Source organism: Lathyrus oleraceus, chromosome 5 (assembly GCF_024323335.1).
Source record: "Lathyrus oleraceus cultivar Zhongwan6 chromosome 5, CAAS_Psat_ZW6_1.0, whole genome shotgun sequence".
Taxonomy (NCBI): Eukaryota; Viridiplantae; Streptophyta; class Magnoliopsida; order Fabales; family Fabaceae; genus Lathyrus; species Lathyrus oleraceus.
This window is the reverse complement of record NC_066583.1, coordinates 139,386,958-139,531,136: the sequence shown is the minus strand read 5'-3', so window position 1 is coordinate 139,531,136 and position 144,179 is coordinate 139,386,958. Positions and strand designations below refer to the sequence as shown.

General features: G+C 39.1%; 2 pseudogenes; both read left to right on the top strand.

Annotated features, from left to right (window-relative positions):
- The first annotated feature begins 41,396 nt into the window (after positions 1-41,396).
- Positions 41,397-42,264, top strand: LOC127079280 (protein FAR1-RELATED SEQUENCE 9-like; annotated as a pseudogene).
- A 7,580-nt stretch (positions 42,265-49,844) lies between these two features.
- On the top strand, positions 49,845-93,689 carry LOC127079279 (protein FAR1-RELATED SEQUENCE 9-like; annotated as a pseudogene).
- Positions 93,690-144,179: the final 50,490 nt, after the last annotated feature.

Sequence of the window (144,179 nt, the reverse complement as noted above, 5' to 3'; positions counted from 1 at the left end):
ATAAGATAAACAAGAATTAGCATAAAAATAAATAAAGAGTTAATGGTTAGTGATTAGAATAATCAAATTGGGACAATTTAGCGTTATGTCAAGCCACAATTTATGTGCTCAAAATATGCTAGAGAAATAACATAAAGTTATTCTCCTAAAACATGTAATACAATGGGAAAAAATAAAAGCAAAAAAAATTCAAAAGAATAACATAAAATAAATAAGCACATGATAAAAATTGAGTGCAATTAAACAAAAATAGTTGAAAATATGGTAGCAAAGGTTTGAACCCAAGATATGGTGGTTGGGAGACATTGGTCTCGTCCGCTCCACCATGTCCAAATACTTGTCATTTTTATGCAACCAATGATATAAATAATATAAAAAACAGAATAAATGAAAAAAATGAAAAATGAATAGAAATCAAACACAATATGTTTTCATGAACACCACGTTGTTCATCTTCTCATGCAAATGAAAAAAACAAAGAAAAAAAAACTCTAAAAAGTGAAAACCAAACAAACTCACTTGTCTTAAAGTTGATTCAAATCCCTCTCAGAAAAACAACCCATGAATAAACACTCATTTTTAAACACAAAAATATAAACAAAATGTTAATGAGTTTGAGTTACAATCATTACCAAATGTGCGATATCAAAACTAAGTTGTTGTGGTGTTGAGTTTGAATATCAAGCAAGAGGTTTGGAAAAAATGTGGCTATGGTTGAAACTTAATGAAAGGGGCTGAGTTATGAGTGTGGAGAAAAGATGGATTAGGATAAAATAAAATGAGAAGAAAGTTGTGGGTGGTGGCTTGAAAAGGGGTGATTGTGTGAGTTTGGGTTTAGGTTTTTAGAGAGAGAGCTTGAGTGTGTTTGGAAATAACTTCTAGGAGCTGCTAGCTTATCCAAATGAGGGGGAATAATGTTTTATTTATAGAGCAAGCATGTGGGTTAATGTGTGTAAAAATGGGATTCACTTTGTGTAAAAAAAATTGAAATTACTCCTGTTGTCCGTGCAGGTGTAATCGGTTACCAGGATTTGGATAATCGGTTGCCCATACTAAAATTTGCCTTGGAAGTCTGTTGAGAGCAGGTGTAACAGGTTACCATAATTTGGGTAACCGGTTACCAGTGCAGAAAATGCCCCTGGACGCTTGTTTAAAGGAGGGTGTAATCGGTTACCATAATTTGGGTAACCGGTTACAAATATCCAAATTTGGATTTTTTGCTATGTTATGATTTTTATTTGAAGTGCCATTAAGAAAACCCTAGTTTTTTCTCAGGTATAATCACCATGCCTTGAGTCCATGTAATATGCCTTTGGTTATGAATGTAAAAGCAAATGTGGGGATGAAATTGTGACTGTATGGATGTCTAGTAGGGTCATGGACCAGATGAAAGTTGTATAGGACATGGTAAATTTTGGTGTATGACAACACACAATATGGGTGAATCATGTTTGCATTTGATTTAGGCTCTCTTCAGATTTCGTTCCAAAGAGTTCATACTCATGGGCAAATATGCACAACCTTATCCTCTTTACCTCATTAGCTCCTTCATGGTTAATTTGGAGGATACTGCACATTTATTTTGCAGTCTCGTGGTGGGAAACTTACAAAAATTCATCAAGATCGGGAGTGATGGTGATAACAGTTTTTGCTTTCAAACTGTGTTGCACATTATCTCGGTAATTAACACTGTACTCTTTCTTGTGTGTATCTTTAATGAACCTTTGTTTAATAAGTTATATGTTATTATTTGAGTTTAATGTCTTATTTTGTCTAAGGAACTATAAGACTTTTTTTAGATGGAAACTGAGTCCTAACTAGAGATTTTCACATCCAATTAATAATATTATGGGAGTGTTATGATTGCTAGAAATAGGACATGAATAACTTAGGGTAGCTAAGGGTTCCCTTAAGACAAAGTGAGTTACATGGAAATGGATTCGTTGAATAATACCTTGTAAATTTGTTCCAACTTAAAACCCTTTGCTTCATCCAATTTGATCTTTATTTTGCAGAGAATAACCTTGTGGGATTTATATTGACCATTAGATTAAGGGTGTTTGAATAAGAAGAACTTGGTTTTGATTCCTAAGTGTTAGAAGAATTCTCTTAATATTGAACTAGTGAACTACATGCCATTATTTGAGAGCATGCATTTTGGTAGTTCAAACATATAAATGATTTATTTCCAGTAAAACCACCATACTATGTCGGCAGTGATCTTTGAATTTTTTTTGCTTCTATCACAACTACAAGTAATACTTTTAGTTTCATTGGGGTCGGAGGGAATGGTCTCGGAATGTTAACTTCTCACATATGTAATAGCCATGGAAAAGTCATTATATGAAGTAACTTGGTTGGGACATTGTGTAGATCTTAAAATTGTTGGCATATGTTGCATTTGTTGATGAAGTTTGCATTGTCTTTTAGCATATTGGGTGAATAATACCCATCCCTGAATAATCTATTTGCCAATTCTTTTCTCGTTATATGGAATTCAAAGACACCTTCATACACCTCCATTAATACCAGAGTCGTTTGTTGGATAAGTGACTTCAAGCATAAGAGTGGGGAGCGGGTGGATTTTGGTATTCAAAATTTGTGATTTATTTAACGATTGTATTAATTAAAAATAACTTTGTGGTATTATCCATAAAAAAAACAAAGAGAAAATTAGCGGGAATAAATAAGACGGTAAAGTAAATAACAAAATCAAAAGAAATAGGGTTCGAGAGATGACACTAGAAACTTATTCAGGTTCAGCCGAATGTTGGCATAATTTTGTCCCCAAGAGAACTTCTTGAGATTTCACTATAATATTGAGCCTTTACAGGTTATTCCCATGAACCTTTGAGACATACAAATTGATAGACTTTACAATGACTTATTCCCCCACGAACCTTTTATTATTATTATTATTATTATTATTATTATTATTATTATTATTATTATTATTATACTTTGAATTTAAAAAAACTTAGTTATTTTGAAGAACTTATACAAATCAATTGAAAGCACCTTATCAACAATGTCATAATTTGTTTTCATAAGTTCTCCAGCAAATAGTCTCATAAAACTATGATACTAGGTAAGCTTAGAAAAGTCCATGTAGGACCGTCTTTGAGGGTGTGCAAGGTGACCTAAGCACAAAGCCTCACACTTTTATGATTAAGTTATGGTAAAAGGCCCCTTATACATCTATTTGAAGTTTAATTTACGGTTGAATATGTCCTCTTAAAAAAATTCACAACTTAACTGAAGTTAACTTCAACTTCTTACACAAGGCCTCTCAAAAGTTTTAGACAACTCTTAGTCCATGCAAAAAATACTTTTCTCTCAATAATATTTTAGTTTTTTAGTCTATTTAAATATTAGTTAAACCCTTATTTACATATGTTCAAATGAAATATGCATTTAAGTAGGTTAACAAGCCAACCAGACATTTGAAAAGACCATACTCATGACTAAAACTAAGTCAATGACAAGCTACAAATCAGACTTAAGTTTTAAATATTTTTAGAGATACAAATTTAGACTTGACAAAGCCTGACTTGATCAAGCTTATTCCAACCCCTTATTGATAATAGTGTCCTATAATAGTGACTTTAAAACATAAAGTGAGATGAGTATCTAACATAATACTGATTTTAAAACATGAAGTGATATGAACAACGAACACATATTAAAATACTCGATTATTCTTCAACCCAAATTCTTTATGTATTAGACACTCTTCACACTAGAATAAACGACTATAAACAATGTGTAGGGCCGACCCAAGGGCAAGGCAAACAAGGCCATTGCCTCAGGCCTCACTATTTGGGTTAAAAAGGGCCTCTGAATAAAATGGTTAAGTAATATATATTAGGAATTTCTTAATGCACCATATATATTACTAGGACACCATATGAAAATACAAAAAATACCCTGGGTGCACCCTGAGTAAATAGAATTCTAACTTAGCATTAAAAAACTCTGAAGGTGCATTTTCAAAATTGTTTCAGAGATGCATCTTTGGACGATATTGAAGCTTAAATCGCGCCAGAACCTTTATCCTTTCTCATTTATAAAAAATCACAACATTTTCTCAGACTCTCTCAAAGCTTCTTCCATCAACCAAGTCCAAAATCAAACGACAAATATCAAAGGTTCTTCAATCATCATCAAGTACATCAAATACATTATTCAATAAAAAACTAAACTCTAAATTTGTAAATTTTTCATGTTTTGAAAAGTTTGTGTTTTTGTATAAATGAGTAGAAGTTGATGATTTAGGTAATAAACGAGTAGAAACTTCATGAATGATAGTTTATACATACTGTAGAACATGTTTGATGGTTAAAAATAGCGATCAACCCATTATTTTTGGGGTTTGGTGGTATGCATTAACATCATTGATAGACCTTAAGAGTTGCATAAAATTCCGGAGATGCATCTCCGAAATTTCTCAACATTTAGATTCCCAGTTCTCGGAGATGCCTCTTCGTAAATTATCAGTTTATTTTTTTGTTTCTTTTCTTGATTGTATGGTTTCTTGTACTAATTGTCTTATTTACTTAGAGGAATTATGGCTAATAGAGACTACATACTAAGGCATGAAAGGATTGCACAACATGTATCAGTGTAGAGGGAGAAGAGTCAGGTGTTAGAGGCTCATGTTCACTCTAGCCATGTTGAGGCATCTACTTCTGGAGCTCATGATTATCCATTTTCTTCTTACCTTAGGAGACGAGTTTCATCCACCTATGCATCCCTGCCTCCATCCGCCCGCAGGCGATAAGTTTCACCTATTCAAGCACCGGAGGTACCTGAGTCATCGGTCGTACCTAAGGCACCAGTGCCACCCAAAGGACTAGAGGGACCTCGTGCTGAGGCGCCAGTTCCACCTCCAGACGATGAGTTAGGTTAATCTCAAGCTACTGAGGATAATGAGTTAGTGCCACCTTAAGCATTTGTAGGAGGTCTTGTATAGCTGTCATTGTTGCCTCTATACCCAGGCCATACAGCCAGACATATCTGAGATGGAGATGTAAAGTTAGTTGGATTCATTATTTTTAAATCATGTTTATTATTATATTACAAGTTTCTGATATAGATTTATTTTTTTGCAGGACCGTGATCCGCTAAAGTTTATTAACCATGGGCGGAAGATTACTAGCTTGCCTCAACCAAATGAGGAGTGATTTCAGGCTACTTTTTACCTATCTAGAATGAATGACATGTGCATCAATAGTTGTGTTACGGTCAACCACGTGATGCTTAATGCATTCATGGAGAGACGACACACCGGGACCTCATTATTTTATCTCCCGCTTGGTGAGATGTCTATCACACTAGATGATGTATCGTGTTTGCTACATCTTCTAATAAGGGGGAAACTTCTAGATCATAGGAGGATTAGCAGAGACGAGGCACTCAATATGATGGTAGAATATTTGGGAGTTGACCCATAGGATGCCATGTTAGAGTTTGAAAACACCATAGGATGCCATGTTAGGTTTGAATTCTTGAAAAATTTATATACATATGAGATTCTTAGAGCTTGAGAGTCTAGATGCGATGACAAGTAGGTGGATCCCCATAGAGCATATGTTATGAGAGAATACCTGTTATATTTAGTTAGAACTACATTTTTTGTTGACAAGAGTGCAAATTATACATATGCCGTCTACCTACGGTACTTCGAGGACTTGAAGCGGATCTATAAGTTCAAATAGGGGGTCGCTTGTTTGGTCAAATTGTACTCGAAGTTATCTGAAGGTTATACGTGGAAGACAAAGGAAGTTACATGCATCATTACACTACTAACAATAATATTTATTGGTCTTTTAATGTTTCTGTGTCATTTTAATTGCATTTTTGTAATGCCTTTACTGATGATTCATATGCTCCAACATTTTTCAGGCTTGGATCCTCTAGAATTTCCTGCACATCTCCGACTGGTTGTGCGTACCGACTTATAATGTGGATATGTCATGCACTTCTTCATTTTCCCCACTTAAACGGAACTAGGCGATAGAGTTGTTCAGAGTTTATCTTGACTGCTTGGTTGCCGAAGATATGTATATCGATCACCATGAGACGCGGCCATTTGATGACATAGTGTTATACTCTAGATGGTTGGCTTGCTACTCACATCTCACATTTCCTATCTGCTTAAGCGCATCATGTGAAAATTCGGCTACACTCAAACTATTTCCAGACACCCTGTTGTCTCTGCTCCTCCTGTTATGACATGTAAAGTGATAGATGTTATGCTTGATGATTATCTTAGTCATCTGGTACCGGAGGAGGAACGAAGTACCATAGTTGAGAGCGACTAGAGCTATGTCGACGAGTACATCAGGTGGTTCTTCAGGGTGTCACATTTGGATATGGTGCAGGCTGCTCCATGAGATCCATAAAGGCCAGCTCATTAGGTGATACTAAAGGAGGAGCAAGCACAATTAGATCATGCTCATGATATCTTTCCTAGATGTTGTCACATAGTGGAGATTGGGTTGGCAGAAAGTGATAGAGGTATCTTCTCTGATGGGTCTGAGGTGAGGCGGGTCCTAGATGCTATTATGACGGAGGCACGAGAGGCACTGATGTACTGGAGAGAGCGTCTCAGTACAGGGGGTAGTGGATGCCAAGAGGAACGAGGAGTTAGAGGAGTTGTAGTCTGGCATACACAATAGTATATAGTATGTGTACTTTGGATTCATTATGGATTTTATTTTATTTTCAATTTATTCTACTTTACCTTGTATTTTGAATTTATTTATATGTCATTTTGGACCATCTGGATTTATATATATCATTTTTTGTATATCGATTGTATGGTTTAAATCTCATCATATAACATGGTTCTTAATATTTATAAATCATCACTTTCATCTGCATAACCATAAAACAAACATAGCATGCACTATTCTGATAGGGCGCGAAGATGTATCTCCGTAAACCCTAAACGTAGATGCATCTCCAGAATAATAAACATGTAAAATTCCTTTCAGAGTGGAATGCATGGTGTATGTTTTAAAATATTTTGGAGATGCATCTACGGATTAGTTAACATTTGGATTTTAACAAGGTGCATCTAAAGATGCATATCTGAAATCTAATAGGCATTTCAATTTTTCATAGGGTGTTTTTCCACCCCATAGAATGAGATAAGAAATTCTCTATATATTATAGAAAAATCACCATTATCATATGTTTCCTAGTAGTTTAGTAGTAGTTTAGCAGTAAGGATTATTCCTTAATGTTAGCTATTCGATCCCTTCTTTTTCCATTTTGGAGTCTTAATCTTATCATTTTTTTTCTATGTGCATTTTCATCAAATCTTGTCATTTTTTTCTGTGTGCATTTTCATCATTGAGGTCTTTGATCTAAAAATATACAAATGTTATAACTATTCTTTTATTTTAAATTTTTGTAAATATTTTTTTAAATAAAAAATGTAATTAACATTAAATTAAGTAGTTATATCTATGTTTAATTTTTATTTTATTTTAATAAGTTATCTATTTTTGTTTGGTCTTAAAAAATTTAACTAAGATTTATTATTGTTTCCACATGAATAAAAATAAATATTTTTAATGAATAATTTTAAATTAATTTTTTAAAATAATAATTTCCTTTTATTTTAATTTTTAATATATATATAAATATAATAAGTAATTATATTTATTATGTAGCTCAAAAAATACATAAATTTAACCAGTTTAATTCACGCTATTAAGATATTAAAAACATATATGATTTTTTTAGTTTAGTTTAAGGATAAATTGATAAATTTGATATGTTTTATAAACTATTAATTAGTTTTATATTATAAAAATAAATTTTAAGAAATTTGTTGATAGTTTTTTTTAAATAAAATAATAACATAGTTTGTATTAATATATATTTCATTTTAAAAATTTCTATTTAAATTTTTACCTTAGACCTCCAAAGTTGTTGGGTCGGTCCTGACAATGTGTCCAATATATTAAAACTTTTGGGAATTTCTTATTCCACCCTATGGGATGGAAAAACACCTTATAGAAAATCAAAAATGTCCCTCAAATTTCGGAGATACATCTCCGGACGCATTGTGCACCACTTTTATGATGCACCAAACGAGTGTCACCCGATATTAACACAAAAAATTATTCTGGAGATGCATCTCCGAGTATTTTCAACAAATATATTTATGGTTGAGCAGTCTAGTGGATTTCTCGGAGATGCATCTACGGAAGTTTGAGGCGAGATTTTGAAATTTATGTTACCTTTACATGTCAGATATTTCCGGAGATGCATCTCCAGAATAAGTTGATAAAACACTCATATGCATGATCACACAATCATACTTATTTTCTGTAAGAACAAAAAGTGTTCTACAACAGACTCCATGATTTTGATGATAACAAAGGATGAAACCAAAAATGGCACCCTAACGAAAAGTTTCTAAGTGTGCAGGGTTCTAAAGAAAGAAGAAATAAATCTGATGATGTCATCAGATGCACAACAAGATCAGATGCAAAATCTCAAGTATCAAAAGCATCTAAAGTGGAATCTCGTTTCAAGAAGCTCTGACTCTGGACAAAACTACAAAGTATCAGAAGCATCTGAACATGAAGTAAAGTCTAGAAGCTCTGACTCTGAACAAATGCCTCTGTAAATTCTGAAGTTATCAGCGCCATCTGAACTTTCAAGAGATAACATCAGAAGCTAGTTTCTCCAGATACACACAGACTCTAATCAGAATTGTTAATCATGATGAAGTAACGTTTAAGCCAAGTTAAAGTTCTGCAAATGGATTTCCTCAATTAGAAAGAGACGTTAATCTCCACTTCCAAGAGAGAAGATACTACTTGTGGTAAGTAGTCACTTCTAAAAGAAAAAGTCTACTGCAGAAGCTATTAATGGAATGGCGTAACTACATCTCAATATCCAACAGATTCAACGCTACTTCAACTCTACTTCAACTCCTATAAATAGAGAAGAAATCTCATTCAGTAAACACAAGAAATCACTAGCCAAAACTATACTGAAATCATATCACGCTCAAGAAAAACATCTTTGTTCTTCAAAGATTTTCACTAAGCTTTTGCTTATCAAGTGAAAAATTTGTTCTTAAGTTTGTAATATTTGCTTTCTTAGAAGCACTCTAGATTACACATCTTGTATCTAATTTTTATTTGATTTCCTCAAGTGACTCTTTGTAGTCTGTAGACTTGAGAGGACTAAGAGATTTTCTTCTCTCTTAGGGGTTGTTTGTAATCTTTCAAGATTAGTGGATTAAGTCCTTGTTGAAGGCGAAATCACCTTGGCCGGGTGGACTGGAGTAGCTTTGTGTTATAAGCGAACCAGTATAAAATCATTGTGTGATTTCATTTTGCAAAAGCGCTTATTTTTCAAACAATTCAAACCCCCCCTTTCTTGTTTTTCTCACCTTCAATTGGTATCAGAGCTCCGGCTCTGTTATTGATTTTCAAATCAAACACTTAACCGTGTAGAGAGATCCAGTGCGAGAAAAACAAATGGCCCACTCAAATGAGAAAGATTCTTACAATGCCAAGCCTCCTGTTTTTGATGGAGAAAAGTTTGATTACTGGAAAGATAGAATCGAAAGTTTCTTTCTGGGTTATGATGCTGACCTCTGGGACATTGTCACAGATGGATACAAACCTCCAACCTTAAATGGAGCTGAAGTTCCCAGAAGCAAAATGTCAGAAGATCAGAAACGTGAGTTCAAAAATCATCACAAGGCCAGAACAATACTTCTAAATGCTATATCATACAACGAATACGAAAAGATCACCAACAGAGAGACGGCTAAAGATATACTTGACTCTCTGAAGATGACCCATGAAGGAAACTCCCAAGTCAAGGAGACGAAGGCTCTGGCGTTGATCCAGAAATATGAAGCCTTCAAGATGGAAGATGACGAAGCTATAGAAGCTATGTTTTCCAGATTCCAAACTCTTATTGCAGGTCTTAAAGTGCTAGACAAAGGATACACGACTGCAGATCATGTTAAGAAGATAGTCAGAAGTCTGCCAAAGAAATGGAGACCAATGGTTACTGCTCTGAAGTTATCAAAGGATCTGAACAATATCAGCCTTGAAGAACTTGTTAGTTCTCTCAGAAGCCATGAGATAGAACTAGAGGAGGATGAGCCTCAGAAAAGGAACAAGTCAGTGGCGCTGAAGTCCAGACCTGAAAGACGGAAGTCAGACAGAACCAAGGCTCTTCAAGCAGAAACTGCAGACACTGATGACTCTGAACCTGAAGACTCTGATGATGAAGAAGAACTGTCCTTACTAACCAGAAGAGTTAAGCAACTCTGGAAAAGAAGGAACAACAACAACTTCAGAAGATCAAGACCCAGAGGGGATAGATCAGAGTCAACTTCAAAAGGTAAACCTAATAAAGATATTACCTGTTTTGAATGTAAAGAAACAGGTCATTATAGAAATGAATGCCCCAAGCTGAAGAAAGATAACTTAAGAAAGAAAGCTTCAAGAAAAATGCCTTCAGAACAAAGAAGGGATTAATGGCCACCTGGGACGATAGTGAATCCGAATCATCAGAATCTGACTCTGATGAACAGGCCAACGTAGCTCTTATGGCTACCACATCCAGCAGCTCAGATGAAGAATCTGAAGAGGTATTTTCTGAACTTTCTAGATCTGACTTAGAATCATGTTTATCAGAAACTCTTACCTCTCTTCAGAAATTAAAACAAAAAGTTAAAAACATTAAAGGTCTTCTTAAAGCAAAATCTGAAGAGTGTAGTAAACTTGAGACAACAATTCTAACAAGAGATGATACAATCATATCTTTAACGTTAGAAAGAGATGAAGCTAAAACGAAAAACTTAGAATTAGAAGAAGTGTTGTCTCAAGCACCACAAACTTCAAATGAAATTATTTATAAATATGAAGAAGCCTTTCAACAATTTCTGAAGAATGGGATAAATAGGAGTATTATGGCATCCATGATTTATGGAGTAGGTCAGAATAATAAAAGGGGAATTGGGTATGATTCTGATTCTGATAAAACCTCTACCAGTAACCTAATTAAATCGCCTTTTTCATACCACTACACACACACACAAGAACACAAATTTAAAAATGCTAGAAGACCCAAAGTTGTAAGAAACTCTGGGAAAACTAATCTGAAAGGACCCAAGAGATTCTGGGTACCGAAAGATAAGATTATCTATGTTGCAGATATCCTATGCAGCAAAGTTCAGACACCAGTCATGGTACCTGGACTCTGGATGCTCGCGACATATGACGGGAAGAAAGTCTATGTTCCAAAGCCTGGAACTTAAAACGCTGGCTTTGTAGGCTTCGGAGGAGATCAGAAAGGAAGGATCAGAGGCTCCGGAACTATTGGTAATGGTACTCTTCCCTCTATATCTGATGTTCTTTATGTAGAAGGATTAATGCATAACTTGTTATCCATAAGTCAATTAAGTGATAACGGTTATGATGTAATCTTTAATCAAAAAACGTGTAAAGCCATTAGTCAGAACGATGGCTCTGTCCTTTTCACAGGCAAGAGGAAAAACAACATTTATAAAATAAATCTTTCTGATTTAAAAGATCAAAATGTTAAATGTTTAATGTCAGTTCACGAAGAGCAATGGGTATGGCATAGACGCTTAGGCCACATTAGCATGAGAAAACTTTCTCAGCTAACTAAACTTGAGTTAGTCAGAGGCTTACCTAAACTGAAGTTTTCTTCAGATGCTCTGTGTGAAGCTTGTCAGAAAGGAAAGTTTTCAAAAACATCTTTTAAAAAGAAAAATGTTGTTTCTACCTCCAAGCCTCTGGAGCTTCTTCACATTGACTTATTTGGTCCTGTGAAAACAGCATCAGTCAATGGAAAGAAGTATGGACTTGTAATCGTTGATGATTACAGCCGCTGGACATGGGTAAAATTCCTAAGGCACAAGAGTGAGTCTCACTCTGTATTCACCAGTTTCTGTTCTAAAGTGCAAAAAGAATTTGACTCTAAAATTGTTAGAGTCAGAAGTGATCATGGTGGAGAATTTGAAAATAAAGATTTTGAAGAATTATTTGATTCTAATGGAATATCCCATGATTTCTCCTGCCCTAGAACTCCACAACAAAATGGAGTTGTAGAGAGGAAGAATAGGACACTCCAAGAAATGGCCAGAACCATGATCAATGAAACAAATGTAGCAAAGCACTTTTGGGCAGAAGCTGTAAATACAGCGTGTTACATTCAGAATAGAATCTCTATTAGACCTATTCTGGATAAGACTCCCTATGAACTGTGTAAGGGAAGAAAACCCAACATTTCATATTTTCATCCTTTTGGATGCATTTGCTTTATATTAAATACTAAAGAACATCTGAACAAGTTTGATTCCAAAGCACAGAAAGGTATTATGTTAGGATACTCAGAACGCTCTAAAGGCTACAGAGTATACAACACAGAAACCAAAATTGTGGAGGAATCAATTCATGTTAGATTTGATGATAAGCTTGACCCTGAAAAGTCAAAGCTAGTTGAAAAGTTTGCAGATTTAGAGATCACTCTGGTAGAATCTGAGAAAACTCCAGAAGCAACTGTCACTCCAGACTCTGAAGAAATTAAATCTCCAGAAATTCCAAGGAAAGTCAAGAGTCGTAGCAACGTATCTGAAGATTTGATTTTGGGAAACAAAGATGAACCTGTTAGAACCAGATCTACCTTCAGAACTTCTGAAGATATTCCTCTGGGACTAGTGTCTCTGATTGAGCCTACGTCCTGTGATGAAGCTCTTCAAGATAACGATTGGGTGGCAGCTATGCAAGAAGAGTTAGATCAATTCTCCAAGAATGATGTCTGGGATCTCGTTCCTAAACCCAGAGGCACTCATGTCATTGGAACCAGATGGGTTTTCAGAAACAAACTGAACGAGAAAGGAGAAGTTGTCAGAAACAAAGCTCGACTGGTAGCTCAAGGTTATAGTCAACAAGAAGGTATTGATTATAATGAAACTTTTGCTCCAGTCGCAAGGTTAGAATCTATTCGTCTTCTTGTATCTTTTGCTATTAATCATTCTATCAAATTATACCAAATGGATGTCAAGAGTGCATTTCTTAATGGTTATATTTCAGAAGAAGTGTATGTTAATCAACCTCCTGGTTTTGAAAATTCAAACTTTCCAGAACATGTTTTCAAACTTAAAAAATCTTTATATGGACTAAAACAAGCCCCAGAGCTTGGTATGAACGTCTGAGCAATTTTCTTCTGGAACAAAATTTTATCAGAGGGAAAGTTGATTCTACACTCTTCTGTAAAAATCATAAAAATGATCTCATGATATGCCAAATTTATGTTGATGACATTATTTTTGGTTCTGCTAATATCTCTGTTTGCCAAGAATTTTCTAAGTTAATGCAGGCAGAATTTGAAATGAGTCTAATGCAAGAACTAAAGTTCTTTCTGGGAATTCAAATCAATCAAACCCCAGAAGTCACGTACATTCATCAAAGCAAGTACATTAAAGACGTTCTGAAGAAGTTTGACATGACTGAATGCAAGTCTGCAAAGACTCCCATGCATCCAACTTGCATTCTGGAGAAGGAAGAGGTAAGCAACAAGGTTTGTCAGAAGCTCTATCGAGGTATGATAGGCTCTCTTCTCTATCTGACTGCTACTCGTCCTGATATTCTCTTTAGTGTCTGTCTTTGTGCCAGATTCCAATCAGATCCTAGAGAATCTCATTTAACAGCTGTTAAGAGAATTCTTAAGTATCTGAAAGGAACTCCTAACCTGGGCCTGATGTATGAGAAAACATCAGAGTATAGGCTTTCTGGTTATTGTGATGCAGATTATGCAGGAGATAGAATAGAACGAAAAAGTACATCTGGAAATTGCCAGCTTCTGGGAAACAATTTAATCTCCTGGGCTAGCAAAAGACAGTCAACTATCGCTCTATCAACTGCAGAAGCAGAATACATCTCAGCATCATTGTGCACAACTCAGATGCTCTGGATGAAGCATCAGCTAGAAGATCTTCAAATATTTGAGAGTAACATTCCTATCCTTTGTGATAATACTGCTGCTATTTGTTTGAGTAAGAATCCCATTCTACATTCCAGAGCCAAACACATAGAAATAAAACATCATTTTATTAGAGACTATGTTCAGAAAGGGATAGTGACGCTGAAGTTCATTGATACAGAACATCAATGGGCAGATATCTTTACTAAGCCTCTAGCTGAAGATAGATTTCTTTTTATCTTAGAAAATCTGAACATTAAAAATTGCCCTGAGTAAAATTTGGCTCTGAACATGTAAAATGAGACTCTGATAAAAACAAATACACTTCTGCCTCTGACTCTGATACTTCTACCAAGTTAAGAAGATATCTGAGTTAGAAATCTTCAGAAATCCTTTGGTATTCCTGAAGATCAGATACATCAACACGTGGGGAACATGCGTCTAACCCTAGAACTTCTAGACAGCTGTCAAAAGAAATCAAAGGTCAGAACGCTTGAAATCTCCTTGAGCAGTGTGCTTACTGTTGGGATTAGACATTCATTTATTAGCTATAATCATTTTTCCCCCTAGCGTGCAAATCTTGTGTTCTGTTCCAACGCAATTAAATGTGTCGTTTTGCATGTGTTTTTACCCTTAGGTATATAAACACTTTTCTCACATTTCACACACTTATCACTCTCACTCACTCTTAAACCCTAAACCCTCTCTCGAAGTTTTCTCTGCAACTCCTTCAGTTCTTCATCTTCTTCATCAATTTTCTTCATGAATCCTCAAGAGCAAGCAGTTTTTAACTTCTCCCAACAAATGGAAGCCGCTTCTAATCCCCAAACCTCAAACACTCAAACACCCATGGTTGTAGACGTTACCACAACCCCAGTCTACAAAGAACCTCACATTTTGGAACGCGAACAACACATAAACCTTTCAACTCCCTTTGAAGGTTTAGATGTACTGTGTGAATCGCTGGTGGATTTTGAGAACTTAAGAAGAAACGGTGTTGATCTTACTGAAGATCTTCACAAGCAAGGTTGGGAAACCTACTTCAACAGATTGTATGGTCCAATCTATCCTCTTCTGGTGAAAGAGTTCTGGAGATGTGCAGATGCTGATGACCAGTTCATTGTCTCGTTTGTTCTGGGTGTGAAGATTGTCATCACTGAAGCGTCTATTGCTTCCTTGCTAAACATGGAGAAAGCTGGAGGTAAAAGGATTTACAACATTCCTCCAAGGTCCAAGCGCATCACAGAAGTCATTAACCCTACAATCTTCAAAGCAAATGTTGAAGGAAACCCATCTAAGAACAAGGAGCTTCATCAGAACCTCCGAGTTTGGCTGAAGATTATTCTGGGAACAATCCATCATCGTCCAGCCTCCAACTCTTCAGATTACATAAATGCTGATCAGAAATGCATCCTCTACTGTATTCAGAAGGGTATCCCGATCAACCTCCCTGTTCTTCTCTTCAGATATCTGAGGGATTCAGTCAGAGAAACCAGGAATAACATGAAGCCCAGATCCTACATTCCTCTGGGTAGATTGCTCTCTGACATCTTCATTGAGCATGGGCTGGTAGATGCTCTGGAGAAGACCAGATGTATGGATGATCTGGCAATTGACGTTGGAAAGCCTCTGAATGCCAAAAATCTGAGGAGTATGGGAATCATCAAAGACATCAGAGTCAAGCCCACTATGGAAGTGACCTGGGAAGCTCTGAAGGATCAGAGGAAGATGCCTCATGGCCTTGAAAGGTTCTTCAAGAATGAACCCAGAGATGCCATTGCTATCTACCTTCAGGATCGTCTGGATGAAGGCATTGATATTTCTGATTTCCGCCTTGAAGACTGTCTGGACTCTGTAGAAGATTTGGTCAGATACAAAAGAGGTCTTTCTGAGAAGAAGATAGCTGAGGAAGCAAGGAAGGCAAAGAAAGCCAGACTTGGAGAAACCTCTGGCACCAAAGATTCAGCACCTCTGAATGTCTCTTCTGGTAAGTCTATTCCTCCTGTCTCTTCTGAATCTATAATGGCTTCCTCTAACCCTCTCTCCTCTCAACCAATATATACCACCTCTGAAATACCACCCTCAATCACCAGAACCTCTCAACCTCCACCTGTTCTAAAAATTGCTCGTAATTTCACAACAACCTCTGACCCAAATCAACTATATCACCACAGCTCTTCCTCATCCTCTGAATATGAATCACCCCCTTACCTTTCCCCTTCTTCTGACCAAGAGTTATCTGATCATGAGTCCTCTGATCAAGAACACTCTGACCCAAACTCCCCAACAATAGCTGAAATTTATGCTAAAAATTTCGCTCCACAACCCTCAACACAATCTGAAGTAACCTCTCCCCTCCAAACTTCACTTCCACCACAACAAACAACAACCTTACCCTCTGAAACTCAACCATCTGATCCCTTCACCTCTAATATCACTCAACCAATCCTTCCCGCTGTCCCAGAACCAGACTCTGACCCTTTAGACCTAAATCCACTATATGCTTCATCCCCTAGTCTTCAACCAAACACAGATTCTGAACTTCAAGCAGAATCTGAACCTCAACAAACTGAACCTCAACAATCTGAACCTCAACAAACTGAACCTCAACAATCTGAACCTCAACAAACTGAACCTCAACCTCTAAATCTCAGCCCTCAAAACTCTCCACCTCATTCACCTGAACCTGAACCTGAACTTATCATACCTACCCTTGAGGAGGCCATTATACAGGTTGCAGAAGCCTCAGTCCAGAAGATCAAGTCTCTGGCTAAAAACTCTGAAGTAAGTGATGATCCTAAATCTGTTAGGACACACTGGAACAGAGTCATTAGTTGGATGACCTCTGAGTCTTATAGGCTGAAGAGTATCTCTGAACAAGTCAGAAATGGCTACATCAGAGACTCTGAGGAAAGACTCCAAGAGAGACTAGCTAGAGAAGCTGAGGCCAAGAGATTAGAGGAAGAAAGATTGGCTAGGGAAGCTGAAGAAGAAGCTAAGAGGTTAGAAGAAGAACGCCTGGCAAAGGAAGCAGAACTTCTAAGGATTCAGGAAGCTGAAGCCAAGGCTAAGGCAGATGCAGAAGCCCAAGCTGCTGCTGAAGCTGAAGCTCAGCAGGCTCTGATTCAGGGGGAGTCTTCCTCTGCGATCCCTCTGATTCTTAACACTCTGAAGGAGATCAAGCAAGATCAGCAAGAGATCAAGAAAGATCAGAATGAGCTTCGTGCCAGGATGGACAAGCAAGATGCTCTGAACGAAAACATCCAGAACATGTTTGCCATGTTGCTTCAGAGACTTCCTCAACCTCCAAACCCTTAGGCACTTAGGATTTATTTTTGTTTGTTTGCCTAAGTGTTTTTGCTTCTGTCTTTCTTTTTAGCTCTGATATTCTGTTGAATCTAATGTTTTGACTGCTGTTTACCTTTGTGCTTTTCAATGAAGTGTTTTTCTCTTTATTACTCTTTTTTTTTTTTATGCCTTTTTGATTATGCCAAAAAGGGGGAGAAATTATTAAATAGCTCTGATGAAAATTATGTCTAAAACCTTAAGCATTCTGCAACAATTATAGACATAGTTCTGATATAAATAGCTCTGATTAGATAATAGCTCTGATTAAATAACTCTAACATTAAAATTAAGAAATTGCAGAAAGTTTTCAGAAATCTTATTGCTTGGAAAGCTCTGGTAAGAACTTCTGAACTCCCTAGTACTAACTCAGGGGGAGCTTTTGTCTATCTGATCTAATATTTTTCAAGTTTCATCTGATAATTTTATTTGTTTTGTCATCATCAAAAAGGGGGAGATTGTAAGAACAAAAAGTGTTCTACAACAGACTCCATGATTTTGATGATAACAAAGGATGAAACCAAAAATGGCACCCTAACGAAAAGTTTCTAAGTGTGCAGGGTTCTAAAGAAAGAAGAAATAAATCTGATGATGTCATCAGATGCACAACAAGATCAGATGCAAAATCTCAAGTATCAGAAGAATCTAAAGTGGAATCTCGTTTCAAGAAGCTCTGACTCTGGACAAAACTACAAAGTATCAGAAGCATCTGAACATGAAGTAAAGTCTAGAAGCTCTGACTCTGAACAAATGCCTCTGTAAATTCTGAAGTTATCAGCGCCATCTGAACTTTCAAGAGATAACATCAGAAGCTAGTTTCTCCAGATACACACAGACTCTAATCAGAATTGTTAATCATGATGAAGTAACGTTTAAGCCAAGTTAAAGTTCTGCAAATGGATTTCCTCAATTAGAAAGAGACGTTAATCTCCACTTCCAAGAGAGAAGATACTACTTGTGGTAAGTAGTCACTTCTAAAAGAAAAAGTCTACTGCAGAAGCTATTAATGGAATGGCGTAACTACATCTCAATATCCAACAGATTCAACGCTACTTCAACTCTACTTCAACTCCTATAAATAGAGAAGAAATCTCATTCAGTAAACACAAGAAATCACTAGCCAAAACTATACTGAAATCATATCACGCTCAAGAAAAACATCTTTGTTCTTCAAAGATTTTCACTAAGCTTTTGCTTATCAAGTGAAAAATTTGTTCTTAAGTTTGTAATATTTGCTTTCTTAGAAGCACTCTAGATTACACATCTTGTATCTAATTTTTATTTGATTTCCTCAAGTGACTCTTTGTAGTCTGTAGACTTGAGAGGACTAAGAGATTTTCTTCTCTCTTAGGGGTTGTTTGTAATCTTTCAAGATTAGTGGATTAAGTCCTTGTTGAAGGCGAAATCACCTTGGCCGGGTGGACTGGAGTAGCTTTGTGTTATAAGCGAACCAGTATAAAATCATTGTGTGATTTCATTTTGCAAAAGCGCTTATTTTTCAAACAATTCAAACCCCCCCTTTCTTGTTTTTCTCACCTTCATTTTCTACTCTAAATCCTTACCAAAAACTCTCTCATTCTCAATCCACATTTTCACTTCAAATCTTCATTCTTGTGTTTCATCACATCAAAGAGAGCTTATAATTTCAGGTAAAGATAATTTACTTCAAGCCTCATTGCTCACATAAATCCTGTTTTAAGTATGAAAATTGTGCATTTCATTTAGAGTTGTATCTCCATAATCTGTATGAACTCATCTGGAAATGCATCTTCGATATTTGTCTATTATCATTTTTTCAACTCTGTTTACAATATTAGCACATATTGAATGTTTCATTGTAACTGTTTTCATTAGATATGATGCACCCCTATGTTTTCCCCAAATATGTTGTATCTCCAGATTCCAAAGGAGTTATTGTGAAAGCGGTAGATGTTGGAAACCAATTTAAAAATGAGAAATAGTTTAAATTTCGTGATCACATGCTTCAATAGATTCATATTGAGTCCTTCAAACTGGGATTTGGTGTGGTAATCAGAAGGTCCAATAATGGTTCAGATGAAATATGTGCATTTGTTACAATGACATGGGAAAGAAGTGGAAATATAAACCTCCTCTCCGGAATGTTAAACGAGATAACATCAGTTTAAGAAAATGTGAGTGTCCTTTAAGCTGCGTGGTTATATCTTGACAAATAAAAAATGGAGATTTAATATCATATGTGGTTGACATAACCATGACTTGTGTGAAAAGTTAGCCGGTCATCCAACTGTGTGTTGCCTAATGCCAGAAGGGAAGGAATGTGTTTCAGACATGACATTGAATTTGGTTCAACCGAAAAACATACTTTCAACTTTGAAATGTAAAAGGCCATAAAATATCTCAAATATCAAACAAGTATAGAATATTCGGTACCAAAATATTAAGGCGTTAAGGGGGGATATAAGTGAAATGCAAAAACTATTGAAACTTTTGGATGATAAAAACTATGTTTCCAGGTACGAAACGTGCAACGATGGAGTAATCACTAGAGATATATTTTGGACTCATTCTCATTCTATCAAGTTGTTCAACATATTTCCAACTGTTCCCATCATTGATTCAACATACAAGACCAACAAGTACAAACTTTCATTATTAGAGATGGTTGGTGTTACCTCTACTAAGAATACCTATTATGTCGGGTTTGCATTTTTAGAGAGCGAAAGGAGGAGAATGTTACTTGGGCGTTAGAGGTGTGTCAGGCAATGTTGAAGGACCAAGAAGAGATGCCTAAAGTGATTGTTATCGACCATGATACCACATTGATGAATTTGGTTTCAAAGGTATTCTTACTTGTTATGCATTACTTTTTTAGGTATCACATAACAAAGAATGTGAGAAGACAGATTAAACCCGCTGTAGGGACGAAACATATAGAGGCCAAAGATGGAAAAATGGTGAAGGCAAGTGTCATATTGAAAAAAATAATGGATGCATGGAATGTTATAATAAATTCTTCTACTAAAGAGTTATATGTAGATTCCATTATTTATTTATGGAAGGTGTGCAAGAAATATCCATATTTATTGAAATATATTGAAGGCACAATTATGGACCAAGTGAAGGAGAAAATTGTTTATGCATGAACCGATCAAGTTAGAAACCTGAAAATACATCAACAAACCGAGTTGAGTCTGCCCATGCTACATTGAAGATTTGATTAGGAAACAGTAAGGGTGATTTATGTAGAGATTGAGACTCAGTGAGCCAAATGATAAGCAACATATCTCGAGCAGGTTTGAATTATATTTTTCACGATGCAAAATGAGTTGATAATGTAGGCTATAATAGCGTAATGTGTGGTTGCCCAATTGTGAAAACCTATGGTCTACCATGTACTTGTCTTATATAAAAGAAGGTGGAACTTGGTAGCCTAATAAGAAGGGATAAAGTTTGTAGTTATTGGAGAAGGCTTAGGTTTGATGATGATGCTGTCATGAAAGATGGTAAATAGAATATATCTATCTTGACTGAATGGGAAGTGATACAAGAGAGATTTTTGAAAGCCGATGACAATATGAAACTCCACATCAAAGAAAAATTAAGGAAAATTGGTTATCCAGAAACCACTCACTTGAAACCAATATTTCAACCGATAAAAACAAAAGGTGCTCTAAAGAAACTCAAGCCTACATCGAGTGAAAATTCAACATTGTAGTCTTCTTTGTATTTTGAACACGTTGACAAAAAAAAATCGGACTCACTAACTCCAAAATCTAAAAAAAGTTTTTTTTAAAGGAGCTTGCATTAGCAAACCACCTCCTTCACCGCCTCTACCAAAAATTCCATTCGTCGATGAGATGTCAATTTTTATGCACAAATACATTGAGAAGACCATCAATATTGAGGGTGATAGTAATTGCGATTATCGAGTTGTTTCGGCATTACTTGGTAAGGAGGGGATAATCAAACATCAACTTATCCATGAGTTGAGGATCCATAAAGAATCATACACACAACTTTACAAAAAGAAAGAAAACTTTGATGCAACTTATGAGTCTCTCATTCCTTGCATTAGTGGTCTGACACTAGAGGAAAAATGAATGCGCTTTCCTAAAATGAGCCATCTGATAGCAAGTGCGTATGATAAAATGTGTATTGATTTTACAAGACACGGTTTTTCGGAAACCTTTTTTCCACTGTGCACCGCCCCACCTCAAAATCCAAATGATCGTATTATGTGTATTGGGTGACTTTCAAAATCACGACACTTTGTTCAAGTTTATTTGAAACCAGGATATCCTATACCACTTACATCAGTGGAATGAACGACTCATTCAACAACAAAAGTCGATACTTGGTCGAACCAATTTATGGAAATGATGCAAGAGTTTGAGAAATTGAGCAATATTGAAAGAGAATCAAATGCACAAAAGTCAAAGAGGATACCACCCATACATATAGATTTAGCTGGATAAAAATCTTTCGGTTCATTTTAGTTTTTCATCATTAATTAAGTTTATGTAATTGTGTATTAATGTTAATGAAGTGTAATATATACACTTTCAAATATTTTAATACGTTTTGATGTTTTCCAAAAAAAAATCCATTTGTCAAACAAAACACACATATTCTGTTTTCTATCTGGTTCAGGAGAGGTTCCGGAGATATATCTCTAGAATAAGATAATAGGATGGTACCAGAAATGTATCTTCGAAACCAGCACTGATATATGATAGAATTTTTGAGGTCCACATTTGTCTACAACTTCTATAAATTTAGGGGCTTTTGTTTTTTGTTTCATACAAACAGAAAATATCTCTAATGTCACAAATAAATATCATTTGATATGCCGCAGATATCTCATTCTCCAACGCGACATCCGAATAAAATTTTAATCTCAATGAGTACACCACTTTTGTAGATTTGCAATACGAAATGCATAATATCTTACCTTACAGAGATAATAAAAAAATTGTGAAGCTCGAGTACCGTTCCCCGTTAATTAACATCAAAGAAAAGATTGTGTTTAATAACTATGAGCTAAAGACGGACGCATATGTAAAGGCTATGTGGAATATATTTTCCCGTTTCGAAATAAAAGTTTTGACCGTGTCGGAACCGACAATTTAGAGATCGGTCAAAGATATTGAAGCGTCCACATGGATATTGAAATGTAATGTTTGATTTTATGTTAACATCACCTATGTAATTTGATTTTATGTTATGAATGATAATTTTATTTTGTCAAAATACAACTTTCTGGTTTTCTGTTTCTATTTCATAATGTTACGAAGATGCATCTACGGAAAAATTCTAGAGATGCATCTCCGATTCAAAAAAAGACACGCTCCTAGGGCGTCACTCAGAATTAGCCTAGGTTGTATGTGTTTGTGGTGCGTCCGAAGATGCATATCTAAAATTTGGGAGCATTTTAGTATTTTCACGTGGTGCATTAGTAATATATATGGTGCATTAAGAAATCCTCAAGCTTTTAATATATATATATATATATATATATATATATATATATATATATATATATATATATATATATATATATATATATATATATATATATATATATATATATATATATATATATATATGAGTCAGATCAAGTGACATAAATGTGTCAAACTTAGTAACATGACATATCCGATAACTTTTCACCATACATCCGTATACCAAAATTCACCGTTGGATTGAAAGATATTATCACATAGATAATCTCTATAAAATTTAACATCAATCGAAAATCATTTGATATGTCAACGACATGCATAAAAATTAATGTCTTACAAAACTTTGACAAAACCGTTAATTTTGATCATTCTCTTTAACATATCAAATGATTTTTTACTGATGTTAAATTTTATAGAGATGATCTATATGATAATATATTTTAATGCAACTGTGAATTTTATTATATGCATATGTGATAAAGAGTTATCGAATGTGTCATGTTATTAAATTTGACACCTTGATATCATTTGATTATATATATATATATATATATATATATATATATATATATATATATATATATATATATATATATATATATATATATATATATATATATATATATATATATATATATATATATATATATATATATATATCCTCAATTAAACATTCTAATCGATAAAAAATTTAATATAACTAATATAAAGATATTTGTCCATCTAATAATAATGTAATGTGATTAAATAATAAATATTCTATTAGCAAGGACTAAATTGTCTCTTTTTTATATTTATTGTCAATTTGAAAGTGTCTAATTTTTAATTATTGTCAAAACCAAATTATCTTATTATTTTATGACAATGGTTCGTCTACAGTTTAAATGGTTGAAATTTATTATAATCTTACACTAGTTTTTTTAAAACTAAAATGTGTTCACTCAAATTTTAATATGACTTAAATACACACACTTGTAGGCTTAGCTGGTATATATTTAAGTATATACACAAAGGCCACACTTGTTCTTAATGCTGGCACCAACTAGGGTATATGTTACACAAAGATAGTCTCCATCAAAATCAAATGAACGTGAAATGTGACCTACTACAAAACTTCCATTGAAATAAAATCACGCGTGATGGATCCGTTGGCCTTGCAAGATCTGGTTCCCATCCCCTCAAATATTTCTATTCTATTTGGTTTGGTTACATAATTATGTATACTTTGTCTTTTATAAATCAAAATTTATGTCATGGCAGCCGTTGTACCTAAGAACAGCTATAAATTTGCAAATCCAAACAAAAGCCATTCAAGGCCACTTGCCTTTATTTTCCTATATTTGTATTTGTTATTGGTCTATGCGTGTTTGTATATACATGTGTGGGTTTAGACATCTTTATCTTATGGGTATTTGGCACATTTATTTTATGATTTAGAGTGTGATTGAAGCTATATATATATATATATATATATATATATATATATATATATATATATATATATATATATATATATATATATATATATATATAATATATAATATATATATATATATATATATATATATATATATATATATATATATATATATATATATATATATAATATATATATATATATATATATATATATATATATATATATATATATATATATATATATATATATATATATATATATATATATATATATATATATATAATACGATTGAAAATTAGGGTTTCTGAGATTTATATTTTAGATGAAGATTTAGGTAGATTCGATGAACAAATTTGAGGAAAACGAGTTGCAAGAAAAAAATTGTGTTTTTGTATAATTTATTAAAAATAATATTGTTTCGTTAAAAGAAAGAAGAGAGAAAAATGAGTTTTGAGGAAAAAGAAAGAGGCCTAAAGAGGAGGTAAAAAATTGGAAAATTATTATATATTATTATATTAAATAATAAAATTATTTATTATTTATAAATGTTTATCTAAAATGTTAATTTAAAATAGTAATGTGAGTTATCTATCAAAGTATCAACTTAAAAATAGTAATTTTCTATTTACAATGTCAATTTAGAATAGTAATGTAAATTATTACATTCATTTAATAATTGTAATTTTAGTAATATAAATACTCTCTTTGGTTCATGTAAAGATACATCAATTTTCTTTGAGAAATATAATATATAATCCTATTTTCTTCACTCTTTATTTTTTTATTTTGATTCAAATATTCAATGTTGTCAAGTGATTTATAACTAGAGTGAATATTATCGTTATTATTGTTTTACACTTTGTTATAGAAAACTAGTAACTTGTCAAGTGCTCTATAATAAGTGTTGCTATTATTATATAAATTTTGTGCGGAGGTCTAAAATCCCATATGCAAAAACTAACTTTTATATTTAATGGATGTCTAAAACTCCATATGCAGATACTGACTTTTATATTTAATAGAGGTCTGAAATACCATATGCAGATACTAACTTTTATATTTTATGGAGGTCTAAAATTGTTGGTGCACAAGGCGAAGAAGATGAAGATGAAGAAGAGAGAGAGAGAGAGAGAGAGAGAGAGAGAGAGAGAGAGAGAGAGAGAGAGAAGAGACAGAATAACAAACTTCCACTACTCTTACAAAACGGTTACATCAAATGCGCTACCATTGTACACAATGCACACACTCAGTACTACACGCTGCTATATATTCTGTTGACATCTACACTTGTTTATATATAGGAACAACAATGCCACGTAGGCAAATGTGATAACATGCACTAGCTAGACTAAGCTTAACAAAAACTAATACTATTACTACTAAATATGAATTACTTCTAACACCATCCCTTAATTCATATTCAGCTAATCAAAACTAACAACACCAATTCCATCCCTTAAGTGGAGAAATTGATCAGTCTTGATCGCTTTTGTCAGAACATCTGCCAGCTGCTTCTGGGTGCTACAGTGCATAACTTCTAGCACTCTATTATGAACCTGACTTCTTAGAAAGTGATAATTAGTCTCAATATGCTTGCTTCTCCCATGCAACACTGAATTCTTGGCAAGACTGATTGCAGACATGTTATCAATCATCAACTTCATAGGCTTGTTTACCTTGATCTTTAAATCATGCAGTAAATTCATATGCCAAATAGCTTGACATGGAGCTACAACACCTGCAATATATTCAACTTCACATATTGACAAAGCAATAACTAGTTTCTTCTTGGAACACCAAGAAATAGGACCTCCCAGATACTTAAACAAATATCCAGAAGTACTTCTTATGTCAACTTTGTCTCCGCACCAATCAGAGTCTGAGTAACACATCATCTCTGAATTAGAATTTTCTCTAGAAGGGAACAAAACTCCATACTTCAGAGTCCCCTTAATATACCTCAGAATCCTGACAATAACTTGGTAATGAGACCACTTTGGTTTACTCATGAACCTACTAATTATTCCAACTGCATATCAAATATCAGATATGGTATTGCATATATACTTCAGAGATCCAACCAACTGCTTGAAAGTTGTAGCATCTACATCATCACCTTCAGGATCAACATCCAATTCATGATTTGTTTCTGAAGGTGTGACCGTAGCCTTATAATTTAATAGGTCAAATCTCTTCAGAAGCTTAAGTTCATACTTCTGCTGATGCAAAATGGTACCCTTCTTATAGTATAAAATCTCCATCCCTAGAATATATGTCATATTTCCTAGATCAGTTATCTCAAACTTATTTATCAGTATCTTCTTGAACTTAGCTATCTCATATTCACAACTTCCTGTTAGCAATATGTCATCAAATACATACATATACCAGAATCATATTGCCTTCAGAAGTATGCTGAACATAAACTCCATACTCCATCTCACACTTTCTGAATCCTTGAATCTTGAAAAATGAATCAATTTTCAAATTCCAAGTTCTAGGAGCTTGTTTCAGTCCGTACAACACTTTATGTAACCTGTACACCATCCCTTCCTGATTCATTTTCATAAATCCAGGAGCTTGTGACATATATACCTCTTCTTGCAATGGACTGTTCAGAAATTCATATTTCACATCCAGATGCGTTAGAGGTCGATTCCTGTTAGAAGCTATCGCAATCACTAGTCTGATTATCTCATGTCTCGCTACAGGAGAAAACACCTTAAGGTAGTCTAACCCAGGTTTCTGTAGAAAACCTCTTGCCACTAACCTTTATTTGTGTTTGCCAATTGATCCATCTGACTTCAGCTTCACCTTGAAAACCCATCTGATGTTGATGGCTTTCTTATCCTTTGGAAGATCAGTCAACTCCCAAGTCTTGTTTCTTTCTATATCCTCAAGTTCTTCTTTCATGGCCTTCAGCCACACTTTCTTCTTGATCTCTTCTTCATTACTCACTGGTTCAGAGTCTACTAATATGGCACACTGAATGACTTCTCTTTCAGGGTCTACTTCAGTATCTTATAGCATGTCAAACTTTGTAAATCTTCTTGAAATGTTTCTAATTCTTTGTGGCCTCTAAACTTGTTTAGAATCTTCTTCGCACGCTGGAACAATATCAGATGCTAGAACCCTAAAAGTACCACCTTCAGAGTCATGATCACCTTTAGAGTCTAGAATATTCCCAAAGTTTGGATCTCCACCAGATTTTGAATCACCATCAAAATCTTGATCAGAATCAGATTCACCTTCAGAGTCACCTTCAGAATCATCTTCTGATTCTGAATCATCTTCATAACCTTCAAATTCTGAAGTATCTTCAGAAGTTAACTCACTAGAGTTGGATTGAGATTTACTCCAATCCCACGCTTTTGATTCCTTCACAATGACATCTCTGTTTAATTTGACCTTGTTAGTGATAGGACAATAGAGCTTATAAGCACTTGTACTATGGTACCCTACAAGAAACATAACTCTACTTTTGTCATCCAACTTCCTTCTCTTAGCATCTGGAACATGTTTGTAACAAACAAAACTAAACACCTTCAAATGGCTCACACTTTGCTTATCTCCACTCCACTTCTCTAAAGGAACAATTTCCTTCAGCTTCTTGGTTCGACACCTGTTGAACACATATGTTGTAGTGGCAACAACTTCAACCCACAAGGTGTGAGGTAACTTCTTCTCCTTTAGCATGCTCTTTGTCATATCAAATTAAGTTTGGTTTCTTATTTCAGCAAGACCATTGTGTTAAGGAGTGTATGAAGAAGTCACCTCATGCCCAATTCCATTCTCCTCCCAAAACTTTCTGAACTCTATAGAGTTATAGTCACCTCCACCATTAGTTATGAGAATTTTTAGCTTCTGACCACTCTGATTCTCATCCTTGATTCTAAATTTCTTAAATTTGGCAAACACCTCATGTTTGAACTTTATAAGGGATACCCACGTTATCCTTGCGAACTCGTCAACAAATGACACAAAATATTATTCCCTCAAAGTGAAGGTACTGGAAATGGTCCACACACATCATAATTCACCACACCCAGGTCATGCTTTACTCTTGGAGACATTTCATATGCAAATGGTAGTCTTGGTGCTTCCCTTTCATGCACACATTGCATGACTTCTCTGGCTTCTTAATTGCAGGAATTCCGTGTACGAACTTCTTTGAATTCAGATGCCCTAAGCTTCCGAAGTTCATATGACCAAATCTTTTGAGCTACATCTCACTTTCCTTCACAACACTTGTTACACTAAGGCATTCAGAGCCTGCAGTTTTAACATTCACTTTAAATGTTCTATTCTTTCCATGTTATGACTTCATAATTAGCTTTTGATTATAGTCATACAACTTCAAAAGATTGTCCTTCATGGTAACTGAAAATTCTTTCTCAATTAATTGACCTACACTCATCATATTTCTTTTCATGCTAGGAACATACCACACATTCTGAATTAATGTTATTTTACCATTATTCAAAACTACTCTAAAATTTCCCATACTTTCAACATTGAGGCATTTATGATCCACACATATGATCTTTGTTCTCTTTCTAGAGACAAAGTCAACCAGCCATTTCTTATTTCCAGTAAGATGATTTGAGCAACCAATGTCCATATACCACCAGTATGCCAAATACGCATCATCAGATTCAGAAGCCATCAATAGCATAAATTCATCATCAGAATCTCCTCTGGAAATGTTTGCTTCTTCTGACTTCCTTTCCTTGTTTGAATAACAATTATTACCGAAGTGGCCAACTTCTTACAACAATAGCACTGAACTTTCCTATTGTCGTACTTCTCCCTCCCCTTCTGAGCACTCTTCTGCCTTTTAGAAGTTAAGGTTTTTGACTTCTGAACACCATCAGATCTCTTCCTAGCTTCTAACCAAGATTGCTTATGATATTTCTTACCAGAAGCTTCTTTTAGAGCCTGCTGCTCTACCTCTATTTCATAGTTTCTCTCAGTCAGACATAACTCTTACGCCTCTAGACTCCTTTGCAGCTCTTCAATTCTCATGGTGATAAGATCCTTAGAATATTCAATTTTTACCACAATGTAATCAAACTAAGGAGTAAGAGATCTAAGTACCTTCTCACTAATCCTTTCATCAAAGAGTGTTTCTCCACACGACTTCATCTCATTTGTGATCAAAATCACTCTGGAGATGTAGTTAGGTACCTTCTCATTGTTCTTCATGTTGAGATTCTCATACTGCTTACGTATAAACTGTGAAGCTTTACATTCTCCACTGGTGCATCACCGCCGTATCACCATACCAATGTGTCCCATGCAGCCTTCATTATTGTCGAATCAACGATTTCTCAAAAATGTTCACATTCACACACTAATGGATGTAAATCAACGCCTTATGATCCTTCTTCATCATATCATGCTGAGCATTCCTGTAAGACCCCAATTTTGACCCTAAGACCCCTCATGTTATCTCTTCATATGCATTGGCATTGGGATCACACCTTGGCATCCTTCTTACCCCTCCATTCATTGGGGTTGCATTGGGAGAGATCACCAAGAACTTTTGATTGTATTCATACTTTGTTCTTCATTATTTACTGACCAAAATAGGAAAAATATGTCAATGTATAGTTTGTTGCTTTTGTAGGTAGTGCACATGCTCACCTATGCTCTATCAAGCTCATATTTAGGGTTTGAGAACCTCAATGCAAGGAGCTCAATCAATAATTGGTTCACATTGGCTCTAAGCATAATATATAGATCCCCATGATCTTCACATATTCTTTGGATCAAAAAATCACGAAGAGTTTGGAGTTTGTTTACCTTGGAAACCCTAATTCATCTGGGTATCTTGTGTGACTTCTTCAATAAGTTTCTTCAACAATTGATCAAATATTTCAAGGGATACTTCACCTTACATAATATTACACATATATTATCCTCCATGAGTCCCAAAAGTCAATAGAATGTCAAGCTAGCAAGATGGTTCATGGTGGTTGACCAGAGAAAGTTAACTGGTCAAAATCGGGGTTCTCTAGACCCTATCTCCTACAATTTTTGTCATATGGAAATGATTCCAAGAGAAAAGTTACTCAAAATGACATTCCAAAAAACTTTCATGTTCAAGTCAATGGATATTTTTGCTTGTAAAGTATTTTTTTGTGGTGAACGATTATAGGTCATTTTGTTTGAACCCTAGTTTGGAGGTCAACTTCCCAAGACCATAACTTGCTCATTTTTAATGATATGAAACCCATTCAAATTCCATGATCGAATTAAATATGTCTAATTCAACTTTTATGTTTGGGAAGTTCAAATTCAACTTGAAAATGCATATGCCAAGAGGAAACATTATAGGTCATTTTGGGCCAATACCATTGAATAAGTGGTTTTCCTCAACTTCTAAAATGCATAACTCCTTCATGCCAAATCCAAATGAGGTCAAATGCTTGACCAAATTGAATAGATTTGAAATAGATACAAATTTGATTAAGGAAACTTTCTAATTTGAACTTCATATAAAAAGTTATTCAAGGGGAAGAAGTGAACATTTGACTTGGGACTTAGAAAATTTTTAAATGTGTTTGATTTCCCAAACTTCCACCTCAAAATTCATCATGATCCAAGCTTCAAATGAAAAATTGTTCAACATAAAAGTTGTTCCCCTTAATCTTACCTTTCCAAAACGTCCAAGATCATCTCATTTGGCCAAAGTATGAAGGACTTGCACATGGGTGCAAATTGGAGAACCATTTGGATGATTTCTACTTCCACTTTTCATACATGATTGCATGGCTTACCAACATGGTTTCAGCATGTTTCACACTCAATTTTGGACCTAATTGCATCACTTGATAGGCCTATCACACGCCCATGCAAGCATGCAAAGAGAATTTCTCAAAATTGGCAAAATTTGGAAGTGTGTAGAAATCAATCTCACGGCCTATAAATAAGACCCTCATTGCTCAGGATTAAGGACCTCATGCCCAAGCTTTGAACCTGCAACCCTAAACCCTCACCATTGAAGGATAAGCTTGAAGATTTTCTTTGAAAATCGAGTTTCAAATCTCCATCTATTTTGAGATTGAAACTCCAAGAGTCCATACCTTTCATTGATCCTAATCACTTCCAACAAGCATCTGAAGCAAGGCCAAGCATAATGGAAAGCAAGATCGTGCCAATCTGAAACTCCATTGAAGGTGAATTTTCATCTCTTCGATTCTCCCTCAATTCTTCACCATTTTTGTTGATTTTTGGTTGTCTGAAGTCCTATCAATGTAGGCAAGAAGATTGAGTTGCTTTGAGGTCAAATCGAAGCAACTCAGTTCATGATCCTCAAAATTCAAATCCCTGTATCTTTTTATATACTTGGAATTGGAGAAAATTGAGGCCAAATTCGTGCTCATGTGCAATTTTCCTTCAAATTAGTGTATTCACTTTTCATTTTCCATTGAGTTGAGCTTGGACCAGACCGGTGGTGCTCACTGGAGAAGATGATCGGAGCTAGGGCTCCGGTGGTGCGCTGGATCAATCCAGGCCATCTGATTTGTTTGAAATGTTTTAATCTCACGCGTCCAATCTAATTACCATGCTTGCAGCGTGTTTGACTAAGGTCTTTGTGGAATGCGCGCTCATGGCCATCTGATCTGCCACCTCAATTAATGGTGGAGATCAGATGATCCTTGTTTTTTTTTATATTCTCATTTTTCCATTTAATCCTTTTATTTTGATTAATTCATATTAATTTCATTTTTTATCCAAAAAATATGGGATTTTCACCAAAAAAATTCAAAATTTTTCCTCTTTCATTTTATGAATTAAAATTATTTTTTAGATTAATTTTGATATTTTTCATGATTTAATTGTTTTTGTGCATATTTTTAATTGTTTAAAAATTTGACTTTTAAAAAATTATGAAATTTGTTGCCTAAGGTCCTTTGACCTTGTTTGACCTAGGATAAATCTTTTGGCCATTTATTTGGTGTTTTGAAGAGGTTTTAGGTTTTTGACCAAACATAATTTAATTTAAATGCATTTTAATTTGATTAATTGTATAGAAATTATGTTGAGTCATTTTTATTGACTTGTGAAGTTTGACTATGTCTTTGGGCCTTGGTCAAGGTTTATTTGACTTTTGTTGGATTAAAATCATTGGATTTAGGGGATTAATTAAATGTACATTTCATCTTCCAAAACGAATGAATGATTTTAATTTGATAAAAGTCTTCCCATGACGAATTTGTGTTTCTCTCATCTCCCCTCCCTCTTTATCTTCAATCTCATTATTTCCCATCCCTTTCATTGACCAATGAATTCTCAATATCCTAAGGCTAATTGGTTCATCAATAACTTTGTGTTAGATGAACCAATACAAGTATGGATGATATAAGTTCATCCTTTGATCTTTTTCTTTTTGTGTGTGGTATGTTTTAGGAGTATGGTTCATTATACCATATCTCTAACATGCATTAACACCAAAATTTCTATTGCCCGACTTCAGATATTTGTGACTTCTACATAAGTCCAATTACGTTTGCTTAACATATCGCTAAATTTTGGCCCTAAAGGCATAACATTCTAGTAAGTGAGATTGTAAGTCTCCCCCCTTTCATGGTATTATGTGGAAACTTGGCCTTTTTTCCTTCCTCTGGAAGATGTCTTGGTTCAAGGATCCATGCTTGTGAATAGAGGGTTGAGTGTTCTCCAAAGAATGACTTAATCAATTGAAAGGCAAAACATCACTAACATCTAATCAACTAACATTTGACTAACTTTTATTATTCTTGATTTTAAATTTCAAGTCATTTATTTTATGCAATTTAAATTCAAGTCATTTACCATTTCATTTATCATTTATATATCATTTAACTTGTTTATGTTTATGTCATTTTCACTTTGCTCATTTGAGCCATATATTGTGATTGTATATATTTGTTTGTGTATTTTGCTTGTGCTTATGGTCTTAGGATCTTAAAATACTTAATAAACAACAAAAACCCCTAAAAAAATATTTGTGTGGACTGTTGGATTTAATCTGAGCTTTTAGACTTAGAATTAGGCAGCATTCCCTATGCAAAAGGACTTGGCCAATGCCAACATTTCTGAAACCAAGTTATTGTGATTTGAGCTTTCATCTGATACAAATATTGGGATCCACATGAATTCATATTCTACATGGTCTTGATACAACTGTTACTTTGAACCTGTATCTAATGCCTTATTCTGAGCCAATCAAGGAGTATGTCATCAGATACATGAGAAGAAGAAGACTATGAAGTTGCTTGCTTGGATGTGGCTATCTTTATTTGATGCCTTGCTCTTCACTTTGCTACTTTCTTATTGATATTGCTTGATTTAAAGTCCAAAGGAAAAGTGGGTTTCTATATGACATTCTTGTCGGTTGGATTGCATCCCATTGGTCAGATCTTTTCAACTCTTAACTTTTAATTTTATGCTTAGGATTAGTCTCTTAATCTCCTCCCACTTCTTAAATTTCAAATCTCTCCCACCTTTCAAAAACTTCTTTGCTTGTGATTTCTAAACTTAAACTTAATTGCAAATTATAAACTTTGACCTTATGTCATTGCATTTTAAACTCTTTTCTTAAATCAAACTTGTAAATGAACTTAACTATATTGACTTAAAATTTCAAAAGACAAAAAGAACTAACACTCATTCAAACACTTTTAGGCCTTTTGTGCCTCTTTTAAATTTAAATTTTAATTAAAAGAAATCCATTCATTTTGAAACTGATACCACGAACTACGAGGTTTTGATCCCTCATTTTTATGTTGGCACAAGTCCGAAGGTCTTGTCAAACACAAAAATATAATCAATGAATTCTTTTTCTCATCCATACACTCTATTTTTCTCAAACATCTTTTATACCAAAAACACATACACACATAAAAAAGGGCTCCCTAGGAGTACCTAGGACACTTTAGGTGTTAACACCTTTCCTCTGTGTAACTAACCCCCTTACCTGTAATCTCTGGCATTTTATTAGTTTTTATTTGAAAACTTCTTACCTTTAGGTTTTGTTCGTACTTTTCCCTTTTCGTTTGGAAACAATAAAAGCGCGGTGGCGACTCTGGTTTTATTGACGTTAAGTTTATCGATAGCTTAATGGTCATGAATTTACCGCTACAATTCCTCTACGTATTCATTTGATTTTCTAGAAGTGTAACCAGAACGTAATTTTCATTGATGAAATCAAGAACATCTTGAGCGCAAAACAACACACACATTTGAATCATCCACCGATTACAGTTCTAGCGATCGAACACTAGAAGCTTAGTACTCAGATTACCGTTTCTGTTTATCTTCAACTTTGTGCAAATCACTAAGATCTCACCAAACACTAGTGTTTCCCAATCCTGCAGAATCAAGAAATGTGATTCTATTATGGCTCTGATTCAAAAATTCAACACGAATTCAAGAAACAAAATTAATCATACAATGCCTCACTGTTCACTCGTGTTTCCCTGTGGATCTGAATCAGAGCTCTAGATACCAATTATTGGTGCACAAGATGAAGAAGATGAAGATGAAAAAAGAGAGAGAGAGAGAGAGAGAGAGAAAATAGAGAATAACAAACTTTCACTACTCTTACAAAACAGTTACAGTAAATGCACCACCACTATACACAATGTACACACTCAGTACTACACATTGTTATATACTTTGTTAACAACTACACTTGTTTATATATACAAACAATAATTCCACGTAGGTAAAAGTGCTAACCTACACTAGCCAGGTTAAGCTTAACAAAAACTAATATTATTACTACTAAATATGAATTACTTCTAACAAAAATCGCATATGAAGATACTAACTTTATACCTAATGGAGGTCTAAAACCCCATCTATAAATAATAACTTTCATACTTAATGGAGGACTAAGATCCTCATCTATAATATTTCTTCATGAAGAAAAAAATATAATTGTTTGATATCATTTAAATTACTAATGTGTTTTGTCATATGTGTTCATTCACCGTATATGTTATCTTATAGTCATCTCTACCACTAGTAATGACTAGATGATATTTAACACACTTAAAATTTTGCTATATGATATTTAACACACTTGAATTTTTTCCAAAAATCTTCCCCATCCGTAACTATAACAACCAATATTTTACAAAATTATCTCTATAAATACTTCAATATCATTCATAATTTTCAAATCACTCTCAAAATATTTATCAATATTTTTCTAATGGTTAAATGCTTTCTTTTATTCATCACTCTACTTGTCATTATTTTGTTCCTTATCGGTATTATCAAGCATGAAGAATTAGGTAATATTGTGTATCATTAATGATGTTTATCATTTTACCGTTATTAGTCTTAGCTTGATTTATTGATAGAGGTTTTAAATAAAATATGATCATGATTTTTGTAATCGTTATTATTGAATAAATTGATATTTTTAGTTTATACATTAAATGTTTATTATGTTCGTATGTATTCTAGATATAACCATGTCCAATGTTAAACATCAATTCAAAATCAGTAACTCAAACAAAGAGTGACCCCCCCTTCATGAAACAAACAAAGAGTGTAGACCATTACAATCAGTAACTCAACATATCCAAGGAGCGTCTGGGTTACCAACCGATAATAATTCAACAATTTGTATGAAGACAATGTTGCATGTGTTACCGAGATGAAAGAAAGTTACATCAAAAGTGACAGAACCAAACTTATCCCTCCAAAGTTCTTCGCGTCCATACAAGAACTCAAAAGAAACAAAGAGGTTGATATTCAATATATTCGTTCGTGTGATAATATGACAGATATCTTCATAAAGGCACTCCCTACATCAGTTTTCAAGAAGCACGTACATAATATTTGAATGTCTCACCTTTGAGATCTTTGAAGAAGAACTAAATGTGTTATGTTAAGGGGGAGCATAATGTTGTACTACTTTTCACCTATTAAGGTTTTTGTCCGAATGGGTTGTTCATAATAATGTTTTTAATGAGGCAACATATGTTTCTATAAGATTCTCCTCGACAGTACTTCAATGGAGCACTACGATAGATATTTAAAAGGAGGAGTGTTATAATGAATAACAAAATTATATATTTTTTAAAAATATCTATCTAAAATGTCAACTTAAAATAGTAATGTGAATTATTTTTTAAAGTATCAACTTCGAATAGTAATGTTCTATTTATAATGTTAACTTAGAATAATAATGTAAATTATAATAGTATAATATTCCATTTGGTTCATGTAAAGATTCGTCAATTCTCTTTGAGAAATATAAGATATCATCCTAATCTCTTCTTTTTATTTTTTAAATATTCGGTTTTTCTCAACATATATAAATATCTTAACAAAATATATCAACAAAGAAGATATAGTGGAGTTGGCTGAATTGCTCATCAATTGCGAAACCTTTGTAGACATAATTTTAGTTTTTGAAAATTTTCATAAATAAAAACTAAAAAAATATTATTTTTAAAAAATGTCAGATTACCTTTTTAATATATAGAATTTATAGACTCGACAAAATCGAAAAAATAATTAAAAGCCGACTCTAATTAATCAAATAAAATATAATTTTAAAATAATAAAATTTATACACTCGGCTAAGCCGTGTCTAAATAAACAAATGAAATAATAAATATTATTTGTCTATATATAATCGGCTAGACCGACTCTAACTATCTTGTAATGAATATAAATAAATAAAAATGAATTTTAGTGTAGGAAGAGCTGAGGCTATTCAAGCTTTTTAGTGTTGGTGTTGATGGTCGGCTCTAATTAACGGAAGCTAAAATACCTTTTTTTAATGATGATAAATTTTGATAGATCAATATATTATAAATCACAATTTATGTGTATGTTCCCTGTTTATATAATTTTCGCACTAAAATAAGATTATAATCTTAACTGTTGTATAAAGAGTATCTCTTATATTGATTAGTTATTAGTTTAATTTCAACTCAATTGCAAATTTTAGAAACAAAGTTTTAAATGAAACTATTGAAAACCAGATTGCATGGTTTCCAGTTTTATTTTTGGGATATGAAATAATTTTAAATTTTTACCTAATTATCATATGTAATTTTTGGTTTTATTTTATTTTATTTTCTACAATTATTAATATTTATATGTTCTTCACTTGGTTAAAAATCTAAAAGTATCCTACAGTTGTATTATATATATATATATATATATATATATATATATATATATATATATATATATATATATATATATATATATATATATAAGATTAAAGGTAATGCAATGTCAGTGTAAAAAAATATTACACTGACTTCCAATAAAAATATTTTATATTATCAAATTATAATAGTATTTTAAAAATAAAAGTGTGATGTGACGGAATACACGTCTCTGATTAATTGACAATGTAAAATTATTTTACATTCTTAGTGTTTAGTCATTTCTCTCTATATAAAAGGTCTCAAGAAGTATCTATAGAGAAGGTCTCAAGAAGTATCTATAAATGCTACCAGCGCAATTAGAACTGAAAAGGAAATAAAAATTAAATAAAAATAAATAAACAACCACAACAATTAAAAATAAAGAATCATTCATAAACCACACCATCAAAGAGAAGACCACTCTAAAAACCACCACACGAGAAAACACATTAAATCTCAATATTAGAATCCTCCAAGAAGACAAAAAGAAAACTTCTCCTCAAGAACCAAAGTTTAATACTTTTAAAAATTATTGAAACCACAAGAGGAGGCCGTTGATATACCAAAATACTATTTTTTTTAAAAAGGAAGAGTGGGTAGTAAATATATCAAAATACCATTTTCAAACGAGGAAAATTTTCTTTACTTCCACATCCATCACATTCCTAAATATACCCCAAAAAACAACAATGCTCTGAGATTTCCATATAAACCATGTAATTGAATGCCAATTAATAGTGATACCACCTCTAATCCTAGACCCCATCCAACAAAATAAATATCTCAAAAAGAGATGAAATATCTCTAGAGAGAGAAAAACCCATCCATATCACCTAAAAATCATATATCAAATAATCTCAACACCACAAAATTAACAAACAAATGGAAAATCAACTCTCCAGGTCCACCACACAAAGCATAAGATACACCTATTGGATCAGCTGCAACACTACAATTGAGTAAGCTCATCTATTAGGTATCTTGTCTTAAAGGAGTCACCAAAAGAACACGACCACTTTAGAAAGTGTCTAACTAACCCAAAAAAGGGGTAAAACCATGTCCATCCTACGATCCTTTCAACGTGAATTTGAATATATGGATATATGATCCTTTCTTCTTCTTTGCGGAATTCCCAGTGGAAATCAAAGATCTTGAGACCTAGAAAATCACCACTGAAATGATAATCATCTCAATCGAATGTGATTGATGCTCGCGTTCTGCTCTGAATGCTCTTGATTTGGTGGCATGAAGAGGTAACAAATTGGTAAGTCAGAGATTTAGATATGAAATTGTAAGAATCCAGATCTATAACTTCTTCGTTCCCACAATGAGGTTGAAGAGAAAACGTGAATTTGTGGAAATTGTAGGAATCAGAAGTCGATTCCGACATACGGCGCCACTGTTCCGCTCAAGAACCATAAATGGATGCAGTTGGAAAACTGGTGATCTTGAACGGTGACTTCGATCTCCTTTACGACAGTACGGGATGGACCTACATGGTTAGAACTCCATCCCCCAAGTCAGTTTAAGATTCAAGATGTGTGTAGTAGAAAATAGAGATCAAAGATTATCCCTTGCTCTTATCATATGAACTGATTTTATACTTTAGGTTAAGTGGAGTGGATTTGAGATGGATTAAGCCTTAGTAAGTTGGGTCTTTGGCCGGTCTAGAACAAACCATTTTGCTGGGGTATACTAACAACTAATTTATGTATTTAAGACCATAAACTGTACAAAATCTCTTGATTTTCCTTTCAGTTTTATTTTCAATCATTATTTTCCAATTCTTGAAGGTATCATAAACTTCATCTTTAGTTTTGAGAATGTGAATCCACAACTTCCTTGAGAAATCATCTACACAATTCAAGAAGTATCTTACATCAGAATGAGATAGAGTTTTAAATGGTCCCCGTAGATTAGCATGTATCAAATCCAATGTGCCTTTAGTTATTTCTTAGGCTTTATCATAAACACAACGTTTATGGAAATTCAATTTCTCCATTTTCTCACCACATATAAGACATTTTTTTAAAGAACCCCGCCCAACCCCTTTTGCTCACATGCCCTAACCTTTGATGCCAGTGTTCAGTTATTGGCATGTCTCTTATATAAACTGAAGCTACTGACCCAACTACCACCTCTCATTCCAATGAGTATAATCCATGATTCCTTACACCCCTCATGATAATCCTTGAGTCCTTCATAACCTAAAATATGATATTTTCACATCTAAATATATAATATTTTCTATCTAGTTCATCAAGAGAAATTAGATTTCTCTTAAGGTCAAGAACAAGTCTCACTTCTTGGATAATCCTTTTAATCCCATCATGAAATTTTAACCTTATTGATCCAATACCTTGAATCTTACATGGCTTATTGTTTCCAAGTAACACTAACCCTCCTTGTAGATCAGTATGTTGATACAAGATTTATTCATACCCTTAAAAGGTTTTGATGATAACAATATACTTAAAGAACAATATGGTTTGCTAATATTTTATTTAAGTGTGCAGGATCACAAGCATGTAACTAATCCTGATTGTTAGCATATGTGAGGAAGCAATGCTTGCCTAATTCTAATAGATCTGAATCTAAAATGGTTCATCGGCATCTTAAGGTATCCGACTCTGAAGGTTCATACTATGGTCTCAAAACTCAGTTTCTAATGACAACTCAGACTCTAAAAGGTTGAAGGGCATATGTTCTGTATATTGTACCAAAAGTAGTCTTGTCTTATCAAAGCCCCAAATTTCTGGACAAAGTCAACTAGGGTTTCATTTTTGCAAGGCTCAAGAAATAGAGATGTGACATCTTCAGTCTGTTCTACCTTTTGGTAGATACTTAGTACTTCGAAAGATGTTGTGAGTAATGTTATTATTTAATGGAAAAAGTTTCAAACCAGATGCTAGTCTCCAACTTCTCTCTTGGAATACTTCTTCACTAAGTTTGCTCGTTATGTTCAAGCCCTCCAACGACTCTTTCTCAGTCTCTATAAAAGGAAGTTGAAGACTCAAAGGAAGGTTACATAATCACAATGCATTTGAAGATCACAAAGAATAACTCTGAGCTCTTATTTCTTATAACTGTTATTTCCTAAAGATCTTAAGACTTCTCATCTTATATTATCTTAGAAATCTTAGAAAGGTTAAAAACCTTTATGATTTTTGCACAACTGTTATACTTATGATTGTGTATCAAGTATAGTAGTGTCATACCCCGATTTTAGTCCTGAATTTTTTCATTTTTTCATTTTTTATTTGGCACGTGGCCTAAGGTTCATTTGCATACATTCATGACCAAAGGCAACCGTCCATTCCCAAATCCATATTTTTGATAAACATTGGTCATTATCTAGGCTTTTTGATCATGGTGCTTTTTTTTATTATAAAATGGATTCTAATTATTTGACTTTTTAATTTTCAATTTGATTTTAATTTCAAATTAAGTCTAATTCCAAATTTCAATTTAATCTTAATTGTGTTTTTACTAATGATTCAAACTCTAATTGATTTTAATTTCCAAATAAATGTTAGAATTGATATCAAAGTAATTTTAACAAATTATAGATTAATTTGATTTTAATTGGTTTTATTGGTTTTTTTGATTTTAAATTAACATTTAGATTAGTCTTGGATTATTTCTAAAATCCATATCCATTTTTATAACCAAATATCCATTTCCATAAACCAAGTTACAACCATTTTTATTACATTTTTACAAACACTTCAACCAAGTTCAAATTACAATCCCAAATTCATTATATTTCAAAATTACATATCATTTAACCAAATTCAAATCAAATCAAGTTTCAACCAAATTTTCATTCATTCATTAATACCATACATTCAAAATCATATCCGACCATACATTCATATATAGGCCATTACATAACCATGAACCAAAATTGCAACATACATATCTACATAAACCATTTCACTTCAATACAAAAACCATTGTTTGAACCAGTTTCCAAACTTTCCATTTCATATATAAACCATACAAATACATACACCCAAATTGCCTCATTTATGTCAATCACATCCTACGTTTGAAACTGAGTTCATGAAATGTGTTCACGACACCGAGACCATTGATGAGTTTGAGTCTTGTTGGCGCTCCCTATTGGATGGATACTGTGTCGTGGATAATCAATGGCTTCACTCAATTTACAATGCACGACACCTTTGGGTCCCTGTCTACCTGCGCGACACGTTTTTTGGACAGATATCTTTAAATGCTGGAAATGAATGTTTGAACTTTTTCTTTGACGGACATGTCAATGCATCCACCACATTACAGTTGTTGGTTAGACAGTATGAGAAAGCTGCATCAACTTGGCATGAAAGAGAACTGAAAGCAGATTTTGAAACTACCCATACTAGCCCAGTTTTAAAAAACACCCTCTCCTATGGAAAAGCAAGCTGCAAATACCAGAAAGATATTCATCAAATTCCAAGACGAGTTAGTAGAGACAATGGCGAATCCTGCTACCAAAATCGATGATGCGGGAACTATCACCACTTACCGGGTTGCCAAATTTGGGGAAAACCAAACATCTCACACTGTCTCTTTTAATTCTTCTGAGATGAAAGCTGGTTGCAGCTATCAGATGTTTGAATATTCAGGAATCATTTGCCGGCACGTATTAGCAGTCTTTAGAGCTAAAAATGTTCTTACACTCCCGCCTTGTTATGTGTTGAAACGCTGGACAAGGAATGCCAAAACTGGTGTCCTGTTAGATGAACGTGCATCTCAACTGCCTTGTAGTTCTCGTGACTCTACGACAGTACGTTACAACAGTTTGCGCCAAGAAGCAATCAAGTATGTGGAAGAAGGTGCTGAATCAGTCCAAACACATCGTGTTGCAAATGGCCTAGAGCAATGATACTGCAGAACCATACCACTACGAGTTTGCAATGATAATACTCCACACACATTCCAAGTAAAACCTGCAAATGGCAAAGGAAAAGCAGTACAACATCAGTCCAAGCTTCTAGAAACAATCTTCTCTCTTACATCAAAACCACTTGCAAAACTTGCCACCAGGATCAGCGAGCTTTATGAAAATTTCAGTTAGAAACATGAAATGCACAGTTGGACAGAAAGATTTAGGCTTTGGCTAAAGGAACTGTCAGTATTTAAAAAGTCACTGCTCCACAATGGCAATGCTTTGGATGAGTAAATAGGTGTAAACCAAGTACCAAATGAAGAACTCCCTATTTGGCTGGCAGCTCAGAGGGCAGTAACTCGATATGAAGGGATTTTGTCACCTGTTGGTCTTCGTGAAAGGCTCTTGAGAGGATTGCTTTCTTGGATTGGACTCATTCCCCTTAAATCAGAAACATCTTTTCAGGTTGAAAATGATGGTAACTCTCCTGAACCTTATCTAAGGCTTACTTTTTTTATCAAGGATATCACTCAGTGATACATGGAGACATGCAACAAGGAAGTACTGCGGAAATGATCCTTGGAAAATGTTAAAAACTTCCATTTCCATACTTTTCTCAAAATCAGTCCTGCAAGAACCAGCCTTGAGGAATTAATTCTATTATATACTGAGGAAAATAGTAAGTCAAACCGATATTGCAAACCTATTTACATTACAACAGACCAAGGAGAGATGCAGCATCAACATAAGCTTCTCATACTGTATGCAACTCAAACCGGCAATGCATTGGATGCTACTGAACGTCTCTCTCATGAAACCAAACTTCCAACTATCCAACGAATTTCAATCCAAATGGTATCCATCAAACCTCCCTAATAGTCATCCAAAGCTGAGTTCAAAACCAAGGCCACGTGAAAAGAACCAAAGTTACTCATGAATGCTCCAAATTTCACTGCAGTAAGAGCAAGGTAAATTAGCCAAGGCAGTTAAAGTTCAAAAATCCCAAAATGGAATGGAGACAAAATTCAAAGAAAAAGCATAGGTTCAGGTTACCTTTTCCAAATCCAAGCATCAAAAAGACCGATCCAAACTGAGTCCACCGAAAGGAGTTGGCAGATACCTATTTCAATCTACCATACAACAACCCCAAACGCTAATTTGTTGGGGATAAAAGGTGAGAGGTAAGGACGGAGAGAGGAGAAAAAAATCAAGGAGGCGGACAAGAGACGAAAAAAGACCCTAAATTCGGAGACCATGAAAACCTGAAAGCTAGCGAAGGGAGGCAGTTGCAAGCTCGTCATTACCGCCGCCGAAGGTGAGTTTTTGCTTGAATCTCTCTGAAGTGTTTGATTTTTGGAGTGAGAGCGAAAGGTTGAGGATGAGCGAAAGAGAGACGCGATTGAGAGAGCGATTGAGAGAGGTGTGAGATAGAGAGATTTTTGAGAGCGAAATCGATTGGGAGAAAGACGACTGAGTTCTGGATCTTTCATTTGTGTCCTCACTCTTTCTTTTCTTTTTTATTTGCTCTTTCTTAAACAGACCATTAAATTCATTTAAGTGACCATTTAGTTTCCCTTACAGTTGGTCATTAACTTTGGCCTATGGGTATTAGTAACATATTCATGTTTATCTCCACCAATTAACTTTGGCTAGGGTTGTGTTTTATATTCCTCCATCATTTAGTTAAGTGGTCCATTAACAGTAGCCCATCTCATTTTAATTAATTTGTTTTCTAAACTATCTTCAGCTAGTTCTGTTTATATACCCAAGTTGTTATTGTAAATAATAACTAATCATAAGTGGTTTAGTGGAGAGAGAGCAGTTTCATTGCCTTTAGTGGAGTGGGTTTGATACTTGGGGATATCAAATCTTCATGTTTCTATTTGTTATGCTTACTATTTTATTTAATTTTGTATATAAATTCTACTATTTATTTTATTTTAATTTTTTTTATCAATCTAATTTGATCGATATTTAGTCGTTTGTATCTTTAAATGTTTACCTTTTAGATTTAATTAATGGTTGAATTTCCGATATTTTTTTATTCGATTAGTTGGTTTTTGTGTGTTAACTAATTTAGATAGGTTATTAGTACCCATATCCATACTTTTACACGTGTAAATAATCATACTCAAATTTCATTCGATTTCAAAATCAATTTCGACTTTCCTCAATTTCAAAATACATTCCAAAAATAATGTGAATCATTTCAAGATCATTTCACAAGTCAAACATAATATTCAAACCCTTTTCTAAAACGTGAAGAAAAAGATTATCCTGGATGGAATATCCAGTTATAATCCCGAATATTAGGCTCAAGCTGTAAGAGCTTGCAAGCCATAAATATTCGTCTTCTCACCAAAATATCTGTAAATATCTCAAATCACCTTCTTAATAAAACTTGAAGAAAAAGATTATCCTGGATGGAATATCCAGATATAATCCCGAATATTGGCTCAAGCTGTAAGAACTTGCAAGCCATAAATATTCGTCTTCTCTCCAAAACACTCGTAAATATTCGAACTATTTTTCTTAACAACATTGGAAAGAAACAGGCTGCCTGGGTGGAATGTCCAGACGTAGTCCCGAGTGTTAGACCCAAGCTGTAAGAGCTTGTAAGTCACAAGTACTCGTCTTTCAAACTTCAAAATACCTAATTCCTACCTTAATACTTTTTCAATAAAGATGGAAATGGAACATGGTGTATACCGTGCACTCTTGAGACTAGGATTCGAGATGGATATCTCGCTCATCCAAGTTCTCGCCATCATTCAAAATATATCCAACCAATCAAACTCTTTTTCTTGCCGTCATGCGATTAATCAAAAAACCTTTTCATAAACGAAAGGTATCTTGTCTTAAGTGATACAAAACAATGTTTCGGCCACGATTGTTGAGTCGAGATAAGTGACGCTTTTCTGAATGTAGATTTATAAATCCGTTCGATGTGTGGTATGCGTCCGCTCCTCATATGTTTTGGGTAAAAAAATGTTTTCGTCGATTAATACAGTATAGCTTTCGCTAAAATCGATCAACAAACAAACATTTTTCTACCCAGAACTACGTAAGCCTTGATTTCTCTTTTGAGATACGTAGGAGCAGGATTTTAAATCTTGTCAGGCCCACTAATAAAAAACTTAGGTTTAGTCCTTCGTCAAAAATCCAAAAACATTCTCTTCTCATCCTTTCTTTCTTTCCCACCTAATAATTCGAAAAGCCTAATATTTCAATTAACACTAACGCACACAACTAACCTAATGGTTCCCTTTGAGTACAACGGACGTGAGGGGTGCTAATACCTTCCCCTTGCGTAATCGACTCCCGAACCCTGATATTGGTTGCGATGACCATATCTTATCCTTTCTTTTAGAGGTTTTATCGATATTTCCCCGTTCCTTTTTAGGAATAAATAAAGTTCGGTGGCGACTATGTTCAGTCCATCATTGCGAGCGTGCGATCGCGCTTCACTTTAAAGTCGTATCCCCATTTTTTCGAGGTGCGATAGATGGCGACTCTGCTGGGGATTTTTTCCTAAGTGAGTCTAGCCTAGTTAGATCGTTTGTGTGCCTTTGTTTGTTTACCTATGTGGCTTTCCTTTATTGTTTTTACTATCTCTATTGTCATATTGATATGAATCTGTTGTATTGGTTCGATTATGGTTTGGTACTTGGATACTCTGATTGCAAACCTTGTGGGAAAGACTTTTTACCCGAGTCTCGAGTAAAAACATAAGATAGGATGAGGTTGAGTAGTGCGGGTCCGCGAGATGTATTTCTCGTTGGGTCGGTACGAGAACCTTACTTAGAGTAGATTCTTGAGAGGATGTCGTCGCTCGGCAAGTAAGTTGCCGTAAGCTTCGATATTTTCTTTAGGATCCACGACTCTGAGAACCATTTGTAGAACCTTAGTTCTTTGTCCAACTAGGAAAGATGGTTGCGTAGTGTGGGTCTGGGAGATGAATTTCTCGTTGGATCGATGCAAGAACCTCACTTAGAGTAGATTCTTTAGATGGAGTTGATGCCCGACAAGTAAGTTGCCGCAGGTAGAAAACAGTCTAATGGATCCGTGACTCGAGGAACTTTTTAAAAAAAACCTTAAATCATACCTGGTGAGAACCTTGTTCTATATTAAGCAATCAGACTTATCCATGCCTTAAGCCTATTGAACCTATACAAAAAAATGCATCACATTCATACATTGCATCAACATCATAAAAAGCAAGCTCTTAGTTGTCTCTTATTTGTTTCAGGAATTGAGAACTTGAAAATGACAACTTCAAGGAGACACACTTTCACGCTTAAGTACAAGGAACCTAAGTTGGACAGTCTGAAGGGTTTGATTTCTGATTTGACTCTCAGCAAATGTGATGAGTTCGAAAAAAACTATGGGAAAATTTTCAGCCTTCTAACTAAGAAAGTTGACTATGGAATTATCGGCTCTTTGGCACAATTATGATCCCCCTCTACGCTGTTTCACATTCGCTGATTTCCAGCTAGCTCCTACTCTGGAAGAAGTTGAGAGAATCGTGGGTCTCAAATTGAAAGATTTTAATCCATTTCCAAAGCTCGAAGAAGATATGGGTCCAAAGAAGATAGCTTCAGCCCTAAGTATCAATGTCCCGACTGTTCGAGACAATTGGGTTGAAAAAAGGGGTTGCGAAGGTTTTGCCGTGATGTTTTATGAAAATTTAGCTCTAAAGTTCAAGAAAAGTGGAAATTGGAATGCATTCTATGTTGTGTTGGCTTTGTTGATCCATGGGATTGTGCTCTTCCCAAATGTTGAAAAATTTGTGGATCAAGTAGCCATAGAAGTTTTTCTCTCTGGCAACCCAGTACCATTTCTCTTAGCTGACATTTACCATACCCTTCACGCTCGACATGAAAAGAGGGGTGGAACTTTGTTGTGTTGTGCTCCTTTGCTTTACACTTGGTTCATGCAACACATGCCCAAAGAAGGTCCTTTTGTGGCAAAAGAACTTAAGTCTCCTAAAAAATTAGCTTCTCTCACCGCAAGTTCCATCAGATGGTATATCCGAGAGTGGGAAACCCCAAACATTATAGTCAACTATGGGGAATTTCCTAATGTACCGTTGTTGGGTACCAAGGGTTGCATCAATTATAACCCTATGCTATCTCGGATGCAACACGGTTACTCCATGGATGGTCCTCCTGACGCAAAGGACTTACAGCCATTTGTGCTCTCTGACATCCAAGCAAGCAATCCTGATGTAAGAGCAGTATGAAAGGCTTGGTTAAAGGTTGTAAGAAAGGGTAAAGAGTTTGGAAAAAGAAACATTCTCGCCAAAGAACCTTACATTCAATGGGTGAAAGAAAGAGTTGAGGAAATCCATTTGCCATTTATCTTAAAGGCTTCAGCTTTTCCTAAAGCTCCTGAGCCCAAGCCCATACTCCCTGAGGACATGGAGAAAATCGCTACTAAGGTTAAGGAGCTCGAATTGGAGAATACTGAATTACGAATTCAAATGAACCGAGTTATCTTGGATAATCAGAATTTGAAAGAGGAACGTAAGGGAAAGGCCCAAGAACTTGAGGATAGTAACAAGAGAGCCAGGCTATTGGAAGACCAGAAAGATGATCTTGATCATATCCTATTGGGTTCCACATCAGTGATCCGAACCAGGAAGGAAGAGCTCAAGAAAGTTGAGTATAGGATCTGTGAGTTAGGGAGAATGTTGGATAAATCTCTTATGGATAAAAAAGAAATTAAGCTCGACTTTGAGGCATAGATCCGTGACTTGAGGGACGCTCTGAAGAAATGCGAGGAAAAGTTGTCTCGCGAGATACTCCAAAAAGAAGAAGCTGAAAGAAACTGTCACCGTCTCAGGTACCAGTTGGAAGAAGCTACTAGGAGGTTTACAGTTTTGGAGAGCCAAGAAGGTGATGCAGCCTACTTACTCCTAAAGAATGATTGTGTGTAATGGAAAAGGTTGTATAGAGAGGCTAGAGCAACCTTAGATGAAGATCAAAAGGTCATCCAAAAACTCCAAGAGCTCTATGTTGAATGGAATGGCAAGTTCCGCAACTTAGCTAGGTTTGTTAACCTCAATATGTTGGAAGTCCCAGAAAAACTCTAGGAAGCGGATTGGTGTATGTGTCCAGAAAACACGCCTCCTCAAGTTTTCAATTTCGTCAAGTTTATCAAGAAAATGATGAATGAGCTCACCACAGATCTGGCTACGATCATAAGAGCTGAGACAGAGCTTAAGTTTACTTGTACTTGAATTTGAATTGTTGGTGTTTAAATCTTTTTGTATTCGAATCATGTGTACTTGAAGTTGAATCCTTTTGTATTCAAATTTGATTTTAATTAATGGAAGTTGTCATTTTGGGTCTCAATTATTACATATTGTTCTTATATTCTAACATTGCTGAAATAAATAATAAAGATAACTAAGAGCTTTGCACAAAATGCACCCATAACATGCACTCATGTCATTCTTCAAACAAAAAACTCATTTTTGTGTCTTCTTCAGTTCCACACTGAGTCCTCAACATCACTACAACACCAGAGCCAACGCTCGTCAAAGAATGGCAGATCAAGAACAAGAATTGGAGCGAGTAAGCTCAGAACTCGAAGACCTGCGAGGAAACATGGGTCAAGTTATGGAGATACTACAGGTCATCAGGGCAAAGTTGGACACCCAAACGACGGTCGTTTCAGAAATCGTCGGTCCATCGATTGAACCCCAACCTGCAAGGACAATACCAACAACCTGGCCAGCATACAGTTTACCTCCCGGTTTCACACCTCCAGTTGAAGGCGCCCCTGGTTTTGCACAATCAACTCAGCAAATGGCTCCTCTACCAACCATCAATGAAAATCATCCAGTGGTCCACACGTTCGCACCACCTCTTGTTCGTGCACATGTGCAACCTTACTTTGAGGATCAACAACATGCTCCGGACTTTTCAGATGAAGATGAGGAAAGGCAGGAAGACATAAGAGGGATGAAGGAGAATTTCCAGATTCTTGAGAAAAGGTTAAGGGCTATGGAAGGTGACCAAGTTTTTGGTGCTACTGCTAAGGAGATGTGCTTAGTGTCAGGTCTTGTGATTCCTGCGAAGTTCAAGACCCCAGATTTCGATAGGTATGAGGGCCACTGGTGTCCTAAAAGTCACCTTGTTATGTACTATCGAAAAATGGTTGCGCATGTGGAGGATGATAAACTTATGATACATTGCTTCCAAGACAGCTTAAGGGGTGATCCCTCCAAGTGGTACTTAAGCCTTGATCAAAGTAGGATTCGTTGTTTCCAAGACTTATCTGATGCTTTCATCCAAAATTATAAGTATAACATGGATATGGCCCCAGATAGGAGGCAATTGCTCAGCATGTCCCAGAAAGATAATGAGTCTTTTAAGGAATATGCACAACGATGGAGGGAAGTGGCCTCGCAAGTCGAACCACCCCTGGCTGAGAAGGAGTTAGCAGATTGGTTCATGGATACAGTCAAACCTGTGTTCTATGAAAGAATGGTGAGTAGTGTATCTACAAGCTTCTCTGACCTGGTCGCTGTGGGCATAAAGGTCGAGCTTGGATTAAAAAATGGAAAAATGATGACTACCTCTGAAACATCTGGTAGTAATGCGAAAAAGTTTCCTGGAAGTTTTCAAAGAAAGAAAGAGGGTGATACAAATGCAGTATCAACCAGTCAAAGAAGGAGTCATTCATGGAAGAAACAACATCAACTTACTCAGCAACACCAATTTTCTCAACAACAACCAACTTATCCAGTACAATATGTTCAACAACCGTATGTGGCAGTTGTCACACCAAATTTCAACCAATCACAAGCTTCTGTCTATCAACCTATTCAACAAGCACCAGTATACCAGCAAGCGCCCGCGCCACCTGCTTATCAACAGCCAAGGGCACAGGCTCCTCGTCCACAAAATCCTCCAAATCAGAATAGGGTACAAAGAGGTAGACTTTCGTTTGCTTCAATCCCTATGACATACACTGAATTGTACCCATCGTTACTACAGAGAGGGTTGGTGACTCCCAGACCTTTGGGTCCTCCACCAAATCCTTTACCTCCATGGTACAATCCAGATGCCCATTGTCCTTTCCATGGGGGTGCCCCTGGACATGATTTAGAAGGATGTTATGCTTTAAAGCATATTGTGCGAGACCTGGTTGAGAAGAAGACTCTTTCATTTCGAGACGTCGGACCCAATGTCAAAAGTAACCCTTTGCCAGCACATGGTGATGTTAATGCCGTCGAGGATGCTTCTGATGTGTGTATAATCAAAAACGTGGAAGATGTTACAACTCTGTTGCTAGCACTTCATGCAGGATTGGTGGGGGCTAGATTGATTGATACATGTCACGACAACTGTGAGGAATGTGCCGTTCATCCAAGAGGATGTAAAGTGGTACGAAATGACATTCAGAACTTAATGGATCAAGGTGTTTTACAAATTTGTGGTCCAACAACAAACGAGGAAGTTTCAGTCATTGAACCCGTTTTTAATATACCAGAACCGTTTGAGGTAACTTATCACAGAAGAGATGTTGTTCATCCATCACCCGTGGTAGTTTGCATGCCTACCCCATTTCCTTTTGAAAGCACCAAGGCGGTACCCTGGAAGTACGACATAACAGTGGTAGATGGAGTGGTAGATGGAAAGCCCAAAGTTGCTGAAAGTAAGAAAGGTTTGGAGAATGTTGACACCGACATCACTAACATCGCAGGGACAAGCATGATGACCCGCAGTGGTCGGATTTATACTCCCAATATTAATGTGAACCCTCAAGAGTCAACAAGGGAAGCTGCAAATGTAAATCCTACCCCAGAGCATGGAGAAGCACAGCCGACTGTGCAAGCAGATGAAGCAAGTGAGTTCCTAAGGATAATAAAGAAATTTGACTACAAGATAGTTGATCAGTTACATCAAACACCATCAAAAATATCTATCTTGTCTTTGCTTCTGAATTCCGAAGCTCATAGGGAGGCTCTACTGAAAGTGCTTGCTCAGGCTCATGTTACCCAAGATATAATGGTCGGCCAATTCGATGGAGTGGTCGCCAATATCACAGCCTGTAACACTCTAAGTTTCGGCAATGAAGAGCTACCCAAGGAGGGGAGGAATCACAACCGCGCCTTGCACGTATCCATAAAATGCCAAGAAGATGCTCTAGCCAGAGTTTTAGTTGACATTGGATCATCCCTCAATGTTCTACCAAAGATGGCACTTGCTAAATTGTCTTACCAAGGTTCGGAGTTGAAACCTAGTGCACTTGTGGTAAAAGCATTTGATGGTTCTCGAAGGACAGTAGTTGGGGAGGTAGAGCTACCAATACAGATCGGACCGCATGTATTCCCCATCAATTTCCAGGTCATGGACATAAATCCCGCTTATAGCTGCCTTTTGGGACGACCATGGATACATGCTGCTGGTGTAAGAACAAAAATTGTTCTACAACAGATTCCATGATTTTGATGATAACAAAGGATGAAACCAAAAATGACACCCTAACGAAAAGTTTCTAAGTGTGCAGGGTTCTAAGGAAAGAAGGAAGAGATCTGATGATGTCATCAGATACAAAATCATATCAGATACAAATTATCAGAAGATCAGAAGCATCTGAAGTAGAAACATGCTCAAGAAGTTCTAACTCTGAGCAAAACAGTAGAATATCAGAAGCATCTGAAGAAGAAGTGCACTCTAGAGATTCTGACTCTGAACAACGGTATATCATTCCAGAAGCTCTCAGCGTCATCTGAAGACATCATCAGAAGCTCTGAATCAACATAGGAAGATTCCAAGATTCCCAGAGTCACGCAGACTTTGATAATGAATTTCCTAATACAGAAAGAGTAACGTTAACTTCAAATTCAAATGGAAAGGAACTATATTTGGAAAGAAGTTATTCGGGGAAACAAAGTTGTTTTGGCAAGAAACAACAGAAGTTATGGCATTAATCCCTATTCAAGACAAATTATCTGCCATCAATTTCAACGGTCCTTTCACTCCTATATAAAGGACAGCAATTCACATTGAGAGGCGTGCAAGCATACACTGAAACATTCTCTCTCTCTCTCAACATTTCACAAAGCTTTTGCTTAGAATGTGAAACACTCTTTTGTTCTTATTGTTGTAATATTTGCTTATCCTAGAAGCACTCTAGATTACATAGTCTTTTATCTATGTTTTATTTCCTCAAGTGACTCTGTGTAGTCTGTATACTTGAGAGGACTAGGAGATCTTTCTCTTAGACGTTGGTTGTAAACAATCTTTCAAGATTAGTGGATTAAGTCCTTGTTGAAGGCGAAATCACCTCTGCCGGGTGGACTGGAGTAGCTTTGTGTTATAAGCGAACCAGTATAAATTCCTTGTGTGGTCTTTATTTTTAAAAAGCGCTTATTTTCCAAAACAATTCAAACCCCCCTTTCTTGTTTTTCTCACCTTCAATTGGTATCAGAGCTTCGGCTCTGTTATTGATTTTCTAATCAAACACTTAACAGTGTAGAGAGATCCAGAACGAGAAAAACTATGGCCCACACAAATGAAAGAGACAGTTACAATGCTAAGCCTCCTGTTTTTGATGGAGAGAAATTCGACTACTGGAAAGATAGAATTGAAAGTTTCTTTCTGGGTTATGATGCTGATCTCTGGGACATTGTCACAGATGGATACACACCTCCAGTGTCAGAAAACGGAGTTGAAGTTCCCAGAAGTAAGATGTCAGAAGATCAGAAGCGTGTCTTCAAAAATCACCACAAGGCCAGAACCATACTTCTCAATGCTATATCTTACAACGAGTATGAAAAGATCACCAACAGAGAAACAGCCAAAGACATACTTGACTCTCTGAAGATGACTCATGAAGGAAACTCCCAAGTCAAAGAGACAAAGGCTCTGGCGCTTATCCAGAAATATGAAGCTTTCAAAATGGAAGATGACGAAGCCATAGAGGTAATGTTCTCTAGATTCCAAACTCTAATTGCAGGTCTCAAAGTTCTAGACAAAGGATACACAACCGCAGACCACGTCAAAAAGATAGTCAGAAGTTTGCCAAAGAAGTGGAGACCCATGGTTACTGCCCTGAAGCTGTCAAAGGATCTGAACAATATCAGTCTTGAAGAACTTGTCAGTTCCCTCAGAAGCCATGAGATAGAACTAGAGGAAGATGAGTCTCAGAAAAAGAACAAGTCTGTAGCATTAAAGTCCAGATCTGAAAGACGCAAATCTGACAGAACCAAAGCTCTCCAGGCAGAAACTGAAGACGCTGATGACTCTGAACCAGAAGATTCTGATGATGAAGAAGAATTGTCCCTCCTGACCAGAAGAGTTAAACAACTCTGGAAAAAGAGGAACAACAACTTCAGAAGACCAAGACCCAGAGGGGATCGATCAGAATCAACCTCAAAAGGTAAAACTAACAAAGATATTACTTGTTATGAATGTAAAGAAACAGGTCACTACAGGAATGAATGCCCCAAGCTAAAGAAAGAAAATCCCAGAAAAGAAAGTTTCAAGAAAAATACCTTCAGGACAAAGAAAGGACTAATGGCTACCTGGGATGATAGTGAATCTGGTTCATCAGAATCTGACTCTGATGAACAGGCCAATGTGGCATTTATGGCTACCACGTCCAGAAGTAGCTCAGATGAAGAATCTGAAGAGGTATTTTCTGAACTCTCTCAATCTGATCTAGAATCATGCTTGTCAGAAACTCTTAGCTCATATCAGAAATTAAAACAAAAGTTTAAAAATATAAAAGACTGTCTTGAAGCAAAATTTGAAGAATGTGGCAAACTTGAGATGACAATTCTAGCACGTGAAGATAAAATCAGATCTTTAACATTAGAAAGAGAAGGAGCAAAAAGAAAATGTTTAGAATTGGAAGAAGCGTTATCTCAAGCTCCACAGACTTCAAATACAATAATTTATAAATACGAAGAAGCCTTTCAAGAATTTCTGAAAAATGGGATAGGTAGGAGTGTCATGGCATCCATGATTTATGGAGTCAGTCAGAACAATAAAAAGGGAATTGGGTATGATCCTAAAGAAGATAAAACTTCTACTGGTGACCAACTTAAATCTCCATTTTCATATCACTATACGCACACACAAGAACAAAAATTTGAAAATGCTAGAAAACCCAAAGTTATAAGAAACTCTGGGAAAACTAATCAGAAAGGACCCAAGAGACTCTGGGTACCAAAAGATAAGATTGTTTATGTTGCAGATATCCTATGCAGCAAAGTTAAGACACCAGTCATGGTACCTGGACTCTGGATGCTCGCGACACATGACGGGAAGAAAGTCTATGTTCCAGAGCCTGGAACTTAAAGACGCTGGATTCGTAGGCTTCGGAGGAGATCAGAAAGGAAGGATCAGAGGCTCCGGAACTATTGGTAATGGTACTCTTCCCTCTATATCTGATGTTCTTTACGTAGAAGGATTAATGCATAATCTGTTATCCATAAGTCAATTAAGTGATAACGGTTATGACGTGATCTTTAATCAAAAAACATGTAAAGCCATAAATCAAAACAATGGTTCAGTCCTATTCACAGGCAAGAGGAAAAACAATATTTATAAAATTAATCTTTCTGATTTAAAAGAACAAAATGTTAAATGTCTGATGTCTGTTCACGAAGAGCAATGGGTATGGCATAGACGCTTGGGCCACATTAGCATGAGAAAACTATCTCAGCTAAATAAACTCGAGTTAGTCAAAGGCCTACCTAAACTGAAGTTCTCTTCAGATGCTCTATGTGAAGCATGTCAGAAAGGAAAATTTTCAAAAACATCTTTTAAAAAGAAAACTATTGTTACTACCTCTAAGCCTCTGGAACTTCTCCACATTGACTTATTTGGTCCTGTGAAAACAGCATCAGTCAATGGAAAGAAGTATGGACTAGTCATTGTTGATGATTACAGTCGCTGGACATGGGTGAAATTCCTAAAGCACAAGAGTGAGTCTCACTCTGTATTCACTAGTTTCTGCTCCAAAGTGCAAAAAGAATTTGACTCTAAGATTATTAGAGTCAGAAGTGATCATGGTGGGGAATTTGAAAATAAATCCTTTGAGGAATTATTTGACTCTAATGGAATATCCCATGATTTCTCCTGCCCTAGAACTCCACAACAAAATGGAGTTGTAGAGAGGAAGAATAGGACACTCCAAGAGATGGCCAGAACTATGATCAATGAAACTAATATGGCAAAGCACTTTTGGGCCGAAGCTGTAAATATAGCGTGTTACATTCAGAATAGAATCTCCATAAGACCTATTCTGGATAAGACTCCCTATGAACTGTGTAAAGGAAGGAAACCAAACATTTCATATTTTCATCCATTTGGATGTTCTTGCTTTATTTTAAACACTAAAGAACATCTGAACAAGTTTGATTCCAAAGCACAAAAAGGTATTATGTTAGGATACTCAGAACGCTCTAAAGGCTACAGAGTATACAACACAGAAACCAAAATTGTGGAAGAATCAATTCACGTCAGATTTGACGATAAGCTTGACCCTGAAAAGTCAAAGCTAGTTGAAAATTTTGCAGATTTAGAAATCACTCTTGCAGGATCTGATAAAGCTCCAGAATCAACTGCCACTCAGAACTCTGAGGAAATCAAATCCCCAGAAATCCCAAAGAAAGCTAAAAGTCGTATCAACGTATCTGAAGATTTGATTTTGGGCAACAAGGACGAACCTGTCAGAACCAGATCTACCTTCAGGACCTCTGAAGATACTCCTCTGGGACTAGTGTCTCTGATCGAGCCTACGTCCTGTGATGAAGCACTTCAAGATAATGACTGGGTTTCAGCCATGCAAGAAGAATTAGATCAATTCACAAAGAATGATGTCTGGTATCTTGTTCCTAAGCCCAGAGGCACTCACGTTATTGGAACCAGATGGGTATTCAGAAACAAGCTGAATGAGAAAGGAGAAGTCGTCAGAAACAAAGCTCGACTGGTAGCTCAAGGTTACAGTCAACAAGAAGGTATTGACTACAATGAAACCTTTGCTCCAGTCGCAAGGTTAGAATCTATTCGTCTTCTTGTCTCTTTTGCTATAAACCACTCTATCAAATTATATCAAATGGATGTCAAGAGCGCATTCCTTAATGGTTATATATCAGAAGAAGTGTATGTCAACCAACCTCCAGGTTTTGAAAATCCAAAATTTCCAGAACATGTCTTTAAACTTAAAAAATCTTTATATGGACTTAAACAAGCTCCCAGAGCTTGGTATGAACATTTAAGTAATTTTCTTCTGGAACACAATTTTATCAGAGGAAAAGTTGACTCCACACTCTTCTGTAAGAACCTTAACAATGATCTCATGATATGCCAGATATACGTTGATGATATTATTTTTGGTTCAGCTAACGCCTCTGTTTGTCAAGAATTCTCTGAGTTAATACAGGCAGAATTTGAAATGAGCTTAATGCAAGAACTAAAGTTCTTTATGGGAATTCAAATTAATCAAACTTCAGAAGTCACGTACGTTCATCAAAGCAAATACATTAAAGATGTTCTGAAGAAATTTGACATGGCTGACTGCAACTCTGCAAAAACTCCCATGCATCCAACATGCATTCTTGAAAAGGAAGAAGTAAGCAAAAAGGTTTGTCAGAAGCTCTATCGAGGTATGATAGGCTCTTTTCTCTATCTAACTGCTACTCGACCTGATATTCTCTTTAGTGTCTGTCTCTGTGCCAGATTCCAATTAGATCCTAGAGAAACTCACTTAACAGCAGTTAAGAGAATTCTCAAATATCTGAAAGGAACTCCTAACCTGGGCCTGATGTATGAGAAAACATCAGAGTATAGACTTTCGGGTTACTGTGATGCAGATTATGCAGGAGATAGATTAGAACGAAAAAGCACATCTGGAAATTGCCAGCTCCTGGGAAACAATCTGATATCCTGGGCCAGCAAGAGACAGTCAACTATCGCTCTATCTACTGCAGAAGCAGAATACATCTCAGCATCACTGTGCACAACTCAGATGCTCTGGATGAAGAATCAGTTAGAAGATCTGCAAATCTTCGAGAGTAACATTCCTATCTTCTGTGATAACACTGCTGCCATTTGTCTAAGTAAGAATCCCATTCTACACTCCAGAGCTAAGCACATTGAAATAAAACATCATTTTATCAGATACTATGTTCAGAAAGGGATAGTAACATTGAAGTTCATTGATACTGATCATCAATGGGCAGATATATTTACTAAGCCTTTAGCTGAAGATAGATTTCTTTTTATCTTAGAAAATCTGAACATTCAAAATTGCCCTGAATAAATTGTGCCTCTGAAGATGTAAAATGAGACTCTGACATAAACAAATGAGCTTCTGTCTCTGACTCTGACACTTCTACCAAGTTAAGAAGATATATGAGTTAGAAATCTCCAGGAACCAATCCTTTGGTATTCCTAAAGATCAGATACATCAAACCACGTGGAGCACTTAGCGTCTAACCTTGGAACTTCTAGACAGCTGTCCAGAAGAAATTCAAAGGCCAGACGTTTGAGATCTCCTCGAGCAGTGTGCATACTGTTGGGATTAGACATTCATTAATGAGCCATAATCATTTTTCCCCCAAGCGTGCTAACTTGGTTTTCGTGCTAACGCTGAATTGTGTGTTGTTTTGCATGTGTTTTTGTTTAGGGTATTTAAACACTCCTCTCACACTTCACACACTTTTCACTCTCACTCACTCTCAAACCTATTCTCTGAAGCATTTCTGCAAGCATTTCATCTTCAACTCATTTTCATCAACAATGGATGCTCAACAACAACAAGTTTTCAACTTATGTGAATCACTGGTAGACTTCAACAACATGAAAAGGAATGGAGTAGATCTTACTGAAGAACTTCGTCAACAAGGTTGGGAAAACTACTTTCAACGGCTTTATGGCCCTGTTTACCCATACCTCATCAAAGAATTATGGAGATTTGCTGACGCTGATGATCATTTCATCGTCTCCTACGTGTTGGGGGTCAAGATAGTGATTACTGAAAAATCAATTGCTTCTCTACTGAACATGGAGAAAACTGGAGGAAGAAGGATCTACGACATCAACCCTAGATCAAGGTACATTGCTCAAGTAATCAATCCCACCATCTTCAAACCTAACACTGAAGGCAATCCATCAAAGAACAAAGAACTTCATCAGGACCTCAGAGTATGGCTCAAGATAATTCTGGGAACCATTCATCACCGCCCAGCATCAAACTCCTCTGACTACATCAATACAGATCAGAAGTGCATTCTGTATTGCATTCACAAAGGTTTGAAGCTCTGCCTCCCAACACTACTCTTCAAGTATCTCAGAGATTATGTACGGGAGACCAGAAACAACATGAAACCCAGAACCTACATCCCTCTGGGAAGACTTCTGTCTGATGTTCTGATCGAAAATGGGCTTGTAGATCATCTGGAGAAGAACAAACTTATGGAAGATCTGGCGATAGATACTGGAAAGCCTCTTAACTCCAGAAATCTGAAGAGCATGGGAATTCTGAAGAAGATTCAAGTCAAACCCACGCTGGACACCTCCTGGGACGCCTTGAAAGATCAGAGGAAGCTGCCACATGGTCTTGCAAGGTTCTACAAGAATGAACCCGGAGAAGCAATCCTTCACTACATGCAGCGTCTGAAGGATGAAGGAGTTGACATCTCTGACTTCAGACTGGACGATTGTCTAGATTCAGAAGAAGACTTCGTCAAGTACAAAAGAGGTCCCTCTGAAAATAAGTCTTCAAAGGCAAAGAAAGCAAGGCTAGGAGAAACTTCTGAAACAAGATCTCCAGCGCCTCTGCAAGTAACTACTGGTAAGTCTGCTCCCTCTATTCCCTCTGAACCTCCTGTGGCTTCCTCTAATCCTCTCCCAGCACCTATATACACCACCTCTGAAACCCCACCTTCTACAACCAGAACCTCACAACCTTTACCAAAATTCAATCTTGCCCATACCTCTTTACCACGTTCTGAAGCTGAAGAACTCAATCAAACCACCTCTTCATCTTCACCCCCAGAATCACCTTCCTATCTTATCCTCTCCTCTGACCCAGAACCTTCTGACCCCGCTTCTCCCACTTTAGCTCACCTTTATTCTCTAAACCGAAACTCACAACAACCACAACAACCTCCACCTGAACCTGAAGTCACTTCACCACCCCCAGAACAAACAACCAACAACCCTTCTGAAGCTCAACCCTCTGACATCACCCCCCAAAACACTTCCGCTGAACCTAAACCTCTAACTTTAAACTTAAACCCTCCAAACTCTCCACCCCAAACATCTGAACCCGAACCTGAACACTCCATGCCTACCCTTGAGGAAGCCATAATGTTGTTCGCAGGGGCTTCAGTACAGAAGGTCAAGTCTCTGACCATTAACTCTGGCATCAGTGATGATCCTGACTCTGTAAGGACACACTGGAACAGAGTCATTGGCTGGATGACTTCTGAAGCCTTCAAACAGAAGCACATCTCTGAGCAAGTCAGAAACGACTTCACCAGAGATGCTGAGGCAAGACTACAGGAAAAAGTTGCCAGAGAAGCTGAAGAAGAAGCAAGAAGACAAGAAGAAGAAAGAGCTCGACAAGCAGAAATCCAAAGGGGAAAGGAAGTTGAAGCCAAAGCTCTGGCCGATGCTGCTGCTGCTGCTGAAGCTGAAGCACAAGCTGCTGCTGAAGCTGAAGCGAAGGCCGCTGCTGAAGCACAGAGTGCTCTGACTCAGGGGGAGTCCTCCACTGTTGTCCCTATGGTTATCCAGACACTTGAAGAACTTAAGAAAGACCAGAAGGAACTCAAAGCCAGAATGGACAAACAGGATACCGTCAATGACAACATTCAGAACATGCTGGCTCAACTGCTTCAGAGGATGCCTCCTCCTCCCAACCCTTAGGCACTTAGGATCTTTTGCTTGTTGCTTTGCTTTCCTTGTTTCTGCCTGTTTATTTGTTTGCCATTGTCTCTGTTGCTCTTCTATCTGAATATAATATCTTTTTGATTATTTTGTCTTTTTGATTCTGACAAAAAGGGGGAGAAATCGAATATAGCTCTGATGAAATACTGCCTAATACCTTAAGCACTCTGCAACATATTTTTTTCTTAAAAATAAATTCATCTAACATTGGACTTAAGAAATTGCAGATAGTATCGAAACTTCATTGCTTGGAAGCTCTGGTAAGAACTTCTGAACTCCCTAGCTCATCTCAGGGGGAGCTCCTGATCTGATATTTCCTGTTTCATCTGCTATTTAAAGTTTGTTTTGTCATCATCAAAAAGGGGGAGATTGTAAGAACAAAAATTGTTCTACAACAGATTCCATGATTTTGATGATAACAAAGGATGAAACCAAAAATGGCACCCTAACGAAAAGTTTCTAAGTGTGCAGGGTTCTAAGGAAAGAAGGAAGAGATCTGATGACGTCATCAGATACAGAATCATATCAGATACAAATTATCAGAAGATCAGAAGCATCTGAAGTAGAAACACGCTCAAGAAGTTCTAACTCTGAGCAAAACAGCAGAATATCAGAAGCATCTGAAGAAGAAGTGCACTCTAGAGATTCTGACTCTGAACAACGGTATATCATTCCAGAAGCTCTCAGCGTCATCTGAAGACATCATCAGAAGCTCCGAATCAACACAGGAAGATTCCAAGATTCCCAGAGTCACGCAGACTTTGATAATGAATTTCCTAATACAGAAAGAGTAACGTTAACTTCAAATTCAAATGGAAAGGAACTATATTTGGAAAGAAGTTATTCGGGGAGACAAAGTTGTTTTGGCAAGAAACAACAGAAGTTATGGCATTAATCCCTATTCAAGACAAATTATCTGCCATCAATTTCAACGGTCCTTTCACTCCTATATAAAGGACAGCATTTCACATTGAGAGGCGTGCAAGCATACACTGAAACATTCTCTCTCTCTCTCTCAACATTTCACAAAGCTTTTGCTTAGAACGTGAAACACTCTTTTGTTCTTATTGTTGTAATATTTGCTTATCCTAGAAGCACTCTAGATTACATAGTCTTTTATCTATTGTTTTATTTCCTCAAGTGACTCTGCGTAGTCTGTATACTTGAGAGGACTAGGAGATCTTTCTCTTAGACGTTGGTTGTAAACAATCTTTCAAGATTAGTGGATTAAGTCCTTGTTGAAGGCGAAATCACCTCGACCGGGTGGACTGGAGTAGCTTTGTGTTATAAGCGAACCAGTATAAATTCCTTGTGTGGTCTTTATTTTGAAAAAGCGCTTATTTTCCAAAACAATTCAAACCCCCCTTTCTTGTTTTTCTCACCTTCAGCTGGGGCAATAACTTCTACTCTGCATCAAAAGATGAAGTTTGTTGTCAATAACAAGCTCGTCATTGTCTCGGGAGAAGAAGATTTTATCATCAGTCAACTCTCCTCTTTCCTTTATATTGAGGCTGATGAGGATGCCTTAGAGACCTCTTTCCAAGCACTTGAAATATCCAATGCCACACTTGAAAAGGTTAAGGATCCTATTGAGAAAACCAGTTTGTCGTTCGCTTCTTTGAAGAGTGCAAGATCAGCCGTTGAAAGTGGAGGCCCTGCAGGTTGGGGGCAAGTCATCAACGTCAATGAGAAAAATGATCGTTTTGGTTTGGGGTACAAGCCTTCTGCTAATGGAGGAGCCCTGGTCCCTGCAAAGGACTGTGTGTGGAGCATACAAGAAGTCTTCCTGAGCACAGGATTTATCCATGGAGATCAAGTTGGTACAGTGGAAGATGACATTGAAGATGGAGAAACATCAAACCTGATATACCGGTGTGAAGCAGCCCTAACCAATTGGGAAGCGGTTGAGATTCCAGAAGTTTTTCTCGTGTCAAAGTAATTGTGTTTTCCTTTGTGTTTTTGAAAATCCTTAGCTCTACCCAAGGCTAATGGATCATTTGTAGGGCCCCTTTTAAATTTCAAAAATCATTATGACAAATAAAGAGCATTTTGTTCAAATTCTTGTCGTTCATTTATTTGTTTTTCTTTCCTTAAAATGGCAATCCTTTCAACAACTACAAAAATATTTTTATTTCTTTTGCTTTTTATTTCCATTTTTCTAAAAAAAAACATCATTAAAAAACATGCAGAATAATCAATAAACCAGTTGAATTCGATGACCTCACTACTTCCTATAATTTTGAACTCCCCATCTACCAAGCGGAGGAGGAGAGTGAGGAAGATTGTGATTTCCCTGAAGAATTAGAAAGGATGCTCGAGCACGAGTCAAAGGCCCTTCAGCCACACCAAGAACCAGTGGAAACAATCAACCTTGGCACCGAGGAAGACAAGAAAGAGGTCAAAGTTGGGACTACACTTGGGGCAAGCATCAAAGAAAGATTGATCGAGTTGCTACAAGAATATGTAGATGTATTTGCTTGGTCGTATCAGGATATGCCAGGTTTAGACACTGATATTGTTGTCCATAAGCTACCACTACAGCCAGATTGTCCGCCAGTGAAGCAGAAGCTCCGAAGAGCAAGACCCGACATGGCTCTAAAGATTTGTGACGAGGTGAAACGTCAATTTGATGCCGGTTTTTAGCAGTTGCAAAGTACCCCCAATGGGTAGCCAATATTGTACCAGTACCCAAAAAGGATGGCAAGGTCAGGATGTGTGTTGATTATAGGGATTTAAACAAAGCTAGTCCAAAGGACGATTTCCCCTTGCCACATATTGACACTCTGGTAGACAACACTGCTAAGTTCACAGTCTTCTCCTTTATGGACGGATTCTCGGGTTATAATCAAATTAAGATGGATCCAGAAGACATGGAAAAGACCACATTCATCACCCCTTGGGGAACATTTTGCTACAAGGTAATGCCATTCGGTCTCAAAAATGCTGGGGCAACTTACCAAAGAGCGATGGTCACTCTTTTCCATGACATGATACATAAGGAAATTGAGGTTTATGTGGATGATATGATTGCAAAATCCCAAAGTGAAGAGGATCATATAGACCACTTGCAAAAGCTATTCGAGCGTCTTCGGAAATTTCGACTACGGCTGAATCCTGCTAAATGCACCTTCGGTGTCCGATCTGGAAAGTTGCTTGGTTTCATTGTTAGTCAACGAGGAATTGAGGTAGATCCAGATAAGGTTAGGGCAATACAAGAAATGCCTGCTCCACGTACAGAGAAAGAAGTTAGAGGATTCCTGGGACGTTTGAACTACATCTCTAGGTTTATATCCCATATGACTGCTACGTGCGAACCTATATTCAAATGGCTAAGAAAAGATCAAGCAGTTGAATGGAACTCTGACTGCCAAATGGCTTTTGAGAAAATCGGACAATACCTGCAAGAGCCCCCTATTCTAATTCCACCTGTTTAGGGGAAACCACTCTCTATGTACTTAACTGTGCTTGAAAAGTCGATGGGATGTGTGCTGGGACAACATGACGAAACCGGTCGAAAGGAGCATGCCATCTATTATCTAAGTAAGAGATTTACCGATTGTGAAACCCGATATTCACTCTTGGAGAAAACTTGTTGTGCTTTAGCATGGGCCGCTCGTCGTCTAAGACAATACATGATTTGCCACACTACTTTGTTGATCTCAAAAATGGATCCAATAAAGTATATCTTTGAAAAGCCTGCTTTGACTAGAAGACTCTGTAGCGGTGTATTCGTCGCCATATGATTTATCGATTAAACCATAAGCAAAGCATACAATGAATTTTCGAGTCGCCACCGCACTTTTATTTATCCAAAGGACTGGCTAAAAAGCGAACAAAAGCCTAAGAAGTTTTACACGTAGAAAACTAATAAAAGATCAGAGATTCCAGGTAAGGGGTAAGTTACGCAATGGGAAGGTGTTAGGCACCCACTACGTCCTAGGTACTCCTAGGGAGCCCTTTTCACACTTGTTATGATAAATTGTTATTTGTTATGACATATGCATTGTGCAAACATGAGTGAGATGGTGAGAAAAGAATGTACAAGTTTTATTGGGTTTGAGCGGATGAACCCGCTGCCTACGTACCTTCCATCAAAGGTAAGGATCAAAACGCCGTAGTTCGGCTAAAAGATTTCCAAAAGTGAGTTGGATTCAATTTTAAACAATAGCACTGAGGCTTTTCATTATCAATGGGAGAACACTCGACCAAAACCAACATCCACCATGCGAGGATAGCTTCGACGTACGAGAGGGGTTAACCCTGTTTTCAGTACGGAAGTCTTACTGTCGACTCACTAAAGATAAGGTGAGGTTTACATCAACCACAATGATAATTGAAACCTACGGCTAATGCATGAAAAGATTAATGGACATGGCTAAAACAAGGGAATGAGTGAAATTAATTGATTAGGATTATGAAAATGGAGTCAGAGTATGATTAGGATTGATTCAGAGAAGTATTATGAAATGAAGTTTGAAAAAAGTCAAGGACTTGAGTCCAGGTTTTTAGTTTGAAAAACATGAAGATGTTTGCACAATGTCTAAGTCAAGTTTAAGATCAAAGTGTGAAAAGGTTCTAGGACACAATGAGGATGAATGAGTGAGGATGGAAAGTAAAGCTTCTCAGGAGGTTCACTTCTTGAGATCATATAGAGGATGATTCAAGGGTGTCCTTTGGAATGGAAAGTAAGTAATGATGAAATAAACAAACAAATGATACTGGATGCCACTCAATGGTCTTACTCCAATCTCACAAACAAAAGCGAATATCGGATACCAATAGCTGGATTTACACCAATCTCCTAAAACAGACATGGATATCAGAGGCCACTCAATGGTCTTACACTAATCTCCTCAAAAAGAAAACAATGAAGAAAAATGGAAATCAACTGCCAGCTTGTGGGACTTAGGTTAACTCCACACATGATCAATGTATCATTTATGCATACATGTCAAGAAAATAATTATCAGTTAAAATCCAGCCAATGGAAAATTAATTAAAAATCACAATCAAATACTAGACATTTTCATGAGTTTAATGCAAAAAATCCCAAAATTTTTGGAGTTAAAATGAATTAAAAATGAATTGTTGAAGTTGGATGAATAATTGAACAAAGTATGAAACACATAGCATGGCATATGGTCAAACAAGGTCAACCGATGGCATTTGAGTAAATATCCCTTTCATTAAACTAAACTCTGCGTTTCATGCAGACCAAATGAAATGTTGTTATTGGTAGTTCCTCAATGGAACAGTACCACACGCAGCCAAACAACAACAACAGCCAATCACATTTGTTTTTCTGGAAAAATGCTGCTAGGGTTTTAGAAACTTGGGGTTTTAGCACAGCATGGTTCTTTAAGCAATCATCATGAACAAAACTCGACCAAGCATACAACAGCATAGCATAATTATGGACAAAGTATTTGGTTTAAACAACAGCAGCATTCATCATCCACATGCTATCACCAGTCGAAATTCAACAAAACATGGCAAACAGCAAGGTATTTAGCAATGTTCATGCAACATTACACAAACAAAAACTCAAACACGACTCATGGAAAATTCTGTGCAGCTTAAAGTTTAATAGCAGGGCATTTGTTCATTGTGTTATTATCAACATTAAAACAACATTCAAGCACCAACAGACAAACAACATGAAAAATTACTGGACAGTTTAAGGTTTAACAGCAGCAGGGTTCAGCAATAGCAGCATGCATTCATCATCATCATCATTCGACCAAACAAAACAAACAACAGCAAGGTATTGGTAATGTTCCTACTGCAACCAAACAACAGCACGCATGTATACATTCATCATCATGGAAAGACTAATCTCAAGCAACATTACGCAAACAGCCAGGTAATGGAACAACAATGTTCATGCACCATCCACACAACAATAAACCAATCACTAAACAAGTGCATTTTCTGGGCAGGTTAAAATGGTTTAAAACAGCAGCAGGCATCAAACTCAACATCATCATGAGCTCGAAAAATTAATGTGCCCAGAAATCAAAATTAAATATGCTAATAACATCATCATACATCAAACAAAAAGAATGTGGTATCACATTTCATTAAATCCATGCCAGCAAGGTAAATCGAGCAGAAATATGTTTGAACACACAAAATGAAATCCCGATTTCTTGGCCATGACACTACCATTTTAAGCATGCTTTAGTTTGTTGGAATTAGCAAGATGAGAACTATCTAAAACGCAGCATCATTTGGAAAAATGTGTGAATCGAAATTTTACCACAAATGAAGTTCAGTGATGGTGCAGTGCTTCCTTGGCCTTCAAAGCTCGAAACAGGTGGCCCTTATGCTTGGAGATGTTGGATGGTGAAGTTCTATTGACTCAAGGATGCTTGGAAACAAACAAATAACCATCTGCCATTGGAAGGGGTTGAGGAAAACAGAGCTCGAGGATGGAGTTCCAGCAGGGTTTGATGGTGAAAATGAGCTCAGAAGTATGTCTAGATGAAGAAACAATGAAGGTTTGTTCAAGGGTTTTTGTTGTTTTGAGCAGAAAATCTCAATATGCCAAATTGCAAGAAGGAGAGAATGGAGTTTTTCTGCGTGTGGCTGCTGTGTGTTAGGGTTGTGAGTTGTCAGCAAAACACTTTATATATGCTGTTTAGTCTTTGTTAACCAAGTGTTAATCCCATTTTAACTTAATGAACAAAAATGCAAAAAATGCTAATGTTTGGTCAAGTGGAAGTGGAGGTGTGTGTGCACGAGCTGGGCCTGGTACAGGCTGCATACAGACTATTCCAATTGCTGTTTTGTGTTGTACATGAAAGGCTGTACCTTGCTTTTACTTAAATGAAGCTTATTGCACATTTGCTAATTATGTACAAATGAAGTGGAGGTGTGAAAGTTGGTCGAGTGGGCTTGTGAAATGCTGCAGAAGGACCATTCAAATTGTTGTTTGTGGTCTGCTTATGCATGCTGTACTTGATTTACTTATATGAAGCCAAATGCACAAATTGCCAAGCTTGCATTTTTGTCCAAAATGGTAGTGTAATGGTGATATGAACATGATTTAAGGCTTGAGGCAAGTTTCAAAAATGATTTAAAACATTTCCCAATTGGCAAAAATGAGAAAAAGTGTTTAAATCAAAAAGTCAATGGTTGGTCAAACTTGATTTTTTAATGAAATAGGTCCAAAAATGCCATTTTGATTGGTAGGGTTTTGGTGCATGAAATTTATATTTTTGGAAAGAGGATGAAAAATGTGGTTTGTAGGAAAAAACCCCACCAAATTTGGCCTTATGGTTTGAGAGATATGGCTCTATGAAGTTCAAAAATTGGTGAAAATGATTTGATCATATCTTGACAACCACACATGGGATTTGAGAGTTCTTGGACTTTTTGAAAATGGGAGAACAAGACCTTCAACTTTCATGTTGGGCAAAAACTCATTTGAAGCTTGTATCATGATGCAAGTTGAGGATCAAGAAGTTTCTATTTTTGGCAGTTGAAATTACAGGTCCACTTTCTATTTCTGGAAATTTTCTGATTGGCTTCAAATTCTTCCATGATGTTGATTGCCATGACACATGAGGCCTATTAGGACATGAATAAGCTCCTTCAAACCATTTCCATCCATCAGAACCAAAGAATCAACCACAGTTGACCAACTTTGACTTTTCTAGGGTTTTGGACTGACTGTGCACTTCTGATGAACTCCAAACCCTAATTCCTTGAGACCTTGACTTCAAATGATGTCCCAAGTTGTGTGAACTCTTGATTATTGATCATGGTGCCCAAATTCCACAAGAATGGCCACCATCCACTGCTTTGACTGATTGTTGACTTTCTAGGGTTTTTGCCTGGCTATGCATTGACTGCTGACCTCTGAGCCTTCCACCCTTGACTTGAACACTTCAAAAAGACCCCCAAGGCATGTGAACTTGTTGGACAAACCCTAGGGCTCTGATTCCTTGAGAAATACCTTTGCTTGATTGATGGACTGATCTCCTGATCAGTTTGACCTAATTCTGGCTTGCTTGCTCTTGAGGCAACTGTGGACTATGCAAATGCTATGCAATGTACCAATGATATGCTATGACTTAATATGAAATGGTATGTATAATGATAGGTGCAAATTTGAGGTGCTACAGCTGCCCCTATTCAATCAGCTGGGAACCCGAACGGATGATAGCAGTGGCTGTCAGACTTTCAGGGTAAACAGGGATTGAATACAAAAGAACCGTAGAAATTTGCACCGACTGGATATAATACAAGAATGCCTGTCAGGATCGGCAAAGAAACAGTCTTGAAAGAACAGTCCGTCTGGAACGGAAAAGAAATCGGCCTGAATACCGAAACAGAAACGTCGACCTGGATACCAAAATAAATGGTAACACAGGGATAACCAATGCCTGAGCGTCGTAAGTACATCGACCTGATCGTCGGAAACTTCTTCGGTCTGAACACCGGAAAAAACATAAGTACATCGACCTGATCGTCGGAAACTTCTTCGGTCTGAACACCGGAAAAACATAAGTACATCGACCTGATCGTCGGAAACTTCTTCGGTCTGAACACCGGAAAAACATAAGTACATCGACCTGATCGTCGGAAACTTCTTCGGTCTGAAAACCGGAAAATTGGCCTGAGTGCCATGAGTACATCGACCTGATCGTCGGAAACTCCTTCGGTCTGAATACCGGAAAAAACATAAGTACATCGACCTGATCGTCGGAAACTTCTTCGGTCTGAACACCGGAAAAACATAAGTACATCGACCTGATCGTCGGAAACTTCTTCGGTCTGAAAACCGGAAAATTGGCCTGAGTGCCATGAGTACATCGACCTGATCGTCGGAAACTCCTTCGGTCTGAATACCGGAAAAAACATAAGTACATCGACCTGATCGTCGGAAACTTCTTCGGTCTGAACACCGGAAAAACATAAGTACATCGACCTGATCGTCGGAAACTTCTTCGGTCTGAACACCGGAAAATTGGCCTGAGTGCCATGAGTACATCGACCTGATCGTCGGAAACTCCTTCGGTCTGAATACCGGAAAACACATGAGACATATTATCTATAGCCGTCAAAACGTAGATAATAAACTCGCATGGAAGATTATCCATAACCGGGTTGTAGGTTGTTAAATGAATAATCGACCGAAAAGAAAGGCATCCGGGTACCAAACTAGGTATGCAAAAGATGACCAATCAAAAGAGGATAAAGTTGCTAACTCGGAGCAAATATCCAAAAAGAAGGTGAAGACCCAATGGGGACAATACTGCTTGATCAAGGCAAGTATCCAAAGGGGACAAGACCATTAATACCACAAAGAGGGGATTACATCTACCGGTTTGTAGGCAGAAATCCACTGAAAAGTAACCAGTCATCATCGGGATGAGCAAAAAGGGTTAACTCCAACAAGGGGAGGACGTGGGATTTTACAACTACCAGCTAGTGGGTATAAAACCACAAAGATAGGACTTACAGCTACCGGTTTGTAGGTAGAGGCCAACAATTCCGCTGAGGATAAGATGAATGAGTGCCGGTTAGTGAGCGACTATTCATTTATGCCCCAAGGAAGCACAAGAGACAGCCAACAGGAAGCCAATTTAGGATCGATCCAAAAAGGCAGACTGAAACAAGACTCATCCTAATGAGGAAAGAACTCAATAGGGAAAACCCATCCCATGTAGGGAGAGAACGGAAGCAACCGTCATCCACGAGGATGTATCTCAGTGGGGAAATGGTAGGAAAGGATAGACACTTTCTGCTTAAGGGGTAGACTCTATATGGAGAGATCAGACACGCCCACTTCTGTTAAGGGAATGGACCCAAGCTTGCAAAATGATGCCAACTTCGGGGAGTAACACTGCTGGGGATACTCACTCAACCAAGGAGTCACTTGTCGGGAACACTAACTTCCCAACCATGCTGATAAACCCAATTCTGAAGCCGATCCAATGGCGCGATGCTAAACTCTTTTCAACGATCCGACTTCGGCGGGCCACCACGGCCTTGGGCTAATGGACATATTTGCAACTTTGATGTATGAGTTTTTTAATGTCCTCTGACCATGATCGTGGGAATGCTATGCACTAATGATGCAATATGCTATGCTTGTCTAAATGATGTATGCATAAACACATATCTCCTCCAGAGACAACACCGGGGAACTCCAGGAACATTGCTGAGGATCTTACAACCACGTCAACTTCCACCCTGCCAGGGAAAGACAAACCTTGTTTGGGAGCATACAGACGACTTGTCAGGGATAATCAGGCGACCTCACTAGGGAAAGCCAACCAATCCACAAGTAGGATCGAATTCCGCTTGGGAAAATAACTGCTCCGCTGGGGGAAGATAAACCAAGCCAACCTTTGGGGAATAAGGCTCATACAAACCTCAGATAAAATAGACTATACCTTGGGGAATAACTGCTACTCCGCCGGGGACGACCCACAATGTTCACAAGTAGAAAAGACTCAATTGGAGATGTAGGTATCCGTCTGCCATGGACACCCGTCCAATCCACTGGTAGGGTAAACTCTGCTGGAGAGACCGATGCTTCGCTGGGGAAGGCTTACACAAACCCTAGTTAGGAGAACGATTCCGTCTGGGGAAAGCACTGTTGGGGAATGCTCACAGATGATGACCTTGCTGGGGAAAATGTTCACAGGTGACGACCTGCAAACTGGAACAAACAGATGCCCCAGGGAGTTCATGAACAAGATACGCTCAAGTGTCCTCAACATTCAAGATGATTTTCAAATGTTTTAATCTTCCTGCACGTCATTGTTTAGCCTTCATGTTTTTATGTGCAATGTTTATCAAAATTTTGGACGTTTTTGCAAAGTAAAAACAAGAGAGCAATTTATCTGAATAACGACTTTTATTGATTGAAAGTGTGCCTGAAGAGGCAAATACATTGGGAAGCAATTCCTAGAAAGAGGTAATTGCGCACAAAAGGAAAATAAACTATCCTAATGGCAATGTGAACACGGCATCCACTGTTTCCCAACTCTGTTATAACTCATAGACCATCAGTTTCCTCCCAATTCCTTGCTTTCTGAGAAGAATGACTGGACCGATCACATCTGTCGAGATGGTAGCTGACGAAGCATGACGAAGTACAGATAACTCAGATTGTAGTCTTCGCTTTAATCCCTCTTTTGGCTGGATCGCCCTTTCGGGTTTTCAATCCACCGGGATACCCATTTTTGCCTAAGCCGCCCTTGCGGGTTTTCGACTTACCGGGTGTACAGTTTTTTCATTTTATCCCTAATTTTTGCCCGAACCTTTTCTTTCTGTTTTTTGGTTCGCCGGGATGCCCATTTTTGCCTGGACTCTTTTATTCTTTTGTCCAGCGGGTCAATTTTATGCGAAGTATTTTTTGACTACATCTGAGTTGACAGGGGAAGGAAAGTCTTCACCATCCATAGTTGTAAGCATCAAGGCTCCACCGGAGAAGACCTTCTTCACAACATATGGACCTTCGTAATTAGGAGTCCACTTGCCCCTGTTATCTGTACCGGGAGGAAGGATCCTCTTCAAAACTAGATCGCCAATTTGAAATGTTCGAGGACGCACTTTCTGATCAAAGGCTCGCTTCATCCTTCTCTGATACAACTGCCCATGGCAAACAGCTGCTAACCGTCTCTCTTCGATAAGGCTTAACTCATTAAACCTGGTACGAATCCACTCGGCTTCGTCCAGCTTGACATCTAATAACACCCTCAGAGAAGGGATCTCCACTTCAACTGGTAGGACTGCTTCCATACCATATACAAGGGAGTAGGGGGTTGCCCCGGTCGACGTACGTACTGAGGTACGGTACCCATGCAAAGCGAAAGGCAACATCTCGTGCCAATCCTTGTACGTAACGACCATCTTTTGCACAATCTTCTTGATATTCTTGTTTGCCGCCTCCACAGCACCATTCATCTTTGGTCTGTAAGGAGAAGAATTGTGATGTTCAATCTTGAAATCTCTGCACAGGTCTTTCATCATCTTGTTGTTGAGATTCGAACCATTGTCAGTGATGATTCTCTCAGGGACTCCATAACGACAGATGATTTCTTTCTTGATGAACCGGGCAACCACTTGTTTGGTGACGTTGGCATAGGAAGCTGCTTCCACCCATTTGGTGAAGTAATCGATCGCAACCAAGATGAAGCGATGTCCATTCGAAGCAGTAGGCTCAATCTTCCCAATCATGTCAATGCCCCACATGGCGAACGGCCAAGGCGAGTTCATGACATTCAACGGGCTTGGTGGTACATGCACCTTGTCGGCATAGATTTGACACTTATGGCATTTCCGAGCATATTTGAAGCAATCGGATTCCATAGTCATCCAATAATAACCGGCTCTCAGCAATTTCTTCGACATTGCATGACCACCAGCGTGGGTACCAAACGAACCCTCGTGCACTTCTTGCATTAACAGGTCTGCTTCGTGTCTATCCACGCATCTGAGCAGAACCATGTCAAAGTTCCTTTTGTATAGCACATCATCCTGATTCAAATAAAAGCTTCCAGCCAGCCTTCTCAGGGTCTTCTTATCATTCCTCGACGCACCCTCAGGATACTCTTGAGTCTTGAGGAAGTTCTTGATGTCATAATACCATGGCTTATCATCAATAGCATTAACAGACTCGGCTGCAAACACATACGCAGGCCTCTCGAGTCGATTCACAGCAACTTGTGGCACATGATTCCACCAATGAACCTTTATCATGGAAGATAAAGTAGCCAATGCATCAGCCATCTGATTCTCGTCTCGGAGGACATGATATAACTTCACCTTCTTGAAGAACGTCAGTATTCTTCTGGTGTAATCTCTATACGGAATCAGATGCGGCTGGTTCGTATTCCAATCTCCATTGACCTGATTGATCACTAGAGCTGAGTCTCCAAATATGTCAAGTGTTTTGATCCTCAGATCAATGGCTTCTTCTATCCCCATGATACAAGCCTCATACTCAGCTTCATTGTTGGTGACGTCGAAAGTCAATCTGGCAGAGAAAGGTATATGAGCACCTTTGGGATTGATCAACACTGCCCCAACACCGTTACCGTTCATATTCACAGCCCCATCGAACATCAGTGTCCACTTGTCATCAGGATCCGGTCCTTCCTCAACAAGCGGCTCTTCACAGTCTTTCGTCTTTAGGTACATGATGTCTTCATCGAGGAATTCAAACATCATAGGCTGATAGTCTTCAATTGGTTGTTCAGCAAGATAATCTGACAGAATACTACCTTTGATGGCCTTCTGTGACGTGTACTGAATGTCATACTCCGTTAAGATCATCTGCCAACGGGCAACACGTCCGGTGAGAGCTGGCTTCTCAAAGATGTATTTCACAGGATCCATCCTAGAAATCAACAGAGTAGTATGGTTCAACATATACTGCCTTAGTCGGCGAGCAGCCCAGGCCAAAGCACAGCAAGTTTTCTCGAGCAGTGAGTATCTTGTTTCACAGTCGGTAAACTTTTTGCTTAGGTAGTATATGGCATGCTCTTTTCGACCAGACTCGTCATGCTGCCCCAATACACACCCCATTGAAGTCTCGGTGACTGAAAGGTACATGATCAGTGGTCTCCCTGGAACTGGAGGAATCAGGATTGGAGGTTTCTGTAAATACTCCTTGATTTTGTCAAAAGCTTTCTGACAGTCATCATTCCATTTGATTGCCTGATTCTTTCTGAGCAGTTTGAAAATGGGTTCACATGTGGCAGTTAGATGAGATATGAACCTTGCAATGTAGTTCAACCTCCCTAAAAACCCACGGACTTGCTTTTCCGTCTTCGGTTCAGGCATCTCTTGAATAGCTTTGACTTTAGCTGGATCTACCTCAATCCCTTTCTCACTGACAATGAAGCCTAAGAGCTTCCCGGATCTCACTCCAAACGTGCACTTGTTCGGATTCAGCCTCAGTTTGAACTTGACCAGTCTGTCAAACAACTTCTGCAGATTAACCAGGTGCTCCTCTTCTGTCTGCGACTTCGCAATCATATCATCCACGTACACTTCGATTTCGTTGTGCATCATGTCATGAAAGAGAGTCGTCATTGCCCTCTGATAGGTAGCACCGGCATTCTTCAGCCCAAATGGCATCACTTTGTAGCAGAAAGTGCCCCAAGGTGTAATGAATGTCGTCTTTTCCATGTCCTCCGGCGCCATCTTGATCTGATTGTAGCCTGAGAAACCGTCCATGAAAGAGAATACCGAGGACTGAGCCGTATTATCCACCAATACATCGATGTGAGGTAATGGGAAATCATCTTTCGGACTCGCCCTATTCAGATCCCGGTAATCGACACACATCCTGACTTTGCCATCCTTCTTCGGCACGGGAACAATGTTGGCAACCCACGGCGGGTAACTGGTGACAGCCAAGAAACCTGCATCCCACTGCTTCTGAACCTCTTCCTTGATCTTGACCGCCATATCAGGACTTGTTCTGCGAAGCTTCTGCTTGACTGACGGGCATTCTTCTCGAAGAGGTAACCGATGCACCACAATGTCTGTATCCAGCCCAGGCATATCTTGGTATGACCAGGCGAATATTTCCACATATTCTCTTAGCATCTCGATTAGCCTCCTCTTGACAGAGTCTTCTAAAGCAGCCCCAATCTTGATTTCTCTTCTGGCGTCCTCAGTACCCAGATTAACAACTTCCAACTCCTCCTGATGAGGTTGGATGACCCTTTCCTCTTGCTTCAGTAGTCTGACCAATTCTGCCGGGAGTTCACAGTCTTCCTCACTCTCCTCTTCAGCTTGGTAGATGGGATTGTTGAAATCATACTGAGCCATAACAGAGTCGTTCACAGTGGATGCCAAAAGATCATCTCTGCATGTTTAATGTTTTGTTTTTAGAAAAAGATTTCAATAAAGTCACAAAAAACAAAAACATTGCCATTTTTATTGTTTTGAAAAAGTGGAAAACAGAAAATAGAAAGACAAAGATCTCAAAAGTTTGATTGAAAAAACGTCCTTCATTTATAAACATTGTGAACATGATGTGGCCCTACAATGAACCACTACGCCCTGGGCAGAACGTAGGATTTTTCATGCAAAAATGAAAAAACAAAAGAAAATTACTCTGTCAGTAGAGTAACTTGGACCACTTCTTCAGCCGTCCAATTGTTGATAACCTCGCCTGGTGCGCAAGGGCGGACCCAGACATCCAAATCACGATCACTGTCTTCACCATCAGTAGCAAAGACGTCTCCATGGTTCATCAGCCCAGCGCTGGTGAAGGTGCTCGGACCTGCTTGTACGCTCTGCTCTGCTGCGAGAGGCTCGTACCCAATGCCGAATTTGTCTTCCTTTACCGGCAAGTCAACCATCTTGCCCCAGCCCTCTGCTTTACCGGAGTCCACCACTTCTTTTGCTTGCCTGTATGACGAAATTGAAGCACCCGGCTTCCTCTGCTCAGCACAAGCAACCCCTTCCAACGCCACAGTCTCGAATGCCTGGCACAGGGTTTCGTGGATCTCGCCATCCACCTCAACATATTTGAATGAGGAGAGATGACTCACCAGAATCTCCTCTTCACCACAGATGGTTACGATCTGGCCGTTCCAGACATACTTGAGTTTTTGATGGAGAGTCGACGAGACTGCTCCAGCCGCGTGTATCCAAGGACGCCCAACAAACAGCTATAAGCAGGCTGAATGTCCATCACATAGAACACGATGTCGAAGACTTCTGGACCTATCTTCACTGGCAAAGTGACTTCACCAAACACAGACCGTTTGGATCCGTCGAATGCACGCACGATCAGGTCACTGGGAGTGAGCACGACTCCCTCAACATCGATTTTCTTTAATATTTGCTTCGGAAGGACATTCAGGGACGACCCGGTGTCCACTAGCACGTGAGATAGTACAGCACCTTTGCACTCCATAGTGATGTGCAAGGCTTTGTTGTGACTACGGCCCTCAGGCGTCAAGTCTAGGTCAGTGAAACCTACACCATGCCTGGTACTCACATTTGCTAGTACACCTTCCAGCTGGTTGACCGATATCTCTTGCGGGACATATGCCATATTCAACATTTTCAGCAAGGCGTCCCGATGTGCCTCAGAACACATCAGCAAAGAGAGTATCGAGATCTTCGACGGAGTCTGGTTGAGTTGATCAACAATCTTGTAATCACTCTTCTTAATGATCTTCATAAACTCCTCGACATCTTTCTGGAAAGAACCCTCAGCCTCCTTCTGAGCCGGTTCTTCGTCAACCATTGTTTGTTTGCCCTTAGCCCTTGCAGATGACTCAGCCGCAGCATCCCTCAAAGGCTGAGGAGCAAACAGTCGTCCACTCCTTGTGAAGCCTCCCTGTCCTCCAACATTGTCCACTACAGGACTTGCAACAGCAGGGATCCTCACAGGAGCACTGATCGTAACCGGTGCTTGCACAGCTGGTCTTGTCTGGTTACCAGCCCTTCTATCTCGGCGATAGGCGTTGTCATATCTCCATGGCACAGCTCTACTATTTTCAACTTGTCCTCTGCCGGACGCCACAATAGTAACTGGTGCACGGATGGTTACCGGAGTTGGGATGGTAACCGGAGTATTGCTGGTGGTGGGTACACTAACAGCCCCACGCCCTCTTCCTTCAGCCGGTTTATAAAAAATGGTGACAGTAGACACTGCCCCATTATCTCTGATAGCACGGCTGAACTGCAAACAGCCCTCGTCCATCAAACTCTGAATTCCAGTCTTCAACTGGTCACAACCGTTGGCAGATTCTGAACAACCCACACAATCTTCTGAACAACCTGGGTCAACACCCCCCCTCAACAATCGGCCCTTGACGACCAACAGAGACGTCTGAACATCTTCAACATCTACGATTAGGTCTTCAGCTTCCCCATCTTCAATGTTATTAACCCTATGCCCGCCATGTTGAGGCATAGGATTGTTTACCACATTCGGAACTGGAGAGAAGTTGATTGCTTTGGAATCAATCAAATCCTGGACCTTGTGCTGCAAAACCCGGCATCTTTCAGTATGGTGGCCTGGTGCCCCAGAATGAAAGTCACAGCGGACATTTGCGTCGTAGCCTGGAGGCAGTACTGTTGGGGTAGCCATGGTACGCAATTCAACAAACCCTAACCGGAGTAGTTCGGGTAATAATTCAGCGTACGTCATCGGCAATGGATCAAAACGTCGCTCAGCCATTCTTTGTCTGGGCTGATACGGACGTGGTTGTTGTTGTTGTTGTTGTTGCGGTTGTTGTTGAACTCTCTGTTGTTGTTGTGGACGAGGTTGAGGTGCAGGAATAGTCACTGCAGCCACTGGACGATACTGGTCTCTGTTGTTGTTGGCTCTGTACGCACCCCCTCTGTGCTGTACAGCATTGGTTTCTCCTTCTCTACGGCGAGGTGCCCCAGAGAAGGGTTTCTTAGAAGAAGATGAGGAACCAGCATCATGAATCCTCCCAGCCTTGATCAGGCTCTCAGTTCTTTCGCCGCAGATAACGACGTCAGAAAAACTTCCGAATGGGCAGCTTCCCATCCGGTCCATATAAACACCCTGAAGAGTACTGATGAACATATCAGTCAACTCCCTTTCCAGCATAGGGGGTTGAACTCTTGCAGCCAATTCGCGCCATCTCTGGGCGTACTCTTTGAAGCTCTCGTTGTTCTTCTGACAGAGACTCTGCAGCTGAGTCCTGGTTGGAGCCATGTCCATGTTGTGCTTATACTGCCTGAGGAACGCCTCACCCAGGTCTCTCCAGCACCGAATGGAATCCCGCTTTAACTCCATATACCAATCCAAAGACGCCCCAGATAGGCTGTCTTGGAAGAAATACATCCACATCTTCTCATCGTCAGTGTATGCGGATATTTTTCGGTAATATGCCTGCACATGGGTGCGAGGGCAGGAGGTACCGTTGTATTTGTCAAATGACGGCGCCTTGAATTTGTGCGGGATTCTCAGTCCTTCAACCAATCCCATGTTTGTAACGTCAAAACCGAGGGAGTTTTGACATTCCATTGCTCTGATCTTCTCAGCAAGGGCCTCTACTTTGCGATCTCTCGCATCATTTCTGCCCAAGATATCGTCGTCTTCACTGAGCATAGTGAGCAAATCCTCTTGTCTGTCAACAATTGGAATTCTGTTACGGACCGGAGCATGGATGACTCTGGGACTAACAGCATCTGGAGCAATCGGTTGACCGTTGACTCGGATACCCCTCAACTCTTCACCTACAGCATAGTCGTTGACGGGAATAGTGGCAGCAGGGACCTCAGGAACTGGGTTTCCTTCTTGCAGAGGCTGGTTGGGCGGTGGCAATGTAGCTTCTTGCCTCTGGACCATTGCTCGAAGCTCTTCCTGACCTTGTGCGACCCCTTGCATCATGTGCATGAATTGGGCCATGTTAGCCCTCATCTCAGCTAACTCGGCTTGTACTTGATCCATGTTGCGTTGATGGTTGAGCCTCGTTGAGTAGCGGTGCGGCCTTTGGTCAGCTATCCTGTCTGGACACAGGAATCAAAGTGAGAAGACGGCCTGAGAACACCTATTTATGCAAATGAGATGAGTATGATGCATGCAATGCTTGTGCAAATGTTTTGTTTTCAAGGAACCCCTTAGGGTATTATTTGCAATATTTTGAATATTTACACATTTTAATTGCTCATGGAAATATTTCATTCAATATATTGAGACAAAGAAATACAGCATTTTTGATTCATTACAAAGGGAAAAGGTAAATGACATCCTATGGATCCCTAGAAGCTCGGGATGCTGGAAGACGGGAAGTGCACAACTTCTTGATCTCACTCTCATAGGCAGCCTCCATGTCAGCTTTCTCTTTTGCAAGTCGATCATACTTCCTCTTCCAGAATTTGGATGACTGAGGAAGCAGAGAAGTCCAAGTGTCGTTCGGATCGTCAATCACTCGGTGCTCGAGAAATTCAATCATAGCATCCTTCTCCTTGAGCTGCTGCAGCAATTCCTCCCTCTCACGGATCCAGGCACGCGAAAGGTCCTCCTCTCTCAACTCCTCTACACGTTGGGTAGGGAGGGTTGAAGGCCCAGCCACATCCAACGGTGTAGGTCTTGGATGATCGTACGGCATCAGGTAGGTGGCAGCTCTCTGTCTGACCCAAGAGGTATAGGGCTCCAAAGCAATGCAGTTCTTCGGACCCAACTCATTCCTACTCTTCTTACGGATACTGCGCCATGCACGGACAAATCTGGCTTTCAGGCCTTGGGGATCTTTACCCTCCTGGAAAAACGCACCTTCTAACAGGATGTTATTAGGTTTATCTTTCAGGGGGAACCCAAGCTGACGTCGTGCAAGAATAGGATTGTAGGTAATCCCACCACATGTGCCAAGAAGAGGCACATTCGGGAATTCCCCACAATAGTCGATGATCTGAACGGTATCGTACACGCGATCATACCAGGTGATATCATCATTGGTGAGAGACATGAGTCTCTGAGACCACCGTAGACATCCCTTGTTCTCCTTGAAAGCGACTGTCTGCGGCAAGTGCGAAATAAACCACTTGTACAGCAGGGGTAAACAACAGACAATGACTCCTCCATTCTTCATATTCCTCAAGTGCATGGAGAAATAAGCATCACCCAACAAAGTCGGAACTGGATTAAGGACTGAAAAGATCCTAATGGCGTTCATGTCCACGAACTTGTCGAAGTTGGGAAACAGCACCAACCCATAGATAAGCAGCACAAACAGAGCCTCAAAGGCGTCCTCACTCATGGCCTTCCCATAAAAGGTAGCTTGGGCAATGAGGAACTCGGAAGGAAAACCTTGAATTCCGCCTTTGGTAGTCAGATTAGCTCTAATCAGGTCTTCATCTATGTGCAACAAGCTGGAAATCTCTCGAGCAGATAGAATACTCTCTAGGCCACTGAACGGCACTTGATCCAGAATAGGAATCCCAATGAGGTGAGAGTACTCTTCCAAAGTCGGCAGTAGCTGGAAGTCCGGAAATAAGAAGCAATGGTAGAGCGGATCATAGAACTGAGCAAGAGTGCTCATCAACCCTTCGTCAACCTGAGTGGTGAGCAGAGGCAGAAGCTTCCCATAGCGAGCTTTGAAACCCAAGGGATCTAATACATATGATGTCAGATTCCTTAACTCTTTTACGTCAGGCTGCTTGAAGCTGTATTTCTTTGTATGCCTTTTTGGTCTTTCCATGGTCTGAAAATTTTGCAAATAAACCCTTTAAGTTCCTTGAACATCTTCTTTTTTTTCTGATGATGACATGTATGCGGATGAATGCATGAATGCATGAATGCAACAAACACACTCGAGGATCAAGCAAGGCACACCAAACAAAGGTCGTGGGAAAGCTCTATGTACCCCTAATATCAATCATCCATTTTGGTGGATGTAGGTTTTCACCTGATCGATACCCAAGTTCCATTGATATTAACGGTACATGAACCGGCTCTAACATCCTTAATATCAACCAGCCGCTTTGGTGGATTTTAGGTTTTGCACCTGATCCGGGATCCATTGATATTAACGATGTTTGAACGACTCAACCACGAATCACGGGTTTGTTGAGAGTCACGAGCATGGAGTCTCGGTTAAGAACCACCCAAAGGGAGTGCACTAGGGTTTAAACCTGCCAAACATGTTCTATCAGAGGTTCCCATAATCATCGTTCCATCTTTCGAATATTATCGGAGGAACGAATACTCGTATTCCAAGAATATTCTCAAGAGGAACTCTTATGAGTGTAGTATCGCGTGACAATCGTATCAGAACTGACATCTGAACGACCTCCGCACTATGGTCCTAAAAATAGGCCAAGATGGGTTTGGTAAACTAAGGTCCTTGGCTTCTGCGGCGCATGATTGAAAGAATAATGCCTAACCACAAATAACTTGTGTGACATTATTAGTTCAACATGACCTCCACCAAGTGAATGGTCTCGCAAGTCAACTGGCTAAGGAATACTCCACACCAGTCAACAAGACTATGCCATTCTCCTATCCTAGAGTGCACTCGAGTTCGGGTACAGAACTCATCTCACAGATCACCAAAGCAATCAGCAATGTATATCAAGCAATTCACGCATTACAATCAATACAGTGATCCCAAATTATACAAGAATAAGTCGAATAACAAATAACAATATGGCACAACAAAGGTGAAAAGTAGGCACTACCGCCAAGGAAACTAGATGTCCCCAGTGGAGTCGCCACTTTTCTGTAGCGGTGTATTCGTCGCCATATGATTTATCGATTAAACCATAAGCAAAGCATACAATGAATTTTCGAGTCGCCACCGCACTTTTATTTATCCAAAGGACTGGCTAAAAAGCGAACAAAAGCCTAAGAAGTTTTACACGTAGAAAACTAATAAAAGATCAGAGATTCCAGGTAAGGGGTAAGTTACGCAATGGGAAGGTGTTAGGCACCCACTACGTCCTAGGTACTCCTAGGGAGCCCTTTTCACACTTGTTATGATAAATTGTTATTTGTTATGACATATGCATTGTGCAAACATGAGTGAGATGGTGAGAAAAGAATGTACAAGTTTTATTGGGTTTGAGCGGATGAACCCGCTGCCTACGTACCTTCCATCAAAGGTAAGGATCAAAACGCCGTAGTTCGGCTAAAAGATTTCCAAAAGTGAGTTGGATTCAATTTTAAACAATAGCACTGAGGCTTTTCATTATCAATGGGAGAACACTCGACCAAAACCAACATCCACCATGCGAGGATAGCTTCGACGTACGAGAGGGGTTAACCCTGTTTTCAGTACGGAAGTCTTACTGTCGACTCACTAAAGATAAGGTGAGGTTTACATCAACCACAATGATAATTGAAACCTACGGCTAATGCATGAAAAGATTAATGGACATGGCCAAAACAAGGGAATGAGTGAAATTAATTGATTAGGATTATGAAAATGGAGTCAGAGTATGATTAGGATTGATTCAGAGAAGTATTATGAAATGAAGTTTGAAAAAAAAGTCAAGGACTTGAGTCCAGGTTTTTAGTTTGAAAAACATGAAGATGTTTGCACAATGTCTAAGTCAAGTTTAAGATCAAAGTGTGAAAAGGTTCTAGGACACAATGAGGATGAATGAGTGAGGATGGAAAGTAAAGCTTCTCAGGAGGTTCACTTCTTGAGATCATATAGAGGATGATTCAAGGGTGTCCTTTGGAATGGAAAGTAAGTAATGATGAAATAAACAAACAAATGATACTGGATGCCACTCAATGGTCTTACTCCAATCTCACAAACAAAAGCGAATATCGGATACCAATAGCTGGATTTACACCAATCTCCTAAAACAGACATGGATATCAGAGGCCACTCAATGGTCTTACACTAATCTCCTCAAAAAGAAAACAATGAAGAAAAATGGAAATCAACTGCCAGCTTGTGGGACTTAGGTTAACTCCACACATGATCATAGGAAAGCAAATGCCAACTCGTGGGTCTTACAATTGCATCCTCTCATAAACAGATAAAATAAAACAGTAGATGTCAGATGCCAACTTGTGGGACTTACTCTGACATACACAGTATGATCCTAGGAAAACAAATGCCAACTCGTGGGACTTACAATTGTATCCTCACATACAAACAAATCAAGCAAAGATAAGATGAGTGGCCAATGTGATGGTCTTATACTCACTTCCATATCATAGGAACAAATGCCAACTTGTGGGACTTACAATTGTCCTCAATGGGTAAACAACAATAATGATGTCAAACAGACAAAAGAGATGCTCATGCATTAATGGCAATTGATGATGATAAATGCATAACATATAGGCAAGCAAGTACATATGAAGCAATCAAACAATCAATGAGAATCAAACAGCACACTCTATAGCCAAACAAGGGGGGCTCACACAAGAGGGTTTGACTATGAAAGTCCACTGTAATGGGTAAAGGTCGCTCTTAACCTTGCCATTGAGAGGCTAAGGTGAAGCAGATGAATAGGAGATGAGGGGTGTGCCTCATTGCTTCTATCCCTGATCAGGGAGAGCATCAAATAATAGAAAGTGGGGGAGTTCAGAAAGATGGAACTCTTTCCCCATTATTGACTCGATTAGATCTTGGGTTTTTATCTCAATGCTTCAACCATGTGATGGGAGCAAGGAGAGGACACACTGAATAGTGGGGGATAGATTGCTTATCCCTACCTTCCACCAATTGCCTTACTTGAAGGACTTTTCCTGCTTGGGACAATTTTAAACAAACACAGGCATTGCCTCTTAAGGAGGACTTCAGACAGTTTGCCCGGTCAAATAACAGACCGGGTCTCCAGACTACATGAAGAAGAAATGTTTATACCTCAAAGCAAATGCTAAATAGCAAAGCAAGCAAGTTCAAAGAACTTGGGCAACTAAAGTACCTGAAAAAGTCAAACTTATTAGCAAACAGTTCAACAGTCAAAATCAAAGGCAAATGGATAAACAAAAGTCAACCACAGAGGGATCAATTGTGCAAGGCACAAAGACTCAAGCATATGAGTCACCTACAAAACAAAGGTTAGCACATTAAACAATCAAACTAAAACACATTTGAATGATCCTCAAGGCATTGGTGCTTAACCTGAAACAGATGAACTCAACATAAGCTTAGAAGACCACTAGGACTAGCCTAGGGTCAAAGATGAAAGAAAAAATCAAGGCAGCAAGGAAAAGTCAACCCAAGCCAAGTCTAAACATTCAAGAAGCATTCTCAATTGGATTCATAATTATATCATGCATCACTGGCATTTCATATGCAAAAGGATGCAAAGCATAGCAAAGGAAACATGCAAAAGGTCAACAGCAAGATCTCATTCAAAAGTCAACCCAATCAATTTCAAAAATCATGAAATAAATCACACTCAATCCTAACATCTAGCATAGTATACATGTAAAATTTCATGGCATTTGGATGAGAGGAAGGCAGTCAAGTAAAATCATGAAGTCAAACCAAATTCAAGTAAGCATGGTGAAAGTCAACAAGCATAGGTCAACTTCAAAAAATCATATCAATTTGAAAACAGAAGAGAAATGAATGAGATTAACACCAATGCAAAGCTCAAGGTGTCTAGTTATCACATATGAAATTTCATGATCATACAATAAGATTTGAGAATTTCACAAAAGATTTGGCAACATGTAGCACAAAAAGTCAACAAATGACAAAGCATGGAAGAAAATTCTCAATCAAATGGAAAACAGCAAGATTAATTCCAAGAAACTTCATACACAAACTAGACATGTGAGAGATGATTCACACAAAATTTGGGGTCAATTGGATGTAAGGAAGCATGTGAACAAAAATTGGGAAAATGCATGATCATGGTATAGCACCAAATGTAACACATAACTTCAGAAAATCATAACTCTCAATCCACAAATGATAAATGCACAAACTTTATATGGAGATGAAGGTCAATGTGTCTAGTTTCACCACAAAAAATTTCAGGCTCATTGGATGCATCATGACAATTTCACAAAAGGAATGGCTCAATGTATCATTTATGCATACGTGTCAAGAAAATAATTATCAGTTAAAATCCAGCCAATGGAAAATTAATTAAAAATCACAATCAAATACTAGACATTTTCATGAGTTTAATGCAAAAATTCCCACAATTTTTGGAGTTAAAATGAATTAAAAATGAATTGTTGAAGTTGGATGAATAATTGAACAAAGTATGAAACACATAGCATGGCATATGGTCAAACAAGGTCAACCGATGGCATTTGAGTAAATATCCCTTTCATTAAACTAAACTCTGCGTTTCATGCAGACCAAATGAAATGTTGTTATTGGTAGTTCCTCAATGGAACAGTACCACACGCAGCCAAACAACAACAACAGCCAATCACATTTGTTTTTCTGGAAAAATGCTGCTAGGGTTTTAGAAACTTGGGGTTTTAGCACAACATGGTTCTTTAAGCAATCATCATGAACAAAACTCGACCAAGCATACAACAGCATAGCATAATTATGGACAAAGTATTTGGTTTAAACAACAGCAGCATTCATCATCCACATGCTATCACCAGTCGAAATTCAACAAAACATGGCAAACAGCAAGGTATTTAGCAATGTTCATGCAACATTACACAAACAAAAACTCAAACACGACTCATGGAAAATTCTGTGCAGCTTAAAGTTTAATAGCAGGGCATTTGTTCATTGTGTTATTATCAACATTAAAACAACATTCAAGCACCAACAGACAAACAACATGAAAAATTACTGGACAGTTTAAGGTTTAACAGCAGCAGGGTTCAGCAATAGCAGCATGCATTCATCATCATCATCATCATTCGACCAAACAAAACAAACAACAGCAAGGTATTGGTAATGTTCCTACTGCAACCAAACAACAGCACGCATGTATACATTCATCATCATGGAAAGACCAATCTCAAGCAACATTACGCAAACAGCCAGGTAATGGAACAACAATGTTCATGCACCATCCACACAACAATAAACCAATCACTAAACAAGTGCATTTTCTGGGCAGGTTAAAATGGTTTAAAACAGCAGCAGGCATCAAACTCAACATCATCATGAGCTCGAAAAATTAATGTGCCCAGAAATCAAAATTAAATATGCTAATAACATCATCATACATCAAACAAAAAGAATGTGGTATCACATTTCATTAAATCCATGCCAGCAAGGTAAATCGAGCAGAAATATGTTTGAACACACAAAATGAAATCCCGATTTCTTGGCCATGACACTACCATTTTAAGCATGCTTTAGTTTGTTGGAATTAGCAAGATGAGAACTATCTAAAACGCAGCATCATTTGGAAAAATGTGTGAATCGAAATTTTACCACAAATGAAGTTCAGTGATGGTGCAGTGCTTCCTTGGCCTTCAAAGCTCGAAACAGGTGGCCCTTATGCTTGGAGATGTTGGATGGTGAAGTTCTATTGACTCAAGGATGCTTGGAAACAAACAAATAACCATCTGCCATTGGAAGGGGTTGAGGAAAACAGAGCTCGAGGATGGAGTTCCAGCAGGGTTTGATGGTGAAAATGAGCTCAGAAGTATGTCTAGATGAAGAAACAATGAAGGTTTGTTCAAGGGTTTTTGTTGTTTTGAGCAGAAAATCTCAATATGCCAAATTGCAAGAAGGAGAGAATGGAGTTTTTCTGCGTGTGGCTGCTGTGTGTTAGGGTTGTGAGTTGTCAGCAAAACACTTTATATATGATGTTTAGTCTTTGTTAACCAAGTGTTAATCCCATTTTAACTTAATGAACAAAAATGTAAAAAATGCTAATGTTTGGTCAAGTGGAAGTGGAGGTGTGTGTGCACGAGCTGGGCCTGGTACAGGCTGCATACAGACTATTCCAATTGCTGTTTTGTGTTGTACATGAAAGGCTGTACCTTGCTTTTACTTAAATGAAGCTTATTGCACATTTGCTAATTATGTACAAATGAAGTGGAGGTGTGAAAGTTGGTCGAGTGGGCTTGTGAAATGCTGCAGAAGGACCATTCAAATTGCTGTTTGTGGTCTGCTTATGCATGCTGTACTTGATTTACTTATATGAAGCCAAATGCACAAATTGCCAAGCTTGCATTTTTGTCCAAAATGGTAGTGTAATGGTGATATGAACATGATTTAAGGCTTGAGGCAAGTTTCAAAAATGATTTAAAACATTTCCCAATTGGCAAAAATGAGAAAAAGTGTTTAAATCAAAAAGTCAATGGTTGGTCAAACTTGATTTTTTAATGAAATAGGTCCAAAAATGCCATTTTGATTGGTAGGGTTTTGGTGCATGAAATTTATATTTTTGGAAAGAGGATGAAAAATGTGGTTTGTAGGAAAAAACCCCACCAAATTTGGCCTTATGGTTTGAGAGATATGGCTCTGTGAAGTTCAAAAATTGGTGAAAATGATTTGATCATATCTTGACAACCACACATGGGATTTGAGAGTTCTTGGACTTTTTGAAAATGGGAGAACAAGACCTTCAACTTTCATGTTGGGCAAAAACTCATTTGAAGCTTGTATCATGATGCAAGTTGAGGATCAAGAAGTTTCTATTTTTGGCAGTTGAAATTACAGGTCCACTTTCTATTTCTGGAAATTTTCTGATTGGCTTCAAATTCTTCCATGATGTTGATTGCCATGACACATGAGGCCTATTAGGACATGAATAAGCTCCTTCAAACCATTTCCATCCATCAGAACCAAAGAATCAACCACAGTTGACCAACTTTGACTTTTCTAGGGTTTTGGACTGACTGTGCACTTCTGATGAACTCCAAACCCTAATTCCTTGAGACCTTGACTTCAAATGATGTACCAAGTTGTGTGAACTCTTGATTATTGATCATGGTGCCCAAATTCCACAAGAATGGCCACCATCCACTGCTTTGACTGATTGTTGACTTTCTAGGGTTTTTGCCTGGCTATGCATTGACTGCTGACCTCTGAGCCTTCCACCCTTGACTTGAACACTTCAAAAAGACCCCCAAGGCATGTGAACTTGTTGGACAAACCCTAGGGCTCTGATTCCTTGAGAAATACCTTTGCTTGATTGATGGACTGATCTCCTGATCAGTTTGACCTAATTCTGGCTTGCTTGCTCTTGAGGCAACTGTGGACTATGCAAATGCTATGCAATGTACCAATGATATGCTATGACTTAATATGAAATGGTATGTATAATGATAGGTGCAAATTTGAGGTGCTACAGACTCGCCCGTTGGCAGATGTTACTATCTGAGTATGACATCCAATATGTATCTCAGAAAGCCATCAAAGGAAACGTGTTGTCTGATTACTTGGCAAACCAGCCCGTTGAAGATTATCAGCCGTTGAAGTTTGACTTCCCTGATGAAGACATTATGGTAGTGAAAGATTGTGAAATCCCAGGACTTGATGAAGGACCTGAACCCGGATCTCGGTGGAAGCTCATGTTCAATGGTTCCTCCAATTACATGGGGCATGGCGTAGAAGCTGTTCTATTAAATCCGAATGATGGATACACTCCTTTCACAGCAAGGTTGTGTTTTGATTGCACAAATAATATAGCAGAATATGAGACGTGCATCTTAGGCATTGAAGCAGCAATTGACCTCCGAATCAAAATCCTCGAAGTATGTGGAGACTCAGCCTTGGTGATATACCAAGTAAAGGGCGAATGGGAAACCCGTGATGCAAAGTTGATCCCATATCCTGCCTATGTCATGGAACTAATAAAATACTTTGACGAAATCACTTTCCATCATATCCCGAGAACTGAGAATCAAATTGCTGATGCTTTAGCTATGTTGGCTTCAATGTACCAAGTTAGATTCCATAATGAAGCACCTCTCATTCAAATCGAGCGGAAAGTTGAGCCTGCCTACTGCCAATCGGTTGAAGAGGAAGTCGATGGTAAGCCCTGGTTTCACGACATCAAATGCTTTTTGCAAAATCAAGAATATCCAACAGATGCAACAACCCTTGACAAGAAAACATTGAGGAAGTTAGCATCTAAATTCTTTTTAAGCAATGGTGTGTTGTACAAGAGAAATCACGACATGATTCTGCTCAGATGCGTGGGTAGACGTGAAACAGACCTATTGATCAAGGAGATTCATGAAGGATCCTTTGGAACTCATGCCAATGGGCATGCCATGGCCAAGAAGATTTTGAGAGCTGGTTATTACTGGTTGACCATGGAATCCGACTGCTTCAATTATGCTAGAAAATGTTATAAATGCCAAATTTATGCCGACAAGGTACACGTGCCTCCGACCCTACTAAATGTTTTGGCGTCACCTTGGCCTTTCTCAATGTGGGGCATCGACATGATTGGCGCCATCGAGCTTAAAGCTTCCAATGGTCACCGCTTCATCCTAGTTGCCATTGATTACTTTACCAAATGCGTAGAAGCCGGCTCTTACGCTAATGTGACAAAACAGGTGGTTGCACGGTTCCTCAAGAAAGAGATCATTTGCCGTTATGGAATTCCAAGCCGGATCATCACAGATAATGGGATGAATCTGAACAATAAGACCATGAAAGAATTATGCGAGAGCTTCAAGATTGAGCACCATAACTCTTCACCATATCGTCCGAAGATGAATGGCGCTGTTGAAGCCGCTAATAAAAACATCAAAAAGATCCTGCAGAAAATGGTAAAAACCTATAAAGATTGGCACGAAATGCTACCCTTTGCACTGCATGGATACCGGACTTCCGTCCGCACTTCAACAGGGGCAACCCCATTCTCTTTGGTATATGGGATGGAAGCAGTTCTCCCAATTGAAGTGGAGATACCTTCAATGAGAATCTTGATGGAGACCAAGCTAGAAGAGGCTGAGTGGATTCAAAATAGATTTGATCAGTTAAACCTCATAGATGAGAAGCGAATGACTTCTTTGTGCCATGGACAATTATACCAGAAACGACTCAAAAGGGATTTTGACAAGAAAGTACGTGTTCGGGAATTCAGAGAAGGAGACCTTGTGCTTAAGAAGACCTTGCCAATACACAAGGACTCACGTGGGAAGTGGACTCCCAATTATGAAGGCCCATATGTTATGAAGAAAGCCTTCTCCGGAGGTGCCTTGATTCTCACAACTATGGATGATGAAGAGCTCTCACACCCTGTGAACTCTGATGCAGTTAAAAAAATACTATGCCTAATAAAAACCCGCTAAATCGAAAACCTGAAAGGGCGATTTAGGCAAAAAAAAGGGTATCCTGGTGGACTGAAAACCCCAAAGGGCGGTCCAGGCAAAAGTTAGGGATGAATAAAAGAAATGGTAGCTTGCTAAGTTGAAAACTTGAAAAGGCGACTTAGGCAAAAAGGAGCGTCCCGGTGGATTGAAAACCCGAAAGGGCGATCCAGGAAAAAGTTAGGGGCACAAGGCATAAATTGCATCAGTTGTTACTGATTAACACCGAAGAATCTGAGGCAGAAGATCAATCCAGTCACTCCCCTTAGAAGCAAGGTTTTGGGGAAATCATATCTAGTAGGGATGTTAGTGGTCACTGAATTCAACGTAAACCTTTCCTTATTGCCATTTTCCAAAAAATTGTAACACTCTATGGAGCTACGCCATTTGTGTGCTACCATTCTTGAATAAAATACAAGTTTTCCCAATTATTGTTAGTTGTGTTCATCTACGCTTTTCTTTGTTATGCAAAGTGTCATTTATTTGTTAATAATGAAATTTTGAAACTTGAAAAAGAATTTGAAATTTAGTAAAAAGAACAAAATTACTTTGATATATGTGAAAATCAAAGGAAAATCATTTGTTTCCCCAAAAGCCTCAAGGTTGCATAAATATTCCTGGATCACCAACAAAAGTCCCCATGGAATATAACTTATTAATCCTCTAGAAGGATGGACCTTTGGTTATTTATAACTGTCAATCATGATAGATTCTCCTCTGGACGCGCCTGTTAATTGTACGGGTATGAGTTATTGGTGTTGAGGAATCAGAATCTCTGTAAACAGTCCCTACAAACTCCCAGTCTGCCAAGTGTCAGCATTCTCATAATCATGATCATTCATATATCATGCATTCAAATCATGCATAGCCGAAATGTACTTCGTGCTCATTGTGCATTGACCTAGGTCTTGTTGTTGATCCTATGTCCTTTGACCTCTAATTCCAGTTTGTCTTTGGTATCCTTGAACCAACATCCGGTTTTCGCAGTCATTTTCAAGTCCAATTGTTGTTGAACTTTATTCCATTATCAGGTCATATATGAACCTGTTGTTCAAGCCATTCAGGTCATATATGAACATGTTGTTGAACTTTATTCCATTATCAGGTCATATATGAACCTGTTTGTTCAGTGTTATTCAAGTCATATATGAACCTGTTGTTGAACTTTATTGCAGTGTCAGTTCATATATGAACCTGTTGTTCAGTGCTATTCAGGTCATACATGAACCTGTTATTGAACTTTATTCCTTTGTCAGGTCATATATGAACCTGTTGTTGAGCTTTATCCCAGTGTCAGGTCATATATGAACCCGTTGTCGAACTTTATTGCAGTGTCAGGTCATATATGAACCTGTTGTTCAGTGTTATTCAGGTCATACATGAACCTGTTATTGAACTTTATTCCTTTGTCAGGTCATATATGAACCTATTGTTGAGCTTTATTCCAGTATCAGGTCAGATATGAACCTGTTCTGAAGAGTCTTTCTCTATAATTGTTTCAATGTTGTCAGGTCATATATGAACCTGCTGTTGAGCTTTCATTCCAGTATTACCAGGTCATATATGAACCTGTTGATACACTCTTCTTGAATTTTTCTGAGTTTGTTAGGTCATATATGAACCTGCTGTCAGAACTTCTTGATATTCCCCAGCATTGTCAGGTCATATATGAACCTGTTTTTGTGTTTTATTCCAGTATTGCCAGATCATATATGAACCTGTTGTAGCATTTTTTCTTTTCCTTATTCGGGTTTAGTAAGTCATATATGAACTTACTACCGAAATCTCTTGTGTTCTAAGTATCATTTATCAAATTTCACTTTGAGTACTCCCTAGTGTGTGTCTGATTCGCCAGCAGGATTTGTCTTCCCTAGCAAATTTGTTTTTTACCATTTGTCTGTCTCCCTGTGGACCATCAGCATTCCCCACAGGTTGGTCTGTCTAGTAGCACCTCCTGTTAAGGGTCCACCATATCCCTAGCAGATAAAAATTACAAAAAAAAAGAATCATGCATCCATGCATATCATATCATATCATGTCCTAGGGATTCAGGATCAAAATCCGGGTCTTCTTAGTATTTAACTATCTCCCACCATGATCATATGAAGAGTGTCCTGCTTCATATTCTCTAGTTGAAGATACTTAAATAAGGGCAACTGTCATACCCCGATTTTGGTCCTGAATTTTTTCATTTTTTCATTTTTTATTTGGCACGTGGCCTAAAGTTCATTTGCATACATTCATGACCAAAGGCAACCGTCCATTCCCAAATCCATATTTTTGATAAACATTGGTCATTATCTAGGCTTTTTGATCATGGTGCTTTTTTTGATTATAAATGGATTCTAATTATTTGACTTTTTAATTTTCAATTTGATTTTAATTTCAAATTAAGTCTAATTCCAAATTTCAATTTAATCTTAATTGTGTTTTTACTAATGATTCAAACTCTATTTGATTTTAATTTCCAAATAGATGTTAGAATTGATATCAAAGTAATTTTAACAAATTATAGATTAATTTGATTTCAATTGGTTTTATTGGTTTTTTTGATTTTAAATTAACATTTAGATTAGTCTTGGATTATTTCTAGAATACATATCCATTTTTATAACCAAATATCCATTTCCATAAACCAAGTTACAACCATTTTTATTACATTTTTACAAACACTTCAACCAAGTTCAAATTACAATCACAAATTCATTATATTTCAAAATTACATACCATTTAACCAAATTCAAATCAAATCAAGTTTCAACCAAATTCAAATCAAATCAAATTTCAACCAAATTTTTATTCATTCATTAATACCATACATTCAAAATCATATCCGACCATACATTCATATCTAGGCCATTACATAACCATGAACCAAAATGCAACATACATATCTACATAAACCATTTCACTTCAATACAAAAACCATTGTTTGAACCAATTTCGAAACTTTCCATTTCATATATAAACCATACAAATACATACACCCAAATTGCCTCATTTATGTCAATCACATCCAACGTTTGAAACTGAGTTCATGAAATGTGTTCACGACACCGAGACCATTTATGAGTTTGAGTCTTGTTGGCGTTCCCTATTGGATGGATATTGTGTCGTGGATAATCAATGGCTTCACTCAATTTACAATGCACGACACCTTTGGGTCCCTGTCTACCTGCGCGACACATTTTTTGGACAAACATCTTTAAATGCTGGAAATGAATGTTTGAACTTTTTCTTTGACGGACATGTCAATGCATCCACCACATTACAGTTGTTGGTTAGACAATATGAGAAGGCTGTATCAACTTGGCATGAAAGAGAACTGAAAGCAGATTTTGAAACTACCCATACTAGCCCAGTTTTAAAAAACACCCTCTCCTATGGAAAAGCAAGCTGCAAATACCAGAAAGATATTCATCAAATTCCAAGACGAGTTAGTAGAGACAATGGCGAATTCTGCTACCAAAATCGATGATGCGGGAACTATCACCACTTACCGGGTTGCCAAATTTGGGGAAAACCAAACATCTCACACTGTCACTTTTAATTCTTCTGAGATGAAAGCTGGTTGCAACTATCAGATGTTTGAATATTCAGGAATCATTTGCCGGCACGTATTAGCAGTCTTTAGAGCTAAAAATGTTCTTACACTTCCGCCTTGTTATGTGTTGAAACGCTGGACAAGGAATGCCAAAACTGGTGTCCTGTTAGATGAACGTGCATCTCAACTGCCTTGTAGTTCTCGTGACTCTATGACAGTACGTTACAACAGTTTGCGCCAAGAAGCAATCAAGTATGTGGAAGAAGGTGCTGAATCAGTCCAAACACATCGTGTTGCAAATGGCCTAGAGCAATGATACTGCAGAACCATACCACTACGAGTTTGCAATGATAATACTCCACACACATTCCAAGTAAAACCTGCAAATGGCAAAGGAAAAGCAGTACAACATCAGTCCAAGCTTCTAGAAACAATCTTCTCTCTTACATCAAAATCACTTGCAAAACTTGCCACCAGGATCAACGAGCTTTATGAAAATTTCAGTCAGAAACATGAAATGCACAGTTGGACAGAAAGATTTAGGCTTTGGCTAAAGGAACTGTCAGTATTTAAAAAGTCACTGCTCCACAATAGCAATGCTTTGGATGAGCAAATAGGTGTGAACCAAAGTACCACATGAAGAACTCCCTATTTGGCTGGCAGCTCAAAGGGCAGTAACTCGATATGAAGGGATTTTGTCACCTGTTGGTCTTCGTGAAAGGCTCTTGAGAGGATTGCTTTCTTGGATTAGACTCATTCCCCTTAAATCAGAAACATCTTTTCAGGTTAAAAATGATGGTGACTCTGCTGAACCTTATCTAAGGCTTACTTTTTTTATCAAGGATATCACTCAGTGATACATGGAGACCTGCAACAAGGAAGTACTGCGGAAATGATCCTTGGAAAATGTTAAAAACTTCCATTTCCATACTTTTCTCAAAATCAGTCCTGTAAGAACCAGCCTTGAGGAATTAATTCTATTATATACTGAGGAAAATAGTAAGTCAAACTGATTTTGCAAACCTGTTTACATTACAACAGACCAAGGAGAGATGCAGCATCAACATAAGCTTCTCATACTGTATGCAACTCAAACCGGCAATGCATTGGATGCTGTTGAACGTCTCGCTCGTGAAACCGAACTTCCAACTGTCCAACGAATTTCAATCCAAATGATATCCATCAACCCTCCCTAATAGCCATCCAAAGTTGAGTTCAAAACCAAGGCCACGTGAAAAGAACCGAAGTTACTCATGAATGCTCCAAATTTAACTGCAGTAAGAGCAAGGTAAATTAGCCAAGGCAGTTAAAGTTCAAAAATCCCAAAATGGAATGGAGACAAAATTCAAAGAAAAAGCATAGGTTCAGGTTACCTTTTCCAAATCCAAGCATCAAAAACACCGATCCAAACTGAGTCCAACGAAAGGAGTTGGCAGATACCTGTTTCAATCTACCATACAACAACCCCAAACCCTAATTTGTTGGGGATAAAAGGTGACAGGTAAGGACGGAGAGAGGAGAAAAAAAATCAAGGAGGCGGACAAGAGACGAAAAAAGACCCTAAATTCGGAGACCACGAAAACCTGAAAGCTAGCGAAGGGAGGCAGTTGCAAGCTCGTCATTACCGCCGCCGAAGGTGAGTTTTTGCTTGAATCTCTCTGAAGCGTTTGATTTTTGGAGTGAGAGCGAAAGGTTGAGGATGAGCAAAAGAGAGATGTGATTGAGAATTAATTATAAGTGGTCTAGTGGAGAGAGAGCAGTTTCATTGCCTTTAGTGGAGTGGGTTTGATACTTGGGGATAGCAAATCTTCATGTTTCTATTTGTTATGCTTACTATTTTATTTAATTTTGTATATAACTTCTACTATTTATTTTATTTTAATTTTTTTTATCAATTTAATTTGATCGATATTTAGTCGTTTGTATCTTTAAATGTTTACCTTTTAGATTTAATTAATGGTTGAATTTCCGATATTTTTTTATTCGATTAGTCGGTTTTTGTGTGTTAACTAATTTAGTTAGGTTATTAGTACCCATATCCATACTTTTACACGTGTAAATAATCATACTCAAATTTCATTCGATTTCAAAATCAATTTCGACTTTCCTCAATTTCAAAATACATTCCAAAAATAATGTGAATCATTTCAAGATCATTTCACAAGTCAAACATAATATTCAAACCCTTTTCTAAAACGTGAAGAAAAAGATTATCCTGGATGGAATATCCAGTTATAATCCCGAATATTAGGCTCAAGTTGTAAGAGCTTGCAAGCCATAAATATTCGTCTTCTCACCAAAATATCTGTAAATATCTCAAATCACCTTCTTAATAAAACTTGAAGAAAAAGATTATCCTGGATGGAATATCCAGATATAATCCCGAATATTGGGCTCAAGCTGTAAGAGCTTGCAAGCCATAAATATTCGTCTTCTCTCCAAAACACTCGTAAATATTCGAACTATTTTTCTTAACAACATTGGATAGAAACAGGCTGCCTGGGTGGAATGTCCAGACGTAGTCCCGAGTGTTAGACCCAAGCTGTAAGAGCTTGTAAGTCACAAGTACTCGTCTTTCAAACTTCAAAATACCTAATTCCTACCTTAATACTTTTTCAATAAAGATGGAAATGGAACATGGTGTATACCGTGCACTCCTGAGACTAGGATTCGAGATGGATATCTCGCTCATCCAAGTTCTCGCCATCATTCAAAATATATCCAACCAATCAAACTCTTTTTCTTGCCGTCGTGCGATTAATCAAAAAACCTTTTCATAAACTAAAGGTATCTTGTCTTAAGTGATGTAAAACAATGTTTCGGCCACGATTGTTGAGTCGAGATAAGTGACGCTTTTCCGAATGTAGATTTATAAATCCGTTCGATGTGTGGTATGTGTAACACCTCAAAATTTGCTCTCCTCTTCTTGAGACTAGTTTGACACATTGTATTTCATATTTTAGGGCATTAGGCATTGCATTTTGCATCTCATGTGAAATGAGAAGGTCATCCTCCAAAGTCTTTTCAAAAGATGGAGAAGTTACATGATTCAAGCCTGAGGGTCTCTGTGAATTGATGATCAACCATCTAAGGGCATGGGTTTCAGTTAGGGTTTCTTGATTCTTCAAAGGTCTTGAGCATCATTTTGTTTGCAAGGATATGTCACCATCATCATGGTTCTATCAGCATCAAGGGTTCATAGTTCATTCTCAAGTTCCTTTGGATTAGGTTTGTGACCTCTAGTCAACCATGATCAATGCATTTCTTCCAACCAGGGCTTCTCAAAGAAATGAGGCATTTTCTTGGGATGAAGATCACATGATTTTTATGAGGAGCTTACATGAGCTAGGTTTTCATTTTGAGCAATTTCCCCAAGTGGTAGAGGCTCAAGTGGATCAAGGCATTTCAAGATCATCTGAGGACCAAAAAATCAACTGTGCAGTCAACTGAGGGCTATCAGGTGGGGGAAATGAGTTGAGACACCTCAATCATGTTCAAATGGGGTCCATTCATCATTTCAAACATCTATCGTGAAGATTCAAAGGTCATGGCAAAATTTACTAAAAATGGAAAATGACCTGTAATTCAAAGTTTCCAAAGTTGGCAAGTTTTTGGTTCACATTCAACTTGACTTGTCAATGTCAAATAAGTTTCAAATGGATTTTTGGTGAACATGAAAGTTGTAGATATTTGTCTCCCCTTTCCAAAAAGTCCTAATTCATGTCCATATGATGAATGGTTGAGGAGTTATGGTCATTTGATCACAAGGTGTGCATGGAAATCCAAAGTGGCATAACTTTTGATACAATGGTCCAATTTGGTTCATTCTTTTTGCAAAATGCTCCTCATGTTCAAGGCTTCTCAAAATGATGTCACTTGGTTCAACTGTGCAAAGGAATCATGGCTTGTATGCTCATTATTTCACATGTGTTCAAATTGAAGAAAATATTCATTACTCATTTTTGGCTTAAGGTGCAAGCAAACAAACACTTCCATCATGACCATTGGACAATTTGGAGTGGATTGAGAGCCTTGCATGAGCATGTGCACGTGTGTTTTGGCCATGCTAGCTCATTTTTCATTTTTGCAAATTGATCCAATTCTCACTAATCATGATTAATGAATGGCTTAATTGGTTTTCAGTATCATTAGCATGGAGTATATAAGCCAAACCCTAATTGTAACTGCCATAACAGAACCAATTCAGATCTGAAATTTCAGAAATTCCCTCCAAATTCTCTCACTTTGAATTTCATTTTTCTCCACACAAACACCAAATATTTTTGTAGATTCATGATCCTCATGCAATTCTGAGCAAGAATCAACCATTGTTTTGATCAATTGAGCCAGGATTCGAGCAGTGCATGTACATGAGCATGTTGATGGAAGTTGGAAATTGAGGTAGATCCAAGTGTTTTCAACCATTGTTTCTTGCACAAAGCTTCAACAGAAGTATAGTGGAGTAGATCTGGAGCTTTTGAGGACTTGAGAACACGAATTCAACAGTTTCAAATTTCAGGTAATTCAAAATTCATCATCTCCTTTTGCTGATTTCATGACATAAATGTGTAGATCTTGACTAGTGGAGCATGTACACATGTTTAGATTTGAGTTTGGCTTAGAATTGAGCATGTAGTGATGAATATAAGTTTTGATTTCATAAATGTTTTCGTTTGATCTGGAAATTATAGGATGAATTAGATGAAATGGATGTCATATTTGGAATGTACTTGGGAAAGATGATTCGATTGATGTATAATTTGTTGAATTCTGGAAATTTTGTGGTTGAACTTCGCCGGAGATGGCCGGAGAAGACGACCGGAGACTGTAGCTCCGGCGTCCGTTTAGTTTTAGGGTTTTGCCTCGTGTGCTTCCACGTATGCGCTTGCTTGTCCATTTGATTGGCTATGCTGTGTTTGACCATGCCATGTGTGTGTTTGAATGCTGACCGTGCACGCCAACGCATTAATGAAACGCAGTGTTTTGGTTGTTTAAATGAGGACCGTTGATCATGTTTTCGCGCCTCATCGTGTGGTTGATGTTATTTCTGAATTTAATTCAAATAATTGTTTCCCTCCAAATTTTCCATGTATTTCCAATTATTTTGTTCATCTTATAAAAATCATAAAAAATAGAAAAATGATCCAAATGAACTCCAATTTTTTTTCCTAGTTTTGTTTTGATGTCTAGTATTTTATGGCGTTAATTTCATGATTTGTTGATGTCTGATTTGTAACGTGTGAGTTGTTGAATGAACATTGTGTTAAATTGATATGTTGTGTTCAATGTTTTGTGAAATCTTCACCTTTGTATCAAAGTCATTGCATGCATTTCTGATTTGATTTGATTTTTCTAAGTTGGAAGTTCATTTTGTGCCTATTTTTTGGTCATTGCATGGTATAGGCCAATTGAGGCATTTGCTTATTGAGTTGATGCTGGTCCTTTTGAGGACATTTTGTGATTTGTTTGAATGTGTATTGTGTAAAAGATTGGGTTCTGTTTTGGTCATTTGATTTGGTTTTGAATCTAGTATTTGCACTAGGGTTTTGTACATGAACTAACTTGGTTTTGTGTTTCAGGTTTGGACACTTATCAGTGATGGATGGATTTGTTCTCACTTTGTGAGATACAAAATGAATTAAGTTCTAACTTCTTTTTGTTTTGTAGGGTTTTAAGTGATATGGTGAGCTCATGAGTTCATTTGAGTGCTTGAGCACTAATGCATTGAGCTGTGTAATTGTTGGGTAGTTTCATTGCTTGTTTTCTGATTTTATGACTGAAGTACTAACTGTTTAGTATTTGTACAGGTACCTTAGTTGCTTGCTTGATTTTGCTCTTGCTTGAGCATTGGATTATGGTTGACACACCACTCAGGTAGATTAGCTTTTTACTTCATGTAGTTTGGAAGTCCGGTCACCTTTTTGGCAGGCATTTTGGTGGCAAGTCCTCCTTCAGAGGCTCTATTTGTGTTTGTTTACAATTGTGCCCAAAGACCTCCAAGGAGAGGCATGTGATATTTGATAAGACCTCCAGGAGAAGAGGCAATTGATGGATAAAAGGGATTAGTAGCCAATCCCCCGTTATTCAGTGAGTCGTTCTTTATGCTCGCACTACGTGCTGATGCTTTTGAACATGTGCCTCAGATCTTTGTCCAGAGTCTGTCAAGTGGAATAGGATCCCACTTTCTGGATCCCGACGCTTTCTTTGTCATGAGCTCACCCTGGTCAGGGTTAAGAGCTATGAGGTCTCATCCTCATTACCATTTTGATCTGCTCACCCTGACGTTCAATGTCAGTGGTTAAGAGCTACAGATTACCCCTTACAGTTTGACTTGTTTGTCAAGGTTGATATGACCCCTCTTGACTAAAGCCTACCCATTGTTTGGGCCTCTTGTATGGATATAGTGTGTGATGCTTGTTCGCTTGTGTTGGTGTGGTTATTTGCTTTCCTCTGAGTTGACTCGCTTCCAGAGTGAGTTAAATTCTTGTTAGAGACCTCAACTTAGGGGTATTGATTGCATGACAACTAGTAGGCTCGAGTCTTAGTCTCCCTATTAGTTTGTTGTCTCCCTGGTCTCTGGTTAGGAGAGTGTTTTACCCCTGGTAAGGGGAACTATGTCGCCCTGATTCTCATACCAGATGATATACGTAGGCAGGAGGTTGTGAGCAATCTCTCCGGGCACCCTTTTTCTTTTTTACCCTTTTGTTTTTTTGTGTGTGTTCACCCTTTTTCTTTGTTACCCTTTTGTTTTTTTTTGTGTGTCCACCCTTTTTCTTTTTTTTACCCTTTTGTTTCTTGTGTGTGTTCACCCTTTTGTTTCTTGTGTGTGTTCACCCTTTTCTTTATTTGGTGTGAGTACCCGTTTGTTCAGCGTATGTGTAGTGGTATGTTTATACCTTGGGGTTCATATTGGGTTTACCTGTATCATTTGGGGTTCATCTTTGGGGTTCATTTGTGATAATAACTATCCTCTTGAGGTTCATTTGTGACGGTTGTCACTCACTTGGGGTTCATCTTGGGATTCATTTGTGACGGTTGTCACTCACTTGGGGTTCATATTGGGGATCATTTGTGGTGTTCGTTATTCAGTTGGGGTTCATATTCGGGGTTCATTTGTGATGGTTGTTGTTGGGAGTCGGATATAAGTCCATGTATTGGCATTCTGTTTCCTATTGAGTGTTTCTTTTGACGTCTCAGCGTCTCTTTTTTGGTGTCTTGTTTCGGCGTGCGTTAGCCGAGCTACGAGTGCTCTGATTCTCCTTTGGATAGAGAATATACGTAGGCATAGGATGCGATATCCTAGCGAGCATGTCTCCTTTTCCCCGAACTACGTTGACTCTGATGTTTGTTTCTGACAAACTACGTAGGCCCAGGATGAGACATCCTGTCGAGTCCACTTCCTCCGCTTTCTTTCTCCCCCACCTGTTTATCAGTCCAGTTTGTGCAATTTCTTTGAGCAGTTTATTAGCAACCCTTTCTTACTCTTTGAGCTACCTTTTGAGCGTGGATCCCGTCGAGTACGGCGTACGTGAGGGGTGCTAATACCTTCCCCTTGCGTAACCGACTCCTGTGCCTTGTAATCTCTGGTCGTAAGACCGTTCCTTTCCCTTTCTTAGGTTAGTCCTGCGCTCCCTTTCCGTCATAGGATTAATAGCGTCGGTGGCGGCTCTGTAAACTGTATTTTTTTCCGCCGGTTGTTTTTCGCGTCGCGACAGCTGGCGACTTTGCTGGGGACTGAAGTTGACCTCTTGCTGGTCCATCTTCCCTAAGCGAGTCAATCCTAGCGCTCTCTAGCGTAGTTTGGGTTGCTTTTACTGCTTATTTATTGCATTCGTGATCATTATACTGTGACTATCTGTATATTTGCATATATGTTTGCATGCATCATATTATCACTGTGTCGGATTCTGGACAGGTGTGGTTCCTCTGATTTGGGGGTGGGTGTTCTGAGTGGGGCTAAAACCCAGACCCGAGTATACACCTAGGATTAGCGTGGTCTCACGTTCCTCACATGTTGGTTTGGCATGTTGTTGCGACGTGACATACCACAAGCCAGACGAGGTTCTTTTGAGAGAGCTTTTCCATTGTGGAGTTTCCACTATGGTTGGGTTACCTCTTTTGAGCTGTTGACTTCGGTGACTGTTCTTTCCCGAATCTTTGGTTTAGATGATCTTATGAGAGCTGCACGGCACACCCGAAAGGGCAAACCCGTTGAGTATCTCATCCGATTGTCGAGACCATTATCCGCCTTAGGATGACCTTATTAGAATTCACCTGTGAGGGGAGGGGTGTGATTCCTACAAGTATAGTTTCTGTTGGTGACTTTGGTTCGGTTCGTAATCTGGGTTCTATTTATAAGTTGGATTTATGGATTTACTTCTGAGGCGCCAGAGTTCTGTCCGTGGTATTTATGAGCGGGTTCCGTTTATTTCTGATCCCCTGAGTTGGATTTGAGGTTACCTGTTCAGATGATCTTGTTGCTATTCGTTCAGTGACTTTCATGTGATGATGGTGATGTATCCTCTGGTTCCGTTTATTTCGGAACCCCCCAAGTTGGATTTGTGGTTACTTAGTCCCTGAGATGGTTGTGATCAGTTCTGAGACCGGAATCCAGTACAGTTGATGTTCAGATGATTTGAGAGGATGACACTATGAATTGCATTCATGCATCTGCATCATTCCCATTTTGCATTCATCCGCATCTAACTCATGTTTATCCATATGCAGGGTACATTCTTGATTGAGATTCTGGTTGAGAGACATCCTTGTTCCAGGTATGAGGACCGGCTTAAAAGATGATGTTGTCTATCGTTTCTTTGATCCAGAGATTAGCGTGCTAAAGGGTATGATAGCATTGATTACGCCTAACCATGTGGGGATGTTCCGTGAGGCTTATGGTGGTATTCTGAAGATGGTTTTCAGGCTCACAGATGGGGATAGGAGTGCCATCCATACTATCTTCTCCAGTTTTATGATCCGGGTTTGAGATGTTTTGTCTTCCCAGACTATTTGTTGGGACCTTTGATGAAAGATTATGCCGGTATTCTGGGTATTCGGGTCAGAAACCAGATCCCTTTCTATGTCACTAAGGAAGAACCTGATGTTGGTAACATCTCTCGTGCTCTTTATTTGAGCCCGGAAGTGATTAAGAAAGGTTTGAAGGAGAAAGGAAAGTTTCCCGGTTTTCATCTGAATTTCTTGGAGGCTAAAGCCAAGGAGCATGTTGTTTTGGGTAATTGGAAGGCCGTTTGTGCTTTACTTGCCGTAAGCATTTATGGAATTATTCTGTTCCCCAATCAGAAGAATTTTGTGGATATTAATGCCATCCGGGTGTTTGCTCAGAAGAATCCCATTCCTACCTTAATTGGGGATGTTTATTATTCGGTCCATAATCGGAACGAGAAACGGCGTGGAGGATTGGTTAGATGTTGTGCTCAATTGTTATATAAGTGGTTCATGGGATATTTTCCTTCTAGGGGTGCCTTTGTTCTTCTTGACCATACTGTAAATTGGGCAACCAAGTTGATGGGTTTGCGAGCCAAGGACATAGCTTGGACTCACATTGATGTGGCTGGACGAGATTTTATTTGCAGTTGCGGGAGTTTTCCCAATGTGCCTCTTATAGGAGTTCAAGGGTGTATCAATTATAACCCGGCGCTTCTTAAGAGACAAATGGGATTCTCTATGGAGGTTCCTCCCCTCGAGCATGAGATTCAGGAGTCTTTCTACTTCCCGGTTGAGGGTAATCAGGCATTGTTGAGGCAAGTGTCTGATGCGTGGTGCCGCATTCAAAGGAAAGGCAAGATTCCTTGTGGTAGAGCTAATAACAGGTCTTTTCCTCCATTTGATGATTGGCTCAGAGAGAGGGTTGAGCTCACTCGTTTTCCATTTCCTGTGGGTGATCTTTGGTATCCGTTGATTAAGGAGCCACGTTCTTCTGTCAGTATGGAAGAATTTCTTGAGATGAGGAAGGCAAGAGATCAACTGCAAGCAGTGAAGATTGAGATAGAAATGAGTGTTGCTGGAATTCAACTAGCTAATCAGGAAATCAGGGGAAAGCAGAAGACCAGGCTAGGAAACATGCTCAGGAGGTGAAGCGTTTTGAGAAAAACACTGCCTATTACTGTAAGATCAGCCAAGCTTTAGAGTCATCTACGAAGGAGCACGACCTTACCAAAGAGCAGTTGGCTAGAGCTTTGAGGATTATTGAAGATGAAAAGAAGAGACAAGTCATTGTGAAGACTCAAAGGGAAGCTAGAGCCAAAGCCCTTACCGCAGAGTGGGAAGCGAAGCTAGGAGTTAAGGAAGAAGAGAAAGCGAAGATTATGACCGAGAGAGATCACTATCTTGCTGAGAGGGACCATTATTTTCGTCAGATGAAGATTCATCAGAAAGAGGTGGGAAGACTTCAGCAGGAGAATACTGAGCTCAAGTTCGCTATGAAGTTTACCAGGATGGTTGGTGATGCAGAGCCTTCTGTGGGACCTTCTTCAGATTAGACTTTTATTGCAGTTGTTATCATGTGTTGGATTACCGTCAGGCATGTTGACGAAATTCATTTACTCGTATTTCTTTATGATTCTGGAGAATTGTATTGTCGATTTGTATCAGATATGATATATGACTCTCACACGTGTTGCGCACTTTTGTTATGCAATGGTTATTATCATTCAGTGATTGATCTTAAAGCTTTATTTGCTTTTCCGTGCTACACTCACTTAACACACACATGGTCGGGTGATATCTTTGCTAAAGCACAATTTTCTGTTCTGTATGACAAAGCCAGATGATTTACATCAGAATGTTGCCGTCGAATTATTATCTGTCTCAATGAAGTCAGGATCGAAGGACGGAATGTTCCTCCATATGGATAGACATTGCATTCATGCATGAATCATAATAACTTTTCTTCTATTTTGCAGGTGTCAGTATCTAACATGTTTGATTGACTCAGAAATCATTGCTCGCGCACGCAGAATCATTCCTTTGCGCGTAGCTCGCCCGCACAGATACTTTACCAGACGCAACAAACCCATAATGATGGATCCACCCAACGCTGACATTCTCGAGCTGAAAGAGAAGATGAGTGAGTTGATCAACGTTATGCAATGGTCCGCCTTGGGGCAGAAAGCACTCGTTGAGAAGGTGGAAAAGCTTGAGCGGGCTTCGGTTGCCAATAGTGACAATAATTAAGAGGGTACCTCCAACAATGGTCCTGGTGTTTCTAGGGATGGTGGCGATCCCAGAAGGAAGGCAACTACTGCTGGTGTAGTCCTCAACAATGGTGGTGGTTTTGGTTTTGCTGCAGGCGGTGGACTAGGTCCTGTGGGCAACACTCTGAAGGACGCTCAGTTTCCTCCTTTCTTTGGGGATGTGGAGGATAAGGAAGAGGATCAGTTCTCTGTGCTGAATGAGCAATTTGGTCAGTATGGTGTTCAACCACCAAACAAAGAGATTCAGGTACTAGCAGAGAAGATTAGGGCTCTGGAAAGCCATACCTCTTCGGGGGCTATCAACATGACAAACATGGGGCTGGTTGAGGGGATTGTGATCCCACAGAAGTTCAAAGTGCCCACGTTTGATAAGTACAATGGAAATTCTTTCCCGGAAACTCATCTTCAGGCCTTTGTCCGAAAGATATCTGCCTACACCATGGATCGGAAGCTCTGGATGTACTTCTTCCAGGATAGCATATCTGGTGGGTCTCTTGAGTGGTACACCAAGTTGAGATCATCAGATATTAAGAGCTGGCAGGATTTGGGAGATGCTTTCTTTAAACAATACCAATTCAACGCTGACATGGCACCAAGCCGTACCCAGTTGCAGGGTATGTCTCAAAAGCCGAATGAGGGGTTTAAAGAGTATGCACAAAGGTGGAGAGAGTTGGCTGCCAGAGTTCAACCACCGTTAGTGGATCGGGAGATGTCTGATTTGTTCATGGGTACTCTCCAGGGGACTTTTGCTGAAAGGATGGTGGGTTGTCCTGTCACTGGCTTTGTAGATATAGTAGTGAATGGTGAGAGAATTGAAAGCTGGCTGAGAATGGGGAAAATACAAGGAAATGCTCCGTCATCTGGAGTAAAGAAGCCCTTTGGTAATGGTCAGCGCAAGAAGGAGGGTGAATCGAGTTCTGTGTATGCCCAAAGAGGACACGGTAGGAATCATTACTACCAGCATACTGTTGCAGTAACGATTCCTGCTGGTAATCAATCTGTACAACCGCAATAGCAACCACCTCAGCAGAGAACACAAAGGGTCGGGTACCAAGTTCAAGGAAGGATGGGAGATCGCCAGTTTGATAGGTCACCCGTGACATATGCCTTTCTGTTGAATAAGTTGAAGGATCTTGGGTTGGTACAGTTGAGGACGTTGGCTCCATTAAGACCAGATCAGAGGCCTGCCAATTATGATGAGAATGCTAAGTGCGAATTCCATTCTGGTGCTCCCGGGCATAACATTGAGGGTTGTAAAGCCTTTAAGCATGTTGTCCAAGACTTGGTGGATTCTAAAGCCATCAATTTTGCACCATCGCCGAACGTTAATGCTAATCCCATGTCGACGCATGGTCAGATGGGGGTGAATGTAATTTCTGAGGATCCAGATCGCGTCTGTGCGGTGGGTGAAGAGATTGACAGTGACTGCGAGCTCGACTCGTGGATAAAACCGTGCGTACCAGGGATGGAGATCCAGAACTGGAAGGCCGAAAAGATCATCATTGTCACTCTGCGTGAAGAGTAATATTTATGTTTTTAATTCTGTTTGCATGAAAGCCATGCGTTTTGCCCGAAACGTAATGGTCCATTGTAAGGGCCACCTCATGTGTTTCTGTAGCGGTGTATTCGTCGCTATATGATCTACTGATTAAATCATAAGCAAAGTATACAATAAACATAGAGTCGCCACCGCACTTTTATTTATCCAAAGGACTGGCTAAAAAGCGAACAAAAGCCTAAGAAGTTTTACACATAGAAAACTAATGAAAAGATCAGAGATCGGGTAAGGGGTAATTTACGCAATGGGAAGGTGTTAGGCACCCATCACGTCCTAGGTACTCCTAGGGAACCTTTTTCACAATTGTTGTTTGAAAATTATTATTTGTCATGACATAAGTATTGTGCAAACATGATTGGGATGATGAGGAAAGAATGTACAAATTAATTATTTTTGTGTTTGGATGGATAACCATTGCCTACGTACCTTTACAGGATCAAAACCTCGTAGTTCGGCTAAAAAATTTCCAAACATTTGTGAGTTCATTTTAAAACAATAGCACTAAGGCTTTACGTTATCCACGGGAGAAAACTCAACCTTATGAAACAACAAGTCCACCATGTGAGAAAAGCTTCCACTCGCTAGTGAGGGGTTAACCCTATAATAAGCGAGGAAGACTTACAATTCAATCAACTAAGGACAAATAGGTGAGGTTAACATCAACCAACTAGGATAAATCAAGCCTACGGCTAATGTATGAAAACTTAACAAACATGGACAAAGCCACAAAATCATTTGAATGAGTGAAGTTATTTGGATTATTTACAAAAGTCAAAGTATGATTAAAGTCAATTCAAAATGAAGTATTTACAAAAATGAAGTTTGGAAAATCATGGACTTAAGGTCCAAGTTTCTAATTTGGAAAGAAGGTGAGAATGTTTGCACAACATATATATACCAGTTTTGAAACATGTGTGAAAAGTTTAGGACACAATGGGGTGAATGGAATAGAAGAGTGAACGTAAAACTTCTTAGGAGGGTCCACCTCTTGAAATCATATAGAAGATGATTCAAGTGGGTCCTTAGGAATAGGCTACAAATGAGCAATAATATGAACATGGTAACAGATGAAAGTAAATAAAAGCGGATACTGGATGCCACTCAATGGTCTTATACCTGTCTCCTAAAACAAGTAAGGATATCAGAAGCCACTCTATGGACTTACACTAATCTCCATCAGAATAAAACAAAAAAACAAAACAGGGAAATCAACTGCCAATCCATCTGGACTTATGTTAACCTCCACAGTATGATCCTAGGAATACAAATGCCACATCACAGGGACTTACAATGAATCCTCACATACAACAACAATGCTCAAACAAAGAGCAAAGAAGATATGAGTGACCAATGAGGTCTTACACTCTATCTCTTCCATGTCATAGGAACAAAAGCCAACCAATATGGACTTACAATTGTCCTCAATGGGAAAACATCAATGTCACAAGGACAAAAGAAATGATCATGCACTAATGGCAAACAAAGATGATAAATGCACAACGGCAATCAATGATAGTAAATGCACAATGGCAATCAAGTAATCATGTATAAATGAGTCAAGTAATCAATCACATAAATTCAAGTAACACACACTATAACCATTCAATGAGGCTCAATCAAAGGGTTTGACTATGAAAGTCCACTGTAAGAGGTAAGTGTCGCTCTTAACCTTGCCATTGAGGGGCTAAGGTGAAGCAGATGAAAGGATATGAGGGGTGTGCCTCATTGCTTCTATCTCAAGTCCGAGAGAGCATGTAAATATAAGAATGTGGGGGAGTTCAGAAAGATGGAACTCTTTCCCCAATTGAAGACTCTATAGATCTTGGGTTTGGATCTCAATGCTACAACCATGTAATGGGAGCAAGGAGAAGACTCACAAAATAGTGGGAGATAGGCTACATATCTCTTATATCCACCAATTGCCTCAAATGAGGACTTTTCCTGCTTGGGACAAACATAAACAATCACAAACATTGCCTCTTAAGGAGGACTTCAGACAGTTTGCCCGGCCAAATAACAGGCCGGGTCTCCAGACTACATGAAGAATAGGGAGTCTACCTCAATGCAAATTGCTATTTAAGCAAAGCAATGCAAGTTCTTAAGAGAACTGAGCAACTAAGGGTACCTGAAATCAGTCAAATATAATCAGCATCCCAACATAAACAAAACAACAACAATAAGAATCAATCAACAATCAAACAATGATGTGCATAGCACCAAGTCCATGTGAACCAAGCACCCTACAACACCAACAAATTAGTATACAATGATCAAAGTAAACAACTCAATTACGAATCAACCTCCTTAAGGCATTAGCTTTTTAACCTGAAAAGTCAAAGTCAAGCTCAAACATAAGTAACAAGACCACTAGGACAAGCCTAGGGTCCAAAAGAGGGAAAAAACTTAAAACAGCAAGTAAAACATGATCAAAGTCAAGATGATTCCAATAAGAAGAGATCCCAATTGGTCTCATATCCAAACTATGCACTAATTTCATTTTATGCACAATTTAAGGCAAAGTGATCAAAGTTGAATCACATATGAACAACCAGAATGATTTCAATAAAAAAAAATATCAAAACAACTCAATAAATCCCACAAAAATTATATCCTAAACAGAAGACATCCAACAAGCTACATATCAATTTTCATGCATTTTGGATAACTGTAGGAACATCCACAGCGACCCAATTGTGGCAGACACCACCAGGAATAACAAAATTGCTCATATCCTCTGCATCTTCTTCAATGATAGCAGCAGCTTCCTCTTCTACAGACTGATCATCATGGATGAATCCTCCACTTGTGAACAGACCGTGCTCATTATATGCCCCAGAACAAAAGCCAATGCCAGCCCGGGACTTGTTGTCTTCTAGCTCAATCACTTTCCCTAATCCAGCGACTGCACCACATTTAATGGCCAGTTTTGCATCACGGTAGGAAGCGAATGAAGGAGACTTCTTCTCAATCGGTTCGTCAATAGATAAAGCTTGGAACGGAGTTCCAACTTCATCCTCTGCGTCGATATATGAGAAAGAAGACAGGTGGCTAACCAGGAGAGCCTTTTCTCCCCCTACCACAACCAGTTTCTTGTTTTTAACAAACTTCAGCTTCTGGTGTAAGGTGGATGTCACGGCGTCAGCCTCGTGAATCCATGGTCTGCCAAGGAGACAGCTATATGATGGGTGGATGTCCATTACCTGGAAGGTAACTTGGAAATCACTCGGGCCTATCTTGACGGGGAGATCAACTTCCCCTATTACGGTCTTGCGCGACCCATCAAATGCCTTCACAACAACCCCACTCTGCCTCATAGGAGGACCTTGATATGACAATCGAGCGAGTGTGGATTTTGGCAACACATTAAGAGATGATCCTGTGTCCACCAGCACGTTGGACATAGCATCAGATTTGCAGTTCAGAGATATGTGTAAGGCCATGTTGTGGTCTCTTCCCTCCTCAGGGAGATCAGCGTCACTGAAACTCAAGGTGTTGCAAGCAGTGATGTTTGCAACTATACTGTCAAATTGCTCGATAGTGACGTCGTGATCAACGTACGCCAGATCCAATACTTTCTGCAGAGCCTCTCTATGGGGTTCTGAATGCAACAGCAAGGATAGTATGGAGATTTTGGATGGCGTTTGTAGAAGCTGGTCTACAACGTTATACTCGCTCTTCTTGATGAGCCTCAGCATCTCATCAGATTCTTCGTTCGAAATGCCACTCGGGCCAGCTGAAGAAGCAGGAGTTTTTTGTATGGAGGAGGTTCTGGCAACATCAAGTGCCGGATTCTGACTATTGACAGCAATCCCAACTGGACGCTCAGAAGATTCAGAAGCAACAGGGGCCTTAGGAGGCGCAGAGAAAACTCGACCACTCCGGGTCAAGCCGCTTACATCGGCAATGTTAGTCACAGCAGTCGAAGGGAAAGGCACTTCTACCCCATCTTGCACGGCAACTGGGTTGTACCTGAACGGCACAGCTTTATCGGATGAATACGGCACAGGGCCGGCAGGTTTAATCATAAGGGAAGAAGTCTTCGGCTTGCTGCTATCATAGCGAATAACAACAGGCTCTGGTAATTTGAACACTGGAGATATAACATTAACCTCAGGTTCATCCTCATCGACATTGCGATTCTGGAGAATCTCAATGGTCCCTTCGTCCAACAATTCTTGCAATTCTCTTCGTACCTGATTGCACCCCAGACGGTTTACTGAGCAGATACGGCACTTATCATGGTCGTGCTCCATATGGCTGTATTGGCACAACAAGCGGTGCAGCTCCACCAACGATTGTCGAATATGACTCACATATTTGACTTTATATTTTCCAGGGCATCCCTGGACCATGTTTACAGACTTCCCATGCGAAGGCAATGGGTTCTTGGTAACATTTGGGCCCGAATCTTCGAAGCTCAAAATACCACATCTCATCAGGTCTTGAACCTTCGTCTTGAGTGGATAACAGTTTTCGACGTTATGGCCAGGGGCACCGGAATGATAAACGCAGTGTTGATCCGGTTTGTACCACCACTGTGGATTAGCAGGAATAGCAGGAGGATCCCTGGGAGTAACCAATTTTCTCTCCAACAAGGAGGGATAAAGCTCTGCGTATGACATGGGGATAGGATCGAAGCTGATCTTTTTCCGGTCATAACTCAAATTGGCTTGATTTGTTGTGCTTCCACGAGGCTGGTAAGCCTGTTGCTGTGGGCGTTGTTGTTGCTGATACTGTGGTTGCTGATACTGTTGCTGAGGTTGATATTGCTGAGAGTTGTCTTTGAAGACAGGCGCAATATGGGCCACCTGATGCTGATGACCAGCACGACGTGCTGGTTTCCTCTGAACGGGAGGTTTCCTTGATTTATGGGACTGCACAGCATGTGCTTCCCCATCCTTCTTCTTAGCAAATGAGCCATACCTCTTGCTAGAAGAGCCTTCGTCTTTGGCCAAACGTCCTTCACGGACACCCTCTTCAAGTCTCATCCCCATATTCACCATCTCGGTGAAGTCTGAGGGAGCACTAGCCACCATTCGCTCATAATAAAATGAACTAAGAGTTTTCAGGAAAATCTTAGTCATTTCTTTCTCCTCGAGTGGTGGAGTGATCTGCGCTGCAAGCTCTCGCCACCTCTGGGCGTACTCTTTAAAAGTCTCCTTATCCTTTTGCGACATAGACCTGAGTTGATCTCTGTCAGGCGCCATATCGACGTTATATTTGTACTGCTTGACGAAAGCCTCGCCAAGGTCATTGAATGATCTGATGTTGGCACTGTCCAGACTCATGTACCAACGAAGCGCAGCACCAGACAAGCTGTCTTGGAAGTAGTGGATCAAGAGTTGATCATTGTCAGTCTGAGTGGACATCTTCCTGGCGTACATAACCAGGTGAGCAAGCGGACAGGTGTTCCCTTTATATTTCTCAAAGTCAGGAACTTTGAATTTGATAGGTATTTTCACACCTGGGACCAGGAAGAGCTCGGCAGCAGACTTGCCGAATAGATCTTTCCCTCTGAGGGTCCTCAATTCCTTCCTCAGCTCGAGGAATTGGTCATTCATAGCATCCATTTTCTCGTTGACGTCCGGGCCCTCAGATGGCTCGGAATGATAAATGGGTTCCTCTGCCCTTGGCATGGCGTGCACAATAGGAGGAACAGCAGTAAGGACCGGGCTAGATGCCGGCATGTGAGCAAAAGTTGGGGCTGGGATATCAGGCATGAAACCTGGAGGCATACCCCACGGGAACCCGGCTGGCATAGCATTGGGCATATAAGGAACACTGGCGGCAGGCACAGCGGAAGTAGCAACCTCAGAGATCACAGTCCTCTGGACAGGAGTTGCAGGCGGTAGAGCAGGCTGATTCTGGGCAGCGAGAAGTTGCTCCATCAGGGCGCCAAGTCTGGCGACTTCATCCCTCAGTTCACGGTTCTCTTGTTCTAGCTGATCCATTACTCTTGCAGAATTGGCTCGGGTGTAATACCGGTGAGTCAGCTTGTCTTCAAAATAAATGAAGAACACAGAGTTAGGACAGGGAGACCAGAAACAAGGGTACCTGCTTATGCAACATGATGCATGAAATGCTTGTGCGGATGCTCTGTTTTATTTTCAAGGAACCCTTAGGGTATTATTTGCAATATTTTGAGTATTTAAGCTTTTGGAATTTCACATGGAAAATATCTCATTCAATATATTGGACAAAGAAGTACAGCGTTTTGATTATTACAAAGAGAAAAGGAAAACAACATCCTATGGATCCCTAGGAGCTCTGGATGCTGGAAGACGAGAAGTGCACAGCTTCTTGATCTCTCTCTCATAAGCAGCCTCCATATCTGCTTTCGCCTTAGCAAGCTGATCATACTTCCTCTTCCAAAACTTGGAAGACTGAGGAAGCAAAGAAGTCCAGGTGTCGTTCGGGTCATCGATCACCTGATGCTCAAGAAACTCTATCAGAGCATCCTTCTCCTTAATCTGTTGCAACAATTCCTCTCTTTCACGGATCCAGGCACGTGAAAGGTCTTCTTCTCTCAACTCCTCTACACGTTGGGTAGGGAGGGTTGAAGGCCCAGCCACATCCAACGGTGTAGGCTTCGGATGGTCGTATGGCATCAAGTAAGTGGCAGCTCTCTGTCTGACCCAGGAGGTATAAGGCTCCAAAGCAATACAATTCTTCGGTCCTAACTCGTTCCTACTCTTCTTGCGAATACTGCGCCAAGCACGGATGAATCTGGCTTTCAGGCCTTGGGGATCTTTACCCTCCTGGAAGAATACACCTTCTAACAGAATGTTATGAGGTTTATCCTTTAGGGGGAACCCAAGCTGACGACGTGCAAGTATAGGATTGTAGCTGATCCCACCACATGTACCAAGAAGAGGCACATTCGGGAATTCACCACAATAATCAATAATCTGCACAGTATCATATACACGATCGTACCAAGAGATATCATCATTAGTGAGAGACATGAGCCTCTGGGACCACCGTAGACATCCCTTGTTCTCCTTAAAAGCAATGGTCTGCGGAAAGTGCGAAATAAACCACTTGTACAGCAAAGGTAGACAGCAGACAATAACTCCACTACCCTTCATATTCCTCAGGTGCAGAGAGAAATAAGCATCACCCAACAAAGTCGGAACTGGATTAAGAACTGAGAAGATCCTAATAGCATTCATGTCCACGAACTTGTCGAAGTTGGGAAACAGCACTAATCCATAGATGAGTAATACAAACAAAGCCTCAAAGGCATCCTCACTCCTGGCCTCTCCATAAAAGGTAGCTTGAGCGACGAGGAACTCGGAAGAAAAACCCTTAATCCCACCTTTGGTAATCAGATTGGCTTTGATCAGGTCTTCATCTATATGCAACAGACTAGCAATCTCTCTAGCAGATGGAATACTCTCTAGGCCACTGAACGACACCTGATCCAGAATCGGGATCCCAATAATGTGAGAGTACTCTTCCAAGGTAGGCAATAGCTGGAAGTCCGGAAAGGAGAAGCAGTGATACAGCGGATCATAGAACTGAGCAAGAGTGCTCATCAGACCCTCATAAACCTGAGTAGTCAGCAAAGGCAGAAGCTTCCCATACCGAGCTTTGAAACCCAAGGGATCTAATACATAAGATGTCAGATTCCTTAACTCTTTCACATCTGGTTGTCTGAAACTGTACTTCTTTGTATGCCTTTTTGGTCTTTCCATGTCTGAAAATTTTGCAAATAAACCCTTTTAAGTTCCTTGAAAATTTTCTCTTTTTTTTTCGGTGACATGAAATGTAGATGAATGCATGAATGTATGAATGCAACAATCACACTCAAGGATCAAGCAAAGCACACCAAACAAAGGTCATGGGAAAGCTCATTGTATCCCTAATATCAATCATCCATTTTGGTGGATTTAGGTTTTCACCTTATCGACACCCAAGTTCCATTGATATTAACGGTACATGAACCGGCTCGAACACCCTTAATATCAACCAGCCGCTTTGGTGGATTTTAGGTTTTATACCTGATCCGGGTTCCATTGATATTAACGGTGTCTGAACGACTCAACCATGAATCACGGGTTTGCTGAGAGTCACGAGCATGGAGTCTTGGTTAAGAACCGCCCAAAGGGAGTGTACTAGGGTTTAAACCTGCCAGACATGTTCTACCAGAGGTTCCCATAATCATCGTCCCATCTCTCGGATATTATCGGAGGAACGAATACTCGTATTCCAAAAATATTCTCAAGAGAGACTCTTATGAGTGTAGTATCGCGTAACAATCGCATCAGATCTGACATCTGAACGACCTCCGCACTACGTCCTAAAAATAGGCCAAGATGGGTTTGGTAAACTAAGGTCCTTGGCTTCTAAGGCACATGATTGAACGAATAATGCCTAACCACAAATAACTTGTGTGACATTATCAATCCAACATGACCTCCACCAAGTGAATGGACTCGCAAGTCAACTGGCTAAGGAATACTCCACACCAGTCAACAAGACTATGCCATTCTCCTATCCTAGAGTGCACTCGAGTTCGGGTATAGAACTCATCTCACAGAGATCACCAAAGCAAACAGCATTTGTATATCAAGCAATTCAAACATTACAATCAATACAGTTATCCAAATTGTACAAAAATATGTCAAATAACAAATAAAAGTATATCACACAACAAGGGTGAAAAGTAGGCAATACCGCCAGGGAAATTGATTTATCCCCAGCAGAGTCGCCACTTTTCTGTAGCGGTGTATTCGTCGCTATATGATCTTTTGATTAAATCATAAGCAAAGTATACAATAAACATAGAGTCGCCACCGCACTTTTATTTATCCAAAGGACTGGCTAAAAAGCGAACAAAAGCCTAAGAAGTTTTACACATAGAAAACTAATGAAAAGATCAGAGATCGGGTAAGGGGTAATTTACGCAATGGGAAGGTGTTAGGCACCCATCACGTCCTAGGTACTCCTAGGGAACCTTTTTCACAATTGTTGTTTGAAAATTATTATTTGTCATGACATAAGTATTGTGCAAACATGATTGGGATGATGAGGAAAGAATGTACAAATTAATTATTTTTGTGTTTGGATGGATAACCATTGCCTACGTACCTTTACAGGATCAAAACCTCGTAGTTCGGCTAAAAAATTTCCAAACATTTGTGAGTTCATTTTAAAACAATAGCACTAAGGCTTTACGTTATCCACAGGAGAAAACTCAACCTTATGAAACAACAAGTCCACCATGTGAGAAAAGCTTCCACTCGCTAGTGAGGGGTTAACCCTATAATAAGCGAGGAAGACTTACAATTCAATCAACTAAGGACAAATAGGTGAGGTTAACATCAACCAACTAGGATAAATCAAGCCTACGGCTAATGTATGAAAACTTAACAAACATGGACAAAGCCACAAAATCATTTGAATGAGTGAAGTTATTTGGATTATTTACAAAAGTCAAAGTATGATTAAAGTCAATTCAAAATGAAGTATTTACAAAAATGAAGTTTGGAAAATCATGGACTTAAGGTCCAAGTTTCTAATTTGGAAAGAAGGTGAGAATGTTTGCACAACATATATATACCAGTTTTGAAACATGTGTGAAAAGTTTAGGACACAATGGGGTGAATGGAATAGAAGAGTGAACGTAAAACTTCTTAGGAGGGTCCACCTCTTGAAATCATATAGAAGATGATTCAAGTGGGTCCTTAGGAATAGGCTACAAATGAGCAATAATATGAACATGGTAACAGATGAAAGTAAATAAAAGCGAATACTGGATGCCACTCAATGGTCTTATACCTGTCTCCTAAAACAAGTAAGGATATCAGAAGCCACTCTATGGACTTACACTAATCTCCATCAGAATAAAACAAAAAAACAAAACAGGGAAATCAACTGCCAATCCATCTGGACTTATGTTAACCTCCACAGTATGATCCTAGGAATACAAATGCCACATCACAGGGACTTACAATGAATCCTCACATACAACAACAATGCTCAAACAAAGAGCAAAGAAGATATGAGTGACCAATTAGGTCTTACACTCTATCTCTTCCATGTCATAGGAACAAAAGCCAACCAATATGGACTTACAATTGTCCTCAATGGGAAAACATCAATGTCACAAGGACAAAAGAAATGATCATGCACTAATGGCAAACAAAGATGATAAATGCACAACGGCAATCAATGATAGTAAATGCACAATGGCAATCAAGTAATCATGTATAAATGAGTCAAGTAATCAATCACATAAATTCAAGTAACACACACTATAACCATTCAATGAGGCTCAATCAAAGGGTTTGACTATGAAAGTCCACTGTAAGAGGTAAGTGTCGCTCTTAACCTTGCCATTGAGGGGCTAAGGTGAAGCAGATGAAAGGATATGAGGGGTGTGCCTCATTGCTTCTATCTCAAGTCCGAGAGAGCATGTAAATATAAGAATGTGGGGGAGTTCAGAAAGATGGAACTCTTTCCCCAATTGAAGACTCTATAGATCTTGGGTTTGGATCTCAATGCTACAACCATGTAATGGGAGCAAGGAGAAGACTCACAAAATAGTGGGAGATAGGCTACATATCTCTTATATCCACCAATTGCCTCAAATGAGGACTTTTCCTGCTTGGGACAAACATAAACAATCACAAACATTGCCTCTTAAGGAGGACTTCAGACAGTTTGCCCGGCCAAATAACAGGCCGGGTCTCCAGACTACATGAAGAATAGGGAGTCTACCTCAATGCAAATTGCTATTTAAGCAAAGCAATGCAAGTTCTTAAGAGAACTGAGCAACTAAGGGTACCTGAAATCAGTCAAATATAATCAGCATCCCAACATAAACAAAACAACAACAATAAGAATCAATCAACAATCAAACAATGATGTGCATAGCACCAAGTCCATGTGAACCAAGCACCCTACAACACCAACAAATTAGTATACAATGATCAAAGTAAACAACTCAATTACGAATCAACCTCCTTAAGGCATTAGCTTTTTAACCTGAAAAGTCAAAGTCAAGCTCAAACATAAGTAACAAGACCACTAGGACAAGCCTAGGGTCCAAAAGAGGGAAAAAACTTAAAACAGCAAGTAAAACATGATCAAAGTCAAGATGATTCCAATAAGAAGAGATCCCAATTGGTCTCATATCCAAACTATGCACTAATTTCATTTTATGCACAATTTAAGGCAAAGTGATCAAAGTTGAATCACATATGAACAACCAGAATGATTTCAATAAAAAAAAATATCAAAACAACTCAATAAATCCCACAAAAATTATATCCTAAACAGAAGACATCCAACAAGCTACATATCAATTTTCATGCATTTTGGATAAAAGGAACTATGTCAATTAAATCAACATGTTAAAGCATGCAAAAACGCAACCTAAACTAGGTCACAACATGTACACTAACTTCAATCAAATGGTAAACAGTGACATTAAATGGGAAATGAGTAGGACCAAAGCCAAATTAAAGCTACACATGTTAGGAAGCACTCCATAAATTTTCATAATCATAGGATAAGGGATGAGCATTTAATGACACATGTACATTTTGTTACACATAAAACAAGCCAAAATTGCTAAACAGCAATCAAAAATCCAAATCAAATGGAAAATAGATCAATTAAATCCACAAAAAATCATGTTGAAAGTTAACATATATATTGTATCTCATGCAAAAAATCAGGGCCATTGGCCTAATGGAAGCATGGAAAAATAATTCATGAACATTGCATAGCAAAGTGTGACACATATTGTCACACTCAAAAAGAATTAATCACATCTAACAAACCAGAGGTCCAAAAATTACAAATCATATGTCAAAATCTCCAGGAGAGGGTCAAGAATCATCATATGAATTTTCATCCAATTTGGAGCTAGCATGACTATTTTATGATTAAAATGGTAAAACACATAAAAATAGCATACGTGACAAAGATCCCTAAACCAATCTAAAAAATTACCAGGCACAACTTATATCACTATGCCTAAAAAATTCTAGAGAAAAAATGGGATCTAACAAAAAAAGTCCCAAATTATTTGGACTAAGTATGATTAATCTATGATTTTTTTAAAGATTTGTAATATTTATTGAATAATTATTTAAGTGGATTATGGATTAAATGAATTAATTAAATCCGCTGGTGGCAAACTTGTAAATACCAGCGCCTGGCCAAAAACGGCGTCGCATGGCATTAATGCGCTGTCGCGCGGTGATTGGGCGAAACCGGCGCCAAACGCGTTTTCGAATTGGAAAGGAGAAGAAGCGGATCGAACGTCCTTTTTTTCCAGAAATCTCACGAACTTCATCATCGTTCTTCATGTTCTTGGCTGGAAATCTCAACATGACCAAATCTCCATGGGAATCAACAAACCGTATACCGTTGGAACCGGTGTTTAATCAGGATCATGAATACGCTAAGGAAAACGTCCAGAAATTATTGTACAAGGCGAATCGATTGAAAGAAGTTCTTGCATACAAACTTTAATCGATGATATCTCAGCCAATTCACAACGAAATTACAAACTACAAGTTTCAGACTACTCTACAATGAATGCTCTATCAAATCCCTAACATAATTGAAGCAATCGTTAGATTCGATTCCCAACCTTTAATGGTGGCAGCGGACGAATTTGTTGGATTCGAGCTTCGAAACTCCAAAACAGATTTGCAGCAAGGCGTAGGCAAGCACGTGCAATCAATTGCCTAGCTCCAAACAGCTCACAGCGATGGAAATCTCCAACTATTATCTCTTGGAGCAAGCTTGGACAGTGTGATTTCAATGGATTTGAGCTTCAATGGATTCCAACAGTTCCTAATCAACACCTGCAGATGAGAGATTCACCAAGAAATAGCACGAAACTTGATGGATTATTGGTAAAAAATTAAAAAAGTGAATATGCCATATGTGAAAAAGTGAGAGAAATGAGAGAGTTTCTTGAGATTTTCTTTTTGGATCTGAGAATTGTGATTAGTGTTGAGTTTCTGTTACAATTAGGCTTATATATGATGCTCTTAATCCAACTCATAATCAAGATTAGCAAAAAAATGGTGATTAGCAAAATGAGCTTATGTGTGTAGTTTGGCATTTTTGCCCTTGGATGGCTATGACCAATGTAACAGTGATTTTATCACTTTGAACAAGTCACAAATCTCATTTGGAAGCTATTGGAATTGGTCCCATGTCAAAATTCCATGTAATTTGAGTTTTGGACCAGTTTGCCCCTGCACTTTAATTAGTTCACTTGAAAAATGACCTTTTTATGTGAAGGTTTTTGGAAAAATGTGATGATGGATTATGAAAGTACATATCAAATGTGGTTTGCTCAAAGAAGAACCATCCAATTTGGACATTCCATGTGCAAGTTATGTCACTTTGAATTCGGGCATTTTCTGAAATTGACTGGGAAATGCATATACTGGGGAATAAACACCCATATAGCAAAGGATAAAAATCACCAAAGGAACTTCGCAGGGGACTGTCTAACAAAGAGACTCTCTTGGGAAAAGCAACAGGAATGAGGTGTCACCGGTATAAGGGTAACAAACTCAGGAAGAATGAATATCTAAGACCGGTATAAGGGTGAGAGATATCAATCAACCAACATCTGAGAAAGACCTACAAAGGGTATAATACTCAGGAAAATCTGACTCCACAGGGGACCAAGGTCATAATAGGGAGTAGAAAGGCAGGAACACCAGGGATACCGAGGTATATAATAGGTGACCGACTGAAATGTGAATTGGTATATATGCCAAGACACTCATCATCCGAAAGGAGGGCTTGAAAAAGCAAAACAACTTACAGGATGGACATTCGAATCCACAAAGGAAAACGAATCTTACTCGACTGGGGACACAAACCCAAGGAGCGCATGAGACATAATATCCATTACCGGCAGACCGTGGATAAGAATACTCGCATGAGATATATTATCTATTACCGTCAGAACGTAGATAATAAACTCGCATGGTAAGAAACACCAGAGATACCGAAGTATATAATAGGTGATTTACCGAAAACGTGAATTGGTATATATGCCAAAACACACATCCGAAACACAAATTGGTTAAAGGATGAATATTCGATTCTACAAAGAATACGAATCTTGCTCAGCTGGGGAAAATCAACAAAGGATTCCAACTAAAGAGCGCATGAGACATATTATTCATTACCGGCAGACCGTGAATAATATACTCGAAAGGAAAAGACACCAGAGATACCGAAGTATATAATAGGTGACTAACCAAAAAGAGAGACCATCGATACCAAGCATCCGGGTAAACGAAAGACAACTCAAGGGGATAAATTGCGAGCATCCGACAATTATCCAACAACAAGAATATTTGACTCCGCAAAGGGAAATAACGAATCTTACTCGACCAGGGAAACACAAAAGGCTTCAACCGAAGAGTGCATGAGATATATTATCCATTACCGTCAGAACGTGAATAATACACTCGCATGGAAGATTATCCACAACCGGTTACTGGGTTAATAAAGGATAAATCGACCGAAAAGAAAGGCATCGGGATACCAACTAGGTATATAAAGATGACCAATCAAAAAGCAACAACATTACCAACAAAAGGGTAAATGAAAGACTCACTGGGGATTAATTGCAAGCATCCGGCAATTATCCACACAAGCTGGGAATACATTGATAAACAACCAATGATCCGGGGAACAAATCACTAGCAAACGGTGAAAAGACCCACTGGCGACTTCAAAAAGGATAACATTGCAAGCATCCGGCAATGATCCAGACGACTGCTGGGCGTACAAGTGCTTACTCAAGAGCAACTACCCAAAAGCAGGAAGGAATATCAACATCGAATATTGAATGAAGATAACCACAAAGAGATTAGGGTTTACATCTACCGAATACGGGGTAGGAGACCAAAATCTGGCTGAGAAAACAAGGGGTTTAACAATACCGACTACTGGGTAAGAAACCAAAGACTCAGCTGAGGATAAAATTGCTAGCAACCGGCAATTATCCACACGTATCATAAGATACCACTCCGCTGGGGAGAAAAAAATCACAGCGACATAGGATTTACAACTACCGAATACGGGGTAGAAGACCACAAACTCCACTGGGGATACAAATCACCACCGGGAACAGAACTCTGTTAGGGGTAAAACCACAACAACAGGAAATCCACCAACAACCAGATCGAACCACAAAGGTTACCACTGCTAGGGGAAAAGAGATAGGACTCACAACTACCGAATACGGGGTAGAAGCCAACACTCTGGTGAGGATAACCACCAATTAGGGTTTACATCTACCGAATACGGGGTAGAAAACCAAAACTCTGCGTGGGGATAGAATAAATCACGAATCCGCACGAGAAACCAAAAATGAGGTGCATAACAGACCACAAACTCTGTTGGAGAATAAGAAAATTAGGATTTACGACTACCGACTATCAGGTAGAAAACCAACCACTCTGGCTGGGGACTAAAAGGTGTATAACCACAAATTCCGCCAAGAAAGCCAGGAAAATAGGACTTACAACTACCGGTATAAGGGTAGAGGCCAAAATCGACTCTTGCGGAGGAATGAAAGGTATATAACCACAAGTTCCGCCAAGAGGAAAGGAACAATAGGACTTACAACTACCGGTATAAGGGTAGAGGCCCGAAACTCCGCTGGGGATAAAAATCACCACCGGGAACAACAGAAACAGACGACAAACGTCAAATTCGGGAAAGATCCAAAAAGACATACTGAATCAAAACACGTCCTAATGAGGATATAACTCAAATAGGAACCTCCATCCCAATATATGTGTTGGGAGGAAACGGAAGAAACCGTCATCCACGAGGGTATATCTCAGTGGGGAACTGCAGAAGGAAAGACAGACATTTTCTGCTTATGGGCTGACTCTACATGGAGAGATTTAACACCCGACATCTGCTTAGGGAGATCTATAAAGATCTATATCACCATAGCAGGGAACAACAAACAAAGGATATATGGCAAAAATGCAACATGAACATCTGAATGTTTTATGAATATGCATGAATATGCGTGGTTTATGTTTGATGAATGCTGACAAACACAGACATATCTAACACAACAGGTCCAGGAATCAAACGTCCGGTATTGCACTTCCAGGGGAAAACCAACTGGAAAGCCAATTCTGCCGGAGATCTATATGCTATAAAGCAAAGATCTGCGGGTACTGCTGGGAAGCAGAAGCAAAAGAATCAGAGATATCAAGAGAATACCAATTCTGAGCAATGGATCAGCGATCACCCCAACTAGGGCACAGAAAGTCGCAACAGGCAAAGAGCCATAAAGACAAATCTGTTGGGGAACAAGAGAATCTCAAAGTCCTGCAGGGGATCCTAGCAAACACTGCTATGGAAACGGATCCAACATAACTCCATTGGGGAACAACCCACTGAGGGAGCAAAGGTCACCCGGATAGAGTTTGGCTGCACAAGCAACTCTACTGGGGATACTTTCAGCTACTTTCTTGGGGAACAACCCACTGAGGAAGGAGAACACCAAACAAGTAGATTCTGCAACAAACCACTCTACTCGGGGCGAACACACATCTGATGGATCACATCAGCAGATTCTGCAACAAAATCCGCTCTACTGAGGATCGAAAAGTAATCAGGAAATCAATACAATCTCTGGATGACGGAGCTATCAACCGACCATACGGGGGATTGAAAGAGGTTCAACAGGCAATACTGCCACAACAACCGCTCTGCAGACAAATGCTGGGGAGAGTGGATGAAAATACTGGGATATCAACCCAATTAACCATGGAGTAGGAAAATAAATCCTGCTCTGCTGAGGATCAACCATTCTGATAGAGAGAAAGTAAACACTCCGCTCGCGACCGCGCCGGGGAGGAGTGACAACAACTCTGTTCGTGACTTCGATGGGGATATCAATAACAGCTCTACTGTGCCAAGGAGACAAATAAAGTCTGGGGATAGCGATCCACTGGAGAAAGTGGCGAGGCACTAAGGTGGCAAACCATCAACTGCCGAATCTTCCACAAGGAAAGCATCCATGCTGAGGGAAAACAGCGGTTGGAGAACACTGAATCTTCGACAACACTCTGCTTGGGGAATAACCCCACCAACAACTCGACTTGCAATTATGCTGGCAACTCACTTGGGGAGAAATACGGGACACGGGGATATCAACCCACTAACCACAAATTTTCCGAACAACTGAGCAATCAAGCCGGGGAGAGACTACTGCTGGAGAACAGACTGAGTCTTCAACACACCATTCTGCTTCGGGGAGTCAAAATCCACAGAAGCTCTGCTTAGGGAACAACCCCAACAACCAAATCTCTTCTTGGGGAACAACCCCAACAACCAAATCTGGAGAAGAAGGATACAAACCAACCCAGGAGTATGAACAAATGTCTTACCTGTTGGAAACCATGCCACCCTTGGGAGAGCACTGAGAAATTCTTTGAGTATCCTTTTATCATTGTGAATGTTCACTTTGTTTAAAGCAATAATCTTCGAAAAAATTTGTTTTTAAAACAATGATATTTTTATCAATTAAAACATGCAAAACATTTGTTGAATTGAAACAAATAAGAGTGCAAATAATTGGATAAAAGCTCAAATTTATTTGATGGAATGGTAGTCTGCAAATGGCAAGACTCCATAGATCTGTACAATTTTGAAATCAGTGATGTATATTGGAAGAGGGCTACATTGAACATAATGATCCTTTCTCTACCAATTTGAATCTCTATGTATTCGAAGCTTCAGTTGACGACGAATCGAGAATCCTCTGACGAAAAGACAGCTGGTGAAACAGAAAGTCTTGTCAGGATGCAGTTACTTGCCTGATCCCTAATTTTTGCCTAGATTGCCCCAGGGTGAGGTACTCAATCTATCGGGATGCAAATATGCTTTTTTTCAAGTCTCTGATTTTTTCTGGATTACCCTTGCGGGTTTTCCATTGAGACACTCATTTTTTGCCTAAGCCGCCCTTTCGGGTTTTCAACTTAGCGAGCTATTCTGTTTTTCATTTGCATATACTTTTTTTTTACTAGGCAAAATATCTCTTAACTGCATCTGAATTCACAGGACGAGTGAAATCCTCCCCATCCATTGTTGTAAGCATCAAAGCACTGCCTGAAAAGGCTCTCTTAACAACATATGGACCCTCGTAGTTTGGAGTCCACTTGCCCCTGGAATCGGGCACGAAAGACAAGACTTTCTTGAGCACAAGGTCACCTTCTCGGAACACACGAGGCTTGACCTTCTTATCGAATGCTTTCTTCATTCTCTGCTGATATAACTGACCATGACACATGGCAGTTAATCTCTTCTCTTCAGTCAAATTCAATTGGTCGTAACGACTCTGAATCCATTCAGCATCAGTCAACTTGGCTTCCATCAAGACTCTCATTGATGGGATCTCCACCTCTACTGGGAGAACAGCTTCCATGCCGTAAACAAGAGAAAAAGGGGTTGCCCCTGTTGAAGTGCGTACAGATGTACGATATCCATGTAAAGCAAATGGCAGCATCTCATGCCAATCTTTGTACGTAACAGTCATCTTCTGGATAATCTTCTTGATATTCTTATTAGCAGCTTCAACAGCCCCATTCATCTTGGGTCTGTAGGGAGAGGAATTATGGTGTGCAATCTTGAACTCAGCGCACAACTCATCCATCATCTTATTATTTAGATTAGATCCATTATCGGTAATGATCCTCTCTGGCACACCATAACGGCAAATCAGCTGGTTTTTGATGAACTTTACAACCACCTGTCTGGTCACATTCGCATATGAAGCGGCTTCAACCCATTTGGTGAAGTAGTCGATTGCTACGAGAATAAACCGGTGTCCGTTGGACGCTTTCGGCTCAATCATGCCAATCATGTCGATTCCCCACATAGAGAAAGGCCATGGTGATGAAATCACATTCAGAAGTGTCGGAGGAACATGAATCTTATCCGCATGAATTTGACACTTGTGGCATTTCTTCACATATTTGCAACAGTCAGACTCCATTGTCAGCCAATAGTAGCCTGCTCTCAACATCTTCTTAGCCATAGCATGTCCATTGGAATGAGTACCGAATGAACCTTCATGGACCTCAGTCATTAACAGGTTTGCTTCGTGTCTATCCACGCATCTGAGCAAAACCATGTCGAAATTTCTTTTATACAGCACTTCACCACTGAGGTAGAAACTGCCTGACAACCTTCTCAAAGTTTTCCTATCTTTTACAGATGCCCCAGGCGGGTAGACCTGGTTCTGGAGGAAATTCTTGATATCAAAATACCAAGGCTTGTCATCATTGACTTCTTCGATTGCAAATATGTGAGCTGGTCTATCCAAGCGCATCACGACAATGTTAGGAACTTCATTCCAATATTTGACAACAATCATGGAAGCAAGCGTAGCAAGAGCATCTGCCATCCGATTATCCTCTCGAGGAATATGATAAAATTCAACTTCTGTGAAGAAAGTTGCAATCCTTCTTGCATAATCTCTGTATGGTATGAGACTTGGCTGATTCGTCTCCCATTCACCCTTGATCTGATTAACAACTAGGGCCGAATCACCATACACATCAAGATGTTTGATTCTCAAATCAATACATTCTTCAAGTCCCATAATACAGGCTTCATACTCAGCCATATTATTCGTGCATTTGAAAGTTAGCCTTGCTGTAAATGGAATATGTGAACCTTGAGGATTAACAATTACTGCCCCAATTCCATTTCCATACTGATTAACAGCGCCATCAAACACCATCGTCCATCTGGAACCAGGTTCTGGACCTTCATCAAGCGTAGGCTCATCACAGTCTTTCATTTTCAAATACAGAATTTCCTCATCCGGGAAGTCATACTGAACTGACTGATGATCTTCAATCGGCTGGTGCGCTAAATGGTCAGCCAAGATACTACCTTTGATAGCTTTCTGAGCTCGATACTCAATATCATACTCAGACAACAACATCTGCCAACGGGAAATCCTCCCAGTTAAAGCAGGTTTCTCGAAAATGTACTTGATCGGATCCATTCTGGATATCAACCAAGTTGTATGATTTATCATGTACTGGCGCAAACGCTTAGCAGCCCAAGCCAAAGCACAGCACGTCTTCTCAAGCATCGAGTACCGAGACTCACAATCAGTGAACTTCTTACTGAGATAGTATATAGCAAATTCTTTCTTCCCTGATTCATCTTGTTGACCGAGTACACAACCCATCGAGTCTTCAAGAACAGTCAAATACATAATCAGAGGTCTTCCTTCCACAGGCGGAGACAAGATCGGAGGTTCAGACAGATATTCTTTGATACTGTCGAAAGCTTTCTGGCAATCCTCGGTCCAATCATGAGACTGATCTTTCCGGAGGAGCTTGAATATAGGCGCACATGTGGCAGTCATGTGGGATATAAATCTGGAAATGTAATTCAAGCGGCCAAGAAAACCTCGGACTTGCTTTTCAGCTTTGGGTGCAGGCATCTCTTGTATTGCTTTGACCTTGGCAGGATCAACCTCAATACCTCTTTCACTTACTACAAAACCCAACAACTTCCCGGAACGGACTCCAAATGTACATTTGTTCGGATTCAGGCGAAGTCTGAACTTCCTCAGACGCTGAAAAAGCTTCAACAAATGCTCAACATGCTCAACTTCCGTTCGGGACTTAGCAATCATATCATCAACATAGACTTCTATCTCCTTGTGCATCATATCATGAAACAAGGTAGTCATAGCTCGTTGGTACGTGGCTCCGGCGTTCTTCAAACCGAAGGGCATCACTCGATAACAGAATGTTCCCCAAGGTGTGATGAATGTTGTCTTCTCCATATCCTCTGGTGCCATCTTAATTTGATTATATCCGGAAAATCCGTCCATAAAGGAAAAGACTTTGAATTTAGCTGTATTATCTACCAACATATCAATGTGTGGTAGAGGAAAATCATCTTTCGGACTAGCTTTATTCAAATCTCTATAATCAACGCACATATGGACTTTTCCGTCCTTCTTAGGAACAGGCACAATATTGGCCACCCATTGAGGATATGTAGAAGTCACCAGAAACCCCGCATCAATTTGCTTCTGAACTTCCTCTTTGATCTTCACTGCCATATCTGGATGAGTTCTTCTGAGCTTCTGCTTCACAGGCACGCACTCAGGCTTCAAGGGCAGGAAATGTTGCACAATATCTGTATCTAAACCCGGCATGTCTTCATACGACCAAGCGAAGACATCTGAATATTCTCGTAGCAAGCTGATCAAATCTTTCTTGACAGACTCTTCAAGAAGTGCCCCAATCTTCACCATGCGAACACAATCCTCAGACCCCAAGTTGACTGTTTCCAGATCTTCGAGATGCGGCTGAATGATCTTCTTCTCGTGCTCAAGGAGACGGGTAATCTCATCAGGAATTCCTTCAACATCATCTTCCTCTGCCTCAAATACAGGGAATTCAAAGTTGGGAGATGGCATTGGATCATTAAGTTCAATGGGTTTTAAGATCAACCTGCATAATGATTTTGGTTAATGAAAAGCTTTAGCATTTTAAACAAGCAAACCATTATGCAGATGAGAAATGTTGCTTTTATTCTTGTTTTTATGGGTTTTTTGTGATCACTGATTTCATGCAAAGCGAAAAGTGAAAACAAATGGAAAAACAAATGTTTAACAATGCATTAATTGAATGAAAACATCATTGTATATATGAGCCAAACAATGTCATCACTTCTCCTTTTGGCATGGGAGAAGGGTTTTAAACAAAGTGAGCATATTTACTCTGATCTATGGATAACTGTAGGAACATCCACAGCGACCCAATTGTGGCAGACACCACCAGGAATAACAAAATTGCTCATATCCTCTGCATCTTCTTCAATGATAGCAGCAGCTTCCTCTTCTACAGACTGATCATCATGGATGAATCCTCCACTTGTGAACAGACCGTGCTCATTATATGCCCCAGAACAAAAGCCAATGCCAGCCCGGGACTTGTTGTCTTCTAGCTCAATCACTTTCCCTAATCCAGCGACTGCACCACATTTAATGGCCAGTTTTGCATCACGGTAGGAAGCGAATGAAGGAGACTTCTTCTCAATCGGTTCGTCAATAGATAAAGCTTGGAACGGAGTTCCAACTTCATCCTCTGCGTCGATATATGAGAAAGAAGACAGGTGGCTAACCAGGAGAGCCTTTTCTCCCCCTACCACAACCAGTTTCTTGTTTTTAACAAACTTCAGCTTCTGGTGTAGGGTGGATGTCACGGCGTCAGCCTCGTGAATCCATGGTCTGCCAAGGAGACAGCTATATGATGGGTGGATGTCCATTACCTGGAAGGTAACTTGGAAATCACTCGGGCCTATCTTGATGGGGAGATCAACTTCCCCTATTACGGTCTTGCGCGACCCATCAAATGCCTTCACAACAACCCCACTCTGCCTCATAGGAGGACCTTGATATGACAATCGAGCGAGTGTGGATTTTGGCAACACATTAAGAGATGATCCTGTGTCCACCAGCACGTTGGACATAGCATCAGATTTGCAGTTCAGAGATATGTGTAAGGCCATGTTGTGGTCTCTTCCCTCCTCAGGGAGATCAGCGTCACTGAAACTCAAGGTGTTGCAAGCAGTGATGTTTGCAACTATACTGTCAAATTGCTCGATAGTGACGTCGTGATCAACGTACGCCAGATCCAATACTTTCTGCAGAGCCTCTCTATGGGGTTCTGAATGCAACAACAAGGATAGTATGGAGATTTTGGATGGCGTTTGTAGAAGCTGGTCTACAACGTTATACTCGCTCTTCTTGATGAGCCTCAGCATCTCATCAGATTCTTCGTTCGAAATGCCACTCGGGCCAGCTGAAGAAGCAGGAGTTTTTTGTATGGAGGAGGGTCTGGCAACATCAAGTGCCGGATTCTGACTATTGACAGCAATCCCAACTGGACGCTCAGAAGATTCAGAAGCAACAGGGGCCTTAGGAGGCGCAGAGAAAACTCGACCACTCCGGGTCAAGCCGCTTACATCGGCAATGTTAGTCACAGCAGTCGAAGGCAAAGGCACTTCTACCCCATCTTGCACGGCAACTGGGTTGTACCTGAACGGCACAGCTTTATCGGATGAATACGGCACAGGGCCGGCAGGTTTAATCATAAGGGAAGAAGTCTTCGGCTTGCTGCTATCATAGCGAATAACAACAGGCTCTGGTAATTTGAACACTGGAGATATAACATTAACCTCAGGTTCATCCTCATCGACATTGCGATTCTGGAGAATCTCAATGGTCCCTTCGTCCAACAATTCTTGCAATTCTCTTCGTACCTGATTGCACCCCAGACGGTTTACTGAGCAGATACGGCACTTATCATGGTCGTGCTCCATATGGCTGTATTGGCACAACAAGCGGTGCAGCTCCACCAACGATTGTCGAATATGACTCACATATTTGACTTTATATTTTCCAGGGCATCCCTGGACCATGTTTACAGACTTCCCATGCGAAGGCAATGGGTTCTTGGTAACATTTGGGCCCGAATCTTCGAAGCTCAAAATACCACATCTCATCAGGTCTTGAACCTTCGTCTTGAGTGGATAACAGTTTTCGACGTTATGGCCAGGGGCACCGGAATGATAAACGCAGTGTTGATCCGGTTTGTACCACCACTGTGGATTAGCAGGAATAGCAGGAGGATCCCTGGGAGTAACCAATTTTCTCTCCAACAAGGAGGGATAAAGCTCTGCGTATGACATGGGGATAGGATCGAAGCTGATCTTTTTCCGGTCATAACTCAAATTGGCTTGATTTGTTGTGCTTCCACGAGGCTGGTAAGCCTGTTGCTGTGGGCGTTGTTGTTGCTGATACTGTGGTTGCTGATACTGTTGCTGAGGTTGATATTGCTGAGAGTTGTCTTTGAAGACAGGCGCAATATGGGCCACCTGATGCTGATGACCAGCACGGCGTGCTGGTTTCCTCTGAACGGGAGGTTTCCTTGATTTATGGGACTGCACAGCATGTGCTTCCCCATCCTTCTTCTTAGCAAATGAGCCATACCTCTTGCTAGAAGAGCCTTCGTCTTTGGCCAAACGTCCTTCACGGACACCCTCTTCAAGTCTCATCCCCATATTCACCATCTCGGTGAAGTCTGAGGGAGCACTAGCCACCATTCGCTCATAATAAAATGAACTAAGAGTTTTCAGGAAAATCTTAGTCATTTCTTTCTCCTCGAGTGGTGGAGTGATCTGCGCTGCAAGCTCTCGCCACCTCTGGGCGTACTCTTTAAAAGTCTCCTTATCCTTTTGCGACATAGACCTGAGTTGATCTCTGTCAGGCGCCATATCGACGTTATATTTGTACTGCTTGACGAAAGCCTCGCCAAGGTCATTGAATGATCTGATGTTGGCACTGTCCAGACTCATGTACCAACGAAGCGCAGCACCAGACAAGCTGTCTTGGAAGTAGTGGATCAAGAGTTGATCATTGTCAGTCTGAGTGGACATCTTCCTGGCGTACATAACCAGGTGAGCAAGCGGACAGGTGTTCCCTTTATATTTCTCAAAGTCAGGAACTTTGAATTTGATAGGTATTTTCACACCTGGGACCAGGCAGAGCTCGGCAGCAGACTTGCCGAATAGATCTTTCCCTCTGAGGGTCCTCAATTCCTTCCTCAGCTCGAGGAATTGGTCATTCATAGCATCCATTTTCTCGTTGACGTCCGGGCCCTCAGATGGCTCGGAATGATAAATGGGTTCCTCTGCCCTTGGCATGGCGTGCACAATAGGAGGAACAGCAGTAAGGACCGGGCTAGATGCCGGCATGTGAGCAAAAGTTGGGGCTGGGATATCAGGCATGAAACCTGGAGGCATACCCCACGGGAACCCGGCTGGCATAGCATTGGGCATATAAGGAACACTGGCGGCAGGCACAGCGGAAGTAGCAACCTCAGAGATCACAGTCCTCTGGACAGGAGTTGCAGGCGGTAGAGCAGGCTGATTCTGGGCAGCGAGAAGTTGCTCCATCAGGGCGCCAAGTCTGGCGACTTCATCCCTCAGTTCACGGTTCTCTTGTTCTAGCTGATCCATTACTCTTGCAGAATTGGCTCGGGTGTAATACCGGTGAGTCAGCTTGTCTTCAAAATAAATGAAGAACACAGAGTTAGGACAGGGAGACCAGAAACAAGGGTACCTGCTTATGCAACATGATGCATGAAATGCTTGTGCGGATGCTCTGTTTTATTTTCAAGGAACCCTTAGGGTATTATTTGCAATATTTTGAGTATTTAAGCTTTTGGAATTTCACATGGAAAATATCTCATTCAATATATTGGACAAAGAAGTACAGCGTTTTGATTATTACAAAGAGAAAAGGAAAACAACATCCTATGGATCCCTAGGAGCTCTGGATGCTGGAAGACGAGAAGTGCACAGCTTCTTGATCTCTCTCTCATAAGCAGCCTCCATATCTGCTTTCGCCTTAGCAAGCTGATCATACTTCCTCTTCCAAAACTTGGAAGACTGAGGAAGCAAAGAAGTCCAGGTGTCGTTCGGGTCATCGATCACCTGATGCTCAAGAAACTCTATCAGAGCATCCTTCTCCTTAATCTGTTGCAACAATTCCTCTCTTTCACGGATCCAGGCACGTGAAAGGTCTTCTTCTCTCAACTCCTCTACACGTTGGGTAGGGAGGGTTGAAGGCCCAGCCACATCCAACGGTGTAGGCTTCAGATGGTCGTATGGCATCAAGTAAGTGGCAGCTCTCTGTCTGACCCAGGAGGTATAAGGCTCCAAAGCAATACAATTCTTCGGTCCTAACTCGTTCCTACTCTTCTTGCGAATACTGCGCCAAGCACGGATGAATCTGGCTTTCAGGCCTTGGGGATCTTTACCCTCCTGGAAGAATACACCTTCTAACAGAATGTTATGAGGTTTATCCTTTAGGGGGAACCCAAGCTGACGACGTGCAAGTATAGGATTGTAGCTGATCCCACCACATGTACCAAGAAGAGGCACATTCGGGAATTCACCACAATAATCAATAATCTGCACAGTATCATATACACGATCGTACCAAGAGATATCATCATTAGTGAGAGACATGAGCCTCTGGGACCACCGTAGACATCCCTTGTTCTCCTTAAAAGCAATGGTCTGCGGCAAGTGCGAAATAAACCACTTGTACAGCAAAGGTAGACAGCAGACAATAACTCCACTACCCTTCATATTCCTCAGGTGCAGAGAGAAATAAGCATCACCCAACAAAGTCGGAACTGGATTAAGAACTGAGAAGATCCTAATAGCATTCATGTCCACGAACTTGTCGAAGTTGGGAAACAGCACTAATCCATAGATGAGTAATACAAACAAAGCCTCAAAGGCATCCTCACTCCTGGCCTCTCCATAAAAGGTAGCTTGAGCGACGAGGAACTCGGAAGAAAAACCCTTAATCCCACCTTTGGTAATCAGATTGGCTTTGATCAGGTCTTCATCTATATGCAACAGACTAGCAATCTCTCTAGCAGATGGAATACTCTCTAGGCCACTGAACGACACCTGATCCAGAATCGGGATCCCAATAATGTGAGAGTACTCTTCCAAGGTAGGCAATAGCTGGAAGTCCGGAAAGGAGAAGCAGTGATACAGCGGATCATAGAACTGAGCAAGAGTGCTCATCAGACCCTCATAAACCTGAGTAGTCAGCAAAGACAGAAGCTTCCCATACCGAGCTTTGAAACCCAAGGGATCTAATACATAAGATGTCAGATTCCTTAACTCTTTCACATCTGGTTGTCTGAAACTGTACTTCTTTGTATGCCTTTTTGGTCTTTCCATGTCTGAAAATTTTGCAAATAAACCCTTTTAAGTTCCTTGAAAATTTTCTCTTTTTTTTTTCGGTGACATGAAATGTAGATGAATGCATGAATGTATGAATGCAACAATCACACTCAAGGATCAAGCAAAGCACACCAAACAAAGGTCATGGGAAAGCTCATTGTATCCCTAATATCAATCATCCATTTTGGTGGATTTAGGTTTTCACCTTATCGACACCCAAGTTCCATTGATATTAACGGTACATGAACCGGCTCGAACACCCTTAATATCAACCAGCCGCTTTGGTGGATTTTAGGTTTTATACCTGATCCGGGTTCCATTGATATTAACGGTGTCTGAACGACTCAACCATGAATCACGGGTTTGCTGAGAGTCACGAGCATGGAGTCTTGGTTAAGAACCGCCCAAAGGGAGTGTACTAGGGTTTAAACCTGCCAGACATGTTCTACCAGAGGTTCTCATAATCATCGTCCCATCTCTCGGATATTATCGGAGGAACGAATACTCGTATTCCAAAAATGTTCTCAAGAGAGACTCTTATGAGTGTAGTATCGCGTAACAATCGCATCAGATCTGACATCTGAACGACCTCCGCACTACGTCCTAAAAATAGGCCAAGATGGGTTTGGTAAACTAAGGTCCTTGGCTTCTAAGGCACATGATTGAACGAATAATGCCTAACCACAAATAACTTGTGTGACATTATCAATCCAACATGACCTCCACCAAGTGAATGGACTCGCAAGTCAACTGGCTAAGGAATACTCCACACCAGTCAACAAGACTATGCCATTCTCCTATCCTAGAGTGCACTCGAGTTCGGGTATAGAACTCATCTCACAGAGATCACCAAAGCAAACAGCATTTGTATATCAAGCAATTCAAACATTACAATCAATACAGTTATCCCAAATTGTACAAAAATATGTCAAATAACAAATAAAAGTATATCACACAACAAGGGTGAAAAGTAGGCAATACCGCCAGGGAAATTGATTTATCCCCAGCAGAGTCGCCACTTTTCTGTAGCGGTGTATTCGTCGCTAGATGATCTATTGATTAAATCATAAGCAAAGTATACAATAAACATAGAGTCGCCACCGCACTTTTATTTATCCAAAGGACTGGCTAAAAAGCGAACAAAAGCCTAAGAAGTTTTACACATAGAAAACTAATGAAAAGATCAGAGATCGGGTAAGGGGTAATTTACGCAATGGGAAGGTGTTAGGCACCCATCACGTCCTAGGTACTCCTAGGGAACCTTTTTCACAATTGTTGTTTGAAAATTATTATTTGTCATGACATAAGTATTGTGCAAACATGATTGGGATGATGAGGAAAGAATGTACAAATTAATTATTTTTGTGTTTGGATGGATAACCATTGCCTACGTACCTTTACAGGATCAAAACCTCGTAGTTCGGCTAAAAAATTTCCAAACATTTGTGAGTTCATTTTAAAACAATAGCACTAAGGCTTTACGTTATCCACAGGAGAAAACTCAACCTTATGAAACAACAAGTCCACCATGTGAGAAAAGCTTCCACTCGCTAGTGAGGGGTTAACCCTATAATAAGCGAGGAAGACTTACAATTCAATCAACTAAGGACAAATAGGTGAGGTTAACATCAACCAACTAGGATAAATCAAGCCTACGGCTAATGTATGAAAACTTAACAAACATGGACAAAGCCACAAAATCATTTGAATGAGTGAAGTTATTTGGATTATTTACAAAAGTCAAAGTATGATTAAAGTCAATTCAAAATGAAGTATTTACAAAAATGAAGTTTGGAAAATCATGGACTTAAGGTCCAAGTTTCTAATTTGGAAAGAAGGTGAGAATGTTTGCACAACATATATATACCAGTTTTGAAACATGTGTGAAAAGTTTAGGACACAATGGGGTGAATGGAATAGAAGAGTGAACGTAAAACTTCTTAGGAGGGTCCACCTCTTGAAATCATATAGAAGATGATTCAAGTGGGTCCTTAGGAATAGGCTACAAATGAGCAATAATATGAACATGGTAACAGATGAAAGTAAATAAAAGCGAATACTGGATGCCACTCAATGGTCTTATACCTGTCTCCTAAAACAAGTAAGGATATCAGAAGCCACTCTATGGACTTACACTAATCTCCATCAGAATAAAACAAAAAAACAAAACAGGGAAATCAACTGCCAATCCATCTGGACTTATGTTAACCTCCACAGTATGATCCTAGGAATACAAATGCCACATCACAGGGACTTACAATGAATCCTCACATACAACAACAATGCTCAAACAAAGAGCAAAGAAGATATGAGTGACCAATTAGGTCTTACACTCTATCTCTTCCATGTCATAGGAACAAAAGCCAACCAATATGGACTTACAATTGTCCTCAATGGGAAAACATCAATGTCACAAGGACAAAAGAAATGATCATGCACTAATGGCAAACAAAGATGATAAATGCACAACGACAATCAATGATAGTAAATGCACAATGGCAATCAAGTAATCATGTATAAATGAGTCAAGTAATCAATCACATAAATTCAAGTAACACACACTATAACCATTCAATGAGGCTCAATCAAAGGGTTTGACTATGAAAGTCCACTGTAAGAGGTAAGTGTCGCTCTTAACCTTGCCATTGAGGGGCTAAGGTGAAGCAGATGAAAGGATATGAGGGGTGTGCCTCATTGCTTCTATCTCAAGTCCGAGAGAGCATGTAAATATAAGAATGTGGGGGAGTTCAGAAAGATGGAACTCTTTCCCCAATTGAAGACTCTATAGATCTTGGGTTTGGATCTCAATGCTACAACCATGTAATGGGAGCAAGGAGAAGACTCACAAAATAGTGGGAGATAGGCTACATATCTCTTATATCCACCAATTGCCTCAAATGAGGACTTTTCCTGCTTGGGACAAACATAAACAATCACAAACATTGCCTCTTAAGGAGGACTTCAGACAGTTTGCCCGGCCAAATAACAGGCCGGGTCTCCAGACTACATGAAGAATAGGGAGTCTACCTCAATGCAAATTGCTATTTAAGCAAAGCAATGCAAGTTCTTAAGAGAACTGAGCAACTAAGGGTACCTGAAATCAGTCAAATATAATCAGCATCCCAACATAAACAAAACAACAACAATAAGAATCAATCAACAATCAAACAATGATGTGCATAGCACCAAGTCCATGTGAACCAAGCACCCTACAACACCAACAAATTAGTATACAATGATCAAAGTAAACAACTCAATTACGAATCAACCTCCTTAAGGCATTAGCTTTTTAACCTGAAAAGTCAAAGTCAAGCTCAAACATAAGTAACAAGACCACTAGGACAAGCCTAGGGTCCAAAAGAGGGAAAAAACTTAAAACAGCAAGTAAAACATGATCAAAGTCAAGATGATTCCAATAAGAAGAGATCCCAATTGGTCTCATATCCAAACTATGCACTAATTTCATTTTATGCACAATTTAAGGCAAAGTGATCAAAGTTGAATCACATATGAACAACCAGAATGATTTCAATAAAAAAAAATATCAAAACAACTCAATAAATCCCACAAAAATTATATCCTAAACAGAAGACATCCAACAAGCTACATATCAATTTTCATGCATTTTGGATAAAAGGAACTATGTCAATTAAATCAACATGTTAAAGCATGCAAAAACGCAACCTAAACTAGGTCACAACATGTACACTAACTTCAATCAAATGGTAAACAGTGACATTAAATGGGAAATGAGTAGGACCAAAGCCAAATTAAAGCTACACATGTTAGGAAGCACTCCATAAATTTTCATAATCATAGGATAAGGGATGAGCATTTAATGACACATGTACATTTTGTTACACATAAAACAAGCCAAAATTGCTAAACAGCAATCAAAAATCCAAATCAAATGGAAAATAGATCAATTAAATCCACAAAAAATCATGTTGAAAGTTAACATATATATTGTATCTCATGCAAAAAATCAGGGCCATTGGCCTAATGGAAGCATGGAAAAATAATTCATGAACATTGCATAGCAAAGTGTGACACATATTGTCACACTCAAAAAGAATTAATCACATCTAACAAACCAGAGGTCCAAAAATTACAAATCATATGTCAAAATCTCCAGGAGAGGGTCAAGAATCATCATATGAATTTTCATCCAATTTGGAGCTAGCATGACTATTTTATGATTAAAATGGTAAAACACATAAAAATAGCATACGTGACAAAGATCCCTAAACCAATCTAAAAAATTACCAGGCACAACTTATATCACTATGCCTAAAAAATTCTAGAGAAAAAATGGGATCTAACAAAAAAAGTCCCAAATTATTTGGACTAAGTATGATTAATCTATGATTTTTTTAAAGATTTGTAATATTTATTGAATAATTATTTAAGTGGATTATGGATTAAATGAATTAATTAAATCCGCTGGTGGCAAACTTGTAAATACCAGCGCCTGGCCAAAAACGGCGTCGCATGGCATTAATGCGCTGTCGCGCGGTGATTGGGCGAAACCGGCGCCAAACGCGTTTTCGAATTGGAAAGGAGAAGAAGCGGATCGAACGTCCTTTTTTTCCAGAAATCTCACGAACTTCATCATCGTTCTTCATGTTCTTGGCTGGAAATCTCAACATGACCAAATCTCCATGGGAATCAACAAACCGTATACCGTTGGAACCGGTGTTTAATCAGGATCATGAATACGCTAAGGAAAACGTCCAGAAATTATTGTACAAGGCGAATCGATTGAAAGAAGTTCTTGCATACAAACTTTAATCGATGATATCTCAGCCAATTCACAACGAAATTACAAACTACAAGTTTCAGACTACTCTACAATGAATGCTCTATCAAATCCCTAACATAATTGAAGCAATCGTTAGATTCGATTCCCAACCTTTAATGGTGGCAGCGGACGAATTTGTTGGATTCGAGCTTCGAAACTCCAAAACAGATTTGCAGCAAGGCGTAGGCAAGCACGTGCAATCAATTGCCTAGCTCCAAACAGCTCACAGCGATGGAAATCTCCAACTATTATCTCTTGGAGCAAGCTTGGACAGTGTGATTTCAATGGATTTGAGCTTCAATGGATTCCAACAGTTCCTAATCAACACCTGCAGATGAGAGATTCACCAAGAAATAGCACGAAACTTGATGGATTATTGGTAAAAAATTAAAAAAGTGAATATGCCATATGTGAAAAAGTGAGAGAAATGAGAGAGTTTCTTGAGATTTTCTTTTTGGATCTGAGAATTGTGATTAGTGTTGAGTTTCTGTTACAATTAGGCTTATATATGATGCTCTTAATCCAACTCATAATCAAGATTAGCAAAAAAATGGTGATTAGCAAAATGAGCTTATGTGTGTAGTTTGGCATTTTTGCCCTTGGATGGCTATGACCAATGTAACAGTGATTTTATCACTTTGAACAAGTCACAAATCTCATTTGGAAGCTATTGGAATTGGTCCCATGTCAAAATTCCATGTAATTTGAGTTTTGGACCATTTTGCCCCTGCACTTTAATTAGTTCACTTGAAAAATGACCTTTTTATGTGAAGGTTTTTGGAAAAATGTGATGATGGATTATGAAAGTACATATCAAATGTGGTTTGCTCAAAGAAGAACCATCCAATTTGGACATTCCATGTGCAAGTTATGCCACTTTGAATTCGGGCATTTTCTGAAATTGACTGGACCATATCTTGCTAACCGCACATGGGAATTGAGTGTTCTTGGACTTTTTGGAAAGGTGAGAACAAGATCTTCAACTTTCATGTTGGACAAAATTCCATTTGAAGCTTTCTTGGACACGTAATATTTGGGAGAAAAACTTTCCATTTTGGGCAGGTGAGAATTACAGGTCATTTCCATTTTTGGAAACTTTTTGCCTGACTTCAAATCCTTCAACCTTGATCTTTGAAATGCCAAATGAGACTTGTATGGACATGAATGAGGTCTTTCTAACCATCTCACACCTTCCAATCCCTGATTAAATGCACAGTTGACCACAGTTGACTTTTGTTGACTTTTGGTTGACTGGGCCATGTTCTAATGAATTCCAAGCCTCTTTTTCTTGAGATCTTGATTCCAAATGATATCACAAGTTAAAAGAACTCTTTATGAAAGATCATGGTGTCCAAATTCTTCAAGAATGACCACCATCTATAACTCAATGCCTGATTTGACTGATTGACTGATGATTGCTTCATCTGCAAGCAACATGGTTAGATGACAATATTTTTGTACATTTGGTTAGTAAACATATGAAAAGCAATGATTATACAAATGCAATACATGCTTGGTGATCAAAAACCACACTCACAAGGTATCCCACCCATTAGGAGGGAAGCTAGGGTATGCAATGATCCTTGAGGCCATGATATGATATGCTATGAGCCATGAGGGATCTTAGGGCCAAAATTGGGGTCTTACAGTTTCATTTTGCAACATTTGCATCATTAATAAACGAATGTTTTTCACATTAAAAGCGGTGTTCCCTGTTTTTCATTTATTTTTGCAGTTTAATAAAAATAAAATAAAAATGGCAATGTTTATTTTCATTTTTCTTCCTTTTAATTTGTCTCGTCCCGGCTCTAAAGCAATGCATGAATCAACATTCATGCAGATGCGATCATTTTCCGGATCTCATTGATGACAATTCTGTTACACCCCTATATGACTTCGACAACCCGATCTATCATGCCGAAGAAGAAGGCGAAGAAGATTGTGAACTGCCGGAGGAGTTAGCCAGGTTGTTGAAACAAGAGGAGAAGGTGATTCAACCGCACGAGGAGCAAGTTGATATTGTTAATCTGGGTACCGAAGAGGTCATAAAGGAAGTGAAAATTGGGGCCGCTTTGGAGACGAATGTCAAGAGCAGAATGGTGGCATTGTTGAAAGAGTATGTTGATATCTTCGCCTGGTCTTATCAAGATATGCCGGGGTTGGATACCAATATTGTTGTACACAAGTTGCCATTGAGAGAAGATTGTCCTCCAGTGAAACAGAAGTTGCGCAGAACTCGACCCGAGATGGCCATGAAAATCAAAGAGGAAGTGCAAAAGCAGTTGGATGCTGGTTTCCTGGCTGTCACTAATTATCCGCCTTGGGTCGCGAACATTGTGCCGGTGCTGAAGAAGGATGGAAAGGTGAGGATGTGTGTGGACTACCGGGACTTGAACAGAGCTAGCCCGAAAGATGATTTTCCATTACCTCACATCGATGTGTTGGTAGATAATACGGCTCAATTCTCGGTGTTTTCCTTCATGGATGGCTTTTCTGGCTATAATCAAATTAAAATGTCGCCAGATGATATGGAGAAAACAACGTTCATCACACCATGGGGCACTTTTTGTTATAAGGTGATGCCATTCGGTCTCAAGAACGCCGGTGCCACGTATCAAAGAGCTATGGTGACTTTGTTTCATGATATGATTCATCATGAGATCGAATGCTATGTTGATGACATGATAGCGAAGTCCCAAACAGAAGAGGGGCATTTGGTAGACTTGGCCAAGTTGTTTGACCGGTTGAGACAATTCAAATTGAGGTTGAATCCGAATAAGTGCACTTTTGGAGTGCGGTTTGGTAAGTTGTTGGGGTTTATTGTAAGTGAAAAGGGAATCGAGGTTGATCCTGCTAAAGTAAAAACGATACAAGAAATGCCTGAACCGAGAACAGAAAAAGAGGTTCGTGGTTTCTTAGGTAGATTGAACTACATTTCACGGTTCATATCTCATCTAACAGCCACGTGCGAACCCATATTCAAGTTGTTGAGAAAAGATCAAACGGTCAGGTGGAATGATGATTGCCAAGCGGCATTTGAAAAAATAAAAGAATATTTGCAAGAGCCTCCGATTCTGATGCCTCCTGTAGAGGGACGACCGTTAATCCTGTACTTGACGGTCCTCGAGGGGTCTATGGGGTGTGTACTGGGGCAGCATGACGAGTCTGGTCGAAAAGAGCATGCAATTTACTACCTTAGCAAAAAGTTTACCGACTATGAAACAAGATATTCACTGCTCGAGAAAACTTGTTGCGCTTTGGCATGGGCTGCTCGCCGACTGAGACAGTATATGCTGGTTCATACCACTTTGTTGATTTCCAAGATGGATCCGATCAAGTATATATTTGAGAAGCCAGCATTGACCGGACGGGTTGCGAGATGGCAAATGATTTTGACTGAATACGATATCTAGTACACTTCTCAGAAAGCAATAAAGGGGAGTGTATTGTCTGATTACCTCGCCCAACAACCCATTGAGGATTATCAACCGATGAAATTTGAGTTCCCTGATGAGGACATCATGTTTCTCAAATCGAAAGATTTTGAGGAACCTATCCCGGAGGAGGGGCCTGACCCTGAGTCCGAATGGATTCTGATGTTTGATGGGGTCGTTAACGTGAATGGTAGTGGAGTTGGTGTTGTTTTGGTTACGCCGAAAGGATCCCACATTCCTTTTGCTGCCCGACTAACATTTGAATACACCAACAATGTGGCTGAATACGAAGCTTGTATCCCGGGTGTTGAAGAGGCGATTGATTTGCGAATCAAGAACCTTGTTATTTATGGAGATTCAACTTTGGTTGTGAATCAGGTTAACGGGAAATGGCTTACGCATCAATCTCACTTAATTCCATATCGGAATTATACGAGGAGGTTGTTGACGTTCTTCACCAAGGTGGAATTACACCATGTGCCGAGAGAAGAAAATCCTTTAGTAGATGCTTTGGCTACTCTGGCTGCCTTGATTAAAGTGCAGTGGTGGAATCAATTCCCTAGTGTTGAGGTGGGATGGTTGGATAGACCGGCTTATGTGTTTGTTGTCGAAACAGTGCCTGATGATGAAAAGCCGTGGTATTATGACATCAAGCGGTATTTGGAGACCCAAGAGTATCCCGATGGAGCGTCTAAGAAGGACCGAAAGACTCTGAGGAGGTTGGCCATGGCGTTTTATCTGAATAAAGATGGGGTTTTATACAAGAGGAATTTCGATTGGGTTTTGCTCAGATGTGTCGATGACAAAGAAGCAAGCAAATTGATGAAAGAGGTGCATGAGGGGTCGCTTGGTACCCATGCCAGTGGGAATGCAATGGTGAAAAAGTTGTTAAGAGCTGGTTATTACTGGATGACAATGGAGGCTCAGTGTTTCAACTTCGTGCGGAAATGTCATAAATGCCAGATTTATGCTGACAAGGTGCACGTACCTCCAAATCCGTTGAGTTTAATGTTGTCTCCATGGCCGTTTGCTATGTGGGGCATTGATATGATCGGAAAGATCGAGCCTACAGCTTCTAATGGGCACCGGTTCATATTAGTGGCTATTGATTACTTCACCAAGTGGGTGGAAGCGGCATCTTATGCAAATGTGACGAAACAGGTTGTTGCCAGGTTCCTGAAAAGGGACATCATTTGCAGATATGGGGTTCCTGAAAGAATCATTATTGATAATGGTTCTAATCTCAACAACAAGATGATGGCGAAACTGTGCCGGGAGTTCAAGATCGAACATCACAATTCTTCTCCTTATCGTCCAAAGATGAATGGGGCGGTCGAGACGGCTAATAAGAACATTAAGAAGATTGTGCAGAAAATGGTCGTGACCTATAAGGATTGGCACGAGATGTTGCCGTTTGCGTTGCACGGGTATCGAACCTCAGTGCGTACATCTACTGGGGCAACGCCTTTCTCGCTGGTGTATGGGAATGAAGCTGTGCTACCAGTTGAGGTCCAGATTCCGTCATTGAGAGTCCTGATGGATGTGAAATTGGAAGAGGCTGAGTGGGTAAGGACTCGGTATGAAGAGTTGAGCCTGATTGAGGAAAAGAGGCTGGCAGCCATTTGTCATGGGCAGTTGTACCAGCAGCGAATGAAGCGTGCTTTTGACCGAAAGGTGCGACCTCGTATGTACCTTGTGGGAGATATGGTGTTGAAAAGGATCCTTCCTCCTCAGAACGATCGTCGGGGCAAGTGGACACCCAATTATGAAGGTCCATTCATGGTCAAGAAGGTTTTCTCTGGCGGAGCCTTGTTGTTGATGACCATGGATGGCGAGGATTTTCCATCCCCTATGAATGCGGACGCAGTTAAAAAATACTTCGTATAAGAGACCCACTGGACGGAAAGAATAAAATAGTCCAGGCAAAAATGGGCATCCCGACGAACCAAAAAAATGAAAAAGGTTCGGGCAAAAATTAGGGATAAAAAGAGAAAAAAGTGTACACCCGACAGGTCGAAAACCCCACAAGGGCGACTTGGGCAAAAAAAGGTATCCCGGTGGGCTGAAAACCCGAAAGGGCGGTCCAGGCAAAAGAGGGAATGAAACGAACAATTGCGTCTAGCATGGTCGTTTGTACTTTGGTTAAGACACATGGATAATCTGAAAGCGGAGATCGGTCGGAAGCGTCTTGTTTCGGAAGGCAGAAAGTGCGGAGAGTCTTGAGGACATATGGGTTGTAACCGGGTTGAAACTCGATGAGATCGCGGGTTCACATTGCCATTAGGATAGATTTTCCTTTTGTGCACAATTACCTCTTTTCGGAGATTGCTTCCTGTGTATTTCTCAGTTACGAGCCACCTTTGTTTCAATCAATAAAATGCATATTCAGTCAAATAATTTTGTTTTTGTTTTCATTACCGCTTTGATTGCAAAAACATCCGTTTATTTTGATAAAGAATCTTTGCATTTTGAAACATAGGGGTCCCTTCCAATGCATGTTTATAGGATTGAAAACCTGAAATCTTATTCGGAAGGTTGAGTGACCTGGGTGTTGAAATTTTGGCACGCCTGGGGCACGTTTTATCTAACGATCTCTTTTGCAGGTGTTGTTGGTTATTTTCACTCACTTGCAGGTTGTGATGAAGCGTTTTTGATAAAAGATTCCTTTGAAGTCCAATCAGGGACGAGGAGTTGAAGAATGGTGTAGAGACGGCGAGAGAAATGCGACGATCCTAAAGGGTTAATCAAGAAGTCTCTTCAAAGTCTGAAGAAGTGGAAAATTGACACTGTGGTTAGCTGGTGAATGCCGGCGTTCGACGAGTCGACAGGTGTTCCGTGTCAAATATTTTGTATCTCCCCAGCGGGTTCGAGGTCGGTGTTTCCCCTAGCAGGGTTGAGATTGTTATTTCCCCAACAGGTCTAAAGGTTGCTATTCCCCCGGCAGGGGTGTGCGTTGGTGGTGATTCCC